Below are 129,816 nucleotides of genomic sequence, written 5' to 3'. Positions count from 1 at the left end.
TATTACTGACTAGATTTGGTGTCTCCTAAATAAGTAGCCTTTCCTGCGAGGTATCAAAGCTATTAGGAAAGGACAAAAGAAGAGAAAAATTGTCAGCCTTCATTGCTCTTGGTAGAGGGGTAGGGATCATGCCCACTGACACTGTTTCCTGCCTCAATTGTATTTCCAACACTGAACTGTTTCTAGGGATTTCAAACTTAGCTTTTTTAAAGGCTACCTGAGGAGTAGCAACTCTTTATCTCGTCCAGCAATGAACTGAGGAAGCAACAAAGATCCATGCCTTTCAGCTGGGGTCACTCTGTCCATTAGTTGCATAGAATCTAAAAGTGAACTTGATGGGCCTGATACTATGTAGTATTTAAGTTTGAATCCAATTTCCTCAGGAGCTCAGGCAGTAGAAGGGGAAAGATGCCTTAATGTTGACAGAAATGCTTTATACTCCTGTTATTATCTAATTTCCTTAGGGGGGGAGGAAATATATATATATAATATATATTTTGCAAAAGCTAATTGGTGAGACTGAGAATGGGATGCAAATCATCCAACATGATGGGTTGAATTAATAGTATCAAAATAATTTTTCTAATTCCTTGTGGTTATCATTAGGGATGTTTGCCCTGTAGGGACTTGACTTGATATTGAGAGCAGGTATAAGAATTCCCAGAGTCAATAAAACTTTGAGTCCATCCCTTTCCTTCACAATTCTTGGTTTTTTTTTTTTGCTCCTATACCAAAAGTTTCTGAAAAAACACATCCTGCCTTCCCAAAGATTCGTTTAAAGTGATCAAGAGCCAATGACTAGAAAAAATTTTGGAAAAAAAAATGCCCCAAATTTCCTAAGTTATGAATAAGCTTTGACCTAGTGATATTACTACTATGCCTTATATCCCAAAGAGATCAAAGAAAGCTCATTTCATAAGTGACAAGATTGAAAATGGGGAGGATGTGCCCATTGATTGGAAATTGATGGTTAAACAAATTATGTTATATAAATATAATAGAGCATTATTATGCCATAAGAAACAACAAAAGAGAATGTTATATAAATGTAATGGAACATTATTATGCCATAAGAAACAACAATTAGAGAAACTCAGGGAAATTAATATGAATTGATGAAGGGTGAAGTGAGCAGAACCAAAAACAACCACATTGTGAAGACAAACAACTATTTTTTTCAGGTATCAGGACTGTTTATAAAATTAGGAAATAGGTTTAGTGCTCCTGGCAGGATAAGATCCCAAAGACAAAGATCCCTGGCTACTTGCTCCTTAAAAAAAAAAAAAGTTTCATTTTATTATTATTTTTTTGGTTACATTTTGAGTTATGAGTTGTGTTCCTCCATCCTTTCCAACCCAACTCTCAAGCAAAAGAATCTGAAATTTATTTGGTAGGCAACAGTGAGAAAATGCCAACATTTGATATAAATGTAAATTTCTATATATAAAATATATAAATATAACTATGTAACCACATAATAACCATTTTCTCTGGAGATGGATAGCATTTTCTTTCATAATTCCTTCCTAGCTGATTTGAACGATCATATTATTCAGATTAGCTTAGTCATTCCCAGAGTTATTCTTTGAATAATACTGCTGATAATGTATGTAATATTCCCTTTGTTCTGCTCATTTACTCTGCTTTATTTCAAAATATAAATTTATTATAAAATATAAATAATATTTACTCTGCATTATTTCATACAAATCTTACCTTTTTTTTTTTTTTTAAATTGGAGGCAATCAGAATCACATAGCTAGTGTTTGAGGGCAAATTTGAACTCGGGTCTTTTTGCTTCAGGGCCAGTATTGTGCCACCAGCTGCTCTTTTCCATGTTTTTCTAAAATCAATCTACTTCTCATTCTTATAGCACAATATTATTCCATCACAATCATATATCACAACTTGTTTAGCCCTTCTTCAACTGATGGGCATCCTCTCAAGTTCCAATTCTTTGCTACCACTATAAAACTGTTATGGATAGTTTAGAACATATAGATTATTTTCCTCTTTTCCTAATCACTCTCAAAAACAGCCTTAACAGTGGTAAACTGATTCAAAGGGTACAAACAATTTTATAACTCTTTGAGCATAATACCAGCTTATTCTTCAGATGGTTGGATTAGTTCACAATTTCACCAATATATTAATATTCTAATTTTTCCACAGTCCCTATGGCATTAAAACAAACAATTTTGAAAGACAATAAATTCTCAATATAATTATTAATCATGTTTCTAGAAGACCAGTGATGAAGCATATCATCTTCCACCTGGCTGAAGAGTAATAAGGTCAAGACATAGAATGAGACAAACATTTTTGATCATGGTTAATGTGAGGATTTTTTTTTTGATTATGCATTTTGTTTGTTTTTGTTTTGTTTTTCTTTTCTTTTTTCCCCAATGGAGAAGAAAAAAAGAAATATTTGTTAATTGAAAAAAATAAAATCACTGGCAATTGATAGGAGGTTGATTCTTGTCTTCACACACTTAGCTTGGTATGAAATCTTCTGGACATCATTTCAAGCTTGAGGTGTTGCCTATGTAATGCAGAAGTCAAGAACAGCAAGTTAGTCAATGTGTCTGGAATGAACAGAAGAAAGTAAGAAACTATGGATAATGTTTCAAAAGATAGACTGGAGCCAGTAATAAGAGGTTTGAAATGCAAGCTGAGAAGTCTCTGCCTTACTGATAGCATAAACCTAATAAATGTTTATTGAATTAGCCCAGTAGCAAGAGAACTTGAGCAGGATAGAAAAATGGCCAGAATCATTTCTGTGGCTGTGGGGAACATGATGCTGTTGTGTATTATTAATTATTAGACTCCTTTAAACCACTCATGGGACCTTGGGCAGAATTTTATGAATGACCATCCTTTTAAAATATTTTCCATTTTGACACATTCTCAATCTACCACAAGAGAAAAGTTACAGTGAAAGATCATTTATTTTGAAGCAATAATTTACCTGTCTTATTCTTCTCCAATTCACAGACTTCAATACCATATGCCTGGTTAAGCTTGCCAAATGTGGGTGCATTGTGCTCATTAGAGTAACATTTGGGATTTGGGACTTTGAAGTGGAGGGGGGAGGGGGCTCTGGTAGGATCAAGAGACTCAAGCTTTGTTATCTCTTGCTGTTTGGTTCTGGACAAATTGCTTCACCCTTCTGGATATGTGTCCTCCCCTTTGAAATGAAACGGGGAGGGCCAAATGGCAGCTGAGATTCCTGGTGATTCTAATGTTCTTTTGTTTTATTTTTGGCTGTTGCAAGTGTCTGATCCACAGTGTTTTTGGCAAAGCTTATCCTGGCAGCATGTGTTAGTGTTGGACACATTTTCAGAGTAATGCTAAGAAAAGTGATTTAGTTGCCGACTACCCAATAGATTTGGTCATTGTATATATGAATTGTCTCCCACCTGCCTTTTTAAAAGAAAATTTGATGTTAAAAACATATGTTAGGAAGAAGAGTGGAGATTGCTGGATTTAAAATCAGGTTCAAATCCAGTTTCTGACATTTAATAGCTTTGTGTGTAGCCTGGGGCTACTAGGTGGCACAGTGAATAGAGCACCAGACCTGGCTCCAGACATACTAGCTGTTTGAGCCTGGGCAAGTCACTTAATCCTGTATGCCTCAGTTTCCTCATCTGTAAAATGAGCTGGGAAAGGAAATTGCAAACCACCTCAATTTCGTTACCAAGAAAACTCCAAATGGATTTATGAAGAATGGGTTACAGCTGAAATCACTGAACAACAACAAAGTCTGTAGCCCCTCTGAGATTCAGTTTCCTCAATTATAAAAATCAAGATGAGAATCCCTGATACAACTATCCCCCAGGGCTGTTGTGAAAATTATATAAGATAAAGTAAATAATGTGCTTTGCAAACTTTAAAGTACCATATAAGTGTAATCTATTATGGTTCAAGTGGATGACTTAAGTCAATGGTAAGTCCTCTGTACTATTATATATGAATGCTTGCAATGTGACTACGAGAGGTAAGTTTAAGTACTGAAATCTTGAAATGTCTATATTAAATAGAACATAAGATGTCGTGTATTATATATATATAATGTATATGTGTATATGTATAAAATATACTGTACTAATATCCTATATCTATCTAAATATCTATATTTAGGATCATGATTTCATTGATATAAGGAAATCCTGATGAAGGGATACCTTCTACCCATGCTAGATTAGCAACCTCTATAAATTAAATAGAACACAATATGTCCCAGGTATTATTTTTATAATAAACACACACATATATGTATAAATAATTTATTTATTATATATTTAAAAGATGTGGTTCCAAAATTGTCCAATCTGCAATAAAAGCAATTGAAGCAGAGTTTAATGAATTGGACCTCAGATCTTACATTGTGAGATGTCTGCTTTTTTCAGGATCTGTAGTGTTTGTCAAGACAACACAGAGATGATAGAGGTGATGCAGAAGAAAATACAGGATTTCATTGGTTGACATTGATACCTTGACCCTCCAAGAGAACCTACAGTCTAGTCCAAGGTCAATAAGGGCTGGGGCCAAAAATGGGCAGGGCTGGGAGTCACAGGATGGGAAAGGCGAGGGTCACCCCTTAGCCAAGTGCTCATGGCTCTTTCCCCATATTGGGTAATAGAGAGGAATATCAAAGACTGTAGGGACAAAATGAAGCTGGGGGATTTTCTATATCATTAGAACTTCTCAGTCACACTGGGCTTGGTCAACGATTCATTAACCAAATGGGTAGAGGTCTTTTAGTTAGCTTCTTGTGGGTAAGCAAGTGAACTTATAATCACTAGTTTAAAGTTCTGGGGCCTAATATAAGAAAGAATCTGTCTAATCTTATCTAATTATCCCTAAATATAAGATATGTAAAATATGTATTAATAATAGTTAACTAAATGTCTACTAATAGATAAATATAACATAAATAATCACATACTCTAGGGATCTCTCTAAATTATCCCTAAATATAAGATATGTAAAATATGTATTAATAATAATTAACTAAATGTCTACTAATAGATAAATGTAACAGAAATAATCACATACTCTAGGGATCTCTCTAAATTATCCCTAAATATAAGATATATAAAATATGTATTAATAATAGTTAACTAAATGTCTACTAATAGATAAATATAACAGAAATAATCACCTACTCTAGGGATCTCTCTAAATTGAAAAATACTGATTGGAATAAAATAGAGGTTAAAGTAATCAATAGACACAAATATAAACTGCATTAACACTTTTGGGACACTCCATATCTGTCAGAATATCTATATTTAGGTTCATGATTTCATTGACATAGGACAATCCTGATGAGAAGATGCCTTCTACCAATATAGATGATAACTTCTACAAATTAAGTCTCAGAGAGCTAATCCAGAGAGATAAGGTGACTTGTCCAGAGTCACTCAAACACTATTTGTTGGGAGCAGGATTTGAAACCAAATCTTCATGATCTAGGAATTGTCTCTCTTTTGCTTTTTCACCTCATATATGTATGTATGTATGTGTGTATAGTCTTAGAGTAGCATTAAGCTTTGGGAGCTTCACTACATTAAGATTTTTGGAATCCCTATGTGTATATATTTATATATGTTTGTATATTTCACACATATATATGTGTGTATATGCATATATATGATAAAATGTAGAATATATAATATACAAATACAAACATAGTATATATAGATGCTTATATATAGTATGTATATGGAGGCAAATATGTGTGTATAGATAATAAATGCACAGATTAGTCATAGATATAGATATGTCTAAAATCTATATGCATAGATTAGTCATAGATATAGATTTTAGACTTATCTCTATAGATCTTTTTTAAATTTTTATTATAGCTTTTTATTTACAGGTTATATGCATGGGTAATTTTATAGCATTGACAATTGCCAAACCTTTTGTTCCTATTTTTCCCCTCCTTTCTCCCACCCCCTCCCTCAGATGGCAGGTTGACCAATACATGTTAAATATGTTAAAGTCTCTATAGATCTTTATATACTTTTTTGCATTATATAGGCAATATATACCTTTTATATTAAATATATGTTATTTATGTCTATACATGTGCATGTTTGTGCATATATGCATGCAGCTAGATAGTACAGTGGATAAGGTGCAAATGAGTTCAAACCTATCTTTACCAGTCACTTAGCCTCTGCCTATCTCAGTTTCCTCACCTGTAAAATGGGGATAATAATAGCACCTGTCCTCTAAGGTTGTTACGAGAATAGAATAATATATATAAAACACTTTGCAAGCTTTAAAGTGCTATATAAATGTTAGCTATTATAGATGCATGTTTATTGAGTCTCATTATAGAACCCTGTTGTCCCTCCTACACTGAATCCCTATGGTGCTATGTGTTTCTATGACATAAGGGACCACTCTAAGACCTGTAAGAGAAGGCCCTTGATGTATCTGTGTCCTGTCACTAAGCCCTAGCCCCTTTTTCTGTCCTCTGTCCAGTTGTGCTACTTGGAAAGCCCGAGGCTTAAATCTTGAAGCAGAGGAATGAAGCTCCTTATTTCAGAAGGAGGGGGGCCCTTGGGCATATAGGTGACAAAGAGAGTCTTTGTCCTGATCTTCCCACTTCATCTTTGTGCTTTGTGTTGTCTTTGAATAAAAGTAGGCTCAGCAGAGGGGACCTCTGGGGAAGCTGGGAAACCACAAATCCAGGCAATAGGCAGTGTCTTGTTCAGGAACACATAGCTAGTATCTGAGGCCAGAATTGAATTCAGATTTTCCTGACTCGATACCCAGCACTCTAGACACTGGACCACCCACTGCCTAAATGTATAAATTATTTGGGTGTTGAGGGGAGCAGAGTTTCACTCCTTTTTCATTTTCATATATAAAAAGGCCTGATCAGTCCAATCACCTTGGCAAATACTGAGTTACAAACTTGCTGTCTCCTTTATGTAATAATAATGACTAGCTTTTATATAGTGCTTTTTAATCTGTGAAGTACCTTATATATATATTATCTTCACAATAGCTCTATGAAATTGGTGCTTTTAGTTCCCCCATTTTAAAAAAGAAAAAAATTAAGGAGATTGACTTGCCCATGGTTTAAGGGTCTTAATCTCCCAGCCTCTCTTTGCCACCATAGAACACTGGCTTCTAGATCTCCTCCCTTACTTAAACCCCAAGGGGGAAAAACAAAAAACAAAAACACATTGTTAATTGTTATTTCCATCTTTCAACTAGCATTTTGGGAGTGTAACTCAGAATATAGATATTTGAAAAGAAAATATCAGATAACTCTAAATATCTTTCTGCTAAGCTTTGACACAGATTATAAACACACACACATGACTTAGGAGTCATGAGTTGTTGGGGGACAGGACAAGTGACCAGGAAGGACATCCTGTCTACTTTCCCTGGATGCTTCCTTTATAGGTGATTTTTGTAACAAGTCAGTGGTTGCCCCAGAGAAATGAGAGTTCATACACTTATACATCCTGGTGAGATTATAGAAGGATATATTTATAGTGGATTGAAGCTTTTGATAAAAGATTAAAGGTCAAAGACAAAGGCACTGCACATTTTCTTGCAGGTATTATTAGTATGAATACATCTTGCCTCAAGTCTATAAATGAAGTTTCATGCTGACTGTTTATGGTCACTTTGTGAGATAGGGACTCACCAAAATGACTTCTCAGGTTTCCTCTTCTAATCAGGGAAAATCTAATCTCTAAAATGTCATTGATATTTCACCAGTTTTTCTTGATTCCCAGAGATTCTAAGGCAATGATTAGTAGGCACATTCCTTTACATAAGAGCTATTTCTTCAAGTTTTTAGAAGCAGCCAGTTGGCGCAGGAGATAGTAGTACAAGAATACTATACCTGTGATGTAATATGATTTTGTGTCCCCTCATTTTAGGAGGGGGATGCTTTTGTTCTGGCAATAAGTCAGTGATTCTAGATTTTCTGGCTTTGGAGTCTGCCTCAGGAAACTCCCACACCCAATCTGTCTGATTCTGACCACTCCTTAGTCAGATAGCTTCTGACCTCAAGATAGTCCCACAGATCAAACTCCTCAGACAATAGTGAATAAGACCATTGCTCGATTCACTGCTGATTAATAATCTTGTCAGTAATAATCTGGCCAATGAGAACCAAATTCCTTCCTACCTATGAGCCATAGAATTAATATATCAATGATATAAGCTGCATAAATGTCTCTCCTTGCTTCTGTTTCTCTGCTAATTTCTTTTTAGAAATTCAAGTCTGCTTTGTAATGGCGTTACTTACAATATATTTTGCCCCTTGGCTAGGAGATGGATTCAAGTCTGCAAATTCTTCTGAGACACCTCGTGAGTGGTCTGTGACCTGAAACTTTTGGGGTCCCCTTTCCCAACTTCAACTTCAAATCCAGTCTCAGATACTAGCCATAGACAAATCACTCAACCTCTGCCTCAGTTTCCTCAACTGTAAAATGAGGATAATAATTGCACCCAGCTCCCAGGGTTGTTGTAAGATCAAGCCACCTAACCTCTGATTGCCTAAGTTTCCTCAGCTGTAAAATGGGGATACTAATTGCACCGAGCTCCCAGAGTTGTTGTTTAGCACAGAGCCTAGCATACATCCTTATTCCATTTCCCCAAAACATCACAACTGGTTGATGGTATGAAAAGAAGGACTGGCTAGTGTGCAGAATATACGACTTTGAAGGTGGCTGTTGCCTTAACTCATTAGGAGGAGAGACTAGGTCACTGAGGCCTCCAGCACAACTCAGGATTAAGTCCCCCATAGGATTAAGTGACATATGTGAAGGCAGATACAAATGTTTGTATTTATTATAACAATTGCTTTGTGTAGTTCTTTTACAGAAAATCTTTTTCCTGCCTGAATTAGAACTGGGGCAGGTGATTGAAAAATATATGGAACATCTGCCCCTCAGTGTTTTGCACTAGGCATTTTGTCCAGGTATACCTGTCAGTCGTGACCCATGCCACATTGTCTTAGCTTCCACCTACCCCTCACTTCTAATCTTTTTTACACGTAATACATTGTTTCAGTCACATAAATCTCAAGGTCAAGGTTAAACAGTTTAATTAAATTAGTAAAAAATGTTTAAAAATTCACAAATGCTTTAGTCACTTATATCATTAAGAAAAAAAAAAAAAAAGGCAGCAGTCCAAACACTTTCCAGTCCTAGTTCCCAAGATGATTCCTATCTCTCAGTCTGGAGTTTTTGTCTGCGCTCTGCACTCTCCCAAGCTCTGCCAAAAGACTAGGGAGTGCATTTATTTAATAATATTCCCATCACTACATACTGCAGGACTGAAGGATCATAATTTATAAGTCCTACTTGTTAATGCCGAGTTCGTTTTGGGTAATGAAAAGGTATTGAGGAGTCACTGTGAACCACTTTCTTTTCTGCTGACCCTCTTGGTCTCAGGATATTTGGCTATCGTGACTGTGGCAAGTATCAGCCAGCTCACATTCATATTTGTGTTTTTCTATAGGCTAATAGGGCAGAGAGCCATTCAGCCATGGGTTAAAGGCTAATGAATAAATTTTGTTGCAGTTCAGCTTGTCTGATTCTTCCTGACCCCATTTGGGGTTTTCTTGGCAAAGATCCTACTATTTCCTTCTCCAGCTCATTTTACAGAAGAAGAAAACAAGACAGAGTCACACAATATCTGAGGTCAGATTTGAAGTCAGAAAGATGAGTCTTCCTGACTTTCAGCCTAGCTTTCTATCCCCTTTGCCATCTAGTGGTTCCCAGAAATGAATAGGAATTCTTCGTTTCAACTATATCTCTGGGCCTGTCTGTCTGTCTTTGTCTTTTGAAAGTCTCTGTATTAGTGATATGTGTATCAAAGATATCAAATATCTAAAGAGCCACTTTTAGGACCCACATCCTCTGCTTCAAAGTGTTCTGGGGGATTTCAGTCCCCTATAATGCTGTTTAGTTAAATAATCAAACAGCCAACTTTTTTTTTCTTTTTAATTTCATTATTATTTTATTTTTCCAAATACATGCAAAAGTAATTTTCAACATTCATTTTTCTAAAACTTTGTGTTTCTTTTTTTTCTCCCTTCCTCTTTTACCTCCACCCTCCCCAAGACATCAAGAAATCTGATATAGATTAAATATGTGCAATTTTTAAAAGCATATTTCCATATTTGTCATGTTTTGCAAGAAAGGGAAAAAACCATGAGAAAGGAAAAAACCTAAATAAACAAAGGTGAAAATGCTATGATCTGCATTGTTGGGAAGCTCCAATCCTTTACAATTGATCATCGTATAATATTGTTGTTACTGTGTACAATGTTCTCTTGGTACTGCTTATTTCACTCAGCATCAGTTCATGTAAGTCTTTCCAAGCTTTTCTGAAATAAGCCTGCTCATCATTTCTTATAGAACAATAATATTCCATTATGTCATGTAGTTTAACTAATTTAGCCATTCCCCAAATGATGGGCATCCACTCAATTTCTGTTCCTTGACACTACAAAAAGGAATAGCAAACTTTCTAATTCACACATCTCCATTTTTTACTAATTCATACTAAAGAGATAGAATTATTTCAGGTTAGTGTACATATGTATGTATATATAGACATATATATATATATATATAAATTATATAGTAGATAGATATATACCTATACATATAGATACATACATAATGTGTGTATACATACTTTTATATACTTAGAATGTTCTGTATACGTATACATGTGTGGATATATATACATGTACATGCATATATACACACATAATATATCTTTTATAAACTAGAGGTTTTCATCCCAATTCCTGCTTCCACTAACAAATTGAGTCTCCCTGAGCAAAACTACATGTCACCCTCAGGATTCTAGGATTATCCCTGAAGGGCTAGGGTATCTTTTTCTAATATTGGCATTGGCTCAAGTCCATATTTTGGTGTGATCTCTGTAATATCGATTATCAGGAACAGTTCGTAAATCTCTCATAGGATTGCTGCTCTATAGTAATTAGAAACTAATATTAGTTAACCCATTAACATTGATTAGCTTTTATAAGGGCTATTTACTGAAAAGGTATGACTGAAATTGAAATTACAATGAGTTTTTCCTAATACCCTTTTTACTATACCTCCTTTCATCTCTAGGGAGAGTGATCTCTACCTCAAAATAATTACTACAAAACATTTGCTTCATTAAGTTCTGAACTCAGAAATTCAGTATAGCTGATGGATAGAATGAATGTCACTCTGTCCTGGCTTCTTTCTATCTAATAGATAGATAGATAGGAGGTCCCAATGGGGACCTTCCTCCCTGGTCTTGTTGCCGCTCAGCCATTTTCACCCTGTTTGACTCTTTGTGACTCCATTTGCAGTTTTCTTGTTAAAGATGCTGGACTACTTTGCCATTTCCTTCTCCGGGTCATTTTACAAAGAAGAAAACTGAGGCAAATAAAGTTAAGTGACTTGCATAGAGTCACATAGATAATAAGTGTCTGAGGCCAGATTTGAATTCAGCAAGGTGAATCTTCCTGGCTCCGCCTAGCATGCTAGACACTGAGATACTGAATATAAAATGTACTGCAGCTCCCATCATTCTGTCAATTTGCTCTTCCAGCCTTTCTAAGCTCATGAGATTGTAGCTTAGTCTGATACTATTTGACTTAGGACAGGGAAAAATAAGCATAAAGAGGCAAAGAACTGAGGTTTGTATTCATAAAGCTGTTTATTGGTCCAAGTGATGAGATAGACAGGGAGACCATTGTGATCCTGGCTACCACTCTTCTCTCATCACCTGGAGGCTTACTCACTCCTGTGCAACCAGGTAGAGGAAAGAACACTGACTTGTCGGTTCCTTTTTCAAGCCTATTCATTTCTGTCTCAACATCCAATCAACAGTCTGTTTTTTCTCTATATGTTAAAATCTCCATTCCAATGTGTTCTTCTCAGTATCCGGTTAGCAGACCAGAAATAGTACAGTCTCACAAGCTCTTTGTGAACTGCATCAATACAGAATACAGAGTATTCTGTAAGAGTTGGAGTGCTACAATGTAACAAAACAGAATGGAGTTTAATGCAAAAAAAAAAAAAGTCATTCTAATAGTGAATTTAGGCAAACCCAACAAATTCACTCTACCAGTGAGTAACAGTTAGGGATTACTTAATACTGTATCCACAAATTAAGTCAAATTTGAGTTGTCATGTCTGTCAAGACATATCTTAATATGGGTACCATTTGCCAGTGTCACCATTAGTCAACATAAGCTTATGGAGTCATGGAGTACTGTGATTTTGAAGATGAAGCATGTAAATTTGAAGTTTAAACAATCTTTGTTTTTAAAAAGTACCATTATATTTGGTACATTTCTCAGCATCTTTCATCTTGACACATAAGATAGAATAAGCTGATCTCCCAAAAGACTCTAACTTTATAAAATTGAAATGATGCATAAGTGGTTGTAGATAATAGTTTTAAATTAACAATTATGTTTAAATTTAATTATCTTAAGTTTTTTTCCCTCATTTTTCTAAAAAAAGAAAAGTGAAATTATATTCCTTCATGACAGACAGTACATAAACAGTTTGAAGGGGGGGGAATCCCATTGGAACAGCTGAAACTAGTACAAGCAAAAACAAAAGAGCAGAATACAGAAACAAAGTAACAACATAAATCCAGAACATATAATCCATTATATTTATCATAGGGATTCATAAATACCATTAATGATGAAGAGAAAAAAATTTCTTTTTTTTTTTTGCTCTAGCAGTAAGAAGTATGAAATTTAATAATTTTTATTAATTTAATTTTATTATTTTCCCCAATAAGAAACATATTTTCCTTTTTCCTCCTTCCATCTTTTCAAATGAGCAATATAAAAATAAAATAAAAACAAATACATATAGTAAAATATGTGTAATAAAATTTTCAATAGTGGCTATGCCTAAAAATGCATGTCTCATTATAAGTCCATCACCTCTGTTAAAAGGTTAGAAGCATTCTTTATTCATTCTTAGTGCTCTGGAATTAGGGTTTGTTACTGCTTTATTGAGAAGTCAAAAGTCTTTATAATGTCGTCATTGTATAAACTGTCATTTGAAATAGAATAAGTTGAAATGATCTCTTGAAAGTGTATATATAGAATGCATTGGAAAGGGAATATTATTTCAAAGATAAGTAGATGTTTTTAATAATAAAAAAGTCAGAAAAAATATCTGTGACCTGAAAAGGAAAGCTGATATTGATATTGTATAAGATAGCTTTATAGAACCGTCAAGTGTAACAAGCTTTATTCAACAGGAGCAATGCTGGTACCACCTCAAGCAACTGAATGGTCAAAATAATGGTTGTTGAATGGTATATTAAAAAACTTTGAAAGGTCCAACTTGCAAATTATATTGTGGAAAGAAGAATCATCTATTATGTTTGTCTCAAATGAGAAACTCTATAACCCTGTATTGCAGGCAAATGGATGAAGGAACAAATATACTTAAGATCCTCATTCCATTACATATGTGTATGTTGTTAATATTGGAAGAATTTTTTTTACTTTGTGAACCTGTTACATCAAGAGAAAATTTTACTTTAATGAAAAATCTATAAGTGAATATGATTAATGTGGTAGGATTGTATTGAATTACTTCATCAATGTGTGGACAAAATGCAGGTCTACAAACATAAGTTCATTCATTTATTTATTTTCAAAACATATGCATAGTTTTCAACATTCACCCTTGCAAAATCTTGTCAAACATAAACTTAAAGTGTTTTTTCACACTTCACAATCATTTGTATTGAGAAATGTTTATGAGGAATTACAGTTTTTTGAGTCATTTTAAGATTGACTTTATTAAAACAGTCCACTAAAAGGAAGGTTCTTTGTAATATTATTTGATGACATGGCACAGAGATAGGATTACTTCAATATTTTTTAAGCTTTCATTTTGTTATTGTGAAACACATTGCTTTCTTGTGGCAAAGTACTTCAAAGAATGTTTGAGCTAAAAGAAGAAATTGCAATTTTTCTTAATGATAATAAAGAAGAAGTAAATTCATTTTGTAACAAACAATTCCTTCTGAAACTTGCATATTTGCTCTTTTTTTTTTGGGGGGGGGAATGACTCAGTACCAAATAAAGGCAAAGTCCTCAAATTACTTGAAAATAAAATGGAAGAAAGGAAAGACCTGCTTTTTAATCATTTGTATGAACTATAAAAGCAACTCTCATTTTATTTTTAAAATCTCTATAATTTGAGTAGAAAGAGAGATACAAATTAAAACAACTTTGAATTACCACTTCACACCTATCAGATTAGTTAATATGACAACAACAGCAAAAAAAGGAAAAGGATAAATATTGGCATGTATGTAGGAAAACTAGGACATTAATTCACCAACAATGTTGTGAACTGATCCAACAATTATGGAAAGCAATTTGAAGCTATGCCCAAAGGATTATAAAACTGTGCATATCTTTTGATCCAGAAATACCACTTCTAGATTTATATCCAGAAGAAGAGGGAGGAGGAGGAGGAGGAGAACCTAATTGTACAAAAATATTTATAGCAACTCTTTTTATGGTAGCTAAGAATTGGAAATTAAGAAGATGTTCATCAATTGGGGAATAGTTAAACAAGCTGTAGTATATTATTGTGCTACAATATTATTGGACCATAAGAAATGACAAGCAGGATTTCAAAAAAAAAAAACTGGAAAAACTTATATGAACTAATGCAAAGTGAAGTGAGCAGAACTAGGAAAAGAATATACACATTAACAACAGTATGATACAATGATCTACTGTGAATGACTTGGCTATTTTCAGCAACACAATGATCCGAGACAATTCTCAAGGTTTTATGATGAAAAATTCTTTCTATTTCCAGAGAAAGAACTGATAGTGTCTGAATAAAGAGTGAAGCATGCTTTTTCTTCCTCCCTCCTTCGTTCCTTTGTTCATTTGTTTGTTCTTTCTTTTCCCCCTCCTTCCTTCCTTTCTCCCTTCCTCCCTCCCTCCCTCCCTTTTCTCATTCAATCTCTCTCTCTCTATCTCTTTCTCTCTGTCTCTGTCTCTCTCTCTGTTTCTCTCTCTCTTTCTGTCTTTGTCTCTATCTCTTTCTCTCTCTCTCTTTGTCTCTATCTCTGTCTCTCTTTCTGTCTCTGTCTGTCTTTCTGTCTGTCTCTCTCCTTCATTTCCCTTTCCCTTTCTTTCTTTTCATACACAATAACTAATATGAAAATGTTTTACATGATGGCACATGTATAACCCATCTTAGATTGCTTATTATCTCAGGGAGGTGGGAGGAAATGAAGGAAGGAAGGGAGGAGTAGAAGTTGGAACTCAAAGTTTTTTTTTTTTTAATGTTAAAAATAGTTTTAACTGCAATTGAGAGGAAAACTAAATATTATATTAAAATTCTCAATAGTTCTAAATATGAATGATTAAAGAATCCATTTTCAATGGGAAAATATAGTTTTGGTTTAATTCTTATTTGAACTCAAATGCTTAATAGATTTGTTTCATGATAGTATGGTGAACCAAGCATTTAATTTGTTTGTTTTTTAGGCAATTGGAGTTAAGTAACTTGCTCAAGGTCACATAACTAGGAAGTGTTAAATATCTGAGGCTCACTTTGAACTCAGGTCCTCCTGAGTCCAGGGATGATGCTCTATTTATTGCACCATCTAGCTGTCTCCTAAAACAAGCATTTGAATCTGAAAATCTTAGTATGTGTGAATTGTATTGTGAATTAGTATAGGTAAATAAACAAGTCTTTGGTTTATCAAACAGAATAATGCAAAATTTTCAACTGGTCTTGGCATATTATTTTGTACAAAGGAATTTTCTGCTGTAGTTATTATAAAGGCAAAATATTTATCTTGATTTAGGGTTGAAAAAGATCATAAGGAATATTTTCATCAATGATACTACATTTAGAGAAATTTTATATTGATAAACCCATCTATGATGTTAATGATGTTGTTAATTTATTATTATTTTTGTCACAAATAGAAAAATTGTAAATGTCTTTTTATGTTATATAGTTTTTATTGTATGTTTAACATTTCTTTTAATGACAGATGTTTGAGGGGATACGGGAAAACTGGGACATGAATACATTGTTAGTGAAATTGTGAACTGATCCAGTCATTCTGGAAAGCAATTTGGAACTATTCCCAAAGGGCTATCAAAATGTGCTTACCCTTTGATCCAGCAGTATTTCTATTGGGCTTATATCCCAAAGAGATCTTAAAAAGAGAAAGGGATCCACATGTGCAAAAATGTTTGTGGTAGCCCTTTTTGCAGTGACAAGAAACTAGAAACTGAGTGGATGCCCATCAGTTGGGGAATGGTTGAATAAGTTATGGCATATGAATGTTATGGAATATTATTGTTCTATAAGAAACGATCAGCAGGATGATTTTAGAGAGGCCTGGAGAGACTTACATGAACTGATGCTAAGTGAAATGAGCAGAATCAGGAAATCATTGTACACAGCAACAACAAGATTATATGATGATCATTTCTGATGTATGTGGCTGTTTTCAGCAATGAGACAGATGATTCAGGTCAGCTCCAATGATCTTGTGATGGAGAGAGCCATCACATCCAAAGAGAGAACTGTGGGAACTGAGGGTGGATCACAACATACTTCTTTTTTTTTAAATTTTCTTTCTCATTTTTTTTCCTTTTGGATCTGATTTTTTTCTTGTGCAGCAAGATAATTGTATAAATATGTATGCATATATTGGACTTAACACATATTTTTAACATTTTAAACATATATTGGATTATTTGCCATCTGGAGGAGGGGGTGGGAGGAAGTGGGGGAAATTTGGAACACAAGGTTTTGCAAGGGTCAGTGTTGAAAAATTATCCATGCGTATGTTTTGAAAATAAAATGCTTTAATAAAAAAAAGAAAATTTGTGTTATAATTGTAATAAGCTGCTATTTATATTTGACTACTACATGAACTAAAAATAATTTATATAGGTTGTTTTATGAAAAATGGGGAAGGAAGCATGTAAATTTTTGTTTTAATAAGAAAGGCAAGACATTGCTATATAAAATCTGAGAATCACTATCCCCAGGGCTCAGATAAATGTTCAGGTTGTTACATGAGGTAGAAAAACGAAGTCAAAGACAAAGTTAGCATTTGTTGAAAAAATTCTGTGCTATAAGAAATGATGTTAGTTCATTTTAGAAAAAAATCATGGAAATATTTGCATGAAACAATAAAGAGTGAAATGAGCAAAACCAATAGAACATTGTATATAGCATCAGCAATATTGCTTGAAGAACAACTAAGTTATTCTGAATCTTATAAATACTCAAGTCAGTTACAAAAGACCTATGAAGGAAGATCCAGAGAAAGAACTAATAAATAGGAGTATTCATAGTATAGTTTTACATATACATAAATACACACAAATATACACAAACATCCATATATACACACACACACATATTTAAATCTGCGTATGAAATGGTGAACCTCTCTCCTGCAGGATGGGAAGGGGATGGAAGGACAATTTGGAACTTATAATGTAAGAAAAACTAAATTAAAAAAAAGATTTAACATGTGTTCAAGATCTATCAGAAAGTAATCCAATCTAAGGTGAGGGAATTGTTATGCTGGAAAGGGCAGCATATTAAAAAGGCATATTAGAAAGGATCTGAATTTGGAGTCAGAAGTCTTGAACTGATACTCTGCTTATGAGGCAAGTCCCATTCATTCAATTTCTTCTTTAAAATGAGAAGGTTGGACTAGATGGTTTCTACGAGTGCTAAATCAAGAATAAATTGAGTCAAGTCTAGTCAACAAGCATTTTTTTTAAGCCAGGCAACTTGTTAAGAGCTGGAGATACAAATAAAGATAAAAACAGTCCCTGCTCTTACAGAGCTCACTTTCTAATTGAGGCGACAATGAGCAAAAACATTTCCTGGATTCTGTTTCTAAAGGGAAATAGACTACCTCCTGGGACAGTTCATTCTACCTTTGTATAGTTCTAATTGGTAGGTAGGTGGTGCAGTAAATAAAACACTAAATTTGGAGTCAGAAAAATATATCTTTCCGAGTTCAAATCTGACCTCAAACATTTAATTACTAGCTGTGTGACCCTGGGCAAATCACTATTTGCCTCAGTTTCCTTATCTGTAAAATGAGCTGGAGAAGAAATGGCAAACCACTCTAGTATCTTTGCAAAGAAAACCTCAAATGAGGTCACAAAGAATGAATGGTCAGGAAGATTTTCATTACATTATGTCTAAATTTGCTACTTTCTAGTTTCCACTTCTTGCTTCTAGTTCTGCGGTGTGGGGAAGAGTATTATACATTTAATGTTTATTTCACATGATAAAATAAGGGGTTCTTAATCTGGGGGCCATCATGGCTTTCGGGGGATTCATGATCTTGGGTGAGAGAAAAAGTACATTTTGATTTTCACTAACCTCTAGTTGAAATTTGTTATATCTTTCCTAAAATTAGAATTTTAAAAAACTCTCCTGACTTCAGTGCCTGCTCTATCCAGTGCCATCTAGCTGCCTCACCCCACAGTATTTTTAAAAGAAGTCTATAGGCTTCATTAGACTGCCAAAAGAATCCCTGACAGAAAAAAAATTAAGATGTTCTGCTGAAGTACTTGAAAGCAGCTGTGATATACTCCCTAAGTTTTCTCTTCTCTGACTAAAATTGTCAGTTCCTTCAATGAACCTTCATGATATATTTCACCTGGGGCTGACTTCACCTTGCCTCCAATTTGTTTCAGGCTTGTCTTCTCTCCTTATCTCTTTGTTCAAGGAAAATAAGTGTACCTAAAGATGAGCTTGAAGTAAACAGAATTAGGAAATAAGTCTGCCTCCCCAAAGTGCTGAGATGCTCTAAGTCCCATATCAATGATCATTCCCAGAGCTTTCCAGAGCCTCTAAAACCAGTAAACACTCACAGGTGCTTAAGATGCTTAATGAAAGCCACCAAGCACTCACTGCTGGCTGGATACTCCCTCTGCTATCTATCACTCCTAACTTGAGGGTAAACTGGATAAGACCATAATATTTTCAGGAGTATATGAGCTTGCTTCTGCCAAAAAATCCTATATGTATTCTCCACTGACCAGGAAAAGATATCATTCATGATTTATCATAGAATGCTCCATAATAGTTAGTGGAGGCAGAGCCAGGCTGGCAGAGTAAAGGCAGGAACTCATCCAACATCTCCCTTTAAGTCATTATTTCTTTAAAATAATGGCTCTAAACAAATTTTAGAGTCTCATAATATTTAACAGGACAGGACAGCATCTGATGGAAGCCAGCTCAAATAGTGAGAGTTGATTGTTAAATGTTCAGTGTGAACCTTTACACCTTAGAAACAGATAAATGATAAAAATCGTTTGGTTGATTATTTTATTGACTGTCTAGACTTTAAAAAGTGATAGAGAAAATGTCTTAAATTTAAAATGTAAAAGTTGATCATCACATATTGCATCACATATTTTTTCAAGAGCTATGATTGGTAAATATTTACTATCACATCTCTGGATAGAACTTTGTCTATGCCTACAACCCCATTTTTAGAATTCTAGGTAGATTTTCTGGGAATGCTAAAGTGTTATCAGATTTGATATTCATCTCCTGTGTCCCTGTCTTTGTTTTGTCTTTTTTTTTTCTTTACCTATCTTTAATCAGTGACTACCTGGGTGATTGTTTCAGTCAAACTGAGACCTGTTAAAGACCCTAGATTAAAGGTCTCCTACTGCATCCAGCACCATCTCTGGTAGTCCTAATCTATATCTGGCCCCTGGACTCCAGGTGGTTCCAGAGGAGGACCTTGCACAGCCCTCCCTCACTCAAATCCAATTCACTTGTATGTCATGACATCATCTCCCTGATGTCATGGTTTTCTTCTAAGAAGGAAAGACAAAGAACATTAATCACCACAATTGTCTTTGCACAAAGAGTCCTGTGTCTGGAATGTACACTCTCCTCACTTCTACATGTGGAATCCATGGATTATTTCAACATGAGGTTTCTCTTGATCCTCTAAATTAGTAGCCCTCCCTCCTTCTTGCAAATATTTCATATAATTTGATGTGGCATTTACTTCTGTTCATATTGTACCCCAACAGAATATAAATTATCGGAGACAGGATTGTTTAATTTTTATCTCTGTGTTCCCTAGGACCTAGTACAATGGCTTGTCCATACTCAGTGTTTAATAAATATTTGTTGAATTGAATCTTCACTAGCGATGGGATACTTAGACCTAGATAAGTTCTACCAATAGAGCTGTTCTCTGATATAATATATTATGAAGTTCTAGTAGTTCTAAGTGATACTAATATCACACGTCTAGTTGGTCTTCCAAAGATTTTAATTGCTGATTAATAGAAATTTCTGGACCAGTCAACTGAATGATCACCTTGTAGAAATGTTTTTCTTTTCCCCTCCCAGAGAAACAATTCATATAACTAATTCATTTTTTTCTATTTCAGAATTTGCCAACACTAATAATTTAGTCATGAGACCAATCCAAATGTCTGTAAGCTTTCCTACAGGGGGCTTTCCCAAAAGCATCTAAATTGTGCCTATGATTTCCTTGTTGTGGTGATCTTGTTCTTTTAAAATAAGTAGAATAGTTCTCTCTGGGGGAGAGGTGCAGGTTTCTAGGGGAGGTTTTCTTGGAGGCAGCTTTAGTATCAGTTGAAAGTAATAATCACCTCAAAATGCAGCCAGGTGATAAAAGTTCAGATCTTTTATTGTCTCTAATATAGCCTGGTTAGCTTAGAGCCCTCCGAATGTCTCCAAATCCAAGGGTTTTGTCCTTCAGCCTCTGCCTCTGCTTTCTTCAGCCTCCAGCCAGCACAAAGATGGAATGAATCTCTTGTCTCCTTCACTTGGGGCTCGGCTAGCTTTCTGGTGAGTCTTTCAGACCAGCTTGGTCTCAGTAGGGAGAGTGCAGGAGCCCAGCCACCAACCACAGAGGTGTGAGATGAAGATGAATCTAGTTGTCTGCTGAACTCTCCACTAGTAGCTTCTTCCTCTGAAAACTCTTTCTTCTGCCACCAGCCAGCCAAGTAGAAAATATTCCTTCTTGCCTCGGAGAGAGGGCTTCTGGCATAATTCTGCTGAAATCTCACCGAGAGCCTCTGTCTGTTTATACAAGAGGGAGGAATTGTGGGATACGAGAGAGGGATTATGGGTTTTCTCCCATAGTCTCTCTGGCCCTAAGAGCTTCAAGGGAGGTATGAATTCACAAAGTTACAAAGTTTACTTTGTGAAACTCCCATACTTGTGAACTCCAATGAGTAAAGGTGTGAACACAAGCCTTGTATTAATTAGTTCTACTTAGTACCTTGTTTCAGGTTCTGGTCCAAAACATCTTCTTGTAAGATCAGATCAATAATCTATCAACTCTAATGAGTTAGCAGTTTGTAAAGATTCCAACACTTGTGTTAAGGGAGATCTAGATCAGCATCAAAAACTTTTTTCTTTATTAAAGCTTTTTTTTTTTTTTTAACTTTTTATTGACAGAACCCATGCCAGGGTAATTTTTTATATTAAAGCTTTTTATTTTTAAAAACATATGAGTGGACAATTCTTCAACATTAGTTCTTGCAAAGCTTATGTACCAATTTCTCCCTACTTTGCCCAGGCCCACCCCTAGATAGCAAGTAGTCCAATATATATTAAACATGGTAGAAATATATGTTAAATCCAATACATGCATATATATTTATACAATAATCTTGCTGCACAAGATAAAAGGAGAAGCAAAATAAAATGCAAGCAAACAACAACAAAAGGTGTGAAAGGTAACACACTCTGTTACCACAGTCCTTTCTCTGGGTGTAGTTGAACAATTGGAACTGGTTTGAATCCTCTCATTGTTGAGGAAAGCCACATCCATCAGAACTGATTATCGTATAATCTTCTTGTTGCCATGTATAATGATCTCCTGGTTCTGCTCATTTCACTCAGGTTCTTTCATGTAAGTCTCTCTAGACCTCTCTGTATTCATCCTGCTGGTCTTTTCTTACAGAACAATAATATTCCATAATATTCATATACCATAATTTATTCAGCCATTCTCCCAATTGATGGGCATCCATTCAGTTTCTAGTTTTTTGCCACTACAAAAAGGTTCAGCATCAAATTAAACACGATTTTAGTTTTTGGAAAGCCTTCTTTGTCTGGCTTCCGCCTTTTTAATCAGATTCTCCTTTCCCAAGGTATTATGACCAGTTTATCTGATATTATCTCCTGCATTAAGAATTTTAATGTAATCAACTTTGTCTAGTAACTTATAAACCATAGAATAAATATAGGAAAAACATACTTTCCCTCATTCCTATTCCCCCGACTCCTCTTGGAGGAGGGTGACAATTGTTTAGCCCTGAGAAGAAGATAGGAAGTGAGAAGTATAAGGACTTTTGATTTTAGTGATATAGCTAAGAATCAGTGAAAGATGGTTGTTCCTGAAATTTTACTGGGGTAAGTCTTCATGGTCCATGCTTTTGTTGTGGTGGTTCTTTCTGCAAGCCCAAAAATGCCCCTGTAGGATTCATTCATTCAATAAGCATTTATAGGTGCTTCTTTTGTATTAGTCTCTGGGGTTAGGATATCTGTGATTTCACTGATAAAGGGAACTCCTAAAGCAGAGCTTCTTAAACTTTTTCTACTCATGATACATTTTCACTAGAGAAATTTTTGCACAATCCCTAATATGTATATATATAAAATAGGTTTACAAGTCAAACATTTATTGATAATAAATCATAATTGTATAAATCCCTCATTCAGTTATGTAATTCCATACAGTGTCATGACCTACAGGTTAAGAAGCTTTGTCCTAAATAGAGTTTCTCTGCATTTAAAGAAGCATTTACATTTGCTTTTTTGCTATACCCAGAGGACCATGAAACTTGAAGATTACGTCTTTTAGGGATATTTTTCTCCCATTAGAAGGGGAACTCCCTAGTCTCCCTAGGGTCAGGGGGACCTGAGTTCAAATTCAACCTCAGACTAGGTATGTAATCCTAAAACAAGTCACTTAATCTACAATTTGCCTCATCTGTAAAATAAGTTGGAGAAGAATGGCAAGCCACTCCAGTATCTTTATCAAAAAACAAAACCCAAAAAACCCCAACTGGGGTCAGGAAGAATCAGACATAACTAAAAAATGAATGAATGAAAACAATAAGTTGGATCAACAACTTCTCTCAATGATCAAAGTCCTTGAGTGAGGGTTGACAGGGTCTTTTAAACTTAGACATGACTTATATAAACTGATGCTGAGTGAAATGAGCAGAACCAGGAGATCATTGTGCACAGAAACAACAAGATTATAAGATGATCAATTCTGACAGACATGACTCTTTTCAACAATGAGGTGATTGAGGCCAGTTCTTGTGATGAAGAGAGCCATGTGGATTCAGAGAGAGGACTGTGGGGATTGAGTGTGGATCACAACATAGCATTTTCACTCTTTTCGTTGTTGTTTGCTTGCATTTTGTTTTTTCTCATTTTTTTCTTTTTTGACTTGATTTTTCTTATTCCTTAAGATAATACATACATAATATATATACATATATTGGATTTAACATATATTTTTAATATGGTTAACATATATTGCCATCTAGGGAAGGGGGGGAAATTTAGAACACAAGGATTTGCAAGGGTCAACGTTGAAAAATTATCCATGTATATGTTTTGAAAACAAAAAGCTTAAAAAAAAAGATATCTTCCTTATGATTAACTTGACCAATACATTATTAGAACTTCCCTGGGAAAGGTAAGAAAATCCTAATAAGTAGACATTTTAATGAGGGGTAGGTTACAAACCACTTCAGCTCCTCCCCATTATTTCATCTTTGGGAGATGGAAGTAATTCTTTGATGATAGGATTTGAACTCATGAAGATGGAGCTTCTTGATTTGAAGCCCTATGCACTGTGTCACCTGGCTGCCCCAATGTATTGGTTTCTAATAAATTGATCATCTGACCATCGTCTCAGTTTACCTTAATTTTAATAGTACCTAATATATTCCATTGATTAACTTTTCTATTTTTTGTGATGTTGAACAAAAATCTTAATATTACATTCTAATTTTTAGGTATAAGTCTGCCAAACATTCTTTATTAATTTAATATTATTCAAAATCCAAGTTACTTCTAGCTTGGAGAAGAAAATGTCCAAATTGGCAAGAGTCCATCTATGCTCTCAAATAACTCTCTATACCAAGACTATTTGAGGTAATATTTATAGTAATCCTGAACAAAGATCATAATGTGCAAAAATGAAGTTTTTGGTTAATATTCCAGCACAGCCACTAATCTAATTTCTACCTTGATCGCTCTCCTTCCTGTAATCAATATTTTAGTATTTGAATGGAAAAAGAGGGCATTGCCCTTAGATAGGTCTTGGGATGTATTACTTTGGAGTGGGGGAAGGGCAATGATTTACTCTAGAAGAAAAATAAAAAAAAAACCTGATACATTTCCTGGGACTTTAACCTTTGTTCTTTACCTTTTATACATGTTCAAATAAGGAAAAATGTGGAAACGGTTTTTAGGCCAGAGAAATATTGTTTCTTAATATTTTTGGTTCAACTAAAAAGGTTTTAAAAATATGGTTCCACAATGAATGCCAAATTGTTTTGATGAATACTGCTTTGTAGTATAGTTTGAAATCTGGTACACCCCCTTCTTTCCCACTTTCCCCCACATTGTCCCTTGAGATTCTTGACCTTTTGTTCCTCCAGATGAATGTTTGAAGCATTCCATAGTTATTTTTAATGACATTTCTTCTTGCTGGGTTTTATTGAGAATTTCCAGAAGGACTGGTGATTTTCTGAAGTTGTTCTATATCTTGCTACTTTATTGAAGCTATAAAATGTTCCAATTAGTTTTAAAATTGACTTTAGGGTTTCCTAAGCAAATCATTATAGCATATGCAAAAATAACAATTTTGTTTCCTCTCTGCCAATTGTGGAACCATACTGAGATCTTCCTCTTCCTCCTCACTCAATTTCTTCTTTAGGCTATATATTAATATCAAGGCAATCCTTTAGTTTGAAGACCTTCAATAACTTGCTTGGATGAAGAAAATTTTATTAGGCAAACCCCTGAAAAAACAACATCCTTCCTAGAATGAAATTTTTTTCCTACAATTCTAATCAAAGGTTTAATGTTTCATCAAAAATGTTCTGCACTCGTTGATATAATAATGTGGGTTTTATTGCTTCTCTTATTAATGTTGAATTATATTTACAAATTCCTAACATAAATTAAAGCTGTTCTTATTGTATAATATTTTAAATATGTTGTTGTACCCTTTTTTCTAATATTTTGTTGAATGATTTTAGAAAGCTGTTAAAGATATTAATTAAGTTTTCTTTCTTGCTTTATTTCTTCCTGATTTATATATCAGGGCCATATTTATTTCATAGAATAAGACAAATAGGGTCCTGATTCATAAATGAGGAACTTATCTTTCCATATTTTTGCAAGAAATTTATGTAATATTGAAATTTATTGTCTTTTGATGTTAGGAAGGACTTCTGCAGAATTGGAGAACAAGAACTTGAAATGAAATCATTTATCTCAGGTCACACACAGTAAGAACTAGTAACATCTAGGCAGCCTATTTTCTAGTTTAGGACTCTTGTCCTCTTAATAGCTTCATACGATCTTTAACATTTTTATAAACTTCTCCATGCCCTTACATTTACGTTTATTCTTTTCTCCCCCAGACTCTCTTGTGAGAGCTATGAACCTGACAAAATCCATATACATTCCTGTTTTTATTTATGGTTCCAGAACTGCCTCTTCTTCCAAATCAAACATGTTCAAAAGCAAAAACAGTCACTGAGCAAATTATACTTAACAGAGGGAGGTGGCTACAGCAAAGAGCTGTCTTTGTAAGGGATGTAAGGGCCATAGAAGTCACCAACCTCAACTTTGTTCCATTTCCAAAGTGTCCAACAACTCCCTTCATAGCCATTAAGGACCATAATACAGTAAATGTTTGCTGAGTTGTTGCATTGAATTAAAATGTAATTTCTGTTTGTAGCAAGTGAAAGATATTTCTCTGTCATGTACTTAGTGTGTGTGTGGAGGAGTGGGAAAGAAAGGGGGGAATTGCTATTGGGTCAGGACAGGTCTTGAAGTTCTGGTGGGAATTTAAAAAGGAAATCTCCCTTTCTCTTGGGAATTCTTAGCAATGTTTGAACTGTTATATGGAATCAGCCTTTTCAGATAAGGGAAAATTTGCCAGGAGGCAACATGAGCAATGAGATTGCAATGTGAATTCGGGTGGACCCCAGACCCGGAGGTCTCTATAGTGATGTTGGAGATATGGGAAAAGTCTTCCAAAGATCCATCAGGAGCAAAGAATGTTTGCCAGAAGGCAACATTTATCTCTCATGAATAGGAGTAGGGAATTTCCATCTGACTCAAGGTAAGGCTTTTGCTCCTTGTGACTTTGACAGAGGGGGAAAACCCTCAAAACATTCCTCTGAAACAGCCTCGAGGCACATCCTTCCTGGTGAAAATGAAGTTGGAAAACTGAGCATTTGTAACTGTTGTAGAATTATTTGATTTCAAACCTCACCAAGCAGCGGTGGGTGTCAACCACTAGGGAATTCTAACACATCTTCCATCTTACTAAAAGTAAATGCAATCTAATCAACAATAAGAGGGTATAGTTCATTTGTTCATACAAAGTTAAAAAGATGAGAATCCTTGTTCTGTAAGAAATGACCAGCAGGATGAATACAGAGAGGACTGGCGAGACTTACATGAACTGATGCTGAGTGAAATGAGTAGAACCAGGAGATTATTATATACCTCAACAATGATACTGTATGAGGATGTATTCTGATAGAAGTGGATCTCTGATAAAGAGAGCTAATTCAGTTTCAATTGATCAGTGATGGACAGAAGCAGCTATACCCAAAGAAAGAACACTGGGGAATGAATATAAACTGCTTGCATTTTTGTTTTTCTTCCCAGGTTATTTATACCTTCTGAATCCAATTCTCCCTGTGCAACAAGAAAACTGTTCAGTTCTGCACACATATATTGTATCTAGGATATACTGTAACCTATTTAACATGTAAAGGACTGCTTGTCATTGGGGGGAGGGGGTAGAGGGAGGGAGGAGAAAAATCGGAGCAGAAGTGAGTGCAAGGGATAATGCTGTAAAAAATTACCCTGGTATGGGTTCTGTCAATAAAAAGTTATTTAAAAAAAAAAAAAAAAAGATGAGAATCTTAATAAGAAATGGGGCCAAATATTAAAATAACTGTTATGTTTTCAAACCTAGACTAATCAAGACAAGATAAAACTTGGGCTGGTTGCTGAGGTCCTCGGAGGTTGGAAACCAAAGGGAAGCAGATGGGATGCTCTTTCTTGTTTAGAAGTCCATGTGGGTATTCCACATTTTTTCATGGGTCCTTGGAAACTGAAACACTGAGCTCAGATTGCCATCTGGTGACATTTGGAAAAACTGCACCTTGAATGGCTGCTCACATATAGGTGCTTCTGTCAAGGGGAGAAATTTTTGTATTCTATAAAAGAATTTGAAAGGCTGTCGTAAAGTAACTTTGACCTGCTCAGCCTCAAAGGGGCAGATCAAAGAGCAATTTCTGGAAGTTGCAGAAAAGTAGATTTAAATTCTATGTGAGAAGGCATTTCCTACCAATTATGGATTGGGCTATCTCAGGAGGTGGTGAATTTCCTCTTACTGGAAGTCCCCAAGTGAAGGCTGGATGACTAGTTTTCAAGGATATTGTAGAAGGGAACAGTTTGGTCCAGATGATCTTAAAGCTAAGTGACACCGTATATAAAACCCCGCATGTGGAGTCAGGAAGATCTGAATTCAAATGTAATCTTAAATACTTACTAGCTTTATTATCCTGGGCAAACAGTATTAATGTTTGTCTGCCTTGGTTTCCTCATCAAAATGGGGATAATATTAGTATCTTGCAAATTTGTTATGAGGCTCAACTAAAGTAATTTTTGTAGAGCACTTAGTAAAGTTCTTAGCACATAATAGGCACTTAATAAATGCTCGTTCCCTCTTCCTACATTGAGTTTTGAAAAATTAACTTTTAAAATGAATGTAGCATAAATGACTTAAAATAATTTAGATAATAGAAGTACTTCTGATTTGTAAGAAGTATTTTTGACTTTTTATTTCTTTTTTTGAAGACAATCAAGAAGATAGAATGATGTCTTGATTTGTATGTGAATTTAATTGAAGGGAGGCAGACTTGCACAAAAGCATCAATCTCATTCTCTCTTTCAAAATCCCAAAAGCCCAGTGATGTTCAGAGTGCAGGGGATGATCTTGGTGACTTACCCAGCTCTAAAAGTTCCACAATGCCTCTTCAGCTGCCTTCAACTGTTAATTATTCTCATCTGCTCATTCTGCACATGCATGGGGTAGCCCCTCTCCTAACTCCCCAACAGGTTTGAAACCTGCCTGTTACCCTCAACCTAGTTTAGTTCATTCGTTGAGATGGTTTACTGGGCTGCATATGCTACAGCTTTTTGGAACCAGATAAGAGTTGAGTGCCACCAAAGGTGGATAATTAGACCTGAAAAGGCTTACAAAGGCCTCCTACCAGAGGTGCTAGTCCTTGAATACCCCATACATCTCACCTTTAATTAGTGGGAAAGAAAATATTTTAGAGAGAGTAGTTAAAAAGGGAATTGAATGGTTTTAAGTAAATCATCTTCCAAGAAGCCCTCAAAGTTAGATTAGTATTATTTTCTGACAAATCAAATCTGTTACCTCATATTAATTAAAACCTAAACTAAAAAAGTTCAATTAACCAAAGGAGATTTCTCTTTCTTTTACCCATTCCCTCTGGGGAGAAAAAAAAAAAAAAAAAAAAAAAGAAAAGAAATACCACATCCTTGTAAAAATATTCATAATCAAGCAAAACAAATTTTGCATTGGCTTCATCATTAATCCTTTGAAATTCCCATCACTCATTTTGTTGATCAGGATTCCTAAAGCTAGTTTTCTTTCTTTCTTTCTTTCTTTCTTTCTTTCTTTCTTTCTTTCTTTCTTTCTTTCTTTCTTTCTTTCTTTCTTTCTTTCTTTCTTTCTTTTCTTTCTTTTATTTTCTTTCTTTGTTTCTTCCTTCCTTTCTTTCTTTTTTCCTTCCTTCTTTCCTTCCTTCCTTCCTTCCTTCCTTCCTTCCTTCTTCCTTCCTTCCTTCCTTCCTTCCTTCTTCCTTCCTTCCTTCCTTCCTTCCTTCCTTCCTTCTTTCCCTCCCTCCCTCCCTCCTCCCTCCTTTCTTTCTTTCTTTCTTTCTTTCTTTCTTTCTTCTTTCTTTCTTTCTTTCTTTCTTTCTTTCTTTCTTTCTTTCTTTCTTCTTTCTTTCTTTCTTTCTTTCTTTCTTCCTTTCTTTCTTTCTTTTATTTTCTTTCTTTGTTTCTTCCTTCCTTCTTTCCTTCTTCCTTCTTCCTTCCTTCTTTCCTTCCTTCCTTCCTTCCTTCCTTCCTTCCTTCCTTCCTTCCTTCCTTCCTTCCTTCCTTCTTTCCTTCTTCCTTCCTTCCTTCCTTCCTTCCTTCCTTCCTTCCTTCTTCCTTCCTTCCTTCCTTCCTTCCTTCCTTCCTTCTTTCCCTCCCTCCCTCCCTCCTCCCTCCTTTCTTTCTTTCTTTCTTTCTTTCTTTCTTTCTTTCTTTCTTTCTTTCTTTCTTTCTTTCTTTCTTTCTTTCTTTCTTTCTTTCTTTCTTTCTTTCTTTCTTTCTTTCTTTCTTTCTTTCTTTCTTTCTTTCTTTCTTGCAATTGGTTTTAAGTAACTTGCCCAGAGTCACAAAGCTAGGAAGTATTAAATGTCTAAGATCAAATTTGAATTCAGGTCCTCCTGAATTCAGAGTCAGCACTCTTATCTACTGAGCCATTTAGCTACCCCAGATTCCTAAGACTTTCAAAGCTATTTATCTTCAGATGTTCTCCTATATATTATTCTCCTGGTTCTGCTCACTTCATTCTGTATCAGTTCATACAACTTCCCAGGTTTCCTTAAAGCCATCCCTTTTTGATCATTTCTTACTACTTAATACTATTCCATCAAATTCACATATCATAATTTGTTCAATCGATAAACATCAACTTAGTTTCTTGCTTTTTTGTCACCACAAAAAAGAGCAGCTATCACTATTTTTGCATATATCAATCTTTTTTTCTCTTTCATTGATTTCTTTGAGCTATATAACCTTAGTAGTAGTTTCAATATGCTTATTTTCCCTGAACCCCATTTGTCATTTTCCTTTTTGGGGGGTAACTGACAATATGATGCATGTAAGGTAGGATGTCAAAATGCTTAAATTTGTATTTTCTAATTATTAGTTATTTGGCTTATTGGCTTATGGCTGTTGATAGCTTGGATTTCTTTCATAGAAAACTGGTTGTTAATATCCTTGGAGAACTTATCATTTGGAGAATGGTTTATTCTTATAAATTGGAATAAGTTTTTAATTTATTTTGGAAATTTGACCTTTAATAGAGAAACTTGCTTTAAATATTTCCTCCAGTTATCTGTTTCCAGTCTAATTTAAGCTGCACTGATTTTATTTATGCATATACTTCAAAATTTTAAGTAATCAAATTTATCCCTTTTGTCTTTTGTATCCCTTTCCATGTCTTATTTGGTCATGAAATTTCCTCCTAAACCAGAGATTTATTTTTTTTAATAGCTTTTTATTTATAAGTTATATGCATGGGTGATTTTACAGCGACAATTGCCAAAACTTGTTCCAATTTTTCCCCTTCTTCCCCTCACCCCCTCCCCTAGATGGCAGGATGACCAGTAGATGCTAAACCAGAGATTTAAAAGTTAATTTTTTTCATCACTTCTTTAATTTATTTATGATGCCATTCTTTATGCCTATGTCATACATTCTTTTGGACCTTGTCTTGCTATATAATATGAAAAGCTGATTTAAATCCAGTTTCTGTCAGATTGCTTTCCTATTTTCCTAGGAGTTTCTGTCAAGTTGTGAATTTTTGCCTCAAAAACTATAATTTTGGAGTTTTTTCCAACTCTAGACTACCATATTCGTTTGTTTATGTGTTTTATATAACTAATTTTTGCACTAATTGACCTCTGGTTCTTAAGCAATACCAAACTAGTGAGGATTTCTTTTTTGTAGCACTATTTAATCTTGATTATAGAATTATATTTTGGTTCCTGTACCTTCAAAATTATAAGAAGAAAGTAGTTTTGGCAATGATTTTCAAAAATTTCTTATTATATTTATTATTTCTCTTTTCTCTTAGCAGAAATTCATATAAATTATTAAATTATTTTCTGACAGATTTGTGCCTCAAATACAGAGAATTGGATATTTCTACCACTGTGGTGAAGTCCTTTCCCAAGTTTATAAAGGACATCTCTCAGCACTAGAACAGTGGGTAAAAGTTCTGTTTATCAACCTATAGAATTTAGGGGAAGAATATAATAAATAGGAGTCCAAAGATTGTTAGTGTGTGTATGTGTGTGTGTGTGAGAGAGAGAGACAGAGACAGAGACAGAGAGACAGAGACAGAGAGACAGAGACAGAGAGACAGAGACAGAGAGACAGAGACAGAGAGACAGAGACAGAGAGACAGAGACAGAGACAGTGACAGAGACAGTGACAGAGACAGTGACAGAGACTGAGAAGAGACAGAGAGAAACAGACAGAGACAGACAGAGAGAGAGAAACAGAGAAAGAGAGAGACAGAGACAGAGAGAATTCCTATACTTTAAAGTATAGGTGTATTCTTCAGGCTTCTTTTTCTAGGTGGAACAGAGCATGGAGCATTTGGGCTTTAAATAAAGTTAAAATATGGCCTCAGACACATTACATGATCCTGGGCAAGCCATTTAAGCTTAGTTTGCCTCAGTTTCCTCAATTGTGAATGCAGATAATAATAATACCTACCTCCCAGGATTGATGTGAGGATGAAATGAAATAATTATCTTTTACCAAACATCTCCTTTAGTCTTCACAATTGTGTATGAATTAAGAGAAGCAAGGGTCTTTGAAAAATTTATTTTTCAAGTAAAAATATTTTGTTCCTCCCACTACTTCATCCTAATTGAGCAAATTAAAACAAATAAACCTGAAAAACAAAATTCTCAATATAGATCTACATAGTCCAGTAAAAAAAAAATATCCCATTAGTAATGTTCAGAATGCCTTTTACATTTTAAACTCATTTTCTCTCTATCAGGAAGTGGTATTTTACATTCATTCTTTTGGATTCTTGGTTGATCATTTCATTAATCAGAGGTCTAAAGTATTTCAAAATTGCTTTTTTCTATAATGTTACTATTTCATAAATGTCTCCCTTAATTTTGTTCATTTCATTTAGCATCAATTCAGGGAAAGACTCAGAATCCAGAAGATGTGAGTTCAAATTCTGCCTCAAATACCAGATGAGTGATTCAGAGCAAGTCATATAATCTCTCTATTTCAATTTCTTCATCTGGTTCAATTCATTATAACCCTCTTTGGAATTTTCTTGGCAAAGATACTGGAGTGTTTTCCCAATTCCTTCTCCAGATCATTTTACAGATGAGGAAACTGAGGCAAATAGGGTTACATGACTTGTCCAGAGTCACCCAGCTAGTATCTGAAACTAGATTTGATCTCAGGAAGATGAGTTTTCCCCAATCCATTGTATCACTTAGCTGCCTAGCATATTACTATTATCATAGAGCTCATCCCAGTTTCCTCTGAAATTTTCTAATCTATAATTTCTTATGGCACAAAATGGCAGGGATTATTATTTCATTGATATAATTGGAAAGGACCATTAATTTAGGAATAGAAACTCTTCCACTTACTGACTTGGCTAAGTGGTTTTATTCCCCTGAAGACAGATGGTGTGATTGCATTGGATTAGTTGATTTTAATTTCAGCTTTAGAGTTCCCTGTTGGCATCATAGTGCACAGAGCTTCTTCCTGAGTTCAAATCTGACCTCAGACAGTAATTTGCTGTGCTATTGTTATCACTTAACTCTGTTTACCTCAGTTTATCCATCTGTAAAATGAACTGGAGATAGAAATGGCAAACCACATCAGTATCTTTGCCAAGAAAACTCCAAATGGGATTATGGAGAATTAGACATAAATGAACAATAACAACAATTCCAATTCTAGATGTCTAAATCTTTAAGTTCTCTAGGTTTTATTTAGTTCTCTCATTTATCAAATAGGGGCATCCAATCAATTATTAGTTACAATGTTTTTCAAATCTAACATTTTATTTGATTAAGAAGAGAAAATATCCCATCTTGTAGAACAAATGGGTATTTTGACAAATCCTTTAAAAAGTTTTTTATTTGCAAGAAGAAATAGACAGTAAAACTATAATAGTGGGAGATCTTAACCTTGCACTCTCAGAATTAGATAAATCAAACCAGAAAATAAATAAGAAAGAAGTCAAAGAGGTAAACAGAATACTAGAAAAGCTAGATATGATAGATCTCTGGAGAAAATGTAATGGAGACAGAAAGGAATACACTTTCTTTTCAGCAGTTCATGGAACCTATACAAAAATTGACCATATATTAGGACATAAAAACCTCAAACTCAAATGTAGTAAGGCAGAAATAGTAAATGCATCCTTTTCAGACCACGATGCAATGAAAATTACATTCAACAAAAAAGCAGGGGGAAGTAGACCAAAAAATAATTGGAAACTAAATAATCTCATACTAAAGAATGATTGGGTAAAACAGCAAATCATAGACATAATTAATAACTTCACCCAAGAAAACGATAATAATGAGACATCATACCAAAATGTATGGGATGCAGCCAAAGCGGTAATAAGGGGAAATTTCATATCTCTAGAGGCCTATTTGTATAAAATAGAGAAAGAGAAGGTCAATGAATTGGGTTTGCAATTAAAAATGCTAGAAAAGGAACAAATTAAAAACCCCCAGTCAAACACTAAACTTGAAATTCTAAAAGTAAAAGGTGAGATCAATAAAATTGAAAGTAAAAAAACTATTGAATTGATTAATAAAACTAAGAGTTGGTTCTATGAAAAAACCAACAAAATAGACAAACCCTTAGTAAATCTGATTAAAAAAAGGAAAGAGGAAAATCAAATTGTTAGTCTTAAAAATGAAAAGGGAGAACTCACCACTAACGAAGAGGAAATTAGAGCAATAATTAGGAGTTACTTTGCCCAACTTTATGCCAATAAATTCGACAACTTAAATGAAATAGAAAAATACCTCCAAAAATACAGCTTGCCCAAACTAACAGAGGAAGAAGTAAATATCCTAAACAGTCCCATCTCAGAAAAAGAAATAGAACAAACTATCAATCAACTCCCTAAGAAAAAATCCCCAGGACCAGATGGATTTACATGTGAATTCTACCAAACATTTAAAGAACAATTAACTCCAATGTTATATAAACTATTTGAAAAAATAGGGATTGAAGGAGTCCTACCAAACTCCTTTTATGACACAGATATGGTACTGATACCTAAACCAGGTAGGCTGAAAACAGAGAAAGAAAATTATAGACCAATCTCCCTAATGAATATTGATGCTAAAATCTTAAATAAAATATTAGCAAAAAGATTACAGAAAATTGTCACCAGGATAATACACTATGACCAAGTAGGATTTATACCAGGAATGCAGGGCTGGTTCAATATTAGGAAAACTATTAGCATAATTGACTATATCAATAACCAAACAAACAAAAACCACATGATCATCTCAATAGATGCAGAAAAAGCATTCGATAAAATCCAACATCCATTCCTAATAAAAACACTTGAGAGCATAGGAATAAATGGACTTTTCCTTAAAATAGTCAGGAGCATATATTTAAAACCATCAGTAAGCATCATATGCAATGGGGAAAAACTGGAACCTTTCCCAGTAAGATCTGGAGTGAAGCAAGGTTGCCCACTATCACCATTATTATTTAATATCGTATTAGAAACACTAGCCTCGGCAATAAGAGTCGAGAAAGATATAAAAGGAATTAGAGTAGGCAATGAGGAAACCAAACTATCACTCTTTGCAGATGATATGATGGTATACCTAGAGAACCCCAGAGATTCTACCAAAAAGCTATTGGAAATAATTCATAATTTTAGCAAAGTAGCTGGCTACAAAATAAATCCCCATAAATCCTCAGCATTTTTATACATCACCAACAAAACCCAACAGCAAGAGATACAAAGAGAAATTCCATTCAGAATAACTGTTGATACCATAAAATATTTGGGAATCTATCTACCAAAGGAAAGTCAGGAATTATATGAGCAAAATTATAAAAAAGTCTCCACACAAATAAAGTCAGACTTAAATAATTGGAAAAATATTAAGTGCTCTTGGATCGGCCGAGCAAACATAATAAAGATGACAATACTCCCTAAACTAATCTATTTATTTAGTGCTATACCAATCAGACTTCCAAGAAAATATTTTATTGATCTAGAAAAAATAACAACAAAATTCATATGGAACAATAAAAAGTCGAGAATCTCAAGGGAATTAATGAAAAAAAAATCAAATGAAGGTGGCCTAGCTGTACCTGATCTAAAATTATATTATAAAGCAGCAGTCACCAAAACCATTTGGTATTGGCTAAGAAATAGATTAGTGGATCAGTGGAAAAGGCTAGGCTCACAAGACAGAATAGTCAATTATAGCAATCTAGTGTTTGACAAACCCAAAGCCCCTAACTTCTGGGAAAAGAATTCATTATTTGATAAAAACTGCTGGGATAATTGGAAATTAGTATGGCAGAAATTAGGCATGGACCCACACTTAACACCATATACCAAGATAAGATCAAAATGGGTCTATGACCTAGGCATAAAGAACGAGACTATAAATAAATTAGAGGAACATAGAATAGTTTATCTCTCAGACTTGTGGAGGAGAAAGAAATTTGTGACCAAAGATGAACTAGAGACCATTACTGATCACAGAATAGAAAATTTCGATTACATCAAATTAAAAAGCTTTTGTACAAATAAAACTAATGCAAACAAGATTAGAAGGGAAGCAACAAACTGGGAAAACATTTTCACAGTTAAAGGTTCTGATAAAGGCCTCATTTCCAAAATATATAGAGAACTGACTCAAATTTATAAGAAATCAAGCCATTCTCCAATTGATAAATGGTCAAAGGATATGAACAGACAATTTTCAGAGGATGAGATTGAAACTATTACCACTCATATGAAAGAGTGTTCCAAATCATTATTGATCAGAGAAATGCAAATTAAGACAACTCTGAGATACCACTACACACCTGTCAGATTGGCTAAGATGACAGGAAAAAATAATGATGAATGTTGGAGGGGATGCGGGAAAACTGGGACACTAATGCATTGTTGGTGGAGTTGTGAACGAATCCAACCATTCTGGAGAGCAATCTGGAATTATGCCCAAAAAATTATCAAAATGTGCATATCCTTTGATCCAGCAGTGTTTCTATTGGGCTTATATCCCAAAGAAATACTAAAGAAGGGAAAGGGACCTGTATGTGCCAAAATGTTTGTAGCAGCCCTGTTTGTAGTGGCTAGAAACTGGAAAATGAATGGATGCCCATCAATTGGAGAATGGCTGGGTAAATTGTGGTATATGAATGTTATGGAATATTATTGTTCTGTAAGAAATGACCAGCAGGATGAATACAGAGAGGCTTGGAGAGACCTACATGAACTGATGCTAAGTGAAATGAGCAGAACCAGGAGATCATTATACACTTCGACAACGATATTGTATGAGGACATATTTTGATGGAAGTGGATTTCTTTGACAAAGAGACCTGAGTTTCAATTGATAAATGACGGACAAAAGCAGCTACACCCAAAGAAAGAACACTGGGAAACGAATGTGAACTATCTGCATTTTTATTTTTCTTCCCGGATTATTTATACCTTCTGAATCCAATTCTCCCTACGCAACAAGAGAACTGTTCGGTTCTGCAAACATATATTGTATCTAGGATATACTGCAGCATATCCAACATATAAAGGACTGCTTGCCATCTAGGGGAGGGAGTGGAGGGAGGGAGGGGAAAAAAAAATCGGAACAGAAATGAGTGTCAATATAATGTAATTATTAAATAAAAAATTTAATTTAAAAAAAAAAGTTTTTTATTGAAGATTTTAAGCATCTTTGAACAAAACAGAAAAAAATGATATATATTGATTTTCAGTAGGATTTTCTCTTGGCTTATCACAAAATCACAGTTCTTTCCCCTTTTGATCTAGATTTTTCTTTTCCTATTTGTACAGAATTTTAAAATCAGTCTAGTCTTGTAATTTAGACAGCATATTCTTCTGCTTGTGAGATTCCAATTTTGTTGTCAATTAGAAATAGTGATTACTTTTACCTATTGTAATTTGAGTTTGTGGTGAGGTTTTGAGGACAGAATTGTATGTCACATGTTTTAGAATTTATTTTGTACATTGTATACATTTAATGGGCACAATTAAATATGTTACATTGATTCCTGAAAATTTGCAATGTTTCCCTCCTCCCCCAAATTTCCTTGAGATACTATAATATTTTCCAATGGTAGTTTAGGGGGTGATGAATCTAGAATATATATGATAAACTCTGCTAGTGTGATAAAAGAGAAACTAATTTACTTGAATATTAATGAAAGGTATATATTTTGAGTCAAGAGAACCAAAAAAGCATAGGAAAAACTAAAACAAAAAAGATCTTATTTTAAATATATTCATAACTTAATCACAAAACAAAATAAAACCCATACAGATTTACAAGTCTGAGGCTAGTATCTGATTTTCATAGTAACTTGAAGACCTTCCAAGAGAAGTTGCTAACAGCTCTCTACTCTGCAACTTCCCCTATGTATACAGATATATTATTTCCACAAAATTTTTAATTTTTAAAATTTAAATTTAAATCCAATTCTTGCTATATTCAAACTTTCATTTAAAATGTCACTAAGATCATGATTAGGAGTGATTTTTGGATAATTCCAAGAGACTTGGGATGGAAAATGCCATCTGCATCCAGAGAAAGAACTATGGAGACTAAATGTGGATTGAAACATGCTGTTTTCACTTTTTTTTTTTTTTTTTTTTTTTTTTGCTGAGGCAATTGGGGTTAAGTGACTTGCCCTGAGTCACACAGCTAGAAGTGTTAAGTGTCTGAGGTCAAATTTGAACTCAAGTCCTCCTGACTTCAGGGCTGATGCTCTATCCACTGAACCACCTAGCTGTCTCCTGAGTTCATTTTTTTTTTTTTTTTTGGTTTGCTTTTTCTTTCTTGTGGTTTTCCCCTTTTGTTTTAATTTTTCTTTCACAACATGACAAATATGGAAACATGATTAAAATGATTGTATACGTATAACCTAAATCGGATTGCATGCTGTTTTGAGGAGGAGGAAGTAAGGGAGAGAGAGAAAAAAAGTTTGAAACTCAAAACCTTATCAAAAAAATGAATGTTGAAAACTATGTTCACATGTAATTGGAAAAATAAAATACTATTGATTTTTTTTTTTTTGAAAAAGGAACAATCCTTGAGAGTTAACATAATCCTATCTAGTAGCAATGCATGAATACGGATCACTTTAAGGACACATAAATTAGTGTTATGAGATTAAGGACCCAAATCTTTGAGTGTTTAAGAGAATAGCAAAGACTATAATTCTTTGTCCTTCCTTTATCTGACTGGACTCAAGTCAAGAAGAAAAGATTCATCTTCTAGTTTTTGTTCTAGTTTGTGCTTAAGCCCTCCTGGTTGATAGTTCATATGGAGAAATTATTTCTTGGATTAAGAAACTTCCTTGTGAACTTTAACATACCACTTCACACCTCTCAGATTGGCTAAGATGATAGGAAAAGATAATGATAAATGTTGGAGGGGATGTGGGAAAACTGGGACACTAATACATTGTTGGTGAGGTTGTGAACTGGTTCAACCATTCTGGAGAGCAATCTGGAATTATGCTCAAAGAGCAATAAAATTGTGCATACTCTTTGAATCCAACAGTGTCTCTATTGGGTCTATATCCCAAAGAGATCATAAAAAAGGGAAAAGAACTCACGTGTGCAAAAATGTTTGTAGCAGTCCTATTTGTAATGGCAAGGAACTGGAAATTGAATGGCTGTCCATTAGTTGGAGAATGGCTGGATAATTTATGGTTTATGAATGTTATGGAATATTGTTGTTCTATAAGAAATGACCAGCAGGATGATTTCAGAAAGGCCTGGAAAGACTTACATGAACTGATGCTGAGTGAAATGAGCAGAACCAGGATATTACTGTACAGGGCAACAAAATTATGTAATGATCAACTCTCATGAATTTGGCCAATTCCAATAGATTTGTGTTGGAGAGAGCTACCTGCATCCAGAGAGAGTACTGTGAGAACTGAATGTGGATCACAACATAGCATTTTCACCTTTTTTTTGTTGTTTGCTTGTTTTTTTTTTTTCTTTTTCCCCTTTTAATCTGATTTTTCTTATGTCACATAATAATAAATGTGGAAATATGTTTAGAAAAAATGCACATTTTTAACACGGGTTGGATTACTTGCTGTCTAAGGGAGGGGATGGGGAGAAGGGAAGGAGAAAAATTTGGAACGCAAGGTTTTGCAAGGATAAATGTTGGAAACTAACTTTGCATGTATTTTGAAAAATAAAAAGTTTTATATATATACATATATATACACACATATATATTCATAATATAAATAAAAGAAACTTCCTTGTGAGACTTGAGATATAATGGTTTGGATAGTTTCCTTAGCTTCTGAAACCATGATTTTGTAGGGGAATGGGAGCTATTGAGAGTGAATTAGCCTTGGATATGGGATTTAATAATGCAATCCTGTTTCAATTTTTGTTGTTCTGAATATGTAAGCTTTTTGTATTTTCTGGAACAGCATTCTGGCTTCATTTATATTGTACTGCTTTTTCTTTGATGTCCTCCATCTGCTCTGATGCTGTATACCACCTCTTTGCAAGCCTGAAAATCCTGCCCCGCAGACTGAGAACTTGTCAGGTTGCTGTTGTCATCTCTGAGTTCCGCCTGCATTCTCTCTAATCTTTCCTAAAAGAATCATCAGAGTTGTGAGGAAGACTGTGTCTCCTGCCCCATCCTCCCACAGTGCTAGGGATGAGAGAGCTAACTTCTTTTTTTTTCAGAGAAGGAAACTATGGGCAGCTAGGTGATGTAGTGGATAAAGCACTGGCTGAAGTCAGAAGTACCTGAGTTTCAATCTGGCTTCAGACAATAATAGCTATGTGATCCTGATAGTCACTCAGATAGTGTCTGACTCCAATTTAACCCCAATTGCCTTGAGAAAAAAGAAAGAAAAAAAGAAAAAAAAGAGGACATTGCTTAGATGCAGAAGCAATTTGTCTAGTGCCACAAATCACACCTCTTTTCATTGCTCTCTGTTGCTTATTGGGTTTAGTGTCAGGAAGATCTGAGGTTTGAAACACACCTTTCACATTTAAGAGACATGTTTTTGTAATTTAATCATTTTTCAGTTGCATTTGAATCTTCATGAACCCACTTAGAGTTTTCTTGGCAAAGATACTAAAATGATTTGCCATTTTCTTCTCCAGCTCATTTTACAAGTGGGGAAACTGAGGCAAACGGGGCTATGTGAATTGCTTGGAGTCATTCAGATAGTGTCTGACTCCAAATCCAGTGCTGAACCACCTAGCTATAGTAGTTGGGAAGAATACTAATTGAGGATTGAATTGTTTTTCTGATATGAGGCACTTACTGGAATCTCAGAAAGGACATTGGAAGCTGTTTCATGCTGCAGGAGGAAAGGTGGGAAACTCTTATCCCAAAGCTCCCAAATTCCACCAAAAAAAAAAAAAAAAAAAAGATGGATTGCATAAATTAGGAGACCTGGAATAAAGGCTCCAGAGCTTACTTTCCTTCTTCCTAGGAGTAATCTGTTTAGGTTTTGGTCTAAGTGATCATATTTGGATCCCATTGACTTAAAAGGAGAGAAAAAGTATTTCCTAGAGGCCCATCCACTACTTGTTGACCCCTACCAAGTTTTATTACTTTTTTTTTTACACTAGTAATTTTGATACATGAACATGTATGCAGACACACATATATCCCTTTGTCACAAAGGAAAAAATATTTAAGTCCCAAACCACCAATACAATGATTGAGTTTGATGAAACAACCTCTGAATCCAGCTTTTCTACACAAGCCTTCCAGTTTAATGTCCTAGTAGATGGGACAACAAAAGCAAACTTCTAAACAATGTCCCAAAGCAAATATTCTATGAAAAATGAAGGTGGCAGGAGGGTTGTGAGTTAAGTATACCAGGCAGTGGGAACAATGCTGGTTTTGGAGTCGGAGACTGGGTTCAAATTCTGCGACCTTGAGCCAGTCATTTAAATTCTATGCATCTCAGTTTCTTCATTTGTAAAATGGGGACGTCTGAAAAAGGGATCTGTGTAGTCCCATCCAGTTTTAATTTCATAATCTACTTCAGAACCATGAGACTTCCAAATTCCCCACCTCTATATATTCTAGACAAAATGAATTAATGATCAGTGGTCACCCACCTCTTAGAACTGCTCCTACCAGTGTCCAAAGAAGCTGCAGAGTGAAACAGAATTAGACCACCCGAAGTCTGCTACTTACTAGTTATATGACATCAAGAAATTATTTTCCTTTTTCTCTATTTCTGCCTCTTGAAATGAGGAGATTGGAACAGATGCTTCCATTCCTCATGTAACTTTTCTTTATTTCAACACTGACTTTTGTTGATGTTATTAGAAATCTTAGAATTCCTTGAATGTGACTCCTTTTTTTTTTAAGAAAAAATTTGGGTTGAATGAGCCCCTGTGGTCTCCCCATCCTTATGCCCCAGTATTCTCATGCTAAATTCACTACCTTCTTTTTTTTCCATCCAATCCAAGTCCCCTAAGCAAAACTAAATGAGCCTTGTCTATATTTCACTTAATTTTTCTCTGCTCCTCTTTCCTTTCCTCCAGATATTCCTTCAACCTCAAATCTGGAAGGACTATAAGAAGTTAGGACACTGCTACCTTATTCTCTTATTTCTGCCATCTGCGTTCCTGTTTGAATTTGACTTTGGTCAATGAGACTGTCAAGAGATCCTAAGAAGCTTAATTTCTTCTTTCTCAATCAATAAGCATTTATTAATTATTTATTATGGACCTGAGTTCAAATCTGACTACAAACACGCTGTCTGACGCTGGGCAAGTCACTTAATACTATTTGCCTCCATCTTCTCATCTGTAAAATGGTCTGGAGAAAGGATGGCAAACCAGTTTAGTATCTTTGCCAAGAAAACACTAAATGCAAACAATATGGGCCAGACCCTATGCTAAATAGTAGGGATATAAAGAAAAATGATACTAATTAGAATTTATGTAATACTTTAAGATTTGCAAACACTTTGCAAATATTCTCATTGGAGAGTCAAAGAAACCCTAGGAGGTAGTTGCTATTATTATCACCCCCATTTTACAGATGAGGAAACAGGTTAAAAGATTTGGCTACTAATGTCCAAGTTGAAATTTGAACTCAGATTTTCCCGACTTTGAATTGCTCACTTTTATTTGCTAAATCATTCTTCTGCCTCTCTGTTTATAGGAATTTACATTCCAATGCAGGAACAACATAAACATAACTGATGTATTGGATAAATACAAAGTAGAACATCCAAGGCTAGCTTTCCTTGGGGTGGAGGATTGCAAGGGCGTGGGATAGGTGGGCAGGAGACCAAAGGACTTTGATTTAAGGACACCTGGCTTCCTAGCCTTGGTTGTGCAACCTGCAGGTCAGTACATGGAGACAGCTTAGTGCTAGGTATTAAACATGGGGGGAAGGGGAGAGGAAGCAATCAAATTAAAATATAATTGGGAATATTTAACAGAATAGATAAAAATATAACAGAACATAGATAATGTTATTATGGTTTAGTCAGGAAGACGAGTTCAGTCAGATATAGTCTCAAACACTCACTAGCTTGTGTGACTCTGGGCACTTAATCCTGTTTGCAGTTTCCTCATCTGTAAAATGAGCTAGAGAAGGAAATGGCAAACCAGTCCAGTATCTTTGTCAAGAAAACCCCAAATAGGGTCACAAAGAGATGGACATACTGAACAACAACAACAATTTTTTTTAAGTAAATATATATTTATCCACAATTTAGTAGCCCTTCCTTTTGATTTCAGTATTACTGGTTTAGTGGATTGAATGTTGGATTGAAGACAGGGAGACCTGAGATTAAATCTTCCGTGGGACACTGAGTCTGGGCAAGTCATTTAATCACTCTATTCTCTGATTCTTTTTATTTGAAGGAGTGGGGTTTCAGGACCTTTCCAGCTCTAATTACTATCTGATTCACCAGTTTAAGTGAATTCTTTATGAATTCTCTCTCCTCCCTTTTTTGAATGGGGAGCATTACTTTTATCTGACTGTTGTATAGTTTAAAATGGATGCTAAAATGCTTGGAATTGAAACAATTTCTATTAATGCTTATTATTCCTGTGGATCTAACCTTACATATTTTTTCCCTTTTAGTCCTATCTGGTGGTCTGTCTTTACCAATGCAAACCAAAAACCACTCAGAATTGTAGATTTTCATTTAGAAGGGACCTTGGAGGCCATAAGCCTCAACCTCCCTCACTTTATGGACAGGAAACAAACCATAAAAATTAAGATACGCACAGCTGGTAAGCGTTTGGGGTGGTGAATGCTCTTTATTCACTGCGCCATCCAGCTGCCTCTATAACAAGATTCATATTGATTTGACTTTGACTTTCATATTGAATTGAAAAAATTGAATTGAAATTAAAAATAATTGAATTAACAACATTGACTTTCTATTTTCCACTGACTCTGCACTTTTTGGGACTTCTTTGCATATCAGTCTTCCCAGGAACTTCATAATTGGGAAATCTCATTATCTTGCAAGATCCAATCAGCTTTAGTACACGTGAATGTCCTTTGTTCCTCTGATTGGAAGGTGAAGCCATGAACTCCAAAACCTCCACTTAAACTCGCACCAGCCAACTTTTCTGCACTCACTAGATTTTTCCATCATGCCCATTTACCAAATACTTCTTTCTGCACCCCAACTTTCTGCTTTCTTTTTCTATTATCTTCCCCCTTGAAATTATGAGCTTCTTGAGGGCAAGAACCATCTTTCTTTTTCATATTTGTAGCCCTAGCACTTAGCACAGTGTAGGCACATAGTAGATGCTTAATAAAAATGTTGATTGACTGACTGGGACATTAACAAGGTAAGTTATTTCTTTGGGTCAGTTGGTCAGTAATTCTCCAGAGGAGAATTTTGAACCTGTATTTTCCCAATTTGGAGCCTAACTCTATCCACTCTATCACCTGCCAAGAGAAGTTAATAAAAAAAAAAATCACAAGGTCTTGAATATTTAGAGGTGATTCGTTACAGATCAAGAATTCTTTTTCTGTCATAGCTGAACCATCTTGCAAGAGCCAATTGTTAAATTTTCAGTGTAAGCATTTACACATCAGAAATCTGCAAATGCTACAAATCAGGTATTGTCTTGTTGATTATCTAGATTTAAGAGATAGAGAAAATATAAATAATGCAGATTAAATTGAAAAGTGTTCCTGTTCTTGAGCAAGTCGATTGTTAAATATTTATCTGCATACTTCTTGTGTGGCACCTTGATAGAGTTAGTTAATATGGTACAGAATGATGGTCAATCAACATTATTAAGTGCCTACTATGTGCCAGACACTGTTACAACTGCTGGTGATACAAAGAAAGGCAAAAGAATCTCTTCTCTCAAGAAACTCACAAACAAATGGAGTGCAAGGGAGACAACATGCAAATAACTATGCACAAATAAGCTTATAAGGATAATTTGGAAATTATCACTAGAACTAAAGAGGATCAGGAAAGACTTCTTGTCAAAGATGAGATTTTATGTGGGGCTTAAGGAAGCCATAGAAACCAGGAGGAGGAGATAAGAAAGGAGAATATTTCATGGATGGGAGTCACTGAAAAAAAAAAAAAAAAAACAGGAGTCAAGAAATAGAGTGACTTCTTTGAGGAACAGGAGGCAGGTATCACCAGACTGATTGCAGAATGTGTGGTGGGATGTAAGGTGTAAGAAGATTGGAAAAGTGAGAAGAGGGGACAAATTATGAAGAGCCTTAAATGCCAAACAAAAAAAGTCAGCATGATATTGTGGCAAGAGTTGCTCTATGAGCAGCAGAAAGAGAGACTAGCAACAGTTGTTGCTATGGAGGGGAGACTTCCCTTCCCCAATCAGTCCTCTCTGAGTCACTACCAAGTTCCCACCAGGCACAGGATTTTCATTCATTACTGATTCCCCAGATCCCTACCTCTTCTGGAGACATCTCAGACATTTGTAGGGGGTGTGGAAAATTTTGGACACTGATTCATTGTTGGTGGAATTATGAACTAATCCAGCCATGTTGGAGAGCAACTTAGAATTATATCCAAAGTTATTAAACTGCCTCTATCATCTGACCCAGAAACATCACTCCTAGATCTATTTCCAAAGATAATTAGGGGAAAAGGAAAGGGACTTTTATAGCAGCTCTCTTTGTGGTGGCTGAACAAGTTGTGGTAAATGATTATGATTGAATACTACTGTGTTATAAGAAATGATGAGCTCAATGATCTTAGAAAAAGAAGGATAGATTTGCACGAAATAATGAAGAGTGAAATGAACAGAACCAGAATATGGTACAGAGTAACAGCAACGTTGCGTAATGATCTGCTATGATAGACTTAACTCTTTTTTTAGCAATACAATGATCCAGAGAATTCCAAGGGATTCGTGATGGAAAATACTGTCTCCATCCAGGGAATAGACTAAGGAGTCTGAATGCAGAACAAAGAATACTATTTTCATCTTTTTTGTTTGTTTGTTTGTTATTTTTTTAGTGTGGCTTTCTCCTTTTGTTCTGTTTTTTCTTTTACAACATGACTAATGTAGAAATACATTTCACATGTATAACGTAGATCAGATTGCTTGCTGTCTTGAGGAGGGGAGGGAAGGAGGGAGAAGAAAAAATTTGGAGCTCAAAATCTTTTAAAAGTGAATGTTTACTGTCAGATTGGCTAATATGACAGGAAAAAAATAATGATGAATGTTGGAGGGGATGTGGGAAAACTGGGACACTGATGCATTGTTGGTGGAATTGTGAACACATCCAGCCATTCTGGAGAGCAATCTGGAATTATGCCCCAAAAGTTATCAAACTGTGCATACCCTTTGATCCAGCAGTGTTTCTACTGGGCTTATACCCCAAAGAGATACTAAAGAAGGGAAAGGGACCTGTATGTGCCAAAATGTTTGTGGCAGCCCTGTTTGTAATGGCTAGAAACTGGAAAATGAATGGATCTCATCAATTGGAGAATGGTTGGGTAAATTGTGGTATATGAATGTTATGGGATATTATTGTTCTGTAAGGAATGACCAGCAGGATGAATACAAAGAGGCTCGGAGAGAGTTACATGAACTGATACTGAGTGAAATGAGCAGAACCAGGAGATCATTATATACCTCAACAACGATACTGTATGAGGATGTATTCTGATGGAGGTTGATTTCTTTGACAAAGAGAAGATCTAACTCATTTTCAATTGATCAATGATGGACAGAAGCAGCTACACCCAAAGAAAGAACACTGGGAAACGAATGTAAACTATTTGCATTTTTGTTTTTCTTCCCGGGTTATTTTTACCTTCTGAATCCAATTCTCCCTGTGCAACAAGAGAACTGTTTGGCTCTGCAAACATATATTGTATCTAGGATATGCTGCAATATATTTAACATATATAGGACTGCTTGTCATCTAGGGGAGGGGTGGAGGGAGGGAGGGGAAAAATCGGAATAGAAGTGAGTGCAAGGGATAATGTTGTAAAAAAAATTACCCTGGCATGGGTTCTGTCAATAAAAAGTTATTATTAAAAAAAAGTGAATGTTTAAAACTATCTTTACAAGTAACTAGAAGAATAAAATGCTACTTATGATAAAAAGACTTTGAATAAATAAATTATTTTGACTATTATAAATTCCCAAATTAACAACAAAGAACATATGAAGGAAGATGCCATCTACATCCAGAGAAAGAACTGAGAAATATGCATAGAATGATTTCACATATATTATATGTGTACATATATATGTACTATACACATATATATTTGTGTCTAATAATAGTCATTAGTAATGGGGGGGGGAGAAAAACAAAGAAAAAAATAAATTTGCATGATAACTTTATTGTAAATTTAAATGGAATAGAGAGTTGTATATAATTGAGTTACAGTTTCATATGCAATAATTTTTAAAATAATAACAAAAGCATAGTATAATTTTATTATATTATAGAAATACTTGTTTTATCCCAAAAATAAAAAATAAAGTAAATTTTAAAAAATTTAAATGACTACTTAAACTATGCTATATGGAGAAAACAAATCTCCATTTCTGTTATCCTTTATTAATCACATTCTCCTCTTGGTAGGGGACTCCCATCTACTATGCCTTTATTCTCCAAGATCCTGGAGACTTTGCCATCTTCCTCACTACTTTCCTTGATTAAATACCACTTGGCCTTTCCATTCACTGTGAACTAGACATAAACATGAATATTCTTTTTATGTATTATTTTCTCCATTTAGAGAGTTAGTGCCTTGAAAATGGGGACTATCTCAAATTTCCATTTGAATCATCAGTACTTAAGCTCAGTGTTTGGAGTATAAAAAGTAATTGAAACACATGTCTAGGACCACAGACAAAAATAAATCAACAAGTTTTTTTTTTTTTTTTTGCACTTAAAAGTATTTTATTAGGGACAGCTAGTTGGTGCAAAATTTTTTCTTCTCTTTCCCTTCTTCTCCCCCTCCCCAAGATAGCAAGCAATCCAATATAGGTTATACATGTACAATCATATTAAACATATTTCCATATTAATCATGTTGTGAAAGAACAATCAAAACAAAAGGGGAAAAACCACAAGAAAAAACAAAAAAACAAATTAAAAGAAGTGAAAATCATATGCTTTGATCTGCATTTAGACTCCATAGTTCTTTCTCTGGATATGGATTGGCATCTTCCATCACAAGTCTTTTGGAACTGTCTTGGATCACTGCATTGCTGAGAAGAGCCAAGTCTATCATAGTGGATCATCACATAATACAACAAACATTTATTTAACACCTAGGGCAGCTAGGTGCTACAACAGTGGTGAGCTCTGGGTTTGGAGCCAACAAGACCTGCCTTTCATGCATCCAGTCTAGCCTTAGAACTCCTAACTGTATAACCTCTGCCACTGGAGAAGAAAATGGTAAGCCATTCCAATGAGTGAATGCCCATCAGTTGGGGAATGGCTGAGTAAGTTATGGTATGTGGATATTATGGAATATTATTGTTCTATAAGAAATGACCAGCAGGATGATTTCAGAGAGTCCTGGAGAGACTTACATGAACTGATGCTGAGTGAAATGAGTGTACATAACATTGGACACAGTAACAACAAGATTATGTGATGATTGGCCATGATAGATTTAGCTCTTCTCAGCAACGCAATGATCCAAGATAGTTCCAATAGGTTTGGGATGGAAAACGCAGTCTGCATCCAGAGAGAGAACTATGGAGACTGAATCTGGATCAAAGCATAGTATTTTCAACTTTTTGTTTGTTTACTGTTGTTTGTTTGCTGTTTTTTTCCCCTTGGTTTTTTTTTTTTTTTTCACTTTGACCTGATTTTTCTTGAGTAGCAGATGAACATGTACAAACATTTAGAAGAATTGCTCATGTTTAATCCATATCAAATTGCTTGCTGTCTTGGAGAAAGGGATGAAGAGAGGGAGAAAAATGTGGAACACAAGATTTTGCAAAGATGAATACTAAAAACTATCTTTGCATGTATTTGGAAAAACAAAATACTATTATATGTAAAAAAATCAAAATAAAACCTACAGACAGAAATCCATACGGTCACCAAGAATCAGACATGACTGAAATGCCTGAATAACAACAAAATGTACAAGGAACTATGTTAGGTACTGGAGACATAAAGACAAAAATGATATGCAGAACCTGCTTATTTATCATAGGAGACAGTATTTAATACAAACTATATAGAAAATAATTACAAGTTGTAATTTTGTGGGCTAGAGTGCTAGAAATAGGAGAATAATAAAAGACTTTATTTAGAAGATGTTCTCTACAATGAAGGAAACAAGGAAGTCCAAAAGACAGAGGCCAGGATGGGATACATTTCATACATGAGAGACATCAAAGTGGGAGATGGTGCTATCTCCCATTTTAACTAGACTAGCACAGGAAGAAAAATAATATATAATAATAATTTTGGAAGCTTAAAAACCACAGTGGAGAGAAAACCAAGCCTGGAGTTAGGAAAACTCATCTTCTTCAGTTCAAATGCAAACTCAGATACTAGCTGTGTGATCCTGGGCAAGTCACTTCGCCTTGTTTGCCTCAGTTTCCTCATCTGTAAAATGAGCTGGAGAAAAAAATGGCAAACCACTTCAGTAACTTTGCCAAGAAAAACCCAAATAGAGTCACAAAGAGTCAGATATGAGTGAAATGACTGAACCACAAAAGCTGGAAAGATAGAATAAAGCTGGGTTGTGAAGATTTCACTTATGTAATATTTCTCAAAGATAGCCCCTTCTTTTCTTTGATACTGTCACCACTTCAGTGCAGGTGCTTGCCAACTAATCTTTTCTCTTACAATAGCCTAGCCATGGGTCTTCCTGCCTCAAATCTCTCTTCACTCCAATCCAATTAGCCATTAAATTGATTTTCCTAAAGCACAGTTATGCTACTCTTCTATTCAATAAATTCCAGTGGTTCCCAGGGTCTCTAAGGCCAAGTACAAAGTGTTCCATTGAGCCCTTCATAACCTAACTCCCTCCTGCCTTTCCAGTCTGCTTACCCCTTATTCCCAACACACTGATTCTGAGATACTGGTCTCCTGGCTGTTCCATGAATGACACTCTATTTCTCTGTTTTTCCTATACCTGGAATGTTCTCTCTTTTCTGCTCTGACTACTGACTTCCTTGGTTTCCTTTAAGTGTCAACTAAAATCCCATCTTTTACTGGAAGCCCTTGCTCATTCCTCTTAATTCTAATACTTTCCTTCTGTTAAATGCTTCCATTTATCTTTTATGTAGTTTGCTTTGTTTGTGTGTATATATATAGATATATATTTTGCATGCTATCTCCACCATTAGATTGCAAACGCTTTGTTTTTTGTTTCTTTTTGAATCCTCATCACTTAGCACAATGCCTGGCACATAGTAAATACTCAATAAATATTGAATGATTAATGCTTTTATATGCCATTGGTGATTTATCTGTTCCCATGGGTTTAATTATCACCTCTATGCAAGATTATCCTGATAAATAGATATAGATATATAAATATAGAAATCTCTCTCGATGTATATATATGTGTGTATTTCTACTCTCTCACCTGAACTTTAGTTTCATATATCCAACTGCCTTTTGCACATCTCTACCTGGGTGTTTCCTCCAATTCAATAGTTCAAATGAATTTCCTCCAGTTCAATGAGTTCAAAATTTTGAACTCATCATCTTTTCCTTTTAAATAAAATCTGTTTCTGAATTTCTCTATTTCTGTACCATCACCTATCTAATCATTCATCCAGTATCATAACTACAATCATTGATTTTCCTTTACTCCTCACACACAATCAGTTTCTAAGTAAATTTGATCTCGTTATCTCTTATTTTCAGTCTTTTCCCTCCAATAACACTGCCACCACCCTAATTTAGGACCTCACCACCACTTTCTTAGGCTGTTCTGACAAGGATTATGATGAAAGGACTTTAAGAGAGAAATGTTAAATTTTCATTGTGAGCACTCACACCTTGAAAATCAGCAAACATGAACAACTGCAAATGACTAAGTTATTTTGAGTATCATAAATATTCAAATCAACTACAACGAACCTATGAAGGCAGATGCAATCCACCTCCAGAAAAAGAACTGATAAAATAGAAGCATGTCTGGTTTGATTTTATGTGTGTGTGTGTGTGTGTGTGTGTGTACGACAGAGTGGGGAGGGAAAGAGTTTGAAACTTAAAATGGTACAAAAAAGAAATAAAATTAAATGAAAAAAGTGAGCAAATTTTACAAATCAAGACTTGATTTATTGTTTTATTGACTGTTTAATAATGTAGAACAGGTTAAAAAACTTGGCGAATTTTACCACCTTCCCTTTTGAGGAGCTACTTGTTAGACATTTACCAGCACACCCCTTTCTATTCCCAAACTCCTAATAATCTCTTTCCTTCTGGTCTCTCTCTTCTATAATTCATCCTTCACACTGTGTTTAATTAATCTTCCTAGTTTGTAGTTCTGACTAGGTCACTTCTTAATACCTGTAGTGACTCTGTATTGGATAAAAGATAAACTCCTTCAGGGGTCCTCAAACTTTTTAAATAGGGGGCCAGTTCACTGTCCCTCAGACTGCTGGAGGGCCAGACTATAGTAAAAACAAAAACTTTGTTTTGTGGTCCTTTAAATAAAGAAACTTCATAGCCCTGGGTGAGGGGGATAATTGTCTTCAGCTGCCGCATCTGGCCCACGGGCTGTAGTTTGAAGACCTCTGCTATAATCTGACCCTAAACTATCTTTCCAGCCTCATGTCACATTATTCCCCTTCATGCCTCTAAGTTCCTGTTTCTCTGCTTTTTTATTAAAAACAATTTTTTTGAAGCAATCGGGATTAAGTAATTTTGCCCAGAGTTACATAACTAGTAAGTATCTAAGACTAGATTTGAACTCAAATCTTCCTGAATCTAGGAGCAGTATTCTTGTCCTACTGTGCTAGCTGCTTGGGCTCTGCTTTTAGAATCTTTATATTTCTTCAAAACTTAGGCTATACACTGCCTTCTCCATAAAGACTTCCCAGGTCCCTTTTCCTACCTGCCCCTTAGCTAAAGCTTTAAGGGCACCTTTTATCCTTCCTTTGTCTCATTACTCCAAAATATAAGATAAATTTATACTTATCCCTAACCATGTCACATACTTTGCTTTGGATTCAATTTTTTTTTGGCTTATTCAGTTGTGTGCAACCCTTAGTGACCCTGTGGAGCATAGTATACCAATACTGTCTGTGGAATTTTCTTGGAAAAACTATTGGACTGGTTTGCCATTTCCTTTTCCAGTGGAGTAAGGCAAACTCAGTATATGGTGCATTCAGGGAAGACTAGAATCTCTGGTGTGAAGGCTGCAGAGCTTTTTCAGGGCTACTTTTCACCTTTGATGTCCACTTGATCCACCATCTCTCACCTGTGGCTCTAAGAAGCTGAATTCTCCAAGAAGAAGGGTCCTCAAACACTATGCTGAGGTAAGGGGATGTCTACTCTAAAAATGCGAAGACTTCCCCTGGTGGAATGGGCAGGTGAGAACAATCTGTTCCAATGGCTGTGAAGGCGAAGCAATTGCTGTGGAGCGCTTAGAGCTTGGTCAGATATTGAAGACATCAGGTTCCTTCACTATATCCCCAACCATCACCATTTCTGACTATCCTGCCACTGGACTGTGACAATTTGGGAAGAAATCCAGACCAATGACTTTGTGCAACTCTGATTTATTTAAATCCACTTATGCACAAATCAAAAGATATCACCCATACCCAGTTTGTATTGGTCTGATCAGCCACAAGTGAAGTCACGGTAGCTTGATTCCAACATAGTGATGTCATATTGGTGCTCTTTGAGAATGAAGGACGACCAACTGACTCAAATAGGTGTTAAATGAGTTGTAAGGGTCGCACAATTCATCAGGTTTCAACTCAGTTCTTCCTGACTCCAGGCCCAGGGCTCTACCCACTGAACCACCTAACTACCACCCCTGACTCAGAGTTGAACTAATGCATGTGTGTGAGGTTGAGAAAATCACTTTCCCCCTCTGGACCCTGATTTTTTATCTGCAAAGTAATAAGACTGGATGAAATGACTAGATGGAGAGTCTGAGAGACCTGGATTCAAGTCTTTCCCCTCCCAAGCATCCCATACACCTATTAAGACTGTTGGTTGGAGAGAATGTGTCAACCAGCATTGGAGGAGAAATTTTCCTCCTCTGGGAATTTCATGAGATTTTGAACTCAGAAGTCCAGTTCCTACTAAATTTGGAGTTCTTTAGCCTTAAAACTTTAGCTCCAGTCCAATTCTATCACACTTTTTTTCTCTAGAAAAGAGATATATGTATCACGATGGTCTATAACTGCAGTTCATCAACAGTCCAGGAGATGGAGAAGTTCCCTCATAAACGGATACTGGTCTTTGTTTCTAACCCTCCCCCTTCTTTTCTTTCTCTTTTTTCAGAACAGAGAAGTCATTTGATTAGGCTCAATGAAGAAAGACAGGGACGTCTGCCTAACGGGAAACTATGAAGCTACATAGCCATTCCTTGGTTTTCTGTGGACTATTTTTGTTGTTGATTATGAATAAAACCACAAGATTTCTCTTAGGATGAGTGTTCATGGCAATAAAATAAATAGTGGTTTCCAAACAGGCCTCAGATGACAGTCAGCTATCCCTAAGATCTTAATCAGTGTTTGAAATAGTCAAAACAGTTCATAGTGCTGAAATAATAGCTAATAATAAGAGTGGACAGTTAGGTTTGGAAAGCACTTTATATAGATAAATATATTTATATAAACAAAAATATATTATATAAATACATAAACATATGTATTTTAAATAGGTACTTATATATAAATTCACTTTAATGTGTAATTATGTAATATATTTATATATAAATATAGAATTATATCATAATATATAAATATACTATTTATACTATACATTAAAAATATATGTAAATAAATATATCTTATAAATATATAAACAAATATTTAAAAATAAGTAAATATAAATATATATACACATATATATAGTGTTTTGCAAACCTTTAAGTGCTATATAACTGTTGTGCATATGTATGGATATATACATATATATTTATGCACACCTATGTTTATATACATATATTGTTGTTTGTTGTTCAGTAGTTTCATGTCTGACTCTCTGTGACCCCCATTTGGAATTTTCCTGGCGAAGATAATGGAGTGATTTGCCATTTTTTTTTTTTTTCTGCAGCTCATTTTACAGAGGAGGAAACAGAAATAAAAAGGATTAAGTAAATTGCCCAGGGTCATATAGCAGTAAATGTCTTAGCCCAGATTTAAACTCAAGAAAATGAATCTTCCTGATTCCATGTATGGCACTTTATCTACTGTAGCACCACCTTGCTGCCCCTTATATACATATGTGTGTGTAAATGTATGTATGTATGTGTATATGTGTATGTATATATCTCAATATCTATCTTCCCAAATTTCATTTGAGCCCAGCACAACTCTGTAAAGTAGGTGTGATTATTTTCCCCATTTTATAGAAGAAAAAATTGAGATTGACAGATATTTGGTGACTTGCCCAGGATCACAAAACTTAAAATGGTTTGAGGTTGCCTGATTTCCATCTAGCATTCCATCTACTCAGCCACCTGTCTTGCTCTCTACTTGGGCTAATCAGAGTTTCTTTTTTCTTTTTTTAATTTTTTAAATTTTTTAAAATAACTTTTTGTTGATAGAACCCATGCCAGGGTAATTTTTTTACAACATTATCCCTTGCACTCACTTCTGTTCCGATTTTTCCCCTCCCTCCCTCCACCCCCTCTCCCAGATGGCAAGCAGTCCTTTACATGTTGAATAGGTTACAGTATATCCTAGATACAATATATGTGTGCAGAACCGAACAGTTTTCTTGTTGCACAGGGAGAATTGGATTCAGAAGGTATAAATAACCCGGGAAGAAAAACCAAAATGCAAGCAGTTTATATTCATTTCCCACTGTTCTTTCTTTGGGTATAGCTGCTTCTGTCCATCATTGATCAATTGAAACTGAATTAGTTCTCTTTATCGAAGAGATCCACTTCCATCAGAATACATCCTCATACAGTATCGTTGTTGAAGTGTATAATGATCTCCTGGTTCTGCTCATTTCACTCAGTATCAGTTCATATAAGTCTCTCCAAGCCTTTCTGTATTCATTCTGCTGGTCATTCCTTACAGAACAATAATATTCCATAACGTTCATATACCACAATTTACTCAACTATTCTCCAATTGATGGGCATCCATTCATTTTCCAGCTTCTAGCCACTACAAACAGGGTTGCCACAAACATTTTGGCACATACAGGTCCCTTTCCCTTCTTTAGTATCTCTTTGGGGTATAAGCCTAGTAATAACACTGCTGGATCAAAGGGTATGCAGTTTGATAACTTTTTGAGCATAGTTCCAAATTGGTCTCCAAAATGGCTGGATGTGTTTACAATTCCACCAACAATGTATCAGTGTCCCTGTTTTCCCACATCCCCTCCAACATTCCGCATTATCTTTCCCTGTCACTCTAGCCAATCTGACAGGTGTGTAGTGGTATCTCAGAGCTAATCAGAGTTTCAAAGGGCAGTGGTAATGTCAATGTAAAAGAAATAACTTTGATAAGTCTGTAGTTGATATTACAAAAAAAAAAAAGAGAAACCTAATTTCTTTTCATAAACTACCAAGAGCAAGGAAAAGTATTTTACTTGTATACTCAAGTAGCCCAGTACCTTACACATAGTAAGTGATTAATAAATACATTTTGAATTGAGTTATCTTGGTTTAGTTTACAAAAAACATTTCCACATGTTTCAAGAACATGTTTGGTTAGAATATTTTGTTAAAAGTACTATGAGGCACTGATTTAGTTTAATTTATTTTATTTTTCAAAATTTATTTTTATTAAAGCTTTTTATTTACAAAGTATATGCATGGGTAATTCTTTTTTTTTTAATTTTATTTAATAATTACATTATATTTACACTCATTTCTGTTCCGATTTTTTTCCCCCTCCCTCCCTCCACCCCCTCCCCTAGATGGCAAGCAGTCCTTTATATGTTGGATATGTTGCAGTATATCCTAGATACAATATATGTTTGCAGAACCGAACAGTTCTCTTGTTGCGTAGGGAGAATTGGATTCAGAAGGTATAAATAATCCGGGAAGAAAAACAAAAATGCAGATAGTTCACATTCGTTTCCCAGTGTTCTTTCTGCATGGGTAATTCTTTTCCAACATTGGGTCTTGCATAACCTTTTGTTCCAAATTTTCCCCTTCTTCTCCCCACCCCTTCCCCTAGCTGGCAGGTAGTCCAATACATGTTAAATATGTTAAAATACATCTTAGATCCAATATATGTATACATATTTATACAATTATTTTGTTGCACAAGAAAAATCAAAAAGATCAAAAAGAAAGAAAAAGAAAAACCGAGAAAGAAAACAAAATGCAAGCAAATAACAACAGAAAGAGTGAGAATGCTATATTGTGTTCCATACTCTATTCCCATGGTTGCTCTCTCTGGATGTAGATGGCTCTCTTCATTACTGCACAAGTGGAACTGGTTTGAATCATCTCATTGTTGAAGAAAGTCACATCCATCAGAATTGATCATCATATAGTCTTGTTGTTGCCATATATAATGCTCTCCTGATTCTGCTCATTTCACTTAGCATCAGTTCATGTAGGTCTCTCCAGGCCTTTCTGAAATCATCCTGCTGATCGTTTCTTACAGAACAATAATATTCTATAACATTCATATACCATAACTTATTCAGCCATTCTTCACATGATAGGCATCCACTCAGTTTCCAGTTTCTTGCCACTATAAAGAAGGGCTCCCGCAAACATTTTTGCACATAAAGGTCCCTTTCCCTCCGAAAGATCTCTTTGGGATATAAACCTAGTAGAAACACTGTTGGATCAAAGTATGCATAGTTTGATAACTTTTTGAACATAGTTCCAAATTGCTCTCCAGAATGGTTGGATCCGTTCACAGTTCCACCAACAATGTATGAGTGTTCCAGTTTTCCCACATTCCCTCCAACATTTGTCATTATCTTTTTCTGTCATCTTAGTCAATCTGACAGGTGTGTAGTGATATCTTTTAATACCACTTTGTTGTCTTAATTTGCATTTCTCTGATCAATAGTGATTTGGAGCACCTTTTCATGTGGCTACAAATAGTTTCTATTTCTTCATATGAAAATTGTCTGTTCATATCCTTTGATCATTTATCAATTGGAGAATGGCTTGAACTATTATAAATTTGAGTTAATTCTCTCTATATTTTAGAAACGAAGCCTTTATCAGATCCTTTGACTGTAAAAATGTTTTCCCAGTTTATTGTATCCCTTCTAATCTTATCTGCATTAGTTTTGTTTGTACAAAAGCCTTTTAATTTGACATAATCGAAATTTTCTATTTTGTGATCAATAATGATCTCTAATTCTTCTTTGGTCACAAATTCCTTCCTCCTCCACAAGTCTGAGAGGTAAACTATCCTATATGCTTCTAATTTATTTATAATCTCATTCTTTATGCCTAGCTCATGAACCCATTTTGATCTTATCTTGGTATATGGTGTTAAGTGTGGGTCAATGCCTAGTTTCTGCCATACTAATTTCCAATTTTCTCAGCAGTTTTTGTCAAACAATGAATTCTTGTCCCAAAAGCTGGAATCCTTGGGTTTGTCAAACACAAGATTATTAAAGTTATTGACTATTTTGTCCTGTGAACCTAATCTATTCCACTGATCAACTAGTCTATTTCTTAGCCAATACTAAATAGTTTTGGTGACTGCTGCTTTATAATATAGTTTTAGATCTGGTACAGCTAGGCCACCTTCATTTGATTTTTTTTTCCATCAGTTCCCTTGAAAATCTTGACCTTTTATTCTTCCAGATGAATTTTGTTGTTATTTTTTCTAGATCATTAAAATAGTTTTTTGGGGAGTGTGATTGGTATAGCACTAAATAAATAGATTAGTTTAGGTAGTATTGTCATCTTTATTATATTCGCTTGACCTATCCAAGAGCATTTAATATTTTTCCAATTGGTTAAATCTGACTTTATTTGTATAGAAAGGGTTTTATAGTTTTGCTCATATAGTTCCTGACTTTCCCTTGGCAGATAAGATTCCCAAATATTTTATACTATCCGCAGTTACTTTAAATGGAATTTCTTTTTATAACTTTAACTGTTGGATTTTGTTAGTGATACATAAGAATGCAGATGATTTATGTGGGTTTAATTTATATCCTGTAACTTTGCTAAAGTTGTGGATTATTTCAAATAGCTTTTTAATTGATTCTCTGGGGTTCTCTAAGTATACCATAATATCATCAGCAAAGAGTGATAATTTGGTTTCCTCATTACCTATTCTAATTCCTTTAATCTCCTTCTCAACTCTTATTGCTGAAGCTAACATTTCTAATCCAATATTGAAGAGTAATGATGATAGTGGGCAGCCTTGTTTCACTCCTGATCTTATTGGGAATGGTTTCAGTTTATCCCCATTACATATGATGCTTACTGATAGTTTTAAATAGAAGTTACTGACTAGTTTAAGAAAAAGTCCATTTATTCCTATACTCTCAAGTGTTTTTAATAGGAATGGATGTTGGATTTTATCAAATGCTTTTTCTGCATCTATTGAGATAGTTTTTGCTAATTTGGTTATTGATATAGGCAGTTAGGCTAATAATTTTCCTAATATTGAACCAGCCCTGCATTCCTGGTATAAATCCTACTTGGTCATGGTGTATTTTCCTGGGGATGATTTTCTGTAATCTTTTTGTTAATATTTTATTTAAGATGTTTGCATCAACAGTCATTAGGGAGATTGGGCTATAATTTTCTTTCTTTCTTTTCAACCTACCTGGCTTAGGCATCAGTACCATATCTGTGTCATAAAAGAAATTTGGTAGGAGTCCTTCATTCCCTATTTTTTCAAATAGTTTATATAACATTGGAGTTAATTGTTCTTTAAGTGTTTGGTGGAATTCACATGTAAATCCATCTGGTTCTGGGGATTTTTTTTTTAAGAGAGTTGATTAATAGCTTGTTCTATTTCTTTTTCTGAAATGGGACTATTTAAGCAATTTAATTCCTCCTCTGTTAATCTGGGAAGCCTATATTTTTGAAGGTAATCATCCATTTCACTTAGGTTATCAAATTTATTAACATAAAGTTGGGCAAAGTAACTCCTAATTATTGCTCTAATTTCCTTTTCATTGTGGAAAGTTCTCCCTTTTCATTTTTAAGACTAACAATTTGATTTTCCTCTTTACCAAAGGTTTATCTATTTTGTTGTTTTTTTCATAAAACCAACTCTTAGTTTTATTAATTAATTAATTAATTAATTAATGATATTATTTATTTAGTCAATAGTTTTTTTTTACTTTCAATTTTATTAATTTCTCCTTTTAATTTTAGAAATTCAAGTTTAGTATTTGATTGGGGTTTTTAATTTGCTCTTTTTCTAGCTTTTTAAGTTGCAAGCCCAATTCATTGATCTTCTCTTTCTCTATTTTGTTTAAGTAAGCCTCTAAAGATATAAAATTTCCTCTTATTACTGCTTTGGCTGCATCCCACAGATTTTGGTATATTGTCTTATTATTGTCATTCTCTTGGTTGTAATTATTGATTGTTTCTATGATTTGCTGTTTCATGCATTTATTCTTTAGGATGAGATTATTTTGTTTCCAATTTCTTTTTGGTCTATTTCCCCCTGGCCCTTTATTGAATGAATTTTTTTTTTTGCATCATGATCTGAAAAAAATGCATTTACTATTTCTGTCTTTCTGCATTTGATTTTGAAGTCTTTATGTCCTAATATATGGTCAATTTTTGTATAGGTTCCATGAACTGCTGAGAAGAAAGTATACTCCTTTCTGTCTCCATTCAATTTTCTCCAAAGAGCTCTCATATCTAGTTTTTCTAGTATTCTATTTACTTCTTTACCTTCTTTTTTTTTTTAAACTTATTTTGTGGTTTGAGTTATTCTGAGAGTGCAAGGTTGAGATCTTCCATTATTAAAATTTTGCTGTCTATTTCTTCTTGCAACTGTCTTAACTTCTCCTTTAAGAATTTAGATGCTACACCACTTGGTGCATATGTTTAATATTGATATTGCTTCATTATCTATAGTATTCTTTAGCAAGATATAGTTTCCTTCCTTATCTCTTTTAATTAGATCAATTTTTGCTTTTGCTTGACCTGAAATCAGGATGGCTACCCCTGCTTTTTTTTACTTCACCTGAAGCATAATAGATTCGGCTCCTGCCTTTTACTTTTACTCTGTATGTATTGCTCTGCTTTAAATGTGTTTCTTGTAAACAAGATATTATAGGATTCTGGCTTTTAATCCAGTCTGCTATCTGCTTACGTTTTATGGGAGAGTTCATATTTATAGTTAAAACTACTAATTCTGTATTTTCTGCCATTTTGTTAACCCCAAATTATACTTTTCTCTTTCCTTTTCCCCTTTCCCTCCTCCCTGGTATTTTACTCATGAGCACTACTTGCCTCAAGCAGTTCTCCCCCTTTAGAGACTCTCTCTCTTTCTTATACATTTCTATTACTATTACTCTTTTCCCTTCTATTTAGCTTACTCCTTCTGTTTTCCCCTTTCCCCTCCCACTTTTCTATAAGATGAGACATGTTTTTCTTGGTGAAACTAAATATATCTAATATTCTTTCTTTGTGTGTGTAGGAATAGGCATATGAAAAATATTGAGGTTCCGTTAGCATGGAGGTTGCAGATTAGTCAACAATGGTTGACATTGCAGTAGATGTGGGCTACTGAAGAGAAGGCAGTTTGGGTGTCGGAGGTGTAGTGAATGGCAAGAAATAGGCCAAATCTGATGAGAGTAAGATTCACACAATATTTGTCACCCTCCCTTCTTTCCTTTAATTATAATAGATTTTTTTTGCCTCTTCCTAAGATGTAACTTCCCTTATTTTACTTCCACTTTCCCCTTTTTTTCTGTTACAATCCCCTTTCCATCTCTGGTTTCTTTTTTATATTATAACAGTAAAATCAGATTATACATGTACTCTCAATGTATAGCCATAACAGAAATATAGTTCTCAAGAATTTCTTTTTCTTTTTACTTTTTATACTTCTTTTGAGTTCTATATCTGGAAGTCAAATTTTTTTGTTCAGCTCTAGTCTTTTCATTAAAAATAAATGGAATTCACCAGTTTCATTGAATGTCCATCTTCCTCCCTGAAAGAAAATGTTCAGTTTAGCAGGATCACATATTCTTGGCTGCATTCCAAGTTTCTTTGCCTTTTGGAATATCACATTCCAGACCCTTTGATCCTTTAAAGTGGAAGCTGCTAGGTCCTGAGTAATTCTTATTGTAGCTCCTCAGTATTTGAATTGTTTCTTTCTGGCTGCTAGTAATATTTTTTCCTTGGCCCAATAGTTCTCAAATTTAGCCAGGATTTGGGGTTTTAATTTTGGGGTCTCTTTCAGGAGGTATTTGGTGAATTCTTTCAGTGGTCATTTTACCTTCTGTTTCTAGGATGTCTGGGCAGTTCTCTTTGATGATTTCCTGAAAGATAGTATTTAGGCTCTTGTTTTCATCATATATTTCAGGGAGTCCAATAATCCTTAGATTGTCTCTTCTAGATCTATTTTTCCAGGTTGGTTGTTTTCCCAATTAGGTATTTTCCATTTTTTCCATTTTTTTTAATGGTTTTGCTTGACTGATTCTTGTTGTCTCATTGAGTCATTCATTTCCATTTGTTTTAACTTCTTTTTTATTTGTCCAACTAAATTTTTAAATGAGTTCTTTTGTTCTGTGGAATTTTTTTCCATTTCACAAATTCTGGGGTTTTTTTTGGGAGTTGTTTTCTTTTTCCATTTTATCAAATCTATCTTTTAATGAATTATAGGCTTTTTCCATTTCACTAAGTCTATTTTGTAGTGAATTTTCTTCAGACAGTTTCTGTGTTGTCTTTTCCAAACCCTCTTGCAAATTTTTCATTTCCTTTCCCCATTTTTCTTCTTGCTCTTTTCTAAAATATTTTAAAATTTCTTCTAGGAGAGCCTTGTGTAATGGGGACTGGGTTATATTGCCTTTTGGGGCTTCATCTGGAGACAATCTGCCTTTAGTCTCCTCAGAGTTTGAAATCTATTCTTCTCTTTTGCCATAAAAACTCTATTGTCAGAGTCCTCTTTACTTTTTTACTCATTTTTTTTTTTAAGTCCCCGGCTGGTCTGGGTCAGTGTTGATTCACTCCCAGTGCTAGGTGGACGTGTCCAGGTCCCATGAGATTATGGTGTTTTGGGGTTTACTATTGATCTTTTTTGTTTGTGTTGGATATTTTATAACTTTTCTGCTGATCTTCTGGCTTGCAACCAGGGCAGAGTGGCCAACACTCCTGTAGATTCCTGTTGATTCCTCCCCATAGATTCTCTGTCACACAGAGTCTACACCTCTCCACAGAGTCAGCAAAGTTGGTGGAGTCAGCAATGTCCTGGACTCTGCTGTCTGCACTGGCATTTATGGTCAGCTGTTTGTGTTAGGCTGCCTCCCTCCCGTTTCTGATTGAAGTAGATCTTTTTTGGTCTGTTTCCTCTTGTAGTTTCTCTGTCACATGGAGTCTGCACTGCCACAAGGAGACCGCACCACCCAGGGACTCAGTTGTTTGTGTTAGGTTGCCTCCTTCCTGTTTCCAATTGAAACAGACTTTTTCTGGTGATCTTTGAAATTATCTTCTGCTGATTATTTGTTGCACTCCCAATATTTGTGGGTTCATAAATAATTATGATTATTTCATAATCAGTGTGAAGGTTGTACAGAAGGTCAGAGAGAAACATGTATCATCTCCACCATCTTGGCTCCCTCTGCAATTAATTATCTAATTTATTTTTAAATATCAAAATCTATAAAAGGAAAAATATAGGTAATACCTCTAAGGGGAATTAGTAGGACATATGGTAACATGAATGACAGAGTGGTTCCTCATACTGAGTATCTTTCAGATGTGCCTCACGATTTTTTAAGAATTCAGCAGAAAAATTGTCTCTGGATGAAAATGAATTCTGTAGGGTAACATTTGAAGTTTGTCTCTGGAGATGAATACAAATGTAATGGTGAACTAGCCAAGTGTAGCTATCATGAACATGGATACTGTGCTTGACTGATTCAATTGCCAAAAGGGCTTTAGAGCTTCCAAAGGTATTGGCTCCAGAGGTATTCTATGCCTATTTCAGATTTTCTAATAATATGAAAAAAGAAATGGACTTCTTGACTGGTTAATAAGTTGGAAGTTGGAATATATTCAAAAGGTACTTATACACCAAAGTGACTCTTTTTTGCTTTCCCATTTTCTATGGGAAGAATTGAGGGAGAGGGCAAGGATTACTCTAAAACTCTGGGTAGGGAAAGAGAACCAGCATCAACATTCTACTCTTCCCATTCACAGCAACCTGAAATTATGAGACTATCACACTACTGTTGTCTTTAGAAATTTCTATTCTTTCATGCCTTCTGTGTAAAGGAAGGTAAAAGACTGGATCTTTTGAACTTTAAAGGTCAGAAGAATGAGCCACCAAAAGTCCAGAGACAGAAGTCCATAATAGAATTTATGGGTAGCCAATCCCGTTCAGCCAGCACAGCTCAAGGAAAGAGATCTAGCCACTGAGAAATGGATTGATCCCATAGCTATGATGCCTCATTCTACAAGCAATTGCTCAAATCTTTTCATCATCTATACTGAATTTGAAAGCAAACTTGGTAGGGTGTATGGTTTGTAGTAACTGTTTTAAAATTGAGCCCACTTTCCCTACTAGCTAAGGAGGTATAGAAGAGAGTCCACCCCTGGGAGCTGAGAGGAAATACTTTCAAATTCTTGTTATGTCTTCTCAGTTTACATCCTTTTGTAAAAGTTAATTGTTATTAATTGGTTAAATGATGCTGACATGTTAATCATTGGATGATATTGGTGATATAAAGGAGACAGTTACTATGACTGATGACTGATATTAGGAAGAACCCACCAGCATGGTGTGAGTCAACAGCCTTAGAGAAGAACCCACAGTGAGCCATAGGGGTGATTTGCCTAAATTTATATGGGAGTAAGCATCAAAAGTGGGATGGACACTCTAGATCTTCTGCCTTTAAAGCCAATGCCCTTTTCACTACCTTATGCTATTTCTTATTCCAAAAAAATGGGGAAAAGCATGAAGATAGGGATGGTAAGCAGGTCCAGTTGCTGAATTCATAGAATTCATAAAGAGAAATAATGCATAAGCCTAGAATGGCATCACAGATGCTAGGAACTGGAAGGAATTTCAGGAGTTATCTAATCCAACTCCCACTGGAAAGTAATCCTAAATACAACATATTTGACAAATAGTCATATAATTTCTCCTTAAGAATCTCTAAGGAAGACCTCTCCCTGATAATGAATTGAATACAAAGGGACTGTCAGTACTCCATTCCTGGAAACTATCTTTCTCTTAATATAGTTTCTGTTACTATATCACACTACTGACTTGTATTGAGTTTGTTGTCCACTAAAATTCCCAGATCTTTTTTTATTTTTAATGGTTCATTTTAACTTTTTTCATTTAACAAGTATTTTACATTGATCTGTCCCTCCAATAATCTTTTCATAACCCCTTTAACCTAAAGCAAATTAGGGAATAAAACTAGGGAAAATAAAGCCCTCAATACTTATCTATATAATCTGAAAAAACAAATTCGCATACTACTCTTGTTCAGAAATATTAGTCTCTTCTCTGTCAGGTGTCATTATTTTGGACTTGTGATTTATCACTGTGTTCTTGAGTCTTTTAAAGTTGTTTTTCTCTTTGACATTATCATTGTACAAGTTGTTCTGCCCTGCTCATTTCTCTTTGCATCAGTTCATAGAGGTCCTCCCAGTTTCCTCTGAAGTTGTCTTATTACACAATAATATCCAATTGTATTCATATGCCACAATTTGTTTAACTATTCTCCAATAGTTTCTAGTTTGGGGCTACCATAAAAAGCACTGCTATAAATATTTTTGTACATATAGATTCTTTAATTCTTTGGTTTCTTGTGGGTAGTGGTAATGGAGTATAAACCTTTCAGTGATATGATTGGGTCAAAGGCTGTGGAGAGTTTGATAACTTTTGGGGTGTGGGTCATTCAAGAATAATAAAACTTCAGATTATCAAATCAGTCTTGGGATTTATTGGGTCCTCCAGCAAGGAAACCCCCAACATGAGCAGAACACCCCCAAAGTGAGTTTACATGGGATTTACATATACTCAACCTACTCAAAAGGAGTAGGTTTCAGGAGAAAGGAAATTGAGAAGGGAACATTGCAAGACCTATCTGGTAGGATAAGATAGCTTGATCTGAATGATCAAGCTGATCTCTGAAATCTGGGAAGCTTTGAAAATGTTAAAAGATGTTATCACACAAGATGTTCTTATGGAGGAGTCTTTGAAGTGAGGAGGATGGCAAGGAAGAACTTTAATTGGTGAGCTACTGCTTAACACAAGATGGAGGGAGTTGTGCTCACTTCACCAAGATGGAGGGTGTGGTGCTCAGTTTGTGATTCATATAGTTGCAGTTCCAAAATGCTTTCTAAAATAGTTGGCCAAAATCCACAATTTACAGTTCTGTCAACAGTGTAGTAATGTATCTATTTTCCCACAGTCTTTAGAACATTTGTTATTTTTGACAGTCTCATAAGTGTAAGTTGGGAATTGAAAAGCACTTCAACTTGAATTTCACTAATTATTAGTGACTGGGAAAATTGTAAAATATAATTGTTGATAACATGAGTTTCTTCCTTTGAAAACAGATTTTTGACCATTTATTTATTCGGTACTGGCTCTTAGTCATAAATTTGAGTCAAATACTGATATATCTAGAATATAAGAACTTTATTAGAGGAACTTGTTGCAGTTTTTCTGTTATTTAGTATGTCGATTTAAACCTAATTTCTGCCAGGCTGCAGTCAAGTTTTCTCAACAATTTTTATCAAATAGTAATCCTCCCCTTTGCCCCATATAGGTCTTTAGGTTGTTCAAACATTATGCTGCTATGTTTGTTTGCTAATGTATATTCATCCCTACTCTGTTCCACTAATCAATCTCACTCTGTCTCTGTCTCTTTTCTTTCCTTCTGTTATCATTAAATAATTTGGAAAACTACTTCTTTGTAATGTGGCTTGAAATCTGGTACTGATAGACCCATTTCATTTCTGTTTTTTTTTTTAATTTTTACTCTTGATATGCCTGATCTTTTGCCCCTCAACATGAATTTTGTTATTATTTTTCTAGCTGTATAAAATATTTTTGATACTTTATTTTCATATCACCTAGTTTTCTCACCATAACTTTTCCCTCACTCCCCTGCCCAAAGAGCCATTTCATAATAAAGAACAAAAAGAGAAAAAAATTCAATAAAACTAAACAAATAAAGAGATCTGATATTATATACAAATTTTCACACCCTTAATGCCCAATCTCTGTATAAAGTGAAGAGATATTTTTTCATACCACTATTTTAGGGACAAGTTTGAGCTTGAATATTGTAATTTCAACTTTCAATTTTGATTTTTGCTGTTATAATTATTACTTCTATGACTTTTGGGTTCATCACTTTAACCACTTTAACCACTTTAAAAGTCCCTGTTCCTTGTTCTTAAGAGTTTAGCATCCAGAACTGAGTATCTCCTTCTAAGATAGTAGAGGGGCTCTGTAGACAATTCTTTGAGGGAACAAGGCGGGGAAACTTTTTTAATTGGCCTAAGGACAAAGGTTTTTTAATTTTTTCAAAAGATCTTGGAAAAGCATGAGGACTTTATTTAATCTGAAAAAGCAATGGCAAATGAAAGTTTTTTAATTTAAAATTTTATTTAACACTTTCCCTCAGTTATATTTAAAACAATTTTTTTTGTATTTGAGTTCAGTTTCTCTCCTTTATTCCTACTCCCAATTAAGAAACCACATGTGAAATTATAAAAAACATTTTCATTAAAGTCATGTTGTAAAAGAAAACACAGACCTCTTACCCTAATGAAAAAAAACCCTCAGGAAAAATAAAGATTAAAGAGAGTGAGAGAGATAGATGGAAAGAGAATATGCTTTAATCTGTTTTCAAACACAATCATTTCCTTTTCTGGGTATGATTAGGATTTTTCATCACAAGTCCTTTAGAGCAGTTGTGGATCATTGTACTGTTGCAAATAGCCAAGTCATTTACAGCTGATCATCTGAGAATATAACTTTGCATAGAATACATTTCACTTTGCTTGAGTTCATGAAAAACTTCCCAGGTTTGTTTTTTTGCTCATCATTTCCCATAGAACAATAATATTCCATCACAAACACACACCAGAAGTGTCATTCCCCAAGTGATGAGCATACCCTCAAATTTTTGCCCTGAGAAGACAGCTGCTATAAATGTTTTTGTACATACAGGTCATTTTCCTTTTTAAAAAATCTTTTTTGATATTCACATCTAATAGTGGTGTTGTTAGATCAAAGGATACACATGAATTTTAGCTCTTTGGGTATAGAGGGTATCTTTTCATCATTTGTAAATTGGAGCATGGATCTTATTTTTTTAAATAAATTTGACTCAGTTCCCTTTATGTTTGAGAAATAAGCCCTTATCAGAGAAACTTGCTTCAAATTTTGTTTTACAGTTACTATTGTTAACTGCATTTCCCCCATTTATTCTCTCCTTTCATCCCTCCTCAAAAATATTTTGTTACTGACCACTCTCTTCACCAATATGATAGCTTTTCTTTATAATCCTACATATTTTCTTTTATGCATTTAAAAACATTAACCTGAAAAGGAATCTAGAGGCTTCACCATATTACCAGATGAGCCTATGAAACATGGAAAAGATTAAGGCCTTTGAGGTAGGTGATCTGGATGACAAATGGAGAATTCTTCCACTACCACTATACCAAGTCTAAATTTTGATCAATGATCATCACCCATTGTTAGCAAATTCTTTCTTCAGTTCTCTTAATCAGAATTGCAAAACAGAGTGACTTCCTGTGCTAAGAGAATTCTGCTACTTTATTTTGGAAATGATATCTTGGAAAATCAAAGTGATTTTGTATTAAAACCACATCTGGACTTGGGATCATTGAAAACTTTCAGCTGATTTTCTAAGAATATGCATAAAATTACTAATATCCTTTGAAGAAGAAGCCATTGCTTGAGACATTATTCAAATATGAAAAAATTATGTTTATAATATAAAATTATTGTAGCATCTCAAATTATGCGCAATAAATATTATATCTACTTCTATGCCAACATAATTGGTTTTTGGCATGTTGCAAACATGGGCCATGTAGCAGATATCCACTAATATTCTATTGCAGTTATTTCATATTTTTTAGAAAAGAATTCTTAGAACTTCTATTATGAATTACTGGTATTGAAGTATTATGGTTGAAATGTCAAGAATTCTATCAACAAGTCTGTTGTGGTTCAAATCAAAGAAAAAATAATTGTGATTTTGAGCAAATTTGATCCTATTCTTTCCCCTGTATAAAATGGGGTGGTAATGCTGTATACCTTATGGGATTTCTGTGGATAAAAAACTTTATAAATATTAAAGATCAATCTTTATTATCAATATTATTATTGTCATATTCTATGTTACCTTGACCACTGGTAGATTCATAATCCTAATGAATGATTGATCTTAATCCAATTGCCCTTTCTACCAAATCATCAATTCTATGGCTCCTTTTTTATTAATTAATCCATTTTTCTAGCAGTCAATGTGGGCCATTTGTGTTATTTCACTACTGATCTGTTCTATACTCTCTTAACTGGGGGTAAGGTATATGGAACAGTCTCATCAGCCCATTCCACATTAACCATAACCTCAAGCCTGAGTGTAGCAGTGGAGATGATTCTTAAAGTAGTGGAGAGACAACTTGAACTTGATCTGATCCTGAGTATTAGTTCGAAATTGTTTGTAAGTTTTTTCCAGGGCAGCTTGATTTGGGTCAGAAGCTTGGCTATGAGGCTGATGACTCACAACCACATTTGAGCATGATGCAACACGAAGACTCCCTAATCCATCGATGAAAAACTCTGTTAAGGAAGGGGAAACAGAGAAGATGCTGTGAATTTTGTGCCAGAGACCCCAGTGGTCCAGTTCCCAACCCATATTAACACTTGCTTTACCAGAGACCAATGCTGAATCCTGGGAAATAACTAATGATAAAGGTGAGACACAGTTCTGTCTGCAGGAATCTGTCATTCTGAGGGTCAGGCACAGCCTTTTAGTCTTACTCTTCCCGCCTTTGCGAATATAAGCTCCTAGACCGAATGTATTGCCTCTCCTCATTCTTTCCCTTCCTTCTCCTTTCCCACCTTTTCCCTTCACCCTTTCTCTTTCTTTCCTTCTGTGTCAAGAACTTCCTAGTTGGAAGGAAGAAGTAGGACATAAACCACTATGAGAAATGCAGACCTGGAGACAGAGATGAATAGGTAACTTCTACCTTGACAGAATACTATACATTACACCTGAGGAATGAGAAAGGGGTAAATGGAAATTGGATGGAAATGAAAAGTGAGCTTGGATGTGATGAGTCTAGGGAGGTCTTAAAGAAGGGTATGGGTTCAGAGGGGAGGGCTGGATATACTCCCACTTTTAAATGTTCTTTTTGAAATTCAATGCCCCAAACTAATATAATATTCCAGATGTGAATTGGTCAAAAAGGAGAATACAGAATATTCCAAGCTAGAAAATAGACATTGACAAGACTCAGAAAGAGAAAAGATAAAAAAGGGAAATGGAAAATCACAGGATAATAGATTTAGAGTTGGAAGGGACATTAGAAGTTATTTTCAACACTCTCCCCTTCAATAATTCAGATAAGAAAACTGAGGTATTGACAGGTTAAAAGCTTTCCCACGGTCACCTTGCTAGTAAGTGTCTGAGGTAGAATTTGAATCTAGGTTTTCCTGACATCAATTTGGTGACTTTTCTATAACATGACACTGCTTTAGCTTGAGTTGGAGTGTTTTTGAAAGCTACCTCTGTTTTGTAATAAAATATGATGGAAAAGATGCATCTCTTGGAAGTAGAACCAGTGCTTGAACATGGTTTAAGCTGATTTTAATCATGGCTATTCTTAGTTTCTCCATCCAGCCCCATTACCTGTGTGAGCCACTCTTTGTAGTCGGGGATCGAATCCAACTTTTTGGAGGCTCTCTGTATGAGCCAGGAAAAAATTCACAACACCACTGGTTATCACACAGCTGGGGAAGCCATCGAGGGTCTGGAAATAGCCCGACCTCTTGTGCATACAGTTCCCATCTTCACCTTGTTCCATCAGTAGCTTAAACTGGAACACATTCCCAGACACACTTCCGCCAACCTGAAACAGCGTGGGGAAGAGATCAGAGAAAATCTGCAGTGGGAAACTCTTGATTCACTAACCAGTTTACCTCTCTTGGGAAACCTCCTCATGTTTGTTTGTCTTTCTTTACATCTTCAGTTCTTTAGCAAAGTGCTAGCACATAATGAGAGGTTAACAAATGTTTGTTGATTTATCAGCTTGTACAATGCTAGCTTGACCACATCCTCAGTATCATTTGGGCTCATCTCCCTTCTATTATATTAAAATAGCATTAGTGATTCCATTTTGTCTTTATGCACCAATTTGTGAAACTGAGTTTTAACAGCTTGCAAGTCACCTGATATTGGAGAAGTCAAAGTTACTTGCCTTTTCAAAAGTCACTTGACTTAAAGAATATCACAAAACTAACCTTTCCCCCTTAATCTCAAGGTCTCCCATTCCCCTCCACCAATAAAAAATTGGGTTATCTCCATCCCTATATTCTTCATTCCCTTCAAATTGTATATTAACTTACAGAAACCAACGGTCAATAACCTTGGTGGACTAAGAGAGCCTTGGACCTTATTATTTCTGCAAATGTATGTGTTGCTAAAGGCAATTTACCTGAATTGTTTTTTGGGGAATGGAAGGCATATGGCTGTTGCATTTGGAGTATACATCATCATTGTTTTCATATTTTGAACTAAAAAATTAATCAGGAAGAAGCGGTGGAAACTTTTTGACATATTTGAGATAAGCCCTCTACAAGTTTACCAAATTGCTACAATGTGAAAAGTGGGAGGGAATGATACAATTACGACTCTGGTTGCCACTAAATTATGGAGGGCTTTATTCATTGGCCCTTCACAATGTTGTGTGTTGGAAGGTATTCAGTGTACTGGATTGCATTTTGTATACCTGAGACTGTGGTAATATCATCATCATCATTATCATCATCAGCATCATCATCATCATCACTAGCATTTTTATAAAGCTTTGAGGTTTGTAAAATGCTCGACAAATACCTCATTTTATCCTTACAGTTTTATTCTGGAAGTTAGGTGCTCTCATCATTTGTATTTTACATATAAAGAAACTGAGGCAGCGAGAGTTTAAGTTACTTGTCCAGGATCTCCCAGATAGTATTTGAGGCTAGTCCTCCTGACTACAGATACAGTGCTCTGTGCTCTACCTAGCTACCAACATTGCTAATGATCCATTGCTTCCACTGTTAAACTCTATTATGATCTTTCTGTGGCAACATCTGTTTCAATATTGAAAGAGATATTACACTATGCTCCCTATATTGATTCCCTTGACCATTCCTCAGTAAATGTTCCAAAATTTTTGCACTCCTTTTGCCTCTAACTTTATTCTTCTCCACCCTACACACATTTTTTAAAGCAATGATTTAACCTTTATTTTAATTAGAAGATTGAACTGTATTTTATTACCTCTCTGAGCTTCCTTCCCTTGTCTATTCCTTGAAACAAATATTCTTTACTCAAGGACCTGGAACTTATTTAAAAAATATTTTGATAATTCCTTCAGCATAATTGATTCCCCTTATAATTCTATTTATTTTAATTTATGCATTCAAAATAATTATTCTTAGATTTTACCCTATTTCTTCCCCTTTTCTTCTTTTTTTTCTTTCTAATTATAGATATATGTCCTCACTAACTTGGATACCTCTATTAGAACCTATAATGCCATTCCTTACAAATCTTGTATGTTCAAGTGTTCCTTTCTTTTGACCATTATAACCCACCCAACTATTGTTCTCTTTCTCCCCTTCTTCACTGGAGCAAATCCTGGGGCAGAGTTGACCTGAATGCAGCGAGTACCTCAAATATGTTGCATACCTTCATACTTAACTGATCCCAGACTTCACTAACTTACCTTGACCATTAGGCGTGTCCATGGTTACTGGACTTCTCCCCTGTTGTTGTGTGTCTACTCTTTGTCCTTAATCTACTCTCTTTTACCTCTTTCTTGAGGATTAATATTCAAATCAACATTTTTCAATACTATTCTGAAAATCATAAAAGTCTACTTCTTTATGGCCAGATTGTCTATGCTGAAACTGATTACTTTTTCTTGCCCCCTTATTTTCATCCATGTCAGCCCTATTCCTATTTTCTCTACTTTTCTATTATGTCCTCTGAACTCACATTTTTATTGTTAACAAAATGTCCTTTACACTATACTTGTGCCTTTCCTTGAAAAATTCTCTGTATATAATTATATTTGCATATTATTTTTCTTCCAAATAACATGCAAAGTCCTTGAGACCAGGAACTATTTTGTTTTGTCTTTGAATTTCAAGAATCTTGAACAGTACCTGGCACAGTAGATATTTGATAAATGCTTATTGACTTGAAATGCATTTATCCATATCCCATTCAGGTGAGATAGGTAGGGCAGAAGCATTATTGTTCCACTTTAGGGATTCGACAACTGAGACAAAAAAAGATTAAATTACTCTCTCAAGATCTCAAGATGATTTAATTATATCATTGAAAGTCATACCCAGTTCTTCTGAATATACCTTCAGTCTAGGGTTTTTACCACTAAGTCAAAGCTAGCTGAGTCTACCCACCCTCCACATGCAGACTTCACAGACTTGAGGGGTAGTGGGGAATGAAATAGTAAATATTTCTTACCACATCCATCTCTGTTTTCTCTAGGACATCTACCAGTGCCTCAATCTTGGTTGCTTTTGTGAAAAGAAAGTCATCATCCACCCACAGGACATATTTTGTGCTGACCTGAGACACAGCCAAATTCCTGCCAGCAAACCAACCCTGTGAAGGAGAGGATACATGAATCAAAAACTCAGAAAAGTCTGGAATGATGGTTGCAGAGTTTGGATACTGGACATTGGCTGAGCTGGAAAAAGAATCATAAGATCAGAGATGTAGAGCTGGAAGGAACCTTAGAAGATATCTAGCCCAACCCAAGTATAGATAGCTATATGAACATAAACAAAACACTTTTGATCAAAAAAGGCAAGATTTAAATAATTGGAGAAATAATCATTGTTCATAGGTAAAGTGAATATAATAAAAATGACAACTTTACTAATCTATTTACTCAATGCTATCCCAATTAAATTACTAAAAATCATTTTACTCAGTCAGAAAAAATGACAAAATTCATTTGGAAGAACAAAAGTCAAAAATTTCAAAGAAACTAAGAGGAAAAAATATAAAGAAAGAAGATTCAGCAATACCAGCTCTTAAACTATTTTATAAGATAAGAACATTGTTAAAAATATAAAATAGATAATTTCACTCATTTTAACTGAAAAAATTTCCTATATAAATAAAACTAATGTAGCCAAGATTAGAGGGAAAGCAGAAAATTGGGAAAAGATTTCGATAGACAATCTCTCAGATAGTATATGATTGTGATGATCTCTTATTCTGATATAAGAAATGATGAGCTGGTTGATTTAGAAAAAACATGGAAAGACTTGGACCACTTCCAGACAAAAAACTGACAAGTAGAAATATGCACAGTGTAACATGCATATGCGTATACATGTATACATGTGCACACATGTATGTATATACAATAATATATGTACACATACACATATGTACACGTACGTGTGTGTATCGCCACAGAACAAAAGAAAGCCTAGAAGAAAGCACAGAAAAGCTGGATTGCTTAAATGAATTCTATAGGAACTCTAAGATTAGCCACATTATTAATGCCAATTCGGGAATGATTTTTTTCCCCTCAATAGTATTTTATTTTTCTAAATACATGTAAATACTTTTCAATATTCATTTTTGTTAGATTTTGTGTTCCAATTTTTTTTCTCCCTCCTTCCCTTACCTATCCCCTCCCCAAGACAATAAGCAATATGGTATAGATTATATATATACATACATACAGTATTCTAAAGCATATTTGTCAATTTGTGCAAGAAAAATCATACCAAAAAGGGGAAAAAAAAACACGAAAAAGAAAAATCAAACAAACAAACAGAAAGATGAAAATATTATGTTGTATTCCACATTCAGTCTCCATAATTCTATCTCTGGATGCAGATGGCATTTTCTATCCCAAGTCTAAGGATCACCATATTGCTGAAAAGAGTTAGGCCTATCATAGTTGATCATCACATTGTTTTACTGTTACTTTGTACAAAGTTCTCCTAGTTCTGCTCACTTTACTCAGCATCAGTTCATGGAAGTCTCCCTAGGCTTTTGTGAAATCAGTCTATTCATTTTTTAAATAGAGCTATAATATTCCATTACATTCATATACCATAACTTATTCACCTATTCCCCAATTGATTGGCTCATTTTTCCATTCAATTTCTTATTCCTTACCACTATAAAAAAATCTGCTACAAACATTTTTGTATATGTGGATCCTTTTTCCTCTTCTATAATTTCTTTGGGTTATAGACCCAGTAGGGCTGGATCAAAGGATATGCACAGTTTTATAGCCCTTTGGACATAATTTCAAAATGCTCTCCAGAATGGTTGGATCATTTCACATTTCACAACAATGCATTAGAGTTTGGGCATGATGTTTACTCGGTTTATGAAGGGTAGGCAGAGGGAGAAAAGAGCCAGTTCTCAGGGTTAGAAACAATCTTCAACACTTTCTATCCTCATAACTTTAACCTTGTATCTTGTTATAAAAGCAGGTATATTATCCCCTAACTATGGTAAGATTTGGTGCTGTAGCTCTCCTGCCTCTTGGGGATTTCAGGGTCTGGTGTCTTGGATCTGTACCTTCCCAAAGGGCATGATATAATGCTCCACATAATTATCATTGATCTTCTCTGGCTTTTCACTGTCATCAGCCACAATCACCGTCACATCTGGGTAAAATTCTCGGATACTCTTAAGTAAAATCTGGAGTTTGTGGGGACGGAGGAAAGTCTTAGTAGCAATGGTCACCAGATTCTTGAGTTTCCTCTCTGGAGAATGAGAAAGAGAGTTCATTGTGTTTTCTTATTCCTCTGCTGCACATCTCTTCAATAACCCCCATACTTCCATGAAAGGCCATTGAATTTGGCCTTTGTCACACAATATTCTATGTCCTACCTCCATACCTTTGCTTTGGCTATCTATGCCTAGAATATCCTCCTTATTCACTTAAGTTTTTTAGAATCACTAATTTTCTTCAAAACTCAGGTCAAGTATGATCTTACACCTGAGACTTTTTCAAATTTCCCATTAGAATATAAACTCTTGAAGAATCAAAATTTTTTGTATTTTAATCACCTAATGCCTACCATAGTGCTTAGTATACAGTAGAAGTTTAATAAAAACTTGCTGATTTTCCTCTGTCTGCAAGTGGTTCCCCCATATTTACTCCATTTACATATTTACAGATTGCTGCTCATCTTCTGTTTTATTATTTTATTTATTAATCTATTGTCTCTACTCTGCTAGATAGTGAAGGTTACAAAAGCAAAAAAGGAAATAATCTCTACCTTCAAGGAACTTACATTCAGAACATACATGAATATATCATGCAGAGTAAAGGAAACATGGGAGAGCTCAGATTTATTTGAAGAAAGAAATAACATTAACATGTGGGACATTCAGAGAAAGCACCAGTTAAGGTTCTCTCAGAGACTGTCTCTTTGAGGAAAAAATCATATTTACTTTTAATCATTTTACAGTTATTTATCTGTGCACATGTTTGCTCCTCTATCCCCCCCCCCAAAAAAAAAAAGAGAAGAAGAAGAAGAAGAATGGAAGATCCTTGAGAAGAGGGACTGTTTCATTTGTCTTTATATCCCCAGTGTCTGACACATAGTAGGTGCTTATGAAATCACTGATTTCATAATTGATTGATTGGACTTGGATTCAAGAGATAATTCTAGTACCAGCTCTCTTAATTATTAGGTGTATGACCTTCATCACAGTACTTAAGATCTCTAGAGGTCAGTTTGTAGTTATAAAATGAGGGGTTTGAATTAGAAGATATCTAAGGTACCTTCCTTCCATATATAAATCCTATATTATTGTGTCCTTTCTTAGTCTGGAAATAATGCTTTTGTTAATGATGCATACTTATGATGACCAGTCTTGGTCTGGGAGAAGAAATGAGAAAATGTATCCCTTTTCTTTTTTTTGAAGAGGTGGAAGATTGTGGATTTCAAGTCAATAAGCATTTATTAAACACTCATTAGATGTCAGTCACCTGTGTTAAGCAGGTGAGGGGGATACAAAGAAAGAGAAATCTTACTTCTCCCCCCCAAAATAAATCCAGTTCCTGCTTTTAAGGATCTGACTATCCCTATCTCATAGATACTCCTTCTTAATTGACTTTTGCAACTATTCTCTGTGGGTTGTCCCCTTGACTTTCTGACCATTCACCATTCTCCTTTGCTGAAAACACAAACAGCACGCTACACATACTAACTCATCTGATCCCCACCACAACTGTGGGAGGTTCGTACTATTATTTTTACAGATAAGGAAACAGGCACAGAGAATTGTCAAAAGTTAAACAGCAAGAAAGTGTTTGAGGTAGGTTTTGAACTCAGGTCTTCTTGACTTCAGCTCTAGGTACTCTATTTTTTGTATTATAGCTTTTTATTTACAAGATATATGCATGGGTAATTTTTCACCATCGACAATTGCAAAACCTTTTTTCTTTTTGTGCTTTTGTAACCGCTACCATCCTGAAGAGTGGGAGATGAATAGATTAATGAGTGAAATAATAAAGCGGAAGATGAGCAGCAGCTTGTAAATGAGTTTAGATATTTAAACCACATGAATTAGAATATTTCTAAGCCACTTCTGGGGTGTTACTCTATATATTTCCATGGAGTTAAAGGGACAAAGGACTTACCTGGTCCAGGGTCAAACAACTTGGGGATGATAGGCTGGTTAATATTCACAGGAAACTTAGCCACTGAGCCCCCAAACTCAATACTCACTGAAAGGAGAAAGAGAAAGTCAGTGTCTCTTTCTTTAGCTTTGGGAGCAGCATCCTTTTACTCTATCTCAAAGAAATCCGATTGATAAGGGAACAGAAGATAGAAAGATCGAGTTCATGTCTGGAATTCAGGACTTCTGGCTTCACTGCCTTATTTGTCTTATGACCTTGAGAAGATGGCTTAATTTCTATAGATCTCTGCTTCCCTCCCTGCATAGATCATGGCAGAATAATCTCTTTCTTGCTCATGCCTATAATTGTTCCTTTTTTTTTTCCCCTGGGGCAAATGGGGTCAAGTGACTTGAGCAGGGTCACACAGCCAGGAAATGTTAAATGTCTGAGGCCAGATTTGAATTCAGGTCCCTGACTTCCAGACTGGTGATTTATCCACTGCACCACCTAGCTGCCCTTACAATTGTTCTTGTACATCATTCTGTTTATATCTGTTTTTCTGTCTATCAGATTGGGATCATTTGGAGGCAACAAACTCTTTCTCAGCATAATATTGTGTTCAATAAAAGGTGTGGACAAATTTCATACCTTCTCTCTCCCTCCAAAATTATAACTAATATAACAGCTGTTTAAATATTCTATGGAAAAAAACATGAAAATTTAGGACATCATAAGTGAATTTAAGAAACATTGTTGCGCAATAGATATCCAACTTCAGGAATTCTTAGAAATTCTGGGAAAACACCTAGGTTTAAATATTGTTTCTGACACTTTCTAACTTGTGACCTTGGAGAAGTACTTAATGTCTTAATTCTTCTCTTTTAAAAAATTTTTATTTAATATTTTTATTGTTTTCCAGTTACATATAAAACATTTTTTTTACATTTTACTTTTTGGTTATACATGTACATTAATTTTTTTTAAATTCACATTTATGAATCATGTTGGGAGAGAAAAATCAGAATGAAAGGGAAAAACCATGAAAGAAAAAAAAAACCAGAAGAAAAAGAAAAAAGAAAAAAAAGAAAAAATTAGCATGTGTTGATTTAGTCAGTCTCTATTCAGATAACTTTCAAAACCTATGTCATAGAAGAAGTTCTATGAAATCACAGATGTGGGTCAAAGATTAGAGAGCACTGTAATATACTAGGGGTCAAACAGAAAGATGGAAAAAATTTCCCCTTCCTCTTTGGCAGATCTTTGCAGACATCACACTTCCTCTCTAGAGTTTGAGCTGTGAGCACCGCACTGTGTAGACCACATTAAGTAGAAAGAGCCAATTGCAGAACATCTGTAGCATGACCCAAGAGCAAAAGAATATCCATTTTCTCTCTCTACTACGTAGAATGATATTTTTTCCTTCAAGGAGATACTCTCTGAGAGAGTCCTAACTGGTGCCTTTTCTTTCCCAAATGATTCTGGGATCAAGTGAGGGGATCTCACCAATGTCCACAGCTCCTGACTGGTAGACAGTGCTTGTGTACGTCAAATGCTGCAGGATGAAATTCAGGCGATTTTGGGAAGTGGTCAATATGGTCAGATGCTTTTCTCCTCTACCCAGCACTTCATTGTCTGGGGTGTCAGAAAGAGTGTTCAAGGTCCCTAATAAGGCCTTCAGGGTGACCTGGGGTGGGGGTGAGGAAACAGATGTTAAATTTGATTGTTGGACAATATTCTTCCAAAGAAATGGATAAATATCCAAGGTGTTCTTATAGTGGGAGTTGCAGGATACAGAGAAGATTGGAGGCTGGAAATTGCTGTTCCCCATCCCCCACCCACTGAAAACATAGATATATAATGTTTTCTGAATCTTCAAAGCTACTTGGTTCATATCTGAATAGTCAACCTGGGATTTGGCTTTCTTTACTGATGAAGCTGGTAAGAAGGTGATAAAATGGAACATGGGAAGAGGACAAGACATGAAAAGATGAAAGAGTTTAGTGCTATAAGAGGAGGAAGGAAATGATACTGACCTTGTATAATGGTACTTTGGTTCCATTAAACTGCAGGCCTTGAAAACACAGAAAAGGAGAAAGAGATATCAAAATGCATACCAGTGGTTTTTCAGATGGTTTTTAGTTCCACTCAAAGTTAAACAGGGGTGATATTGAATGATGCACAGGACCAAGCATTTCTCTGACTGCATACAAAACTTCTCATTCTTTCAATATATCCTATACTTCCTATATCCTTGCTCCTTCAATCTGGAATGTCTTCACTATCTCAATGAATATAAAAATTCTGCTCATTTTCCAAGACTTCCCCCACCCCAAGCTTTAAGCACTACAGATTTTGGTGTAGAAGGCAGAGAAAGATTTTGCATAAGAAAAAAAGAGAATCACTGTGAAATTTGGGGCCTTGGCTGCTATATGAAAGACGTTTAATTTGAAGGAATCCAATGGATTGCTAGGATAAGTATGAAGATTATTACATCTTAATTTGTGCACTAAGATCAAAAGAGACACTGTATGGGATCTGAATGGTAGCACTATAAGCATCTGGAGTTGTAATGATAAAGCCCTGTATTAAATATAAAATTCTGTATTATGTCTAAATGCTAATTTTCTGGTTTTGTTTTATTTATTTAATATTTTCCCCAGTTAGATCCAAAACAAAACAAAAATCTTTTACATGTTTCTAAAATTTTTGAATTCTAGATTCTCTTCCTTATCCCCACTCACAATTAAGAAACAACTTGTGAAGTTATGCAAAACACTTTCAAAAAAGTCAAGTTGTGGGAAAAAACCATAAATCTCCCACCCTAATAAAAATAAAAACCCTCAAGAAAAATTAAGTTAAAAAAAAGAGAAAGAGAAAATCTTCAGTCTATATTCAGATACAATCAGTTCCTTCTCTGGGTATGGACAGGATTTTTCATCATAAACCCTTCAGAATAGTCCTGGATAATTGTACTACTGAGAATAGCAAAGTCATTCACAACTGGTCATCCTGGCACATTGCTGTTACTTTATATACAGTACATTTCACTTTGCTTGAGTTCATGGAGGACTTTCCTGATTTTTTTCCTCCTGAGAGCATCCCGCTCATCATTTTCCATGAAACAATAATATTCAATCATAAACACACATCACAGTTTAATGAACCATCCCCAAACAATAACCATCCCCATAATCTCCGATTTTCCTGAGAAGAGAGCTGCTGTGAATATTTTTTGTAGGTATAAGTCAAAATGCTAAATTTCTGAATTCTCTGTGGTTACTGCAGAGGAAAAGAGGGCTTTGGATGATATTCAAAAGGACTTGTGGGAGGTGGGTAAAGAGGAGGGATAAGGGGTGGGTGTTGGTTAAGGAGAGTGAACCACTGGTATGTTTATAGGCAATAAAGACAAAGTGATTCTCTGCTTAATAGTGGGAAAATAATTATGAGACTAAAAGGAATGTGATACAGGTAAAGATTTCCCGGCAAAATGCTAGGAGAAACTGGGGAAGAATGCTATGAGAAACTTAGGGAGAAAAAGAAAGTTCTCGTGGAAGAGATAGCACTCAGGTAGAGATGAGAGAAGAATTTATTTCAGACATGGGAGAAAGTGTGAAGAAAGACCTGGAGAAGGTAAAGGGAGAACAAAGGTTGGAACAAGGAGCAGGAAAGTTTCATAGCCTGCTTTGGCTGTATTGTAGAGCTCATCAATGGAAATTTAGTAGGGATTAAGGCTGGAAAGGTTTGTTGGATTTTAGCCTCAAATGCCAGATCAAGATGTTGTGAGATGGGGGTAGTAGGAATGCTAACATTTTAAGTTAGGCCAAGGAAAATTTTTTGAAGGTTTCTGTGGTGAGAAGAGAGAATTATACAGAGAACAATTATAAGGACAGATTAGATGGTAGGTAGACAGATCATTTAGAATATAATATGCTAAGCAAGAAGAGTTGAGAACCTAAACTAAGGTGATTGTAATGGAAGTGAAAATGACAGGATGGATCTGAGAAACATTTCAGAGACAGACTTAACAGCACCAGAACATTGATTGGGGAAGGAGGAGAGAGAGATAAGCAGCAAAGAAGACTAAAATTATGAGTTTGAGAATGTTGAGGTGATGGTATCCTTTGGACCTTTAGCAAAAACAAAACAAAACAAAAAACAAAAAACTGTAGGTTTAGAGGTACCAAAAGGTAAAGAAAGCTTCTAGATGCAAAAATGGACATTTCCTATACTAGGAAGAGTGAAAAGCTGTAATACACAGGAAGAAGCCAAGACAATGAGCTGCCTTGAGGGCATAGAGTGCACTTTCAATTTTCTCTAGCCTCTCACCTACATAAGATTCCCAAAGGAGCTTGAGAGGTGAAAAATACTTGTCATTCTAAAGAAGCAAAGAGTCACAGAGGTAAAAAGCTTTTAAGAGAAATAACTTCTCCAAAAGCACCAGTAAAAAAAAAAGCACCTATTTTTTGCCAAGAAGTGATTAACAACCCAAGAGCTTGAGATCTGAGGGAGTTGAAAGGAAAGATTTTTCCCCCCAACTCTTAAGTTAAGAACTGTTGCTTTAGCTGAAAAAAGCTTCTGTTATGCTCCAGTTGAAAAGAGTGAGATATTCCTGTCCAGGACAGATAAGTGGTATAGTAGATAGAGCAGTGACCCTGGACCCAAGAGGAGCTGTAGTTGCTTAGATACTTATTAGTTTGTGTGACCCTGGCCAAGTCACTTAATCCTACTTTGTCTTGGTTTCTTCATCTGTCAAATGAACTGAAGAAGGAAATAGCAAACCGTTCCAGTATCTTTGCCAAGAAAACTCAACAACTCTCTTTTTCTGGTTGAAGATAGGAGTAGATCAATTTGAAATTTGTGGATAGAGAAGAACCTCAGAGACAGAACCTTAGCCTTCTCCCTTATTTAATGAGTGACATGAGGAGTGACATAAGAAGTAATGAGAGAAGTAGGAGGTGGACCTTGGTAGTGAAATATTACAGAACTCAGTGGAAGAGAAAATACTGATAAGACTATCAAACGAGGCAGAGAAATCAAACAGAATGAGGATTGAAAAAAAATCCTTAAAAAAGCTAAATTGGATTTGGCAAAAAGGAAATTAGTGATCTCAGATCACTTTTAGTGATAAAAATAGAAATCAAATTGCAGAGGGTTGAGGTATAAGAAGGTAGTGAAATCTTCCTGGCTCTATTTCCCCTATACTGAGAAGCAGTATAGAATAGTAGAAAGAGTATTGACTTTAAAATCATAGGACTTGGGTTCAAATTATCCTTCTGATTTCCCTGGGTTTTAATTCTATGATTTGTAAACTGAATCGATTGGACTAGATGAGCACTTTACAATTCTAAATCGATAATTCTTGGATTCCCTATTCAAATTTATTTTTAAATAATGTTCTTTGTTTAGAATATAAACAGAAATTGCAGCTTACTAGCAGAAAAGTTCATGTTTTCTCTTTGGAGAGGCAAAAAAGGAATTAATGGTGTAAGTTTTATAAGAGACAAGCTCAATTATGAGTATTCCTACTACTTCCATCCTACTAACACTGGAATGATTCGAAGGCAAAAAGGAACATAGTTTCATGAGACATTTGGTCATTTCAAATTTTGTGGAAAATTAGTGGAAAGAGGTTGGGAAGAGAGGGAATTATTACTTATACAGGGGTCAGAAGCAAAGCAGACTTGAGGAGGGACAGGATTGTGAGAGAGAGAGAGAGAGAGAAACACAGAGAGACAGAGACAGAGACAGAGACAGACACAGACACAGACACAGACACAGACAGAAAGAAAGGATAAATAGGAAAAATTAGGATGAAGGGAAATACACAGTAATTATGACTCTGAAAGTAACTGGGATGAACTCACTCATAAAATGAAAATGTATAGCAGAAAGGATTAAAAACCAGAATCAAACAATATGGGGTTTATAACGAACAACTTGAAACAGAGACACAGAACGAAAATAATAAGCTGGAGTAGAGTCTATTATGTTTCAACTAAGATTGAAAAAAAGAAAAAGCAGGAATAATAATCATGATCACAAATAAAACATAAGCAAAAATAGACCTAATTAAAAGATATGAGTAGCAAAACTACATTTTGCTAAAAAAAAAAAAGTCATAAACAATGAAATAAAATCAATCCTAAACATCTATACAACAAATGGCATAACATTCCCATTCTTAAAGAAAAAGTTAAATGAATTATAGGAGGGAATATACAGTAAAACTATATTAGTGGGAGACTGCAACTTTCTTCTCTCATAATTAGATAAGTCTAATTATAAAATAAACAACAAAGAAGTTAAGAAGATGAATAGAATTTTAGAAAAGTTAGAAATGATAGATCTCTGGGAAAAATTAAATCAAAATAGAAAGGATTAGATCTTGACCATGTATTAGGGCATAAAAAATCTCAGAACCAAATACAGAAAAGCAGAAATATTAAATGCATCTTTTTCAGATCATAATGCAATAAAACTACAATCAACAAAAAATCATGGAAAAATAGATTAAAAATTTATTGGAAAGTAAATAATCTAATACTTTCTGAGTAATTCAAAGAAAAAAATCATAAAATATTTAGTAGTTTCATTACAGAGAATGATAACATACAAAATGAAACAATATGCCAAAATTTATGAGATGTAGCCAAAGCAGTACTTCAGGTAAAACTTATATTTTTAAAAGATTACATAAATAAAATAGAGAAAATTTTGATCAATGATTTGAGATGCAACTAAAAATAACTAAAGAACAAATTAAACATTACCAATTAAATACCACATTAGAAATCCTAAAAATGCAAAGAGAGATTAATAAATTGAAAGTAAGAAAAACATTGAACCAATTTTTTAAAAATTGGAATTGGTTTTATTTTTTAAAAACTCTACAAAACCAATAAACCATTGATTAATTTGCTTTTAAAAAATAAAGAAGAAAAATAAATTACTATTATCAAAATTATATTTTATATTTAAATTTAAAATAAATTAATGCATTTAAAAGGAGGAAATAGAATACTTCTTAGAAAAAGAAATTGGACAAGACATAAAATAAATTTTCTTTCTATGGAAAAAAAATCCACAGGACCAGATGGATCGATAATTAATTCTGTCAGACACTTAAAGGACAATTACTTCCAATAACATATAAACTATTTGGAAACATAGGCAAAGAAGTAATTCTAACAAATTCCTTTTGTGACACAAATATAATGTCAACACCTAACCAGGAAAAACAAAAACAGAGAAAGAAAACCACAGAATAATTTCCCTAATGAATATTGTTGTAAAAAATTTTAATAGCACTAGATCACAATAGATAGAGATAATATCTAGCGCAATAGATATTAGATAAATAAAGATAATAGCATAAGATTACAAAGATCATAACTATAATCAAATAAGATATGTACCAGGAATGCAATACTGGCTCAATATTAGGAAAACTATCAGTTTAATTGATTATATCAATAACAAAACCAATAGTAATCATATAACTATCTCTACAGATGTAGAAAAAACTTTTGATGACATAAAACATTTTTTCTTGTTAAAAAGACAAACAAAGAAACAAAAACTAGAAAGCATAGGAATTAAATAGAACTTTCCTTAACATAATAAGTAATATCTATCTAAATCATCAGCCAGCATTAGCTGGTAATGGGAATAAGTAGAAGCCTTCCCAGTAAGACCTGGGATGAAAGAAGCATGTCTATTAGCAGTACTATTATTCAGTATTGTACTAGAAATGTTAGCTTTAGTAATAAGAAGAGAAAAAGAAGAAACTGAAAGAATTAGAATAGGCAATGAGGAAACAAAACTATCACTCTTTGCAGATGATTGGTGCTTGAAGAATTTTTAAATATCAACTAAAACTAATTGTGGCAATTTTAGCAAAGTTGTAAATCCACATAAACAATTAACATTTAACAATTAACAGTTTTACATATTACCAACAAAGTTCAGGAACAAGAGATAGAGAAATTCCATTTAAAATAATTGTAGAAAATATAAATTATTTCAGAGTTTATCAAAGACAAACTCAAGAACTATATGAACATAATTACAAAACACTTTTCACATAAACAAAGTCAGATCTATACAATTGAAAAATATTAATAGCTTATGGATTGTTATTTATTCACTTCAATTGGGTCTGTCTTTTCATGACTCTATTTGGAGTTTTCTCAGCAAAGATACTGGAGTGGCTTGCCACTTTCTTTTTTAGCCCATTTTATAGATTAGGAAAATGAGGCAAATAGGGTTAAGTGCCTAGGGTTACACAGCTAGTAGGTGTCTGAGGCCAGATTTGAACTGAGGTCTTCCTGATTCCGGCCTTGGCAATATACCCATTATGCCATGTTGCCACCTTTACTCATCTATAGGCTGAGTCAATACAATAAAAACAATAATTCTATCTAAATTAATGTTGCTTATTTAGTGCCATTCTAACCAATCTACAAAAATATTATATTGAGCTTTAAAATAATAAGAAAATTCATTTGGAAGAATAAAAAGTCAAGAACATAAAGGAAATCAGTGAAAAGATGTGAAGAAAAGTGTCCTAGCCATACCATATTTCTAATTGTATTATAAAATAGCAATCATCAAAACAAGCTGGTACTCAGTAAGAAATAGAATAGTAGTTTGGTGAAATAGATTAAGTACATAGGTACAGAACATTACATAGTAGTACATAGTAGTAAGTGACCATAGTAATTTAGTGTTTGATAAATGCAAAGATCTAAGCTTTTTAGACAAGAACTCATTATTTGACAAAACTTTTGGGAAAACTGGAGAGCAGTTTGATAGAAGATATAGAACAACATCTCACACTGTTTGCCAAGGTAAGTCAAAATAGATATATGATTTAGACATAAAATGGGACATCACACGCAAATTAAGGGAGAATGGAATAGTTTACCTGTCAGATAAAGAGAAAAATTCTGACCAAAAGAAGAAATAGAAAGTACTACTTGGATACAAAAATGAATAATTTGGTTACATAAACAAAACCAATACAGCCAAGACTAGAAGAAAAACAGAAAATTGAGAGGGATGGGGCAGTTGAGAGAGGAGGAAATTTAAAGCAAGTTTCTTTAATAAAAGTCTCATTTCTCTTAAAAAATATTTTCATATCACTTTTTTAGTAACTACAAATCAATTATGTACAACTTGTTATTTCTTTTAAACATATAGTAAAGTTATTGTATAGCTTTCTTTTTTCCTTCTCTCCCCTCACCCTGTAGATGATTGCCATCAGATACAAATATGTCTATGCATATAAAACCATTCTATATGTACTTCTATTTATCAATTCTTTCTCTGGATGCAAATAACATCTTCTTTCCTATATTTTTTGTAGTTATAATAGTCAAAATGACTTTGTCACTCAAAATTGTTCTAAAAACCAATATTGTTGTTACTGTAAATAGCACTCTCTTGGTTCTGCTCATTTCACTCTTTAATATTTTGTGCATGTATATTCATGTTTTTCTGAGACCATTGGACAATAGAGTCAAATTTATAAGAATACAAATCATTTTCCAAATGATAAATAGTTAAAAGATATGAACAGGCAGTTTTCAGATCAAGAAATCAAAACTATAATCATATGAAAAAATGCTCTGAATCACTACTGATTAGAGAAATGAAAATAAAAACAACTCTGAGGTATCACCATCATGTTAGTTAATATGACAGAAAAGAAAAATGACAAATGTTGGAGGGGATATGGGAAAATAGGGACACTAAAGCACTTCTGGTGGAATTATAAACTAATCCAAGCATTCTTGAGAGCAGTTTGTTATTATAACCAAAGACTACCTTTTACCCAGTAATATCCCAAATTGATACCAGGTCTATATTTCAAAGAAATATAAGAAAAAGGATCTACGCATACAAAAATATTTACAGCAGCTCTTTTTTGTGATACCAAAGAATTGATGTCCATCAAATGGGTAATGGCTGAGTAAGTTGTGATATATCATTGTGATGGAATACTATTGTGCTACAAGAAATGATGCTATTAGAAAATGTTTGAAAGATTTACATGAACTAATGCAAAGTGAAGTGAGCAGATCCAGGAGAACACCATATATAGTTAACAGCAGGATTATATGAAGTTAAATGTAAATGATTTAGCTATTTTCAGCAGTACAATAATCTAAGACAATTCCAAAGGGCCTATGATGAAAAATGCTATCCACCTCCAGTGAAAGAATTGATAGAGTCAAAATACAATTTGAAATGTATCTTTTAAACTTTATTTTTTCTTGGTTTATTTTTCTTTGTTCCTTTGCAATTATGACTAATATGGAAATGTTTTGCATGACTATACGTATACAATCTATATCAAATTGTTTGTGTTCTCAAGGACAGGGGGAAGAGCAGAGGAAATTCAGATTCAAAATTTTGAAAAATGAATGTTAATTTTCTATACTTAATTAACCATTAGCAACACTACTCCTTTCTACCTCAAGGAGAGTAGAATAGCCAAATCTCTTTCCTCTCCCTCCTGCTTCCTCTCTTGGCAGAAAATAAAATCATTCTTCATGAAAAGTTGTAGGAAAGAGACTAAAGATCATTATTCTGTCTTCCTTGGAGCCATGTTAATGACACCCTCATGTTATATGTGGGATTTAGCTTTGCTTTAGATCCAAGAATTAAAGCAAGCATAGAATTGCTCAAGTTACTTCTCCATTTGAAAATCTTAGGATCATAAAAAATAGAGTTGGAAAAGATCTGAGAAAGTAGGTAGTCCAATTCCTCATTTTTAAATGAAGAAACTAAGATCTAGAAAGGTTAACTGACCTATTGAAAATTCCACCAGTAAAGCCAGAATTTGAACCTAGGTCTTCTGTTTTAAAATCCAAGATTCTTGGTACTGCCCCATTCTTCTTACTCCCTAAATCAACTTCACACGCATTTTCTGATTACTCAGTGCCCTCCTTTGTCACTCTAGAATTTTAAATTAAATCATGGGTAATTGAAGCTTTATTTGGCTTGAGATCACATTTTTGTCTTTACCTGGATATGAGCATTACTTACATTTTATATTATGTCTCAAAAATATTTAGAATAGTGAAATGGTCTCAGAAAAAAACATCAAGTCAGACACACAGCCAAAGCTGCTTCTGATCTCCTTGTACCCTTCTGATCCTTTGAATCTGATGCAAAAAGTGTCTACAAAACATTATACATTTGAGGTTCTCTCTCTCTCTCTCTCTCTCTCTTTCATTCTCTCTCTCTCTCTCTCTCTCTCTCTCGCTCTCTCTCTCTCGCTCTCTCTCACTTTCCCCCCTAGCTGCTTTTCTATTACACTGAGCAAGAAACCCAAGGAGCATGATGATATACTGACAACAGGGGAAATTTTTCTTGGGGAAATCCAGACAATGAAATGGCTTTTTTAATCAAGCCCATCTCCAAACTGCCTACAGGTACAATAACTTTCTCAAATAATCATACAATATACCATCCCCATATGTTCCCAATGGCAAAAAGCATAACTCAACTGCAAACAATTCTTGCTCTAGTGTTGGCTGAGCTCATAATTTTCTGCTCCTTCCTGTACCTGTGACCATGGTGCTGAAAAGATGATCTAAGAGCATGTTAATGTACTTAAGTAATAATGGAGAAAGAAAATTACAGACCAATATCATTAATGAATATGGATGCAAAAGTCCTAAATAAAATACTAGGTATGAGACTACAACAATATATTACAAAGATTATCCATTCTGACCAAGTGGGATTTATACCAGGAATGCAGGGATGGTTTAATATAAGAAAAACTATTAACATAATTAATAATTAATTAATATAATTGTCAATAAAAAATCTACAAAATCTACAAAAATCTTATGATTATAGCAATTAATATAGGAAAAGTTCTTGATAAAATATAGCACTCATCCCTATTAAAAATAGTTGAAAGCAGTTATAAATGTATGTTTTCTCAAAATGATAAGAAGCATTCAACCTAAGATCATCAGCATTATTTGTAATGGGGATAAGCTAGGGGCTTTCCAAGTAAGATTAGAAATGAAACAAAGGTGATCATCACTACTAGTATTGTTAAATATGTTTTTAGAAATGCTAGCAACAAAAATAAGAGAAGAAAAAGAAACTGAAGGAATTAGAATGGACAATGAGATGATAAAACTCTATTTTTGCAGATAATAGGATGACATGCTTAGAAAATCCTAAAAATGCAACTAACTTTTTAATTTTAATTAATAATTTTAGCAAAGTAGTGGGATATAAAATAAACTATCAGCATAGCATTTCCATATATCACCAACAAAACCCCACAAGAAGAGATGGTAAGAGATACCCCATGTAAAATAACTATAGACAGTATAAAATACCTGGGAGTATACTTGCCAGAACAAACTCAAGAACTTCAGGAAGATAATTATAAAATGCTTTTTAGCAAATGCAGACTTAAGTAATTGTTTACTGAGTAGTCAATATAATCAAAATTCTAACTATTTAAACTAATCTATTCATTCAATGCCATCACAATTAAATATATAAGAAAATAATTTATTCCCTAACTGATGATTGGTCAAAAGTTATGAAAGGCAGTGAAGAAATCAGAACTATCTGTATTCATATGAAAAATTCATATGAAAAATGCTCCAAACCATTATTGATTAGAGAAATGCAAATTAAAACAACTTTGAGACATTATCTTACACCTACCAGATTGGGTAAAACAATAAAAGGGGAAAGCAACAAATGTTAGAAAAGATATGGAAAATTTGGGATACTAATTCACTGTTGGCAAAACTGTGAACTGATACAACCATTTTGAAAAACAATCTGTAATTATGCCCAAAGAATTATTAAACTACTTATATCTTTTGTCCCAGTGGAACAGTAGTGGAAAAGAACTGGAAATTGAAGGGATGACTATCAACTGGGGAATGAGTAAACAAGTTGTGGTATATGATTGTGATGGAATATTACTGTGCTATAAGAAATGATAAGCTACTTGACTTAAAAAACATGGAAAGATTTACATGAAATAATGAAAAGCGAAATGAGAAGAATCAAAAGAATGTTGCACACAGTAGGAGAAATATTGTCATAAGGACAATCCAGTATGACTGATTCATTTTGAATATCATAAATATTCAAATTAGCTCCAAAGAACCTAGGAAGAAAAATGCTATCTATCTCCAGAAAAAGAACCGATAAAATAAAAGTATGTATTGGCATAACATGGTTTTACATATGTGTATGTGTCCTTTATATACACTCACATATTTGTGTCTAATGGTAGTCTTTTCTAAGGTGGAATGGGGAGGGAGGAAAAAAAATAAAATGGGCATAGCAGAGAACATAAAAACTTAGAAGAACCTTCAAAAAGGCAGGAAAGCTTTGAAAATGATGAATAGTAGTTTTACATAGTTTAAAAAAATCAATAGTGTGAAATGAAAATTCAGGGTTTTAGATTGAATTCTCTTTTAATGTTGTGCTATGTACACAGAAATATTCTTTTGTGTATGGAAGTTCAAAATGAATATATATATATATATATATATTATATATATATATATATATATATATATATATATATATATATATTATAAAGTAATAATAGAGTCAGAATAAAAGCCTGGCTTCAGAGTTATTGGGCCAGATCATTTTACTGTATAGCTATAATACATGAAGCACTGGAAAAATGAGAAGATTGTGTTATGGTCAAGACATTATTAGTATAAATAGATGCTTCAGCAAAGGACAGTAAATTAGCAAAATATTATTGTAAATACTGAATTGGTCCACCCTGTGCCTTTCCCATCTTCCCCTCTTTGCTTGTGATTCTTTCTGGAGTAAGTTTGTCTTGAGTTATTTTTTCTTTATTCAAGGATATCTCTAGAGAGGACATTTAGGTAGTTGCTTCTGGCTTTTCTTTTTGGAACCATCTTTGAAATACTTATCACTGATCTTAACAAAAATATGCCAATTGTTCTGCCTGAATTCCAGTGGGGCAGTTTTCAGGCTTATGTGTAATCTTACATTTCCTTAATTTCAGTCCCCATGAATGCCAACTTCAACTCATACCACCTTTTTGCAACTTCTTTTATGGTAGATGAGAGGGTAAACTGGAAAAAGACTTATCTTCTTTCTCTCACTTTTGACTCTGTTTCTCTTTACATGTGATAGAATGTTTTTCACACATCCTTCAATATTTTGAATTCCCCTCTGCTTCTATATGCCTGTATCACTGTCTCTAAGTGTATTTTCCAACATCAAGGATCCTCATTATCCACATGGGTTTGTATAGAAAGGGCAGGCTTGAATAGCAGTGGGCTATGTCTTTTGGCATGTCTAAAAAGCCACTGAAACTTCATGGCATCTCTTGAATAATTTGATAAATTGATTCTTTCCTTCCTTCCTTCCTTCCTTCCTACCTTCCTTCCTTCCTTCCTTCCTTCCTTCCTTCCTTCCTTCCTTCCTTCCTTCCTTCTTTCCCTCCCTCCATTTCTTTCTTTCTTTCCTTTCTCTCTCTCTCTTTCTTTCTTGTTTATTATTTATTAAAGCTTTTTATTTACAGAGCATACACATGGGTAATTTTTCCAACATTGCATAACCTTTTTTGGCAAATTTTCCCCTTCTTCTTTCCACCCCCTTCCCTATCTGGCAGGTAGTCCAATAAAAAATAAATAAAAAAGAATAAAATTGATAAAATTCAATTGACCCAAGAATAGGAGTCAATTGAATGAGACTTTGATGAGTACCTAAGTGTTATTTGCATTAGTTTAGAGAAATAAGTTATAAACCTTGTCTGGGATTCAGTTGCTTCATCTGTAAAATGGGAATAAAAGCACTATGAAATTTTTATTTGCTTATTACATGAATTAATGATGCTCATTTATAGAGGAGTTTACAAAGTATCTCCTTATACAAATCTGGGAGGCAAGCAGTATAGGATCTATTTAGGATCAATAACTCCTCGATATCAAGGTAATGTTTCTTTTATCTACTTTGGTTTGCTTCCAACTGTATCTTTCCCTTACAAAAAGAACTAATGTGGAAAGAGGGTAGTGATGAGAGCAGTAAAAAGGAAGGGTAGGAAGCAGGGGAAGCACTAATATCCTGAGCATGAGCATTAAAATAAATTTTATTTGTTTAAAAATTAAGAATTTCCTGCACTGGATCATCCTAGACACTACAATGTCAAATAGTAACCATTAAAAATAGAATCTACCTTTGAAAAAAGATTAGGAAAGGAGTGTGACAAGGCTGTACACAGTCACCCTATTTATTTAATTCATATGTAGAGTATGTATCATGTGAAATGCCAGGCTGGTAGGATGAAAAGCTGTAATTAAAGTTTCTGGGAGAAATACCAACAGTCTCAGAAATGCAGCAATACCACTCTAATGGCAGAAAATGAAGAAGAATTAAGAAGTGATGAGGGTGAAAAGGAGAGTGTAAAATCTGGCTTGAAGCTTAACATAAAAAAAACCCAAGATCATGGCAACTGGTTTCATAACTTACTGGCAAATAGAGGAAGAAGAAATGGAAGCAGCATCAGATTTTATATTCTTGGGCTCAAAGATCATTGCAGATGGCAACTGTAACCATGAAATTAAAAGTTACTTGCTACTTGGAAGGAAAGCTACAGCAAATTTGGATAGTGTAGAGGACTGGGACTCTGGAAAAGTATACTTGAAGAAAAGATACTTACAGCAGTGTGTTAACTCAGTGTGATTATACTTAGTATGGTGATGGAATGGTTCTCTAGTTCACATATAGTGTGCTGTAATGAAGTAATCATACTGAGGTATTTAAAGACTGAGAGGACTGGAAATGAGACGTTCCATTTTTGACCATCCTCCTGATGGCTCTCCTGCCTCCTGCACTCCTCCACTAAGATCAAGGCTGGTCCCGAGATCCTCCAGAGAGCTATATTACAGGACATTACAGGACGGCATACCAAAAAGCAGAGAAATCATCAAATAAAAGTTTGCATAGTCAGTATTATGGTTTGTCCATTAGTAATATATAGCTATAAGAGTTGGACTATAAGGAAGGTTGAGTGCCTCAGAATCAAAGATTTCAAATTATGGAGATAGAGGAGACTTTTGAGAATTCCTTGAACATCAAGGAAATCAAATTAGTTAATACTTAAATTAATTAAGATTACTTATTGGAAGAACAAATGCTAATACTGAAGCTTAAATACTTTGGCTACATAATAAGAAGATGGGACTCATTGGATAAGACCCTGATGTTGAAAAAGATTGAGGTCAAAAGGAGAAGAGTATGGCTATGAAGATAGTGTGATGGGAGCAACAAACATGAGCTTGAAAAGATTTAGGGAGATAGTAAAGGATAGAAGGGACTGGAATGCAATGGTCCATGAAGTCATGGAGAGTCAGACACAACTAAATGAATGAACAACAACAAATAAGTAGAACTGATTACCTTGGAAGATAGATACTGGGTTTCTTCTCATTGGAAGTCTAACAAAGTTTAGGTGAGCATTTATCTAGTATGTCATATGCAGGATGCTTTTTTAGGAATATACTGAATAGAGGAGCTCCCTTCCAATTCTGAACCCTAAGATTCTGAGAAGAGATGGTGTCCATGTCATCTAGAGCTCCTTAGCAAGTTAGTTATACAGTATGTGATCAGAAGAGTGTTGTTTCCCAAAGAAAATCTCTCATCTGCTTAAAAGTTCTCAGTACCCAGCTCAGCCCCGATGACTTCTCAGGTGTCCCGGACTCTTGATTGAGTAGTGAATGCTTTGTTTTCTGCTTCTTTCTTGGCACTCTTCTTTTATGTTTCAAATAATTTATTTTTAAAACCTTATCTCGAATTCTAACATCAACCTTCTTTGATTCTTCTGCTCAAAGATTGTCTGTGCTACAGCTTGGATTCCCAGAAAAAGAACATAAATCAGATTTCTAAAAGCCCTGTATTACACTGTCCTATTCTTGATCTAGTAAGAGTATCAGAATCAGGTGGAGCTGGATAATGCTTGGTTGGTTGTTTGTTGTCCTTCATTCTTGAAGAGGACCAAAATGACATCACTATGTTAGAGTCAGGTTACAGTGTGTCCAACTGTGGCTTGGAATGCTCTGCAATAGGTTGGGCACAAGTAGTTTATGTGAAAATTTGGATGGATTTTCTAAATTTGTGTATCTGTTTTGTTCATAGAGCACAGCACCTTCTCTGATGAGGGCTATGCTGGGTGGTCCTATGCCAAAGCCTCCTCTGTGACATAATTGATTCTAAAGTTCTTGAGACTTTGAGAGTATCCCTGTATCACTTTTTCTGACCACCATCTGAGCACTTACCCTGTGTGAGTTCCCCATAAAATAGCATTTTTGGCAAGCATATGTTTGGCATTTGAACAATGTGTCCAGCCCAACAAATTTATACTTGATACTTTGCACAGCAGAGTTGGAATTCTTGGCAGTTTAGTTACAGAAAGGACCTCAATGTCTATACGTTAGGTGATCTTCAGAATCTTTTCAAAACAGTTCAAATGGAAGCATTTCTTCACCATGATGCTGATATTCTGTCTAATTTCACAGACATACAACAATGGGGTCAGCACAACAGATAGACCTTCAGTTGTAGTCAGTCTTTCTTCTCTGCATTTTCCTTCAGAGTCTCCCAAACACTGAGCTAGCTCTGGTAATGATTCAATATGTATATTACTGCCAAGTATATTACCAAGGTAAGGGAATTTATACACAGCATCCAAACTTCTCCCTAGCTGAAGTCCCAGTTGAAGAGCCGTATACTAGCATCTTCTTTGAGAAAGAGGTAAGGGAATGGAGGATCCATATCTCAAGGTCTATATTGCAGACAGCTTGACAAAGAGGAGTAGTAAGAAGCAACAGAAAAGTGACAAGGGACTTAACAAAGGAGTAAAAACAATATCCACAAGAAGCTCAAAGGAAGGCATCTTCAATGAAAAGCAAATGATAATTCTCTAACCCCAAACTAAGAGTAAGAAACATGTGGTGTTCTCTTCTTTTATATAATATAAGATGGTTCTCTCTGGGAGCAGGTTTCTTGGGAAGGTTTTCTGGAGGCAGCCTTAGTTTCAGTTCAGAGTAATAATCACTCCAAATAAAGCCCACTGATAAAATCCAAATGTTTATTTCTTATCTCTTTCCTTGGTTCCGAGAACTCTTGTTGCTAATCTTTTGCCTTGTAAGATCAGATCAATCATACTGAACCATGCTAAATTAGATAATTATTGTCTCTATCAACTTTAATGAGTTAACAGCTTGTAAGGATTCTAACATCTCCTGCTTTTTTTTTGTTTTAGAATATAAGGTGGTCATAACCTCCCTGACTTCTCAAGGAGGTGAGAACCCCCAAAAGAAGGTGAGAATGCCTTCCCTGACTGCTCAAAAAAGAAGTGAAAAAACCATAAAAAGAAGGTGGTCACAATCTCCATGACATCTCAGGAAGAGAGATGAAAACACCAAAGGAAATGGGAAATCAAATCAGATTAGCGGGTTTCTAAAGGGGCTCACTTGAAACAGGTATACATAAATCCATCAATATGGGAGGCATTACACAATATGGGAGATTACATAAGAACACAGCAATATAACACAGGCTAGTAGTAATGTAACAAATAACATGAATCAACATGAAGAATTTATACATGTCCATAAGTCCTAGAAATAGTCCAAAAGGAATCCATTGCCCATTAGTTCATGTGCCAGGAATCTAATAATTCCTGTAAGCTTTGAAGTACTGCAATAGTCTCATGAACAATTTTTCATCCCAGGGAATCCAATGATTCTTGCTGGTTTTTCAAGAACTAAAACAGTCTCATCTTGTGTTAGGGAATCCAATGATTCCTGAAGATTTTAAAGTTATTTTAACAGTCTCATTGTCAGCCATGCTCTTTCAGTGTCAGATGTTTCTTAAATCTTCTCCTTTGTTTTGAGGTTTTTCTCTTTTTCTGTCTCTCTCTGATGGACAAGGCGAATATAGCTTATTGGCACCCATCTGATTCCTTCTCCACCTGTAGAGATACAAGCAAACCCTCTCTCCCAGGCAGTTAACCTATCTAATTCCCTTCTATTTACCCCTTTGGGGATTTTTCATCAACTGGCAATTTACCTTGGGGCTGTTTGCACTGGACACTGCTCTTTTGGGTTAAAAGGCCTGTATTCTCCTAAACTGTAATCTCTTCCTGCCATGTGATTATTTTTAGGCTGATTAGTCACATCAGAGGCCTGATCTTCTAAAGACTCTCTGGGTGTAACCTCAGCTGCTATCCTGCCCGCCTTGTCTTTTGATAGATATCTTGGGGCTGGGCTCTGCCTCTCATTTCTCTGCATCACTCTACATTCAGAGGCCCAGTGAAAGCCTCGGTTGCATTTTGGACATGGAGTTTTGGGTTTTCTCTCACCCTGTCCTCTCACTCTATCTCCATATCTACACTGAGCTCTCAAATGTCCAACTTTTCCACACCGAAAATATCAACGAGTTTCTCTAGAAGTCCCTTGCCAAGAGGGACTCTGTCTTTTCATGTTCATCATAGTTTGGGTATAATAAGCATTTGTGCCCACTGTGGGACAGCGCCTTATGATCTCCTCTAAAGGAGCATCTTTGTCTAGTTCCCATATAATTCTTTTGCAAACCTCATTGGCATTTTCCTTAGCCAGATGTCTGGTCATTATTTCTGGAGCAGCATTGTCTCCAGTGGCTCTTATTACAGCTGTTTGCAAATGTCCCACAAAATCAGCAAAAGGTTCATTTGGGACCTTGCTCTATTTTTGTAAAGGCTGTACATCCATCTTTCTATCCAGGGAGAGAACTCCAAGCTTTTATTACAGCCTTGGAAATTTGCTCATACACTGGTATGGGATAATAAATCTGTTCTGAACTCTTTCTATATTGACCTTCACCAGCTAGTTGGTCAAAAGCTATTTGTACATTAGCTCCTGTTTGCCTATTGCATTGGGCTTGAATCCTACATAATTCATGAAACTCCAAAATCCACAACAAATTTTGTCCTGGTTCTAAACATGTTCTAGATATAGATTTCCAATCATTCAGGGTTAAGATTTCATAAGACAAATTATCTAGTAACAGCTTAACATAAGAGGATATAACCCCATAAAGAGTGCCACCCTTTTTCAAATCTTTAATTTTTTCCAAATGAAAAGGAGTGTATTTTCTCTCTTTTTGACCTGAAGAGTCAAGCTTTTCAATCACAGGATATTATAAAATCAGATATATCTTCTCCTTCATTTTTTGCCTTAATTAATCCCTTTTGTAATCTTGTCATATTCTGCTTCACAGGAGACGCTGATTGTATTTTTGCCTCTCTCCCTCTCCCTTCTTCCTCCACCCATGAAGGGTTAATTGAGGGGGGAGGGTCATGAAATATGGAATGATCTAATTTCTCCTGCTGTGAAGTATCACACTCAGAATTATACTTAACTCCATTCTTATTTGATTTTTTCTTCTTTTCACCTAGTTTAGTTGGTACCTCCCCCTCTTGCTCTTTCTTCTTTTCCCTTATTCTAACACTTAAATAATTTCCTAAAGCCAATTGCATTAAATTATATGTATTAAGTATGTCTTTGAAAATTGCATTTTTATTGCAGAATTGACAAAGATCCTCTCCTTCTAATTTCCACTCCATTGAATTTGGATTAGAATTGTAGTATTCACCCAGTTGCTCTCCTATTAATTTCCACTGGTCTAGATCCAATTCTTTTTCCATAGAGAACCAAGACATATTACAGTTTCTAAAAGTTCAGTGATCTGCTCCAAAATTATGATCAAATCTTGGCTTTTCATAACCTTGACAATGCTCTCTAAACATTTTCCTTGAACAGAAACAGAAGGCTGTTTTCTAAATATCTGTTCCATCTTAGATGAAATTCTACTTTAACTCTTCTAACAAAATTTCTTTGTTGTACTTACCCTAATTTCTAGGTTGAGGAGACTTTTCCACTGGATCAGAATCAGAGGCTTTTCCACTGGAATCAGGATTGGAACTTTTCCACTGGAATTCACTGAGGGGCCTGTCAGTCCCACGTGCAGGGCACCAACATGTGGTGTTCTCTTCTTTTATATAATATAAGATGTTCTCTCTGGGAGCAGGTTTCTTGGGGAGGTTTTCTGGAGGCAGCCTTAGTTTCAGTTCAGAGTAATAATCACTCCCAATACAGCCAGCTGATAAAATCCAAACGTTTATTTCTTATCTCTTTCCTTGGTTCCAAGAGCTCTTGTTGCTAATCTTTTGCCTTGTAAGATTAGATCAATCATACTGAACCATGCTAAATTAGATAATTCTTGTCTCTATCAACTCTAATGAGTTAACAGCTTCTAAGGATTCTAACAGAAACATTTTTCCCCATGTGTTTTGACTTCTTCTGGAAATGTGTGAGCTCCCTTTTCATTTATGGTAAATGATATATACATTTTTTTTTTTTTGCATGCTGTCTTGTCCATTAGAATGTGAGCTGTTCCTGGGTAGAAACCATGTTTTTCCTCTTCCTTGACAGGATCTAGCAGATACTAAATATTTATTAAAAGATTAGTAATCATTTGGCTGTTCTTCCTCTAGTTCGTAGATGGTAAGAAGGAAAATGAAGTCTCTAAGATCTCTAAGTTAGAGGATGTCTAGAGATTTCCAGTGGGAATGAATCAATTAATTAATTAATTAATAAGTGAATGAACAAGCACATATTTATTATTTAATTCTTTCCATGGGTTTAGTTATCATCTCTATTCTGATAGCTCCTAGATCTATATATCCAGCCCTAGTCAGTCTTTCTTCCAAGTTCCAGTCCTATGTCACAAAACAGTCAATTGGATATTTTGAACTCATTGTGCTTTAAGCATCTCAAATTCAACATATTTAAAACAGAACTCATAATCTTTTCCCCAAGATCGTCCCCTTTCCAAATTTTTCTATTTTTTTAAGGATATCATCATTTTTCCAGTTACCCAGATTCACAACTTGGGAGTCATTCACTGTGATTTACCTTATCCATCCAGTTGCCAAATTTAGCCATTTATATCTTTGAAACACCTTTGAATATGTTTTCTCTCCACTCACACAGCCACTCCTTTAATTTGGGGTCTCATCATATCATAACCAGACTACCAAAATAGCCTCCTAATTGGCTCTCCCTGCCTCAACTCTATCTATTCTAGCCAATCTTCCATACGACAACTAAAGTGATTTTCTTGAATTGTAGTTCTGATTACATTATTGCCCTACTGAACAAACTTCATAGCCTTTCTATTATCAAAAATACATTCCTTTGCTTGGGATTTAAACCCTTCACAATATGATTCCATCTGATTTTTCACTTGATATCGCATCTTTTATCTCCATACCTTTATACTAGCTGTTCTACTATAATGCATTTTCTCTTCACCTACTTCATGGAATCTCTGATCTTTTTCAAGATGCAACTTAAATGACAAAATTTTGAAGTAACAGTTCCTCATTTTAATGGGACAAATTGTAAAATAATGGAGTAAATGCAGAATGCTTCAGTGAGCTGCATACAGAGAACTGAAAAATGAGATCACTTTTCGATTAACTGCAGGCTATGTGGAGGTCAGAATTGTTCTTTGATTATAGGACAAATATATTTTGCCTAATTAAAAGCAGACAAAAATCCACCATAAGCTAAGGTGGATTAATTAACATAAAGGACTCAGACTATGAACCCAGAAAGATTAAAAAGGTAAATGGACAGATTTTAAAATTATGTTAGAGACTATAACCCTATCTTCTTGACACTAGATGCTAAGCGAATTGATTTGCCAATACGCAAGCCAAACTACTCTCTATAGTTACCCACTATTAAAAAGTAAAAGGAAGATGGTATTCTCTAACATGACTTCCTGTTGGAAAAATGGATAATAAGGAGAAAAGAGAATAAACTCTATTATCTACTCTGACTTTCTGCTGAGACTAAGAGAAGTGAAAAGAAGACAGAATACACTTCTCTGCAGTGCTACTTATTGTTGAAGAGAGGTATTAGAGAAGAATCCTGAGAATCAGTTGAAGAGGTCTTCTCTAAAATTAGGGTAAAAGTCATTGCCTTTTCCTAAAAGAATGTAACACTGTGTTAGCTGAAGGCATCAGCTAAGATTGAATCTGGAAGTGATAGATACTATAATGAATATTAAGTAATAAGTGCAACTGAGAAGAATAACTTGGAAGTAGAGAATCAAAGAAGTCATGGAGTGGATTAATTAGGGTGGCTGAGACATACATCCAAGTGAAGTATTATTCAAGCATGGTGTGGATAAAGTGGATAAGCATCAAAAGTGGATGATTCTGCTAAGTACAGAAGCTACATTCATTGAAGAACTCTTATGGAGAGTTCTTGAGACAAGAGGAAGACATCAAAGTTTTCAGTTCCAGAGTTGTATGTCAATCACATAAGTTTTTTTTTTTTCATTCATGTCTTTCCCTGCCAAGCTTGTGCCCACTCTTCCATATGGGTATTAAGTATATTGGAGAAAAATCATGACTCAGGTTTATGTGCAAATGGTATTTATTATTCTTGCATTTGTTGCTATATATAATTGTGATGTTCTTTTTCTTTTTTTTACTTTATTATTAATAAGTTATGTTTACTATTTAATATGCCATTATTATGAGTGGTTGAATTTATATAAATGGAAGTACACAGATGAGAGGATGAAATCTGTGCTGACTATGGGGAATGTATTTGCCCACAAAAAGGCTAATTTAGGATCCTGAGAGAATTTGAACAAAGCCAATAGTAGTCCATTTCTGGAAACTCAGATCTGACAGGGTGAAGTCAGTAGACATGAATGAGGTAGATAAGATACTGAATATAGAGGGTAGGAGCGGTGTTCTGTACTAGAAGTAAACCAGCTGTTTATCAGGTGTTCTATACATGCTTTGGTATAAACTTATATATGTGTGGTGTTTCTCCTTCATTATAATGTAAACTCTTTGAAGGCAGGAACTCTTTCACTTTTTAATTTGTATCCCCAGAATCTAGACTAGAACATAGTAGTTACTGAATTAATACTGTTGATTGATTGATTGAGAATTGGAGAATTAAATAGTAAATTATCCATTTCTTAGCCTTAGAAGCCAGCATGAAAACAAGGGAGGGGAATGGGGCCAAGAAAATGGGCAGGTACCTACCTGGGATCAGAATTGTGTGAAAGGGCATCACCTCCACCCCATGGATGGGGTACCCAAAAGGGATGTTTGGCTGGACCAGCAGTGGTGGAGGGTGGGGTAACCCTTCTCTGAAGAGGAAAGAGAAATATGAGTGTAGTGTTTTTGAGGTTTTCCTGTTGTATTTGTTCTCATCTCCAATAAGCAGTCCCAAAACATTTTCCATGAATAATTATTTGCAATGGTCTGTAGGAAGAGCAACACCATGGGGAAACTTTCCACCTGATGGTAGAAATGAGGTTCCTGCCTTTGGTGAGCTACTTTTGATTATATATTATATATTATTAATATATTAGGGGAAACAAAATACTTTCTGAAAGCATTTAATCTAATTGTAGGAAATAGAGTATGCACATCAAATATGACTTGAGCACACCTATAAAGTCATCCAGCAATGGGTTGAAAGATAATGTAATATAATGTAGTATGTAATGAAAGATAATGTAGTATAAACGTTTCCATATTTGCTCATTGTAAGGAGGTAGAGTTTGAAGATTTAAGTATATTGAATAAGGCTCAATGACTTTTCCTGAACCTTAAAAGTATAAGGAAGAAGTTTCAAGAATTATATTAGTCCTTTCAGAAATCTTTGACAAAATAGTATCATCTGATAGCTATTACAAGATGCTTTGATTCTTGGAACAGTCATTTCACAAGTATGAGTCTCTATTGCTGATGCAATCAGAATCCTTCAAGGATTCTTACCCTATATAATTCTTGTTCATGCTTTCCACAAATTCTCTATTGAGGATTCAATCCATTCACTGTAACTTGTCTATATTCTGTATCAGGGAGACCAATGCAGACTGAGTCTATACTTCTGTTATTTCTCATTTTTGAACCATAACCTGTCTACCTTCTTTTTCTACCAGAAACGTCCTTGATGATGCATCTTAATTCAGTTCTTACTTATAAATCAGCATTGGCAAAATGATAAAGATTACTTGATTATAGCAACAAAAATAGTTGTATAATATTTTCAGGTTTAAAAAGCACTATCCAAATACTATCTCTTTTGATTCTCAAAACAGCCTTGCGAGGTAGGTTGTCTTATCTTCATTTTACAATTTGGGAAACTGAGGCAGTTAAACCACTTGCCTAGGATCACATGGCTAATTAGTGTCTCAGGCTGGATTTGAATCCAAGTCTAGGTCCAGCACTGCCCACTTTACCACTTCATCTGCCTTTCCAACTTAAACCTATTATGTATCTTTCTACTGATTTTTTGGCTTATATGTATATTCAAAGATTTTGAATGAGGATAGACTTTAGAGATCATTTAATACAATTCATTTTACAGATGAAAAAGCTGAAAGTTTTAGTGAAATTCCCAATCTTCAAGCTACTCCTGAAGCCTAACCAATAATGGCATTATCTCCAGTGGAATAATTATCTCCAGAAGATTACAGTTAAAATGCTCATGTTCCCTGGAAGTAGGTAGTAGGGTTGTAGTGTCTTTTTTGTTCCTCGCCAATTAGCACAGGCCACCAACCTAGTTTGTTTTTTTAGGTGGGGAAGAGTGAAGTTTGTCTAATGTTCATGGGGAGAGTCCTATTTCCAGTAAATATTACTTTGGTTTTTTTGCAACATAATTAGGGGTAAATGACTTGCCTAGGGTCACACAGATAAGAAGTGTTAAGAGTCCTCCTGCTCTATCCATTGTGCCATCAGGTAGCTCCTGTAATTATTACTTTCTAAGAGATAAATTATCACAAGTATCTTTTGCTTTTCCTGATTGCTTATGTATGACAAAAGCCAGTCTTAAGCATAAGTGGCTCTCTGAGGTTTGCAAAGAGTTGTATATGTGTTATTTCCTTTGATCCTCATAAGGGCATTGCAAGGTAGGTACTTTTATTACCCTTATTATAAGGACAAGGAAATTGAGGCACAGGGAAATTAAGTGACTTTCCCAACATTACACAGCTAGTAAGTATCTGAGGTACTGAGCTGTCGCCTGTACACATGGTTAATTATGTATACACAGTTAAAAGGTGATTATTTTCTTGAGAAAGAAGGAGTATCTAGAACTATCTTCCTCTGGCATCAGTTATCAGAAATATAATCTTTTCCTTCTGTTCAATCCCCTGATCATCAGATCTACTTCTATGATTCCTTCTTCGCCCTTACCCCGAACCCTGTTCTTACTCTTTTAAGTTGCAGGACTCCAGTCAGACAAGCATCCCCTTTTCCTCTCCTCCAGGAAGTCTTATCTGATGCTCCTTCCCCAGTTTTGTTCTCCTTCCATTTTCTCAAATTTCCAGCTGCGATGTCTAGTAGAGTCTTTCTCTCATTTATCAGACTGGGAGCTCTCTCTGTGAGGGCAGGCACTATCTCTCTTGTTCTTTTAGGGTCTACAACCCATCACACTACCATCAATAGTGATTAACATCGTATTCTGCCCATAGAGGTATCATATGCATCAGTAGTGGTAAATGATGGTTGCCCTTAGAAAGGACTTGAATATAGTTTGCCTAAATACCCATAAAAATTCAAGTTCCAGATATATTCCTTATCCCTTTGTTGTTTCTGTTGTTCAGTTGTGACTCTAATTGGGATTTTCTTGGCGATGATACTATAGTGGTTTTCCATTTACTTCTCTAGCTCATTTTACGGATAAGGAAACTGAGAAAAACAGGTTTAAGTGACTTTCCCAGGATCATACATATCAACTGAAGCCAGATTTGAATTCATAAAGATGAGTCTTTTTGATTCCAAGCCCAGTGTTCTATCCACTGCATCACCTACCTGTTCTTCTCTCTCCCTATACACAACTCTTTCCCTCACTCTCAAAGATATTCCCTGATTTGTTTTTTTTTTCTCTCAATTTCATCTTCCTAGCCCCTCAGACTGAATGAAATCTCCCTCACCAACAGAAAGATGACAAAAGAAGGATCATTTACAAAGTCCTGGAGCAAGTTCCAGGATTCATCTGAGACAACTCTGGAAAATCCCTCTATGACAGCCAGAGAACTTTTTAGAGATTTTTCATGTACTGTTTGAATTACCTCCTTTGGAAGTGTTCAAATTCTGCCTTTCTCCTGACTTTCACTGCCTCAAGTTCACTCTTGTTGTAGGAGTCTTGAAAGATATAGTTCCCTGATTGCTTTTCACATTTGCATTGCTTTTGGGGGAACAACCTAAAGAAAGAAAAAAGATGATAAACATGATCCATGTGGATGAACTGGAATGAGGCTCCTAGATACACTCCAGTAAAACAGCACTCCATTATTTCCTCCTTTTTGTTCCTGGAGGTAGTCTAGTTAGACTAAAAGACTAGAAACTGAGTGTGGTTTCTCCATGGATTTACAAATATATATTAAGGCTAGAGATATAGGAAAGCTGTGGGTCCAGAGTCACTACTCATTTATCATGTAATACTCCATAGTTGAGATTCAGCTAATGAGAGAAGATACTCCCAAGCCAGTGTACAACAAAGGAAAGGAAGAGGAAGGCAGAGCCATGATAGATATAGTTCTTCACATATACAGAGAAATTCCAAATCAGTACAAATTTAGGAAAGGGAACAGAAGATAAAATCCCTTCACTTGATAAAAGAGACAGGAAATGATGTTTGAAAAAAATAAAGCAGTTTCTAAATGTACATTACTTCTCAAAATCCTAAATGATAATTTGACTGAACCTATTAAGTCAGGCCACTGTGCTATTCATTAGGAATTCCAAGACAAAAAAATGGTCCCTGCTCTCAAGGAGCTTACATTCTATGGGAAGGAAAAACATAAATACCAATGATTACATAAAAATATGTGCAATATCAATACTATGGGGAGCACAAACAACAGGGAAAGATTTCTTAGAGCAGAGGGCAGTTAAACTGAATCTTGAAGGAAGTTAACAGATTTCTAGAGGCAAATACAAGAAGGAACAACCTCAAGAGGAAAGAGCTTATGTTGAACAGAAGAAAAGGATTGTGCTTAGACTTTAGGAAGAATAATTTTTTTATTTTTAAGATAAACATAATAATTATAAAATAGTCATATATAGTATACAATAGATATGCATAATATTAGTTAGCAATAGTTCTAGTAATGGAATTCTGGGGTTAATATGGGGACTTTTCTCACATCGAACTTCAAACACTTTATACCCAGCTATTATCCCCCCAAACTTTTCCTCTATCTTTTGAAAAATGAAATGATCACTAAGTAAAGAAATTATTACATACTCTGCCTCAAGATAAATTTTTTTGTATATATTTGCCATTTAGTTTTCTCTATAAATTTTCCACAGAAATTTTGTGATGACAATCTGGGAGGGATTACTAACAAAATGGATTACAATCAGGAACCACAGGACTCTTGAGAGGCTAGAGGATGGGGATGAATTTAGTAAGATAAAATTCAATAAGGATAAATGTTAAATCTTGTTTTGGGCACAAGAAATCTATTTCCAAGTCTATAGAGAGGAAGCTTCGATAGAGTAGTTATTCTGAAAAAGATCTGGAATTTTTAGGGCACTGCAAGATCTATAATGGCAGCTATGATGGGGTAGTTAAAAAAGCTAATGTAACCATGGGCTATACTGAGAAGGATGCAGCTCAAAGAAATAGAGAAAGGACAGTCTCACTATATCTGGTTTTCATCAGCCTTCATCTGGAATATTGTGTTCAATTCTGGGCACCACAGTTGAGATTGATAAATTAGAAAGTGTTCAATGAAGGGCAACCAGAATGGCCAATGGCTTTGAGTTCATGTCCTCTGAGAATGGGACATGGAGAGACTAGTAAAGAGAAGATTCGGTGGGGACATTATCCTCAACTATTTGAAGGACTATCATGTAGAGAAGGAACATTCCAATTAGACTCAGAACCAGAAGCAAGGGGTGAAAATTGGAAAAAAGCAAATTTAGATTATTCAAGAAAAACTATCCTCAAATTAGAGCTGTCTCTAATGGAATGGGCTGTCTCCAGGGATTGTGATTCTCCCCTTCTTGGACATCTTCGGCCAGAAGGCTGGATGACCACTTGTAGGCAGTGTTCCAGTAGGTTTCCTTTTGTTCACTGGATAAAACAGAAATCTCTGAGGTCCTTGCAAGCCTTCAAATTCTCTGTTTCTATAGGTTCTATAACTTGACACGGTCAGCACTTCAGGAAGCTATGACAAGTGGTCAAAAAAGAATCCTTTGTTTCTTCTGTGATATCTCCTAAATTCATATTGTGATATTCAAAGCATCAGGAAAAAAAAAGCTTCAGTACTGAGGAACCCCTGTTATTTTATGGTTTTGCTGTATATCTTGCTATTTTGCTAAAGTTGTATAAAACAGCAATTAGATTTTGTTGAATGATTTGAGTTTTCTGGGATAGTCTTGACATATGCATATAAGTAGATATTTTAGCTTCTTTAATGTCTATGCTTATGCCATTAATTTCTTTTTTTCATGCTGACTACTAAAATGATTATTTACTTTCATTATTTCTATTTGATGGTTTTTGAAAAGTTAGCAATAACTATATTTTAAAACAATGTGTTTGGTTTTGAATATTTTTTTTTACCATATTAGGACAGAGCGTTCTATTCCCATAGTTTTTATGTCTTTAAACTTAGTATAAATGACTATTCTATTTTTATCAAAGACTTTCACTGCATCTCTTTGTATAATCATGCCATCTTTATTTTTTCTCTTGTTATGATTTATATAGTGTTTATTTCCTGTTATTAAAATATCTGCATTCTAATTAGGAAATCTATTTGCTCATAACAGATAATTTTTTTTTAATTTCTTACTTTGCTAGTATTTTATTTGTATTTTCACAGCTGTTCTGATTTTAATGGCATTTAATTTCCTTTCTCAGTCCAATCTTTGTCTACTTTAGCAACTAAAATCCTATTTTGGTCATAGAATAATACCAATACTTTCCCCTTTGTTCTCAGAAAAAGCCTATATGAGATAAAAGCTGTTTGTTCTTTTTTTACCCCTGAGGCAATTGGGGCTAAGTGACTTGCCCAGGATCACACTGGAAAAAAAAAACCACACTATGTTAAGTGTCTGAGTCTGAGACTAGATTTGAACTCAAATCCTCCTGACTTTAGATGTGGTGCTCTAGCCACTGCACAACCTAGCTGCCCAAAGTTGTTTGTTCTTTAAAAGTTTTGATAATTCACTTGAGAGTCCACCTGAAAAATCATTTCAGCTATAATTTTTTTTTCACAAGCACTGTAATTTCTCCTCCCCTAAAAGATGGTTCTTGATGGTTCTATTTAACTTATCTACTTCTTGATGTGTCAAACTATAGTATTTTATAGTTTTAAAAATCATCATCCATTTCTTTTAGATTTTTAAATTGTAATTATGTGTATATGTGGTTGTCCCTAGAATATAAAAATTAATAATAATAGCTAACACATATATAGCACTTACTATGTGCCAAGCATTATGCAAAGCATTTCACAATTATCTTGTTTGATCCACACAACAATCCTGGAAGGTAGGTGTTATTATTAACCTATTTTACAGCTGAAGAAACTGAGATAAGGAAAGTTACTTGCTCAGGGTCACACAGTTAATGCCTGTCTGAAGCTGAATTTGAACTCAGGTCTTCCTGACTACGGGCCCAGTATTTCATACATTGAACCACCCAGCTGCCCTTCCTGATTAATTATACATAAGATATTCCTTATCCTGCTTCCAATCCAATTATGTAAGGAGCCAGGGTGAGATCCTTTTGTTTGAGTGATTTGGAGACCAGGGGTGTTTTGACTTTTGGTTGGCTATGGATTTAGGAGGTATTGAACTGAAATGGTTCAAATATAAAATGAGTTTTTGTTTTTTTTCCTTCTTGGAATGTGTGAGAAAAGAATTCTTATGAGCTACTGGGAAGGATAGGGGAAGCAACTGTCCTATCTCCCACATAGATACAGTATCTATCAACACACAGATTTTCTCCATTTTTGTGCTTATTCTTTCCTGATTTTAGGTGAATGAGTATCCCTATAGAGAAGTTCCCAGTGACACTGGCTACCAGTAATAGCAGCCAACATCAATAAGAAAACCCACCAAGCCCAAGCACATGATTAATTATTCCATAAGTGGATTTACCCATCAGCTGAGACCTACAATGAGACAGAGAACCTAGATCATAGTCATCCTGACTGTGGCAGAAATAAAAACATCATACCAAGATCCAGGATGATATACAAATTTCTCTTACTATCCAGAATGATTGGGACTTTTACTTTGTTTTTTCAAACTAATTATGGTTATTTTCATCTCCACCCAAACACCTGATTAAAGCACTTCATTGTCAATTATTCATTTTTAGAAGTTAAAACATTTTGCAACCAATTTGATCCACCCATTAATAAACTCTGTCAATTTACTTAATCCTCATAATTGTTCCACTTAAGTTTTCTTATTTATCTTGCCTTTTCATAGACTTTCTTATCTATCATTTCAGCTTCTACTCTCTCACCCATTTTTATCTTCCTTAATTCTTTTATATCCTCTGTAATTGTCTTTGTTCTTGTTTCTCTTTTAGCCTGAAAGTAGAAACTGAACCAGGATTTAGGCCTGGAGACTATTTTCCTTCAACTATTCTTCAATCAAGTTTTTTGTCTTCCCAAATTCAATTTCTGCCTTGTTTTGCTAGTTCAAACCCATCCAACATACAGAAATGGTTTATTTCTTCTTATTTAGCTCAAATCCTCCTCTTTCTGCCACAATCTCCTCCTACAGAAGACAAAAGTATAATCCTAGAAATGATGACTATCAGAATCCCTAAGCAGAAAATTATGTTCAGTAGAGATTAAATGCAGTAATGACAAAGAATTCATCGATCACCAGAGATTACCTCGATATCTGTGGAATAAGGCACACAAAAGGTAAGGCACACCCCAGCCAGAATCAGGTTCAAAGAGAGGTTTGCATTATAATATCACCAGAAGACAATATTTATCCTACAGCTTAAAAGACATGAATTTCTCCTGCATTGTATTGCTGGGCAACGAGGTGGCACAGTGAATAGAATACCAAATGTGGAATCAGGAAGACTCATCATCCAGAGTTTAAACTCAGCCTCAGACTTTTATTAACTGTTATTTTAGGCAAGTCACTTAATCTGTTTGCCTCAGTTTCCTCAACTGCGAAATGAGCTGGAGAAGGAAATGGCACGTCATTCCAGTATCTTTACCAAGAACCCCAGAAGGGATCAAAAAGAGTCAGACGTAACTGAAAATCACTGAACAACAACATGTATTTCTTTATTCTTTCTACATCTGTGCTTTGGCCAGATGCTTCCATGAGCATTCCATCCCTAGTGTTCTCTGCATTTTCATCTCTTCCCAGCTTTCCTGGCATCCTCAAATCAAACTCTCCTGCTTTAGGAGGCCTTTCACATTCTCTTCCAATGTTAGTGCCTTTACTCTGAAATTACCTTTCATTTAAATTGTATTTATCTTATGTATACATAGGTCTTTGTATGTTGTTTTCCCCATTAGAATGTGAGCTTCCTGAGATACTGGAACCATGGATTGTTTTTTTTTTTTTTTTGTTTGTTTGTTTGTTTTTTGCCTTTCTTTGTATCCCTAGCATTTACCACAATAATTACTTATTAAATAATTTTTAATTGACTGATATATGTTTTATATGTTCACTTTTCCCATTCATGGCATATATTGGAAGAGTGTACCCTTGTGTTATAAGGATCGGAGAGCAAGGTTCTATTGTTAATTTTCTTTTTATGTTATTTCATTGTGTGTCTTTGCTTTTAACCAGCTGTATCCTCTGACTGACCAGAAAAAAAATTAAAACATTGTTGGGGGTATGGTTTTGGATGGTTGGGGCTACCTAGAATTCTTAGTTACCTTACTCTGTTGTTCTATATCTGAGTTCTATGTCTATCTCAAATATGACACTATTATGTATTCCCCCAAGTGGGTTAAAAAAAGAAACTGAGGCACTGAGTCAATGACTCCTTATTAAAGGGTCCATTGTTCCTCTCTAATGAATAGACTCAAATCTTCCTCAAGATCCGAGATCTCGAGGAAGATTTGAGATGGCCCCTTCTTCTAGGACCTTATTTTTATTAGCTTGATATCTGAACACCCTAATGGGGCTGCACAAAAGACAGAATCCCACTGATAGACCTTGCTTTATAAGTCAAAAATGATGCAATAGCTAGAAATCATAATTTAGCAGGGGGTTTTCATGTTAGGTGAAGCATTGGACATTTTCATTAACTAAGTGATCAGAACATAATTATAAGATGCTCACTTGCTTCAGTTGGACAAGAGAGAATGGTCCATAAGTATAAAAATAAGTTGGGGGGCTTTTCATGTTATTGAGTTACCTCTGCTATGTTTGGTTTGGTCACCTTAACAAGGAAAAATAAAGATGGAAAGTCTCTAGTTAGCTTTCTATGATTAAGCAAGTAAATTTATAACCTTGTAGTTCACAGCTCTGGGATCTCATACAAAGAACTTATAATTACTACCTTTTGGGAATCATAGCAAACTGATTAATACTTATTGGAATAGACTATGCCTCTAAATGAATTGGTTCTTATACCCCTTCCCAGATGTTTCTTGTTCTAATTAAAACTATAGTCATTCAGAAAAGTATTAAATGCTGCTATGTACAAGATACTGTACATGAACTAGGATAAAAGACAAAAAAGCAATAAATATCCCTGATCTTATGGAGCTTACATTCAATTGGTAGAGGCAGGGGGTGGGAATGGTATTGGAGGCAGTAATAGTGACAATATGAACACAGATATATATATATAATACAAGATAAATACAGAACAATTTCCAGGGTAAGGTGTGTCCAGTGTGTAGAAAGGCTAGCTACTGGAAAAATCAGGATAGGTTTCATGTAGTTATTGATACTTGAGCTATGCCTTGAAGGAAGCCAGAAATTCTAAGAATTGGAACTGTGAAATGAATGCTTTGCAGGCATGGGGGAAGGGAATAAGTGTCTACTACACATACACATGTTAAATATTATGCTAAGCTCTTTACAAATATTATCCCATTTCAATATCATAACAAACTTGAGAAGTAAGTATTATTATTATCATCTCCATTCTACAGTTGAGGGAAATAGAGATGGAGACTAAGTGACTTGCTCAGGATCACATAGTTAAGTATTTGAGGATAGATTTGAACTCAGGTCTTCCTGATGAGAGTCATATCACATATCTATTATAATATCTAACTATCTCCTAGGCAACAGGGTTGCCATTGGAGCTAGAGAACAAAATGATAGAATGCAGTACTAAGTTCTATAGGAGTTCAGAGAAGAGATGAAAAATTCAGGGAAGGCTTTAAGAAAGAAGTGCGCTTGAACTCAACTTGGCAGTTTCAATTAGAACTTGAACAGACTCTGGTGAAGATGAGAGAAAACAATTTTAAACCAAATATTGTAAGCCAGAATGAGAGTGATTTCCCAGAAGAGTATGTATAAGTGTAAACACTGGAGCTACTCGCTTAAAGGATTAGGTAAGAGAAGCATCTGTTATAGTTTGGGTTGGTCCCTTGAGAGGATAAAAATGCTTTCTTGCCTGAAGTATAAAAGACCTAGTCCATGGGAAGGTGATGCTGGATGTTTTTGTTTATAAGGAAGGTTTTCTGACCTATCATAGTTGATTACTATAGTGAAGGCAGAAACAGAAGCAAGTAGCCATTTTGTTCATTTACTATCCTTTTAACCTTAGAAATTGTATTCTTTTTAAAAAAAATTCTTGTCAAGGGGAAAATTTGGAACAGAAGGTTTTTACAATGGTCAGTGATGAAAAATTACCCATGCATATTTGTAAATAAAAAGCTATAAAAAAGGGAAAAAAAGAAAGCTCAAATCAAAAAAAAAGAAAAAGAAAAAGAAGAAAGAAAGAAAGAAAAGGAGGCATGAAAGTGACTGAGTCTATGACTGCTATTAAAGAGTTTGATGGTTATCTGTTAAAGACCATGTCTAAGTGTGAAGGAGCAAGTTGGTTCTCCAAAAGCCTCCACAGCTGTGAATCATAACAACCCTGAAGGAATTGCAAATCAGCCTTTATTGACATAGATGTTACTTGTGGATTGGGAATCAAATAAATTGGAGGCAGAAGGAAGAGGAAAGAGGTCAGACAATGCAACTGCCTCTCAGGAGAGAGATCAGAGAACAGCAATTGCCTCTCAGTCTCCTTGTAGCATTATCATTCTCTCACATGAAGGGATCCATTCTGCTGATCTGAGTTAGATCCCCAGCAGCCACTGGCAGGTGGCTCTCATAACATCCAGCAACCACTGGCTCCCATAATGATTATCTATAACCTCCACAATAAACTGCTACAAAGTCTAAGAAAAATGATTTAACACTAATGATTAAAACAGCTTCAAAAACAGTACCGCACTACAGTAGCCAGTAAACAGCCAGTAAAACTCCCTTTTTGTTTGGTGCAATACATAAAAGATTTATAAATGACAAGTTCTTGATTAGGTCGATATAAGCAGCAGAAATGCTTAATTGGGTTATTGTTATTTCATAATGCAACAAACTGTCTTTATCATGTGTTACCTGTGGGGGGGATTCTTGTGAATAGGAAAGTTCATTTTTATTGAATTTAATTTTTATTGCATATGGATTTATTGCATTTCACTTTTATTGCATTTAATGGTTCATGAATGCCTTATGTGTTTGTTTGTTTTTTGCCTTATTACATTTTAACCTCAAGACTAAATTACTGAACTGGTCTGAAAGGGATTGGTTAAAGGACATCTGGTCCTTTACAAAAGCCTTCGGATTTTAGGATTTCCTATCCATAAGGTGTGACAAGAACACTGATGTAATAATTTGCAGGAAATGAAAAATTTTTTTTTTGACTGAGAAGAGAATATAAAGAGTGTACTCAGGGATACCTTGATAAGACAGTTAGTTCTTTGATGAGGTATGAATTCTCCTGGCTCTTGCTATTCCCAATATACTTTTAATATTTTGTTAAGGATGATCAATGATTCCCGTCTGCTTCATACATTTGGGCTATAAAGGTGTGATCTTGAAAATAAAGAATTTGAGGTATGAAAGGAACTCAGATAGAGGGCTACATAAATTGGTTTTGGTTATCTAGAAAAGGATGCTCATCTAACATTGCACTTGGACAGGAATGCCTTTTACCACCTCTATGACCTTAGGCTAAGAATTAAGCTCTTTTCACTTTCAGTTTCCAAATCTTCAAAATAAGAAGGAATTAATTTGTCTCTGAAGACCCTTACACTATAATTTTATAATTCATTAAGAGTGGGGGAGCAGAACTAGGACTCAGGATAAGGAAGTGGGTAAGGAGCAACATCTCACCAGAGTCCATTATAATTAAAGAGTTTCCTGATTTCCTTCTGGGGCAATAACTTCAAGACAAGAGGAGCTGGAAAGTCGGACTTAGGTTGATATTCCTGTTGATTTCTGAAGACTTGCAAGACAAGACCACTAACCAACAAAAAGGAAAACACCAGTAGCCATTTGAGATGGATCCATTGTTTCTGGCATCTCCAACTGTTGAAAGAAAGAAACAACATCTTACCTTATAGATTCATCTTCTACTCACAGAACTTGGACTAAATGTCTAATTAATTGCACTGGGTCTGAGCAATGTAAATAATAAAGAAGCTATCACAGTCCTCAGGGAATTCACAGCCTAAGTCAAACACATGAATAAAAATACTTGGCACAGAAAAAAAAATAGTGAATATTAACTTCTATCCATCTGGAAAATATGCACCCAGGACCTGGGGAGTGAGAAACCCTGGGTATAATGAAATTGGAGACATTAACATTATTTCTAAGCTTTTTAATTCTTTATACCAATAGGGTCAGACTCAAAAAGAAAAGGAGCCACTAATTTTCACATAAGGATCTCTCTAAACCACATATTGACTTACTAGTATTTCTATATATTTTGTTAAATATTTCCCAATTTTTTCTTTTTCTTGATCACATTAACAACAAAAGATAGCCTAAATCTTGTATAAACTGATCTTTTTGAATTAAAAAATTTTAATTTATGAAATAAAATAAGCATTTCCATAATATAGTACAATAAAAAGGATAACTGCACATGAAACTAATTGAACATAAATTGCACATGCAAAGTTACTATGCATAACTTGCTATTCCTTTCAAATATACCACAAAATTATCATTTGAATTTTTTTATTTTATTCTATTCTCTGCTTCCCCTTCCATGACTACCATTAGACACAAATCTCTCTCTGTGTATAAAATTATTCTATTTATACTTCTATTTATCAGTTCTTTCTTTGGTTGCAGATAGCACCTTACTTCATATATCCTTTATAGTTAATTTGAGTATTTTTAATAGACAAAATAACATTCACTCAAAGTCATTCTTAAAATAATATTGCTGTTACCATACACGGTATTCTCTTGGTTCTGTTCATTTTGTCCCAGTGACATTTTAACCTACTTGGGCAACCCTCGGAAGTGTTGTGGGTCATAGGTTATATATTTGATAGCTCTACACTTCACCTTAAAGCTGAATAGACATTTTCATGGAATCTTTATCCCCAAATCTTTTACTCTTTGAGGCCAAGAAAGATAGGACTGTTTGGTGAATTCAGAATTGACTGAACGTGTTGATCCATTGAGAAGCCATTAGAGCCATGGTATTATTGACTTGAACAGAGGGGGCTCTAGTGGAGTGCCCCAAGGATTTTATCCTTGTGTTAAATACATTTATCACTGACAGATGGCCTGCTTATTAAATATGCAGTTGAGAGACAGAGCTAATATGCAACCATCCAGAAAGACTGCTATGGGATCAAATGAGTAAAATCTTTTTGAGATTTGACAGAGGCAAAAGTAAATATTTGGTTCAATAAATTGACTTTACAAGCATGGAGGAGGTGGAGTACAATTCATCTGAAAGAGAAATGGGGCTTTTTTCCAAATGCAGTATGTTCAATGAGGAGCCAATACTTTGTTTTAATATAAGAGCCAAATGAGATCATGTGATTTTAGGTTACATGGACACTGTGTCAAGAACAAGAAGTGAGAGTGCCCTTGCACTAGAGTATTGTGCTTAAACCTGGGTGCCATATTTTAGGAAGGATATTGTTTGGGGAAGGACTTGAGACACATTGAATGACCTGGAGATATAAAAAGGGGGAGAAGAAAGCTGTTTTCAAATGCTTAAAAAACTGTTCGGTGAACAAGGGATTAAGCTTATTCTGTTGGCCCCAAAGACAGAACTAAGAATCTATAATTGTTGCAAAGAAGGAGATTTAGACCAAAACAAAGGAAAAATATGGAGAGATGGGAAGAGGAATTCTTGTTCAAGTAATAGGTTTGGAAGAGATCAAGTGAATTAAACTACACTGCAAAATCTTAAAAGCATTATGCAAGTATTATCCTCCTCCTCCTCATTATATTATATAGTCCTGGATAGTTTTTCAGTTCAAATTCTGTGACAGAACTTGACCAGTGTCTACAACAAAGGCAAAATCTCTTATTCAAACTTCTTGTGAATCATGGAAGAGACAATTATCACGGCTATACAGATGAGGAAACAAGTTCAGAAAGTTATAGCTCCAAAAAAAACTTTTAAGGTTATTTAAGCTAATGACCTCATTTTACAGAGAAGGAAACTGAAATGGGAACTGCCTCTCAAAGTATGGGCATGCAGCTCCCGGCTCGCGGCTCCCGGCTCTCGGTTTCCTAATCCCCTGTTGTCCAGGAATCAGAGCTCATGCCCCACATCCTTTTCCTCTCTTCTCAGTCAATCATAGATGAAGAAATTGGATAGAGGAGGAAAAGCTTATTGGGAGGAGTGAGCCCATTGACCAAGGGAATAATTTCTTTTCCAAACCCCAAAAGAGCACAGTCTCCAAGCTCGGAGGATTCTCGGACGCTACAAAAAGAAGCGAGTGGTAGCGGAGGTTTTGTTTGGTCCTACCAGGCAGCAATTTCCATCTCAACTTTCTGAATTGGGCAGACACGGGTGCAAAGTGTCTTTACACCGTGAGGGATGAATAGATTCGGGTGAAAACTTCCCAATTCAGCGTTCTCGAGGAGCATTCCAAGTCGAACTTGCCAACAGACTTGAGCGCTCAAAAACCGAACGTTACAGACAATAGGAGAACTTCCAAACTTAGATGTAGTTTTGTAAAGATTTGGAAGAAGTGAGAGAAAAAGGATAAGGCAATGTTAATTTCTAGTAAAAACAGGAGGGTTACTGGACTCTTCCTTCCAGGTCTGGTTTTAGGTCCCAGTGGTTCCAAAAGCGCAGTACCGAGCTGCTCCGGAATAAATTAATTGGAGCCACTGTATACTTTTTAACCCATCAACGCCCACAGCCCATTCACCAAGGTAGCGAAGGGAAAGTACTGACAATAATGTTGGGCACCTGGCCGCCAGTTCCGACTACCTATTGGCGGTTCGATCTTCGCCAAGCCACTTCCTTTTGCTGGACTTGTTTCCTACTCTAGAAAATAAAGGTTTGGACTAGTTGATTTACGGCTGTAAATCCCGAGATTGTTGGAAAAGGCAAGACATTTTCCCACGTAACCCACGCTTCCTCCCGCAACTTTCTCCTAGCCTCTCCAAGCGCCCTACCGCCCGCATTCTCACTCACCCCAAATAAGCCATCCGGAACTCAGCGGACAAAATGAACCCGACTCACCTCCGGATCCAACAGTTCTGGGTCCCTGGCACTCTGCTCAGGCCCCGCCCGCCTAAATCCCTCCCCTAAAAACACCTCACCTTGGATCTCCCTCCACCCTCTCCATCAACTTTCTTTTTGCCTCTTCCCCTCCCCCCGCTCCCTCCTTATTCCGGACTGAGCGCCTTTCTGTGATCCTAGCTAGGACTCTTCCTGGGACGCTCAGGAGGTCAGAAGGTGAAGCGAGAACTAGAAGGAAGCTCCTCGACCGATGCTCCGAGGAGAACTGGGTCTTTTTGAGGTCCTCTTCCTTAGGAGAGCAGCAGGTTGTCGCTCAATGCGATGAGTGATGCAATCCCTGCTGCGCCCTGATCGTCGCCCGGCGCTGTCTGAGTACACCCATCATCTCCGCCCAGGGACCAGAAAGGTAGGCTGACAGGCCGTTAGTGATGGGTTCTTGTTTCTGTAGCTTTGGAATTAAACGGGCCAGGTTGGGACGCAGCATGGCTGCCTTGGGACCGCCGCCACCCTCCCCCTAGCGCAGCCTGTGGCTCCTATCGTACGGAGCTTTTTCTCTGCCTCTTTCAGAGGACTTCACCTCAGACTCGTTAAACCGGATCCAGCAAGTTGGGGTGATGTCTGGAACAGCCGGGCCTTTTCCTTCTCCAAGGTCAGTTTTCCCTTAGTGAGAAGAGCACAGGGCGGGGAGGCAGGAGAGTCAGTGGCCAGCGTCCTGTTTTGCTGGCCTCTAATGGACCGTGTGATCTTTGACTAGTTTTCCTTTTAGGCTATACCTGCCTACCTCTTGCAGGTTATTTTTGGAGTAATAGAGTAATAGAAAGTGAAAATCCTTTGCATAGTTAAAATCCCGTAAAATGAAAATGAAAGGTATTACTATTATTAGTCTTCATTGTTTGTGGACAGTAATCCCCAGAGCAGTACAAGGGACATTCATTTTGTGGCCCTGTTTTTTCAGAGTATGGAGGCTGTAGAAGGTAATGTTGGACATACTTTTCTGGCGTCCTGACCATTAAACATCCCTTAGGAAATCTCTAAATATAGTTCATAGTTTCTTATGGATGTGAGTAAATGAGTTCCCAGATCCAGCGCTCAATTTTCAATGCATATATTTGGTACAGGACATTTTTTATTTAACCCCATAGAAAATGTAGAAGACAAAACCTAATCACAGTAGCCCAGCAACAATTCGTACAATTCTGCTACCTTTAGGGTGAGTCTTGCCTTTTCCCAGGGTCCTCTAATACCCAAGATTCATAATACAACTGAGCTTTAGGGTCCCTTCTAAAGAGAAACAAGCTTGGAGTGGTCAGACAATTAGCCGCACTTGGACTTCTCTTTAGAAAGAAAATACATTTGGGATTTCTGGACTTTGTTTCATAATTCCCATTAGATGTAAACAGTCATGCTAATAGTAGAGGACAAAATTCAAGTCTTTGCTTCATCATATTGTAGCTAAGAATCACTCTCTTATTCCTTCCGTTTCAGGGGCTATGTGCATGAACTTTACTTCAGTGGCACTAGGGAGCCATTGAAGATTTTTGATCTGGGCATGAAAGATTACACACACACACACACACACACACACACACACACACACACACACTACAGCATAAATGGAGGAAGCTATACCTATAAAGATGCTTTTTGGTTCAGGATTATTAGTGGTAATAGGGTTCTTGGTGGTAGCAGGGCACATTCTAGAATAGAGGTGATGAGGGTAGAGACAAGGGATTGATTTGAGAGATATTATTAAAAAGAAATCTATATGATCTGGAAATTTATTGTATATGAGAAAGGAGAAAGAAAGAAGATTCAAGGAAACAACTCCAAGATTATGAATCAAGTTCACAGAATTATCAATTTCTCTTTCTCCTTTTCCCTTATAATCAATAAGTTGCAAAATCTTATTCATTCTGCCTTCACAGCTTCTTTCACATCCATTCCCTTCTGAGTTGAATGGAAAAAAAATAAAAGCTGAGAGACAGAGTTTCTGGGTAAATAACAATTTAATAATTAGGCTAACTAGTAATCAATAAATTGATGATCAATGATTTCTTTTAGTAACTAGATACCTAATGGAGTCACAGAATGCCTTAAATATTTTTCTAGAAAGAAAATATTCCTGACAGAAGACATCAACCCTGATTGGTAGATGTTTAAATGAGGAGGTAGGCTAAAAGTCTTCAGCTCCTCCTGATGAGACTCAGATACCTCCAGAAATCTAGACAAAATTTCCATCTTCTCTTGGACCACTGTGGTTGTTTTTTTCCCTTACATGATGGATCACTCTAAACTCAAAAGGAGGATGAAAGAATATGAACTTATTCCCTAAAGATAAGAATTCACCTAGATTGACCTCTATTTAAACTCTATATCCCCTAATTTAAGCCTCCTAGTTGGGTGGAGTCCTGCCCAGGATTTTGGACCATGTACCCTAAGAATTAGGGCAATCTCCTTTATTAATTCTTTCCTTTAGAGACTGACAGGGGCTAGTTCCTGAGTAAGAAAATAAAGGAAGTAAAAACTTAATCCTAATTTAATAATTGGTTGTTAATAAAACATCAAAATAATTTCATAACTACTCACTATTCACACTGGCATAATCCTAATGTAGTATCTCATCATTTCTCTCATGGGTTTTTGCAATAGCCTCTCAATTGCATTCTTTAGTCCAATTTATCCTCTTCTACATCGATACCAAACCATTATTTCTAAAGCATGACTGATCATGGTACTCTTCTACTCAAAAAGCATCACTAGTTCCCTGTAGTCTATTAGATAAAGTATAAGTCCTTTGTTTAATTTTTAAAGCTTATTTCATATTACTTTCTGCCATATACTTCATACTCTAGCTATTCTTATATCCATAATGTTGCATCTCTCACCTCTGAACCTTTGACCAGGTTTAACAGAGCAATTCAACAAGCATTTATTAGGCACCTAATATATGCCAAGGTTTCTGCTAGGCATTGGAGACACAAAGGCAAAAACAAAACAGTCCTTACCTTTAAGGAATTTACATTTTATTGGCAGGGAAATGGTATGTGTGTTTATGTATATATACATATATATTTGAATACAATTTATTGGGAAATTAGCATTCAGGATAGGCTTCCTGCAGGAAGTACTTGATATATATTTTTGTACATGGTAATGTAGGAATTTGTTTTGCTCAATCATGTTGTTATTGTTTTTTTTCAAAAATTGTTGTTTCAAAATGAAAGAGGGTATGGAAAATGGAACAAAATATGTTGCTTATGAGAAACACACTTGATTCACAAAAGATTCACATAGAATTTAATAAATGGCCAGAGCAAGAACAACAATCATAAGGCTATAGAAAATGTAGATGATTATAGAAAATATAGACATGATTATAAAAGAGACTTATAGGGAAATAACAATACGTTTAAAAGCATCATAGATAATCAGTCAAAATCAATACTGAATATCTGAATATATATATATATATATATATATATATATATATATATATATATATATATATATATATATATATACACCAAGTAGCTTAATATCAAAATGCTAAAAAGAAAAAGTTAACTGAATTTGGAGAAAGATATAAAAAGCTAAAACTGCAACAGTGGAGGATTTCAGTATTCCTGTTTCAAACCTATACAAATCTAAGAAACAGATGAACAAGAAAGTTGAGAACCACAATAAGATTTTAGAAAAATTAGAGGTGAATGAGATTTTACAGAATGAGAATAAAAAGAAATTGACATGCTTTTAAGCTTTATATGGAACTTAAAAATTTTTGATAATGAATTCAATCAGAAACCTAAACCTAACCTCATTTTTAAAATCTAGGAAAGCAGAAATACTAAACATCATTTACTGATTGTAATAGCACAAAAATTCTCTTAATAAAAGACTTTTGAGGAAAGAATGAAAAAGTAATTGGAAATTAAATTACATAATTCTAAAGAAATCTGGGGTAAAAAAATACTGAAATAACAAAAAATTTTATCAAAGAAAATAAGAATGAAATAATATACTAAATTTGCAGGATGCAGTTAAAGCAGTTTTTAGGGGAAATTTTTTATCTTTAGATACTCAACAATAAAAAAGAATAAATCAATGAATTTGGGCACAAGTAAATAAACTTCAATAACAACAAATAAAACATTTTAAATAAGCAAGAAAGAAGTTATGTAAATGTAATAAATGACTAATAAAATAGAAAGTAAAACAACCAATGAACTAATGAATTTGAGAGCTGATTAAAAAAAAAAAAACTAATACAATCTGATTTTTAAAAGAAATAAAACTTCCTATAAAAAATGAAAAAAGAGGAGAATTCACAATGATTAAAGGGAAAATAAAGGAAATTATCAAAACTATTTTGACTAATTCCATACTATCAAAATAGGTCAGTTAGGGGAATAGATGAATATTTACAAAAATATAAAATAATCCGGTTAATAAAAGAGGAGATGATACTATTTAACCTAAATAAAAGAACAAAAAGGAAAACAATACAACTTTAGGACCAGATGGATGCACAAGTGACTTCTATCAATATTCAAAGTTAATTCCAATATTTTACAAATTGTATGCAATAGGAAGAAAAGAAGCCAAACTTTTGACTTCTTTCTCTAATATAAATATGATTTTGATACTTAAAACAGGAGACAAAGCAGAGAAATAAAATACCTTAAAATGATAAGAAATTAGGGCAGCTAGGTAGGCCTAGTAGCTAGAGCACCAGCCCTGAAGTCAGGACGACCTGAGTTCCAATTTGATATCAGACATTTAATATTTCCTAGCTGTGTGGCCTTGGGCAAATCACTTAACCCCAATTGCCTCAGGGAAAAAAAAAGATACAAAAATGTTTAACAAAATATTAGCAAATAACTAATATTAAAATTATCAGATTAGAAAGATTATACCCTATTAGTAGGTTGGACTTATACCTGGAATTCTTGGTTTAACATAAAGAAGACTACAGATAGAATAAATCTTGCTAATAATCTAAATATTAAAACAACAGGATTCTTATCAATAAATGATAAGGCTTTTGATAAAATTAATCACTCACTTGTATTTTAGAAATCATATAAATAGAACTTTCTAATATGATAAATGATATTTTTCTGAAATCAAGAGCAAACATAAATAGTGGGGAAATGGGAGAGGCCTTCTGCAACAAAATCAGAAGTAAAGCAAGGATGTCCATTATTCCCATTGTGATTTAACACAGTGCTAGACATATTAATTATAGCAATGAGAAAAGCAAGAAAAATCAAGAGAATAGGCACTAGAAAAGAACAAACAAAATTATTGTTTTTTTAAGATATAATTTACTTGGAAAATTCTTAAAAAGTTAATTATGAATTAATCAAAATAGTTAATAAAATTAGCAAAGTTTCAGGATATAAAATCAATTCACATAAGTCACTAGATTCATTTACATGATTAACAAAATCTACCCAGAGCTAGAAACAGAAATTCCATTCATTAAAAACTACAAAAGATATAAAATATTTCAGAGCATATCTATAAGTTATAATCAGGAAATGTATGAATTCAACTGAAAAATCTCTTTGAAGAAATAAACATCTATGTAATTAAAAAATATATAGATTAAGCCAATATAATAAAAATAACAATACTACTGATATTTATTTATTTAATTCATTGTCATGCCAATGGAACTATCAAACAATTTGTAGACCTAGAAGAAATATTAACAAAGTTCACATAAAGGAAAGAAAGGTCAAGATTATCAAAGGTAATAATGAAAAAAATGACAACAAAGATATCATATGAAATTTTGAAATTTTTTTCATAAAAACTAAGAGCTAAATAAATTTATTACTAAATAAAGCCAAAGAGCTAAAATTAGAAGGCAAACAAGTATTTTTTTTAATAAAGGTTTCATATCCAAGATATATAAAAATTATTTAAATGCATAAGAATAATAAATAGTCCCCAAAAGACATGTCAAAGGACATGGACAAGAACTTTTCTTTCTTTCATTATTTTAAAGCTTTTTATTTTGAAAACATATGCTTGATTTTCAACATTCACCCTTCTAAATTTTTTTCTTTCTGCCTCCCCCCAACTTCCTCCCCTAGATGACAAGTAATGCAATGTATGTCAAACATATCCAGTTCTTCTATACATGTTCCCACAATTATCATGCTGCACACACACACACACACACACACACACACACACACACACACACAATCAGATCAAAAGGGAAAAAAATTAAGAAAACAAAATGCAAGCAAGCAACAAAAAAGTGAAAATACTATGTTATGATCCACACTCAGTCCCCAGTCCTCTCTCTGGGTGCAGATGGCTCTATCCATCTCAAGATCATTGGAACTGGCCTGGATCACCTCGCTGTTGAAAAGAGTCACTGGACAAGAACTTTTCAAAGGAAAAAATTTAAGCTATTAGCAACTATGTTAAAAAAACAAACAAACAAGCAAAGCATACTAACATTTATGTATTTTATACATACATATGTATGTATGTAACTGTGGTTTTACCTTAAAAGAGAGGCAAAGATAACAAAAGAAGAAAATGGCAAATATTGGAGTGACTGTGGGAAATTAGAAAATGCTAATACATTGTTAATGGAGCTGTGAATTATTTCAGCTATTTTGAAAAGCAATTTGGAGTTATACTTCCAAAGTTATTAAATTGTGTTTTTTTCTTTGACCCAACTGTACCACTTAAAGGTTTATAGTTCAGGGATGAAAGAAAAAGGATAAGGACCAACATGTGCAAAAATATTTTATTATAGTTCTTTTTGTAAATTGCCAAAAAAGGAAACTAAGGGAGTACTTATGGGAATAACTAAGCAAATTGATATATATAAATATCATGGAATATTACTGTTATAAGAAATGACAAAATGGATTGTTTCAGAGGAAATGGGGAAGACCTTTATGAACTGATGCAGAGTGAAGAAAACAGAAGCAGAAGAACATTTTCATGATATTATTAAAAATAACAACTTTGAAAACTCTTGGAGCTCTAATTAATGACAATTATAAATCATGAGTCCAAAAGGTTGAAAATTAATACATTACCCATCCAGGTGAATGGATATAAAATGTAGAACAAGATAGGTATTTTTGGACATGGCAAATATGGAAATTGCTTTTGCTGAATTATGCACATTTGCTATGAGGGTTTTTATTTTTAGTTTTTCATTTGGTGTGAGGGAGATCAGTAAGAGAGACAGATAATGTTATTTTTAAAACAAATTTTAAAAAGTTTTGTTATTTTTATTTTTTTTTCTATGTTGTGGGGAAAAATAAAAGCCAACTAATTGGAAAAATAATTTTAAAAAAAGTAACAACCTGAGACAAGTATTAAAGAAAGTTGTGGATCCTATAAGGTATTGTTATTGTTGTTGTTTGTCCTTTGTTCTCAGAGAGGATGAATGACCTCATGAGGGTGATACCTTGACTTGTGAATTATGAGGAGGAAATGCTTATCAATCATGAGGGCAGCATAGGTCAAGCAGGAGTTAGAGCATCTTATGTACAAGGAATAACAGACAGAGAAATTTGGATGAATTATAGAACATATGAAGGATAGACCTATGCAGGTAAACTGAAGCCAAATTGTGAAAAGCTTTAAAAACCAAATATTTAAATTTGGATTTTATTCTAGAGGCAAGAAGAAGCCATTGGAACTTCCTAAGTAGTAGTAGAGTGACATAGTCTGTACTCAAGGAATTCCAATTTCACAGCTACAGAGAGGAGATATTGGAGACAGAAGAGATTCACAGCTGGGTAACCAACTTGCAAGCTACTAAAACCATCCAAGAATTGAGTCCAAAGAAAACTTAACAATGAAGCCCTAAATAATGAATGAATCAAAGAAAACAAATTGGAAACAACTAATAATTATGAGGAAGAAAAATGATAATAATGTAACAACATACCCACATTTTTGAGATGCAACTAAAGCAGTCCTCAGGAAAGAAATGCTATTCCTGAAATAATCCAATAGAAGGGATAAGGGTCTGAACTAAAATAAAGATCATGTAAAGTGAAGAAAGGAATTTTGATAGGAGGTATGTTGTGAAGCTATAACTGATAAAACTTGGCAACTAATTGAATGTAAGAGGTAGGGAAAAGGAAGGAAAAAAAAGGACTTGGTCAGATCTACAAATTGTGTATGAAGCCCTCTGTTTTGCCGCTGGCATTTCTCCTGGAGTTATTGGGCAGCAAACATCAAATCAAACATTCCACAGCCCTTCCTGAAACAACACTGGTTCTCAGGTAGATGATTATCTTTTAGGTGAAAGATCAGCCTAATAAGGGCTCTAGCAAGAATCTTGCTAGTAATGAGTAAGAGAGATACCCCTCCCTGTGATTGTCACAGGACAATCTGTTCCCTTTACCTTTATAGAAATGGATAATGGGAGGGATCTTTAAACTTCTGGGGCATAACCTGCTCTTGCCATATAATCTGGAAAATTTCAGCCAGCTTTTATATGAACAGTGCATCCCCCTCCTTGTAAATCTCATGTGGAATAGAATCAGTGCTGGGTGCTTTGCCACACAAAAATAACCTAATGATATTCAAAATCTCTTCAGTTGGGACTTCAGTTAGGAACTGAGTTCAACTTGAGGTAAACAGTCAATTGTTGTGCCACAATTTCCTTTTATTATCCTGCCTCAGTTTCCCTAATTGTCCTGCCTCAGTTTCCCTAAATTGTTTTGCCTCAATCCCCCGATTGCAACCCCCCTTTCCTGATCATTAGGAATTGCCTGAAAAAGGTCACATGCCTCTAATTAGATAAAGCATGTTACCTTCGGAAATAGATTGGGTAATTTGCAAATATAAGTTATGCTTTAAATTTCATCAGCTCTGCTGAACATGTGTGGGGTTTATGGAGTTATTTAGCTATTCACTGTATTGTGAATCTTGAAAGTTTTGAAGGAAAAGGAAAGAATGAAGGTGATTAAAGAGGATTAATTTGTAGGAGCAATTGAAGGTTTGAATGATTTCAGGAAGTAAGAGAGAGAAGGGGAGAGACAGTATTAGGAAGGAAATTGGAAAGAGATGATGTTTTAGAAGGAAAAAAAGCATGTAACAAAGGGAAAGAGGAAAGTTTTTTAATGGAAGGATGGAGAAAAATTGAGTGGGAAATGGGAATCTTTTGTCTTCAAGGGTGAAGATTTAACTCACCTTCCCTTCCTTTCCCCCTCACTGCTTGTGGCTGCTTCTAGGGTGACCACATGGAAAAGGCCTTGTCATCAAGGCAGCTCCTAGCTCTTGGCTGAAGAGAGCAATCTAATTATTCAAAGGGACAGATCTACTTTTACTGTAGTAAATTAATTGACTGAATGTTTGTTTCTTTAGATACATAATGGATTCCTTGGTTAAGGAATGTGGTCGTAAATGTGAGATAAAATTTGGAGGATTATTTCTAAAAGTTTAATTGATATTTTTAAGAATCTTTCATGGGCATTTTAAAGCAAAATGATTTGTGTAATGTTCACTTATAAAATATCTACTTAGATATATTGTTTAAGATAATTGTGTGAACTTATTGGGATAAATCTCTTACTGTTATCAATATAATATCATGGTAAATACCTGTTTGGGATTTATCTGAAACTTTGGTTAATGGGATTTGTTACTGGACGTAAACTTTCTTGGGCTTGTAGCTAATATTATCTGGGAGGTTTAAAGCTACACCTTCTGAAAGTTATTAGACAATTACCTGTAGAGAAACCAAGTTAAGGTTATTTTATCCTGTATGTGCTGAAGGATCAGTTTTGACTGCTTATATTTCTTATAATCCTGTCCCTGCATTTTTTTTCCTCCTGTGACTGATTTCTATGATCAGAACAATGGTCAATAGAAACTATTAATGCAATTCAATTATGTAATTATGTTTCCAATCTGATGATGTGTAATCATTATATTCTAAAATGAATACTTAGCCTAGTCATCTATCTGTTAACTAGATATTTGTGTCTGTGGATATTCAGGTTTTTAAAGGTTTATAAATAAGGAGAGGAAAATTAGCACAGTTGTCTGTGAGACCAATAACTATTTATTGGGACTATGGCTTACAGCTGTTTGCCTGTCCTGTGAGGCAAACTTGTTTCTTCTTACATGGGGAGCTGCTGGCCAGTATATACTGACTTCTTCACATTTTGTAGCAGTCCTTGTGAACCAGTCTTTCTAACCTTTCTTAGATTTTTGTTTTAGATTTTGGTCAAATTATAGCTATATTGAACTGCTTCTGGGACCTGGATTGCCTGTTCTCAGCAGGAAGCAGTTTTGAATGAGACTTTGCCTCCTGCCCCTGATGGACTTTGATGGGGGAATTGGGAGTGGTTGATGAATTATTGTTAAAATTTTAACTATTACTATATATTTAAGATTTGGGGTGGAAATTGTTAAAATTGTGTAACTATTGCTGTTAAGGATGCTTTTAATATGTTTATAATATCTGTGTTCCCTTCAGAAAACCCCTACTGTACTAGTCTGTTATGCATACGGTGTTTAATTCACTCTGGATTTATATGTGGGATAGTTATTTGACAATTTATTTATTTCTTTTTGGATGAGTCCTGAATTAAGTGCATAAATGACTGCAAACCACTTAACCCACAGTGAATTGTCCATCTCAAACTGGATTTCCTGGTTGAAATGGTGCTCCAGAACTTCAGAGGACCTGACATGTGTGCAAAAGGGAGCCTTTGGACTGTTGTTAACTCTGGGGTTGTCAGGGAGAGACTTATCTTTGCCACAAGTCCTTGCATTTTTCAAGTTTTATTTTGGTTTATTTGCTTCACATAGGATTGGTCAAAAATATGGTGCTAAGACCTTCCAGGTATTTGGGGAAAGTAATTTAATGATCTGAATATTCAGAAGAGAAAGTGTGGAATGTTGTGCCAGTTTCCTTTTATTGTCCTGAATCAGTTTTCTTAATTGTCCTGCCTCAGTTTCCCTAAATTTTCCTGCATCAGTTCCTTGAATTGTTCTGCCTCAGTCCCCTTGGTTGCAACCCCCCTTTCCTGACCTTTAGGACTGCAATAATAAGGGCTGTGGAGAAATGGCCACTCTGTCATTCCAGAAGAGTTATAAATTGTAAATGTATAATTCCAATTAAGGGGGAGTTCACACTTCCTGGCTCCTAAATCCTCCTAAATTATCAAGAATTTATGGTCCTATTATATAGAATTCCCAATCCCTATATTTTTGTCCTCCGGCATTTTTTATTTCCTTCACAGGCTAATTGTACATTATTTCAGAGTCCAATTCTTTTTGTACAGCAAAATAACTATTTGGACATATATACTTATTTTGTATTTAATTTATACTTTAATATATTTAACATGTATTGGTCAACCTGCCATCTGGGGGAGGGGGTGAGGGGAAGGAGGGGAAAAATTGGAACAAAAGTTTTGGCAATTGTCAATGATGTAAAATTACCCATGCATATAACTTGTAAATAAAAAGCTATAAAAGAATTTATGGTCCTACCCTTATTCTGTCAGAACCAAATTGATGGTCCATCCTTGTAAATTCCTGCTGTTCAAACTCCACCCTTGCCTACCCTGATCTATGGAAACATTTATAATTCATTGGAATCTCACATTTGATGCTGGATTCTTTGAGACAAAAGTCTAATTCAGCCCTGGAGGCAGAATGGATTCTGTTTTGCCTCCAGACTATCTCTCCCTCTCAGAAATCCAAATAAAATATTAAAAACTCTCTAATCTCTATCTTGCTTCAGTTTCTCCTGCATTACACAATAACTTCAGTATTAATTGATGTCAGTTTGTTAAGAATACTATGGAAGTGTTTAGCTCATTTCTCTGTCCTTATCATTAATCAATGAAGCTCCATCAACACTGAATAGATGAGCTATACCATAGGACTTAGGCCATAGATAGACTTTAATATATCATAACAGTGCTTTAGATTATTACTATCAGCATAAAATTGCCTTCTTACTGATTCAAGAATCCTGCATCTTTCACTTTACTTTTGATGAAATTGAATGCTAACATTTTAGAGATGGATGACGGTACACACTGTGATGTTTTCATTTTTCATTTAGCAGTTTCTGAATTTCACTACCACTTTCATCAAATCAGTCTTGATGTTTGCATGTGCTGTGATCCAGATGAGGTTTTAAATATTAGAAAGAAATGATAAAAACTATTTTATAAAAGTATTGATTTTTAATATAGGACTGAAGCACTTAAAACTAATCCCAACTGTCAAAACAGATGGCTAAATATTTACAATTAGGCTTTAATTATAAAGGAAGTAGAGATTTCCCTTCTTCCTCTCAAAACCTTACAGGGTTTGGTTTGTCAATTTGGGGGGGGGGTTATTTGATACATTTATTTATTTATTACTTATTAGCATTTCATTTTTTCCAATTACATATCAAAAAAGTTTTCAACATTCAGTTTTGTAATATTTTAAGTTCTAAATTTTTCTCTCTCTACCTCCCCAAAACAGCAAGCAGTCTGATATAGGCTACACAAGTACAATCATGTTAAATATATTTCCATATTAGTCATGGTATAAAAGAGGAATCAGAATAAAACCACAAAAAAGAAAAAAAGAAAAAACAAATATATATCTGTGTGTGTATAAATTGCTATAAATTATATTGCTATAAATATTTTTGTACACTTGTTTTTCTTTTTTTTGGAAGGGGGGATGGAGACCTGTAGTAGATTTTCTGAATCAAAGGATATGTTTAGTTTTTTAGCCTTTTTCTAATTCCAAATTGTTCTCCAGAATGGTTGAATCAATTCACAACTCTACCAATCTATTAGTGTCTCAATTTTCCAACATCCTCCTTTTCTGTCATATTAGCTAATCTGGTGGTGTCTTGGAGTTATTTTAATTTGCATTTCTCT

General features: G+C 34.9%; 1 protein-coding gene across 2 annotated transcripts; it reads right to left on the bottom strand.

Annotated features, from left to right (window-relative positions):
• Positions 1 to 67,027: 67,027 nt before the first annotated feature.
• On the bottom strand, positions 67,028 to 117,061 carry LOC127560292 (beta-1,4 N-acetylgalactosaminyltransferase 2-like). Of its 2 annotated transcripts, XM_051994756.1 has the most exons (11): positions 116,873 to 117,061; positions 113,581 to 113,775; positions 104,298 to 104,429; positions 101,257 to 101,363; positions 79,130 to 79,167; positions 78,600 to 78,780; positions 77,118 to 77,204; positions 75,041 to 75,228; positions 72,950 to 73,090; positions 70,103 to 70,322; positions 67,028 to 69,030 (listed from the first exon to the last, which is right to left on the bottom strand). In XM_051994756.1, the coding sequence occupies exons 1-11, from the start codon at positions 116,884 to 116,886 to the stop codon at positions 68,819 to 68,821; spliced, it is 1,515 nt and encodes a 504-aa protein (XP_051850716.1). In that variant the 5' UTR covers positions 116,887 to 117,061; the 3' UTR covers positions 67,028 to 68,818. The 2 variants fall into 2 exon arrangements, with proteins under 2 accessions (XP_051850716.1, XP_051850715.1); XM_051994755.1 differs by lacking the exon at positions 116,873 to 117,061 and having other exon boundaries at positions 113,581 to 113,954.
• Between the last annotated feature and the right edge of the window lie 12,755 nt (positions 117,062 to 129,816).

Source organism: Antechinus flavipes, chromosome 4 (genome assembly GCF_016432865.1).
Source record: "Antechinus flavipes isolate AdamAnt ecotype Samford, QLD, Australia chromosome 4, AdamAnt_v2, whole genome shotgun sequence".
Lineage (NCBI taxonomy): Eukaryota > Metazoa > Chordata > Mammalia > Dasyuromorphia > Dasyuridae > Antechinus > Antechinus flavipes.
Note: the sequence above shows the minus strand (reverse complement) of the source record. Positions and strands in the feature narration are given on the sequence as shown.

Coding starts and splice junctions, on each gene's coding strand:
- LOC127560292 (XM_051994755.1), bottom strand. CDS start 113,798: ATGTTGTTTCTTTCTTTCAACAGTTGGAGATGCCAGAAACAATGGATC. Junction 79,168..101,256: donor TCACACAATTCTGATCCCAG/GTAGGTACCTGC, acceptor TGTGTTTTCAAG/GCCTGCAGTTTAATGGAACC. Junction 73,091..75,040: donor ATATCATGCCCTTTGGGAAG/GTACAGATCCAA, acceptor TCTCCTTCACAG/GGTTGGTTTGCTGGCAGGAA.